This window comes from Balaenoptera ricei, chromosome 15, assembly GCF_028023285.1.
Source record: "Balaenoptera ricei isolate mBalRic1 chromosome 15, mBalRic1.hap2, whole genome shotgun sequence".
In the NCBI taxonomy this organism is placed as follows: Eukaryota; Metazoa; Chordata; class Mammalia; order Artiodactyla; family Balaenopteridae; genus Balaenoptera; species Balaenoptera ricei.
Window position 1 is genome coordinate 68,268,853 of NC_082653.1, and position 119,199 is coordinate 68,388,051.

A 119,199-nucleotide genomic window follows, 5' to 3' on the forward strand; every position below is an offset into this window, starting at 1 on the left:
CAGAATACACTTTCTTCTCAAGTGCACACGGAACATTCTCCAGGATAGATCACATCTTGGGTCACAGATTAAGCCTTGGTAAATTTAAGAAAGCTGAAATCATATCAAGCATCTTTTCCAACCACAACACTATGAGACTAGATATCAATTACAGGGAAAAAAACTGTCAAAAATACAAACACATGGAGACTAAACAACACACTACTAAATAACCAAGAGATCACTGAAGAAACCAAAGAGGAAATCAAAAAATACCTAGAAACAAATGACAACGAAAACACGACAACCCAAAACCTATGGGATGCAGTAAAAGCAGTTCTAAGAGGGAAGTTGATAGCAATACAATCTTACCTCAAGAAACAAGAAACATCTCAAACAACCTAAACTTACACCTAAAGCAATTAGAGAAAGAAGAACATAAACCCCCAAAGTTAGCAGAAGTAAAGAAATCATAAAGATCAGATCAGAAATAAATGAAAAAGAAATGAAGGAAACAATAACAAAGATCAATAAAACTAAAATCTGATTCTTCGAGAAGATAAACAAAATTGATAAGCCATTAGCCAGACTCTCAGGAAAAAAAAGGGAGAAGATTCAAATCAACAGATCTAGAAACAAAAAAGGAGAAGTAACAACTGACACTGCAGAAATACAAAGGATCATGAGAGACTACTACAAGCAACTATATGCCAATAAAATGGACAACCTGGAAGAAAGGGACAAATTCTTAGAAAAGTACAACCTTCCAAGACTGAACCAGGAAGAAATAGAAAATATGAACAGACAAATCACAAGCACTGAAACTGAAACTGTGATTAAAAATCTTCCAGCAGGCGTGGGAAAGGGAGGGTGGGAGGGAGACACAAGAGGGAGGAGATATGGGGATATGTGTATAGGTATAGAGGATTCACTTTGTTATAAAGCAGAAACTAACACACCATTGTAAAGCAATTATACTCCAATACAGATGTTTAAAAAACAAAACAAACAAAAGCCCAGGGCCAGATGGCTTCACAGGTAAATTCTACCAAACATTTAGAGAAGAGCTAACACCTATCCTTCTCAAACTCTTCCAAAATATAGCAGAGGGAGGAACACTCCCAAACTCATTCTATGAGGCCACCATCACCCTGATACCAAAACCAGACAAAGATGTCACAAAAAAAGAAAATTACAGGCCAACATCACTGATGAACATAGATGCAAAAATCCTCAACAAAATACTAGTAAACAGAATCCAACAGCACATTAAAAGGATCATACACCATGATCAAGTGGGCTTTATCCCAGGAATGCAAGGATTCTTCAATATATGCAAATCAATCAATGTGACACACCATATTAACAAACTGAAGGAAAAAACCATATGGTAATCTCAATAGATGCAGAAAAAGCCTTCAACAAAATTCAACACCCATTTATGATAAAAGCTCTCCAGAAAGTGGGCATAGAGGGAACCTACCTAAACATAATAAAGGCCATATATGACACCCACAGCCAACATCATTCTCAATGGTGAAAAACTGAAAGCATTTCCTCTAAGATCAGGAACAAGACAAGGTTGCCCACTCTCACCACTATTATTCAACATAGTTTTGGAAGTTTTAGCCATGGCAATCAGAGAAGAAAAAGAAATAAAAGGAATGCAAATTGGAAAAGAAGAAGTAAAACTGTCACTGTTTGCAAATGATATGATGCTATATGTAGAAAATCCTAAAGATGCCACCAGAAAACTACTAGAGCTAATCAATGAATTTGGTAAAGTAGCAGGATACAAGATTAATGCACAGATATCTCTTGCATTCCTATATACTAACAATGAAAAATCAGAATGAGAAATTAAGGGAACACTCCCATTTACCATTGCAACAAAAAGAATAAAATACCTAGGAATAAACGTACATAAGGAGGCAAAAGACCTGTATGCAGAAAACTATAAGACACTGATGAAGGAAATCAAAGATGATACAAACAAATGAGAGATATACCATGTTCTTGGATTGGAAGAATCAATATTGTGAAAATGACTATACTACCCAAAGCAATCTACAGATTCAATGCAATCCCTATCAAATTGCCAATGGCATTCTTCACAGAATTAGAACAAAAAATTTTACAATTTGTATGGAAACACAAAAGACCCCGAATAGCCAAAGCAATCTTGAGGAAGAAAAATGGAGTTGGAGGAACCAGGCTCCCTGACTTTAGACTATACTACAAAGCTACAGTAATCAAGACCATATGGTACTGACACAAAAACAGAAATATAGATTAATGCAACAGGATAGAAAGCCCAGAAATAAACCCATGCACATATGGTCACCTTATCTTTGACAAAGGAGGCAAGGATATACAATGAAGAAAAGACAGCCTCTTCAATAAGTGGTGCTGGGAAAACTGGATAGCTACTTGTAAAAGAATGAAATTAGAACACTCCCTAACACCATACACAAAAATAAACTCAAAATGGATTAAAGACCTAAATGTAAGACCAGACACTATAAAACTCTTAGAGGAAAACATAGGCAGAACACTCTATGACATAAATCACAGCAAGATTCTTTTTGACCCACCTCCTAGAGTAATGGAAATAAAAACAAAAATAAACAAATGGGACCTAATGAAACTTAAAAGCTTTTGCACAGCAAAGGAAACCATAAACAAGATGAAAAGACAACACTCAGAATGGGAGAAAATATTTGAAAACGAAGCAACTGACAAAGGATTAATCTTCAAAATATACAAGCAGCTCATGCAGCTCAATCTCAAAAAAATAAACAACCCAATACAAAAATGGGTGGAAGACCTAAACAGACATTTCTCCAAAGAAGACATACAGATGGCCAAGAGGCACATGAAAAGATACTCAACGTCACTAATCATTAGAGAAATGCAAATCAAAACCACAATGAGGTATCACCTCACACCGGTCAGAATGACCAACATCAAAAAATCTAAAAGCAATAAATGCTGGACAAGATGCGGAGAAAAGGGAAGCCTCCTGCACTGTTGGTGGGAATGTAAATTGATACAGCTACTGTGGAGAACAGTATGGAGGTTCCTTAAAAAACTAAAAATAGAACTACCATATGACCCAGCAATCCCACTACTGGGCATTATACCCTGAGAAAACCATAATTCAAAAAGATACATGTACCACAATGTTTGTTGCAGCACTATTTACAATAGCCAGGACATAGAAACAAACTGAATGTCCATTGACAGATGAATGGATAAAGAAAATGTGGCACATGTATACAATGGAATATTACTCAGCCATAAAAAGGAACGAAATTGAGTTATTTGTAGTGAGGTGGATGGACCTAGAGTCTCTCATACAGAGTGAAGTAAGTCAGAAAGAGAAAAACAAATACCGTATGCTAACGCATATATATGGAATCTAGAAAAATGGTACTGATGAACCTAGTGGTAGGGCAGGAATAAAGATACAGATGTTGAGAACGGACTTGAGGACACAGGGGATGAAGGGGAGGCTGGGATGTAGTGAGAGAGTAGCATTGACATATATACACTACCAAATGTAAAATAGCAGGAAGCTGCTGTATGGCACAGGGAGATCAGCTTGGTGCTTTGTGACCACCTAGAGGGGTGAGATAGGGAGGGTGGGAGGGAGGCTCAAGAGGGAGGGGATATGGGGATATCATATAGCTGATTCATTTTGAACAGCAGAAACTAACACAACAATGTAAAGCAATTATACTCCAATAAAGATGTATGAAAAAAAGTAAATAAGAGGAGAACCAAAAAAAAAAAAAGCCGTGAAATAAGATTTGCAAAACGTTGATAGCTGTTGTACAAAGAAACTATTTTTTCACAATAAAACATTTTTAATCAATTATAATAGGCTTAACAACCATACTAACAATTACTTACACAACTTCAGCTTTCACTGTTCTTTTTTTATTTTTATTTTATTATTTATTTATTTATTTATTTTTGGCTGTGTTGGGTCTTCATTGCTGTGCACGGGCTTTCTCTAGTTGCGGCGAGCGGGGGCTACTCTTCGTTGCAGTGTGCGGGCTTCTCATTGCGGTGGCTTCTCTTGTTGTGGAGCATGGGCTCTAGGAGCGCGGGCTTCAGTAGTTGTGGCATCTGGTCTCAGTAGTTGTGGCATGCAGGCTTAGTATTTGTGGCACATGGGCTTAGTTGCTCCGTGGCATGTGGGATCTTCCCAGACCAGGGATCAAACCTGTGTCCCCTGCATTGGCAGGCAGATTCTCAACCACTGTGCCACCAGGGAAGTCCCAGCTTTCACTGTTCTTATTTGCAATAACAGCTTTATTGAGATATAATTTACATATCATATAATTCACCTATTTAAAGTGTACAATTCAATAGATTTTGTCAATAGTATGTTCACAGAATTGGGCAACCATCACCACAGTCTATTTTAGAATATTTTCAGCACCCTAACAAGAAACACTGTACCCATTGGAAGTGCTCCCTATTTCACCCGAACATGCCCCACTCCTCTCACTCCTCCTTCACTCCACTCCCATCCCCAGCCATAGGCAATTACTAATCTATTTTCTGTCTCTATGGATTTGACTGTTCTGGACATTTCATATAAATGGAATGATACATTATGTGGTCTTTTATGACTAGCTTCTTCCACTTACCATGTTTTCACAGTTCATTCATGTTGTAGCATGTATCCTGAATCTTATTTCATTGTATGAATATACCATGTTTTTATTCATTCATTGGTAGATGGACATTTGAATTGTTTCCATTTTTTTTTGCTATTATGAATAATGTTGTGATGAATATTCCTATACAAGATTTTGCTTGAAGACCTGTTTTTGATTATTTTGGATGTATACCTGGGAGTGGAATTGCCAGGTTGTATGTTAATTCAATGTTTAACTTTCTGAGAAAATTCCAAGCTGTTCCCCAAAGTGGCTGCACTGTTTTGCATTCCTACCAACAGTGTATGAGGGTTCCAATTTCTCCACATCCTCTCCAACCCTGTTATTACCTGTCTTTTTTATTTTAGCCCTCGTAGGGAGTATAAAGTAAAATCTCATTGTGGGCTTGATTTGCATTTATTTGGCAGCTAATGATATTGACATCTTTTCATATATTTATTGGTCACATGTGTATCTTCTTTGGGGAACTATTTAAATTCTTTGCCCAGGACTTCCCTGGTGGTCCAGTGGTTAAGACTCCGTGCTTCCAATGCAGGGAGCATGGGTCCGATCCCTGGTCGGGGAACTAAGATCCCGCATGCCACGTGGTATGGCCAATAAATAAATAAATTCTCTGCCCACTTTTAAATTGGGTAGTCTTTGTATTGTTGAGTTTTAAGAGTTCTTTATATATATTAGTACAAATTTCTTATCGGAAATATGATTTGCAAAAATTATCTCCCATTCTATAGGTTGTCTTTTTGATAGAGTCCTTCAAAGCACAAAAGTTCTTAATTCTGGTGATGTCGATTATCTATTTTTTTCCCTTCTGTTTGTGCTTTTGGTGTCAAGGTCACAAAGATTTACATCAACATTTTCTTCAAGAATTTAATAGTTTTATCATTTAATTTTAGTCTTTGATCCATTTTGAATCAATTTTTATACATGGTGTGAGATAGAAGTTCAACTTCATTCTTTTGCATGTAATATCCAGGTGTCCCATCACTATTTGTTGAGAAGACTATTCTTTCTCCCATTGGGTTGTCTTGACACCCTTGTTAAAAATCAATTGACTGTAAATATGAGGGTCTATTTCTGGATTTTCAATTCTATTCTGTTGACCTATATGTCTATCCCTATTGCAGTACCACACTCTCTTGACTATTACAGCTTTCTAATAGTAAGTTTTGAAATCAGGAAGTAAGAATCTTCCAACTTTTTCAAGATTTATTTTTGGCTATTCTGGGTCCCTTAAATTTCCATATGAATTTTAGCATCAGCTTGTCAATTTCTGCAACAAAGCCAGCTGTGGTTTTGATAGGGATTTCATTGTATCTGTAGGTCAATTTGGGAAGTATTGTCATCTTGACAATATTGTCTTCCAATCCATGAGTATTGGATGTCTTTCTATTTATTTAAATCTTCTTTAATTTCTTTCAATAATGTTTTGTAGTTTTAGTGTACAAGCCTTGTATCTCCTTTGTTAAGTTTATTCCTGAGTATTTTATTTTTTGATGCTATTGTAAATGGAATTGTTTTCTTAATTTCACTTCCAGATTGTTCATTACTAGTGTATAGAACAAGAATTAATTTTTGTGGATTGATCTCTCATCCTGTACACTTACTCAACTTATTAGTTCTAATTGTTTTTTAGTGGATTCCTTTAGAATTTTCTACATACAAGACCGTGTCATCTGCAAATAGAGATAATCTGAGTTCTTCCTTTCCAATCTGGATGCCTTTATTTCATTTTCTAGTCTAATTGCCCTGACTAGAACCTCCAGTATGATGTTGAATAGGAGTGATGAGAACAGACATTCTTCTTATTCCTGATCTTAGGGAGAAATACTCAGTCTTTTACCACTAAGTATGATATTAGCTGTGGATTTTTCATAGATGTTCTTTATCAGGTTGAGGAAGTTTGCTTCCATTCCTAGGTTGTTGAGTATTTTTTTTATAATGAAGGGGTGTTGAATAGTGTCAAATTCCTTTCTTTAGCTATTGAGATGATCATGTGGCTTTTGTCCTTTATTCTATTCATATTGTCTATTAAATTAATTGACTTTGGGATGTTAAACCAACCTTGCATTGCTGGGATAAATCCCATTTGGTCATGGTGTGTAATCCTTTTTATATATTGCTAGACTTGGTCTAGTTTTTGTTGAGGCTTTTTGCATTCATATTCATGAGATATTGGTCTGTACTTTCCTTTTCTTGTGAAGTCCTTATCTTGTTTGGGTATCAGGGTAATACTAGTTTCATAGAATGAGTTGCAAAGTGTTCCCTTTTCTTCAGTTTTTTGGAAGAGTTTAGTATCAATTCTTCTTTAAATATTTGGTAGAATTCACCAATGAAAACTTCTGGGCCTAGGCTTTTCTTGGTGGGTAATTTTGTTTTGTTTTACTAACTCAATGTCTTTACTTGTTAAAAGTCTATTCAGATGTTCTACTACTTCCTGAGTCAGTTTTGGTAGTTTACATCTTCCTAAGAATTTGTCCATTTTGTCTAAGTCATCTAATTTGTTGGCTACAGTGTTCATAGTAATCCTTTTTATTTCTGTGAGGTTAATAGTTATGTTGTAAGGAGAAAAAAAAACTGCTTCTTCTCTCAGATCTCTACTACTATTCTCAGTATTTCATGGCTGACACCAAATGTGAGAGGGTTTTCCCCACACCAAGCAATTCTCCAATTTTCTGCAGACACCAACTAGATGCCCTACAATTCAATAGCTCTGACACTGTCTACTGGGGTTAGCACAGACCTCACAGGCAAAGGACTCAGTCCCACAAGACTGCACACACGCCCCCACTTCAAACACCAACTGCAAGTCCAGGTTGTTACCTGTGCTTCTGGCCGACTGGCTATAAATCATAGGTTCCCATGACCTCCTCTTCTGGTCTGATAATTTGCTAGAATGGCTCATAGAACTCAGGAAACAGTTTATTTACTAGATTACCAGTTTATTATTAAAGGATACAACTCAGGACAGCCATATGGAAGAGATGCATATGGCAAGCTATGTGGGAAGGGGCAAGGAGCTTCCATGCCCTCTCCAAGCAAGCCACCCTCCCAGAACCTCTGTGTTCACCAACTGGAAAGCTCTCCAAACTCTGTACTTTAAGGATTTTTATGCAGGCATGATTGATTAAATCATTGGCCATTGGTGATTAACTCAATCTCCAGCCTGTCCCCCTTCCTCCCTGGAAGTTGGGGGTGGAACTGAAAGTTTCAACCCTCTAATCAGGTCGTTGGTTCCCCTGGCAACCAATTCCCCTCTCCCCCAACCCTTAAGAGCTTTCCCAAAGTCACCTCATCAACATAAACTCAGGTGTGATTGAAAGGGGAGTGTTAGGACTAAGAAAAGACACTCCTTTCATCTTTATCACTCTTATCACTTAGGAAATTCCAAAGGTTTTAGGAACTCTGTGCCAAGAACCTGATGATGACCAAATACATATTTCTTATTATAAATCACAAATGTCCTCTTTTTCATTCTTGATTTTAGTAATTTGAGTCTCCTTTTTTCTTGATCTTTTCTTAACTAAAGATTTGTCAATTTTATTGACCTATTGAAAGCACCAACTTTTTGTTTTGTTGATTTTTCCCTATTTTTCTATGCTCTATTTTATTAATTTCTACTCTAAACTTTATTGTTTCCTTCTGCTTGCTTTGGGCTTAGTTTGTTCTTTTCCCCATTTTGTTTTTTGTTGTTGTTGTTTTTTGGCTGCACAGCATGTGGGATTTTAGCTCCCTGACCAGGGATCAAACTCACGCCCCCTCCATTGGAAGGGCAAAGACTTAACCACAGGACAGCCAGGGAAATTCCATCTTTTTCCCATTTCTTAGCGTGGAAGGTCACGTTATTGATTTGAGATATTTCTCTCTCTCTTTTTTTTTTAATGTATGTGTTTACAGCTATATATTTTTCACTGTTTTAGCTGCTTCCCATAAGTTTTCGTATGTTGTATCTCCCTTTTAATTCATTTCAAAGTATTTTCTAACTCCCTGTGATTTTTTCTTTTACCCATTGGCTGTTTAGGAGTGTGTTGTTTAATTTCCACAGATTTGTGAATTCTCCAAATTTCTTTCTGTTGTTTTTACTCCATTGTAGTCAGAGAACATTCTTTGTATGATTTCAAGCCTATTAAATTTATTGTGGCTTGTTCTGTGGCATATCATATGACCTATCTTGGAGAATGTCCCATGTGTGAACTTGAGAAGAATGAGTATTCTGCTGGTGCTGGGTAGAGTGTTCTATAGGTGTTTGTTAAGTCTATTTCATTTATAGTGTTGAAGTCTCCTTGCTGATCTTCTGCTTAGTTCTATCCATCATTGAAAATGGGTTATTAAAGTCTCCAACTATTACTGTTGAATTATCTATTTTTCCCTCAATTTTGTCTATTTCTCTTTTATGTATTTTGGGGGCACTGTTGTTAGGTGAATATATATAATTGTCATATCTTCTTGATGTATCAATCCTTTTATCATTACAAAATGCCCCTCTCTTATCTGTTTTTTGTTTGAAAGTCTATTTTGTCTGGTATTAGTATAACCATTCAGCTTTCTTATGGTTGTTAGTTGCATGCTATTTCTTTTACATCTTTTTACTTCCAAACTACTTCTATCTTTGAGTCTAAAGTGTATCTTCTGTAAATAGCAAATAGTTAGATCTTGTTTTTAAATCCAGTCTGACAATCTCTACCTTTTGATTAGATTGTTTAATTCATTCACATTTAATGTTATTATGTATATAGTTGGAACCACTGTTTTTTGAATACCAAGTCTTCCTTTTGTTCAGTACCTTATTTTGAATTTTTCCATTTTGCTGGAGAGCTGTTTCCAGTAAATTTCTTATGGCTATATGTTGATGGTATCTTTTCTGAGTTTTTGAACACCTAAAAATATTTGTCTTTTATTCTTATGCAAAAACGATAGTTTGAAAAGGTATAGAATTATGGGGTCACAATCATTTTTTCTCAGAACTCTGTAAACATTTTTGCCACTGCCTTCTAATACTCACTTTTGCAGGGGAACAATCTGATGCATCATTTTTTTTCTGCCCTTTTTTTTTTTTATTTATTGTATTTTGGGCTGTGTTGGGTCCTCATTGCTGTGTGCAGGCTTTCTTTTTTAGTTGCAGTGAGCAGAGGCCACTCCTCTCTGTGGCGTGCGGGCCCCTCACTGCAGTGGCTTCTCTTTGTTGTGGAGCATGGGCTCTAGAGTGCAGGCTTCAGCAGTTGTGGCCCACGGGCTTAGTTGCTCTGCGGCATGCGGGATCCTCCCGGACCAGGGCTCTAACCCATGTCCCTTGCACTGGCAGGCAGATTCTTAACCACTGTGCCACCAGGGAAGCCCTCCTGTCCTTTTTAATCATCACATTTTAACCTACCTAACTGACCTTAATATTTTTTTATACCTAGAATTTATAAAAATCCACAAAATATATCCATGTGCAGGCTCTTTTTTCCAGTTAATCCTGAGGATAAATCAGGAAACCCTTTTGACATAAAGATTTAAATATTCAGGTCAAGTAAATTTTCTTCTTTTCTTCAATTATTTCTTCTCCTCCATCTACTTCACTTTGTATTTCTGGAATTTCTTTTACATAAATATCGAATCATTTGATCTAGTTTGACATTGTATTTTGTCGTTCAGGATTTTTGTTTCTTTGTCTTTTTTAACCAAGTTCTAGAGGAGTTTCTTAATAAAGCCTTTTAATTAATTTATTTGATTGTGCTACTCCATTTTTTTCAATCATGCTTTGTAGCTCCAAAAATTCCTTTTGCTTCTCTAATACCTTTTCATTGTATCCTGCTTTTACTTGTATCATTGCCATATCCTCCCAAGTCTCACTGCAGTAATATGGCTTCGCAACATGTCACTTGTTTTGAGTCCTCAGAGACTTGCTCTGATGAATTTCTTCATGTGTTTAGAGAGTTTTCTCGGAAATGAGGTGAAGATAGTTCAATGTCAGTAGCTGAGGGAGCTTCATTAATAATTCCTCACGTTGATGAATTGTGAGGCCAAAGGAGAAGGAAATTCTACATTAGAATGTCTGTTTATCTAATTGGCCTCATTTGCAGAAAGTTGAGATAAACATACCCCTCTGTTTATGGCATATGACCATCTTCAGGCTGTGAAAATCCTTCTCCCCTTATTTTATTTATACATTTATATAGTTATTCCCCTCATCCTAGAATTCTGAGTGTGCCAAAGTTAGTGCCAAAGGAAGCATATATTATTTAGGGTACAGGCTATGCTGTTGAAACAAAGACCTAACAATGCGATACCTTAAATAAAATAAAAGGCTTTTATTTTCTCTCACACAATAGTCCAGAGCTGCTGGATTCCACTGCCCTCCTGACACGTGGCTTCCATTTCTGCTCCAGGTGTTATCATTTTCTGGCCAGCAAGAAGGGGGAAAGACAGGAAGTGGAGGGAAACCTGCATCCTTTTAAAAGATGTGATCTGGACATTGTACATACCACTTCCTCTTACACTCTCCCAGCCAGAAATTAGTCACATGGCCATACCTACCCTTAGGAGGCTGGGAAATGCAGCCTCTGGCAGCATAGAGAAGACGTGATAATGCAGGACAGTTATCAGTGTCTACTGCAGAGAACAAGGTCATCAACCCAGAGAAATAAATTCACTTCTCAATGCCTCTTAGCACTTGCTTAAGTGTCAACAGAATTTCATGGGCCAGAGCAGGAAACCGGATGGCCCCCCCAGCCCCAAACCGTAGTGAATGATCTACCCCAGAGTTTTTCTGAACGCCAGCCATTTTAGAGCCAACTTCACAATTTTTGCCACATTTATCATCTGTGTCCCATGCAAAATCATGTTGTAGCCTTTATACCTGAGGTGCACGCAGCTTCCTGATCTGTCATCATCACTCCTGCAGATGCTCCCGACTCCTTCATCATGTCCTCCCCTGGTTAACAAGGAATGTACTGCATCTGGGAACCACAAAAATACCCGGTCATCCAGGCCTCACCTTAGACCCATCAGATCAGAATATTAGGTGAGGGTTCTAGACTTCAGACAAATTTTAAAACTCCCCGGGGGATTCTTATGTGCAATGAGGGAAGAGATCCACTGCCTTAACATTTAGGAATAATCCTAAATTTCCACAAAGAGCAGGAAAGCTTTCTTCCTTTTTATTTCTTAAGAAGACAGAGGGCTTCCCTGGTGGCGCAGTGGTTGAGAATCTGCCTGCCAATGCAGGGGACATGGCTTCGAGCCCTGGTCTGGGAAGATACCACATGCCGCAGAGCAACTAGGCCCGTGAGCCACAATTACTGAGCCTGCGCGTCTGGAGCCTGTGCTCTGCAACAAGAGAGGCCGCGATACTGAGAGGCCCGCACACCGTGATGAAGAGTGGCCCCCACTTGCAGCAACTAGAGAAAGCCCTCGCACAGAAACGAAGACCCAACACAGCCATAAATAAATAAATAAAATTTTTTTAAAAAAGAGTAGATTAAAAAAAAAAAAAAAGAAGAGAGAGCCTTCCTATATACAATGGAATATTACTCAGCCATAAAAAGAAACGAAATTGAGTTATTTGTAGTGAGGTGGATGGACCTAGAGTCTGTCATACAGAGTGAAGTAAGTCAGAAAGAGAAAAACAAATACCATATGCTAACACATATTTATGGAATCTAAAAAAAAAATTTTTTAAAGGTTCTGATGAACCTAGGGGCAGGACAGGAATAAAGACGCAGACATAGAGAATGGACTTGAGGACACGGGGAGGGGGAAGGGTAAGCTGGGATGAAGTGAGAGAGTGGCATTGACATATATACACTACCAAATGTAAAATAGATAGCTAGTGGGAAGCAGCTGCATAGCACAGGGAGATCAGCTTGGTGCTTTGTGACCACCTAGAGGGGTGGGATAGGGAGGGTGGGAGGGAGACACAAGAGGGAGGGGATATGGGGATATATGTATACATATAGCTGATTCACTTTGTTATACAGCAGAAACTAACACAACATTGTAAAGCAATTATACTCCAATAAAGATGTTTAAAAAAAATTAAAATTATGGTATACCGCCCCCCCCCCAAAAAAAGAGAGTGCCTTGCTCAGCCCTGGCTGGGATGAGGGTGGTTCATCTTACAAACCTAACGTCACATTTAGGCTCATCCTAGGGGGATAAGGGAGCCAAGGGGGATTTTTTTTTTTCAGTGGCTCAGGTAGACAGAAGAGGATGTATATTTTCCCGTGGCCATTCAGCAGGTCAACAAGCTCCTAACTCCCTCCCCAAAGCTCCAGCCACACGACCTTTCAACATGGCCCAAACCTAGGTCACTGAGCTCCAAGGCCTTTCCTCATCCACCCCCCTGGATGAAGATCAGGGAAATCCAATCGTTAATCCAATTAACACCAAGCACCAGACATTTTTCTAAGTACTTTACATATGTGACATTGAGGCATAAAAATGCTAAACAATTTGCCTAAGGCCAGAAAGTTAGGAAGTGGAAAAGCTGAGATTTGAACCCAGGTGGTCTGGCTCCAGAATCCATGATATTAAACTGCTACATTAGACCAACCCTGCTGCAGGAAGGAGGTGGCAACTCCCACCCTTATGACCACAGGTCAGAAAGAAGCCAACTTGAGATTCAGAGTGAACAAACCTTTGTTGAGTATTTAAATGTGCGGGGAAACTTCCACTCCACCGCTTGTGGAGGTTCTGCAGCAACAGAACCTTAAGCCTTCCCCTCTTCCTCTCCTTGCCCCCTCGCCCGCCTGTTCCCCAGGTTCTCCCACCCTGCAGCATCTCTGGAACATCTCTGCCCCAGCCTGCTCTCTGACAACCCTCTGGGGGGCTGCCTTCCTCCTCATTCTCTAAGCCCAGGATGGTTCAGCCAAGACTGGTCATCTGGTCACCCAGCTCTGACCACAGCCCCTTCTCCCGCTCCCACTGGGGTGGGGAGGAGTGTCAGTACGCTCCAGACACACGGTCTGAGCTACTGCGCAGAGGCAGGCTCTCTGCCCTCAGCCTGAAGGGAGGGTCTGGCTGCTGAAGCCCCATTAGCCCAGACACACAGGCTTGGGAGACGGCAGTCAGGGAACACAAGAGTGGTTGTTAAGTAGAAAGCACCACACGTGTCACCCCTGCTATTCCCTTTCTGCACTGTCACTCTGACAAGCTCTGACACAGGGGCATTAATTTTTCATGCCACCCTGCCGCAGACACACAGATTTGTTTGGAGCGACGACATAACGAAATCCAAATGTGGCTGGAAGCCCAGGGCTGAGATGCTGAGACCACAGGTCACACATCCTGCCCCCGCCTCACCCACCTGTCCTGTGACACCTGCAGCCGCCGCTTTACATCTGCCACACTCCGTGGCGCCGAGGAGCCAAAGGTGACTGGCGAGGAGAGGGAATACGATATTCTCAGTGGGTAGCAGGAAAGTTGATTAAGAAAAATTCACTCCCTCAGTGCGATTTCTGATCTCATGTTTATCTTCATTTGAACCATCCTGGGTAGATGTGTTTTAATTGCAAGCCACTCCCATTCTTTTTCCAGAAGCAGGCAGGGCATAAATTATAAAATAAATAAATGATTAAGGAACATCTAATTATTGTTATTAGTTTCTTACTGGAAGGTACTTCTAAGCTGCTTCTTATTAAAGTCATTCATCAAGGAGCCACTGTGCCCTTTCTGGAGGCGCTGCTCCCAGGACTGACACGAGGCTCGCTGTCTCACAAAACCCGCGCTGCTTAATAAACAAGAGAATATTAATGGCTGTGAATTCTTCCCTCAGCCTGAACTCCAGCTTGATGGATTGATGCTTCCTAAACATGGAGAATATTTCTCTGGCCATTCATCGGCCCCAACACAAATACAGGTGTCAGCACGAACAGACGTCAGCCTCTAAGTGTCTCCCGCAGAGCAGACGTGGAGAGAAAGCCTGCACTTCCCACACAGGGATCTCATCAATTTTTCATGTGCTGCAGTCCCTTGACTTATTAAATATTTATAACAATGTCACTATTTACCAAACAAGCTACCAGGCTGTGTCCGAGGCTCCCAGAGCCAGACTCCTTTGTGTACAGAGCAGGGACCTCCCTCTGGCTCCCTTCTTCCTCTGGAGAACCTTCTTGGTAGAGGCCGTTGGGTCTGGCAGACAGATTTCTCTGCCTTCCTGCACAAACGCCTCTGTAGTTTCTCCCCAGGCTTTGGTAGAGGGAACTGCGGGGCCGGAGGTGCATCACCCTGCTGGAGACCAAAGCATGAGGAAGCTAAGGTGTCGTGAGTGGGGACTCCCACTGGGGGCCCCCTTGCCATTCTGCCATCCTTGCCACGCTGACCTCACCTTTCCCCTGATCTGCTCCCCATGTCACTCTCTCTGTCTGAGGCCACAGTTCAGAGCTCTAATGCTTCCAGGTAATGGCAGATTATGTCTCCAGGCAAGAGACCAAGAACTCATTGGCTCCACAGAGATTAACTGAGCACCTGCAGGTGTAGGGCGCTGCCTTGGGTGCTGGGGACAACGCAATGTGGCAGGCGTGGGGCTATCTCCCCAGTACTCATTCCCCCCAAGTTTCTTCTCTGCCGGAGCCCATCCTTCCAACCCCCAACACTGGCTGGAAATGCCAGTTACTCACTTCCTTTGCTTTCCTTGCAACTTGGTTACAGGCAGGTAACCAAGCTCCTGGTCAACGGGATCTGAGGGGAGGTTTTCAGAGAGCAGGGGGGTAGATCTGAGAAACATTCCCCACCTGGGCAGAGAAAGGCCCCATCTTTTTCAACTGGATGTCGTCACTGAAGGCCAAATCTGAGGACACATGCTAACCTGCTGAGAACGGCAGAGGGAAGAGCCTCGGTCCTGGCTGACTCTGTTGAGGCACTGAGAACCCTGCACCTGCCCTGTTTCTGGACTTCCTGTTAAGTGAGGTTTTTAAGATGTCTTTCTTTCACCACTGGAATACCCCAGTAATACAAAAATTGTTGCAGGCCAGATCCACTACTGGATGCTAAAATTAGTTGGCCAAAGGAGGAGAGACAGAATATTTGCATGATTTAACATCACCTCCCCAAGACATTTATTAAGTTCATAGGGAAAAATAGTAACTTTACAGTGGAGAAACCCAGACGACGCCACCTTAACCAAATGGCCAAGGTTTTAACATCACCAGTAATAAGACATATCAATGTCACATTCTCCCTCTGATGCACTGCTTTTGGGATATTCTTGCCAAAAAATGCAAAACCTCAATCTAACCATGACAAAGCATGAACTAAATCCAAACTGAGACACATTCTATATAATAACTGGCTCATACTCTTCAAAATTGTCAAGTTCATAAAAGAGTGAGGGCTGTCAATTTGGAGGACCTAAGGAGACATGTCACTTAAATGCAACATGGGATCTGGGGTTGGTTTCTGGAACAGAAAAAAAGACATTAGTGGACAAACTGGTAAAATCCAGATAAAGTCTGTAGCTTAGTTAATAGTATTATACCAATGTCAATTTTGAGTTTTAATAAGCATTATAGTCCTGCAGTATGCTGACATTAGGGGAAGCTGAGCAGAGGACATGGTAATCCTCTGAACTATTTTTGTAACTTTTCTATAAGTATAAAATTATTTTTTTAAGTTTCAAAAAATTAAGCCAAGGACACTCCTAAATTCTGTTTCCAAAAAGTAGCAATTTCCTTACTTCCTGAATTTGCTGTAGTAAAAACTTACTCCGAGATTACACACAAAAGAGGACTTTATACAGTGTAGAAGGATTCCCCTTCTAGTAACTGCATTATTAAATGCAGTTGAACATGTTAATTATTAAATTCCCTTATTTAATATAGTGTAGGGTATTGGAGTAATAATGTAAAAAAACACAAGTTTTGAAGTAGCAGGCCTAGGTTCATATGCAAGATGTACCACTAATGACTGGTGTGATTTTTAGGTAAGTTATTTTCTCTCTCTGCACCTCAGTATACATATGTATAACACTGAAATAGTGGAGTCTACTTTGTTTGGACATTTTGTTCCTTAGAGCTGAGAACACCCAAAATGACATAAGTAACAGAGCAAAGACAGACAAAGACTCTGATCTCATGGTAACTATGTTTTGGTGGGGCAGACTCATGATAAACTGGTGCTAGTGAATAAATAAATAAGAGTTTCATAGGTCTGTTTTCTATATCTGTGACTATTTCTGTTTTGTGAATAAGTTCATTTGTACCATTTTTTTAGATTCCACATATAAGCAATATCCGATGATATTTATCTTTCTCTGACTTACTTCATTCGGTATGACAATATCTAGGTCCATCCCTGTTGCTGCAAGTGACATTATTTCGTTCTTTTTGGGGGGTAAGGAGGGGGAGGGATAAATTGGGAGATGGGGATTGACACATACACACTACTATATATAAAATAGATAACTAATAAGGACCTACTATATAGCACAGGGAATTCCACTCAACACTCTGTAATGGCCTATATGGGAAAAGAATCTAAAAAAGAGTGGATATATGTACATGTATAACTGAATCACTTTGCTGTACACCTGAAACTAACACAACATTGTAAGTCAACTATACTCCAATAAAAGTTAAAAAAGAATTTCAGAGACCGAGGAGTGTTATGAAAATACAACAGGGAAATGAAATAAAGAATGACTGCAGAGCTCTATTTACAATACCCAGGACATGGAAGCAACCTAAGTGTCCATCAACAGATGAATGGATAAAGAAGATGTGGCACATATATACAATAGAATATTACTCAGCCATAAAAAGAAACAAAATTGAGTTATTTGTAGTGAGGTGGATGGACCTAAAAACTGTCATACAGAGTGAAGTAAGTCAGAAAGAGAAAAACAAATACCGTGTGTTAACACATATATATGGAATATTAAAAAAAAATGGTTCTGAAGAACCTAGGGGCAGGACAGGAATAAAGATGCAGACGTAGAGGGCTTCCCTGGTGGCGCAGTGGTTTAAGAGTCCGCCTGCCAGTGCAGGGGACACGGGTTCGAGCCCGGGTCCAGGAAGATCCCACATGTCGCACAGCACCTAAGCCCGTGTGCCACAACTACTGGGCCTGCACTCTAGAGCCCGCAAACCACAACTACTGAAGCCTGCGTGCCACAACTACTGAAGCCCGTGTGCCTAGAGCCCGTGCTCTGCAACGGGGGAGGCCACTGCAATGAGAAGCCCACGCACCGCAACGAGAAGTAGCCCCTGATCACTGCAACTGGAGAAAACCCACCCACAGCAACGAGGACCCAACGCAGCCAAAAAAAAAAATCTTTGAAAAAAAAAAAGATGCAGGCGTAGAGAATGGACTTGAGGACACGGGGAGGGGGAAGGGTAAGCCGGGACAAAGTGAGAGAGTGGCATGGACATATGTACATTACCAAATGTAAAATAGATAGCTAGTGGGAAGCAGCTGCATAGCACAGGGAGATCAGCTCAGTGCTTCGTGACCACCTAGAGGGGTGGGATAGGGCGGGTGGGAGGGAGACGCAAGAGGGAGGGGATATGGGGATATATGTATATGTAGAGCTGATTCACTTTGTTATAAAGCAGAAACTAACACACCATTGTAAAGCAATTATACTCCAATAAAGATGTTAAAAAAAAAAAAAAAAAAAGAATGACTGCAGAGCCGGGCAACAACGACTCTGGATACGGGGGTCCAGAGAGGACGTCCTGGGGTTCCATTTGAGATGAGAAAGGACTTGCCACATGAACATGCAGGGGAAGAGCATTCCGGGCAGAGGAAACAGCAAGAGCAAGGCCCTGTGGTCAAGACACTCAGGTGGCTTCTGTGCCTGCAGTGAAGGAGAGCGACATAAGATGGGGTTGGAGAAGTGGGCAGATTTATTTAAGAGGCTGATGCAGAAGCCCAGTCAAGATACTACAGTGCCTTGGACTCGACTCGGGTGTCATCAGTGGAAAGAAAGAAAAGTGGGCAGGACATTAATTGTGGAAGTAGGCTTGGGCAGGGCTTGCAAATGGATTAGAAGTAAGGATGGGGACTGAGAGGAAAAGCAGAGTCAAGGATGGATCCCTGGCTTCTGGACTGAGTGACTAGAGTGGATGGTGATGCCATTTACTGAGCCCTAGAAGGGGATGGGAAAATGGATCAGAAGCAATATTTAAAGAGTTAATGGCTGAAAACTTTCCCAAGTCTGATTCATGAAGTGCAGGATAGAAACAAACAAAACAATAACCCCACACTAGGCCCATCATAATGAAACTGATGAAAACCAAAGAGAGGCATCTTCAAAGCATTTAGAAAAAAATAATAAAATACCTTCAAAGGAACTGACTTATCAACAGAAATAATAAAAAGCAAAAGACCATGGAATGAAAATGAAAGAAAATAACTTGCAACCTAGAATTCTATTCCCAGTGAAAATACCCTTCAAAGGCAAAATAAAGACATTTCCAATCACGTAAAAACTAAGAGAATGCATCATTAGCACAGGCTTGAAAAAGAAACACTAAAGGGAATTCTTCAGGAAGAAGGAAAATGATCACAGAAGAAATACTGAAATGCAGGAAGGAATGCAGAGCAATGGAATGTAAATATCTTGGTAAATCCATGTGAATATTGACTTCTAACAATAATAATAATGTTAGTTATGACATCTTAACATTAATAATAATAATGTTAGTTACATGAGTTATATATACAGTCATCCCTCAGTATCATGGGAGATTGGTTCCAGGACTCCCCGCACCCCGTGAATACCAAAATCCAAGGATGCTCAAGTCCAAGGATGGCATAGTACAGTCGGCCCTCCATATCCATGGGTTCTGCATACGTGGATTCAACCAACTGTGATACGGAACCTGCAGGTAGGGAGGGCCGACTGTATATGTATGTTAAATACACATAGAATTCGAATACACAACAAATAGCAAATGGCAGAAAGGGTAAAATGGAATTGAAAGTGTTCTAAGACTCTGAAGGGGTAAAAATCACTAGTTTTTCCTAGACTCCTATAAATCAAGAATGCATGTTGAAATCACAAGGATAACCACTGAAAGAAGAGCAAAAGAATGAATAACAAACAGAGGTGTAAAACTGGAATTTAAAAAACGATTGATCTAAAAGAAAGAGAAAAAGAAATATAAAACAGGTGGGATAAATATTAAAGAAACAGTGAGATAGTATTATAGATGAAACTAAATACATTAGTGATTATATAAAATATAAATAAACCAAGCACCCCAATTAAGCCTCCCAATGATCATATAGATACAATTAGACACACGGAACAGGTGAAGAATTTGAGGCACAGGGAAGTTAAGTAACCTGTCCAAGGTTGTCCAGCTAGGAAGTCATGGTACCAGGATTCGAACCTAGCAGCCTGTCCTCGGGGTCTCTGTCCACCTAACACTGCTTTAGGTCAGCCCTTCCACCGGGCTCTACCCAGATTCCTGCAACAAGTTCCTAACCAGGGCTCGCTGGTGCCACATCGTTGCCATGGTGACCATGCTACGTCACAAACTGGATCTCATCTCTCTCCCAAATTAAAATCTCTTCCTGGATTCTCATTTACTTCAGGACAAATGTGTAAGGTCAAAAAAGGTCCTGCTAGATGAAGCCTCTGCCAACCTCCCTCTCCCTTCATCCACTACATCCTGCCTTCCTGCCCTACATTCCAGGAAGATTGGACTCCTGGGGTTTCCAGAAAGTACAAGCAGTTTCCCCAGCCTGGAATGTATGAGTCATGCTCCAATGTCCCCTCCTCTGTAGAGCTCCCAGGAAGGTCAGGGTCAGCCCCCCCTCCCCATCCCCTAAGCCCTTTCTCTGCACCACACACTGTGCTGAATGCTTTACAGGCATCGTTCCCATTTAACCCTCACAACTCCATGATGCAAGTACCATCATTCTTCATCTTCTAGATAGGAAGGCAGAAAGGCTAAGTGGATTACCCAAGCAAATCCATTAATCCATTAGTAAATATTTACTTAGTAACTATCGTGGGCCTGGCACTCTCCTAGGTGGTGGGAAAAGAGCAGCAAGCTGAACAAACAGCCCTGCCCTCCTGTGAGCATATATACCACAGGTATGTAGTATACATTGCATATATATTGTATAGATACTGTGGTTGTTTGGTACTAAGTGATATGAAGAAAATAAAGTAAGGAGGAGGGAGAGAATGTGAAGCTGGCTGCAGCGTTTTAAAAGGTGGCCAGGGGAGGCCTGAGATGCTGACATCTGAGCAAAGACATAGGAGATAAGGGAATGAGCCCTGGGGCATCTCAGAGACAAGGTTTCTGAGCAGAACAGCTGGAAGTGGCTGCCGGTGGGGTGGGAGATGCCTAGAGGGAGGAACAGTGAGTGAAAGGCAGCACACGCTGAAATCTTCATTATCTACCAACCAACCTGACCCAACTAGACAGCAAGCCCCTCGGAGTATGGTCCTATCTCCAGACAGGAGGCGTTGCTAAACGAAGAAACTTGGGCTTTAATTCTGAATAAGACAGTTAAAGGGGCACCTTCCCCAACATAACCTTTTATGGATTTGGAACCCTGAGGCCGGCGCTGACCATCCTTGGGCCACACTGCGCCATCCTCCACCCTGTGCCTTCCCTTCCCTTCCCCGCTCTCCGAAGGAATCTGACCCTGCGTCCCTATGTCTTGGGAACTGGATCTGTATACACTGTGGGCCTCTATGAAATCTTCCTGAACAAAGGAAAGGTACAGAAGGAGAGCCTGCCAGCGCCAGGGAGGCTTATCAAAACTGAAACCCTTGCTCACTTTTAATGCTCCTCAACTCGTATTGAATAAGCATTTCCACAGAGGCTAAGAACTTGGAGGCTGGACTTCTAAAATACCTTTGATAATGGTGACCTCTAGTGCCCCCAAGTGGTCATAAGTGATGTGACATCCTCAATAGGAGTCTCGTCCTGAGAGGTGGTAAATTTTTGCCACCTGGAAATTTTTATCAGAACAGGATGGTTGAAAACGAAGATATCAGGGGCAACAGAGGGCCCAGAAAAGAATGGTTCCTTTTATACTGTTATTTCCTCCCATCATAAAAGTTTGGTAGAAGAGGGAAATAATACAAAGCCCATTGGAACTGAGTTAGAATGTGAGTTCTTGCCCAGTTCCATGGCCCAGGACAAACTGCATCTTGGAGGAAATGGCTATATTAATCCTTGGTTGTGAAAATTAAATAAGCACGGATGTGATTTTTTTGCTTTAAAATTTTACTTATAGAGTATCTGTATGTATCCTTCTGTAACTTTTCGCTTAACACTACAATTTTAAAGCATTTTGTATCCATCAGTGTAGTACAAGTATCTGCTTAATTTCCAAGGTTAATTAACACCAAAAATACAGAGGTTGGCAAGGGGGAGAAAGAGGAATATGGCTTGAAGAGGGCATCATGTAATAAATTTATTATATTTTGTTACATTTTCCACTTTTCTCTTAATTCCAACTGTATACTATATAATCAACTGCTGTTCCAGAAATAAAACGTTTTAAACATAAAAATATAAATTCTGCTTCTTAAAAGTGCATACACTTTGAATAATAAAACATACAAATAAATAACAGAAGTCAGTGACACATCTCATGCACTTGTTCTAAAATAATTTAAAATGTATGATACACTTTGTTTCCAGCCTCAAGGAAAGACATCCTGCCTTCCATATTACTGTACAACTAAAGAAGAAAATTATACACAGATCACTATGAATGGTGCATGAACACCACCAAAGCATTTTGTACACAGTGATATGACATGCAGCTTTTAAGACAACTATAGAAATTCCAGTGTAAAAACTTAAGAGTTCAATCAAGAAACTATTTTTGTAATGGGGCTTGAATTCAATTTTAACCAGTGGTGAGAGGCACAGTTGGTGAGCAAAACTATAGGGAACATAAATGCATATTTAAAAGGCCTACAAAGAGAACTTCAGCTGCAGAAACACTGCCTTCCCCATTTGGTATAATGACACCTCACCGTTGAGAATAGCACCTAGGAAATTTCATATTGCGTTTTCACCATTACAACAGGTATCACTGCTCTGGGCGGCCCTTCTAAAGGAGCATTTCCAACTTGGATTTTTACTTATATATTATTCCTTGAAATGTTGAAAACACCAGGTAAATTCTTTTTTTTGTAGGCAGCATCATGCTCAACAGGAAGAAACCACCTGAGAAGCACAGCAGCTTATTTTGAAGATGTTGTAGTGCATTCAGCTCACCACAGATTAAAACTAAATTTCATTTGCCTCCACAGGTAACATGTACTGCCAAATTTTTGGATGAATATTATTTGATTTTTTAATTACATGAAAAAATACCAAGGGTTACCCGAAAAAAAGACCCCAAATAAAATGCTTCACATTCATTTTTAAACTAAAAAAAAAAAAAAAAAATTCCTGAAACTACATTCTGGATAGTAGAGAGTGAGCTAAATAGGAAATTGGGCGGCAGCCTAGGGTTTGCTACTATAATTACTACAAGGTGACAATCGGTCTATCAAAATCAGGGACAGGATTTTCAAAGCCATTGAAGGCTTTACTTCAGCATTTTCTAACTCAGAGTGACCGCCCTACTCCCGCAAGGGTCTGGCCCTGCTGTGGCATCCAGGGGAAGGGCTCTGGGAAGGAGGCAAACCCATGGGGCACTCTGCCTGCTCCAGCAAACTAAGGACCACCGGTTCCCACCAGACGGACAGTGCTGAGGCACACACAAAGCTCCAAGCTCCTCGAATCAGAAAGGCCCCCCTTATTTCAAACAGGAGGTTGATCAGTAGCTCTCAATCTCTTTTTTCTTTTCTCTCCAAAGCAACAGAGAAATCTGAGTCACTCCTGAGTACTTCATACGGCAGTGATTCTCGCCACAGTTCTCAGCAAAGGGAGGGTGTATCACAGTGGTTCTCAATTCTGACTGCAAATCAGAAACATCTCGGAGCTTTCAATATAAATATGGTAATTCCTGGGACCTGCCCCTATACTAAGTGTATCAAAAGCTTGGGAGTGGGACCCAGGCATTTTTAAAAGTTCCTTAGAAGAGTCTAGTGAACACTGGCTATCAGAATCTCAGACGAGTCATTCAGAAGAGGCTTGACAGAATCCTGGGGAGAGTACACGTGGGCGATTTGAAAAAGCCTCCCCAGTCTGCTGTGGATCTCCCTTCTCCCCCAAACTGGGAAACACCGGTCTTAGACGAATGTCAGAGGGCTCTAGAACCTACCCCACTGTCAACGCTACTGTAAACTCCACAGCTTAGTCTCATTGTGACCAGCGGTTGGGAAGCTCCAAAGCTTTCCAGAACAGCTCAAGTCTCTACAAAAGTGTTTTTAAATTGTTAGCAGTTTTAGAAGCCACATTCTTCCCTTGTGACCACAATGGAACCCTAGAAGATATAAAAAATTAAGATCTATAGAAAATGGCAGGTTATTTTTAGAACAAAATACTTTAGGAAAATCTTCAGGCTAAACACAGTATATAAACCAGTGTGTGTTCAACATACCCATTTCTACTCCTGCTTGCAAAATACTTATTTTACATACAATTTTGCCAATGATCCCCCCAAAAAAAAAATCGGCAAGTGCAAAGCAAGAAATCATTCATGTTCTTTGATACTGATTAAGCCACATTTTAAAAATTACAAATTTAAAAATAGAGCTCCATAATCTAAGAGTTGTGTTGTTGTTTTTTTTTTAAACTTACGTTGAGTGTAAGTAGTCTGTATTTTTTTATTAGTTGCTTGCATAGGTAGTAAGAGCATGCTTTCTGGGTTAGATGGAGGCCATGCAAAATTATTTTCATTACTTGGGGGAAAAATGATTGGTCATGCTCAAAATGCAGCTGCAAAAACACTTTGGGGGTAGATCAAAAGGCAGTATGAGACTGAGTGTTCATTTAAATAAAAGCATGGGATTTCCCCCCAAAATATGTAGTCAGGTTTAGCAACAACATACCCTTTGTGAAATTGCAGACAGACAGCCTGTACAGTAACAGCTATTTTTTGTGTTTATGTTTATGATATAGGCACTGGTTTGTCAGCAAGTTTTGCTCCTCTCAATTCCAAATAATACAAAGTTCAACGCGCCTCACAGAAGACGTTTTATTGAAACTGTGCTTATGGTTTGCATACTATCTCAAAAATCCAACTCGGAAACACTAATTATCTTTGCATCCAATAATTATTATAACCTACACAGGAAACAGTATCTTCAGCTGTTCGGTAATTTGTCAGAATGAAATTTAACGTCAGATGTCAATCTACTTTTTAAAGCACGTTTATTTGAAAAAAAATGAGCTTTGTTCACAGCTCTTCTCTGTTCCTTTTTTCCTAAAGGCTGCCACCTGTTTCCTTCACATTCTGCTCCTGTTTTTTCATGACAGGTACTTTAGAGGGATGACAATTTCTCTCCCCACCCACCCTCCAAAATCCCCACATTCATCTCATACAAATGTGGATGACCAAATTCTAATGAAAAGTGACTTCATAATGGATTTCCAATCCCTAAGTAGTAGAGACAGCACAGTCTGAAAAAGAGGATGTGACAATAAAATGTCTCCAAAGATGAAGAAGGCCACTTTTGGTTTCCAGAACAGAACAGACTTGTTCAAGAGGCCCACAAGGCTCAGCCGATCACCAGGATCCACTTGATCTTTCTGCTCGGGAGGACTGTCGCTCCATCTAGGACATCATTGGCATCCCCTGGTTCATCAGCTGTGCTCCCAGGGCTCCTCAGCTACAGCAAACTCTCGAAGCTCTCAGCTTGCCTTTACAAGCAAAGCAGGCCCTCAACGAATGTTTGCAGAATGAATAAATGAATGAATGAATGAATGATGAAAGAATGATTACAGAAGAGGTCAGGGCAGCCTCACAGACAATAACAACATTTTACCATGCCACAAACACTCCCACATTTCTATTGGTCCAGAGGAGCATTACTTACTTTCAGTTAGGCTGCTTTTACGATAAGAAAATACAAAAAAGGTGGGAGTCGGTCTTGAGATGATATGAGCTTAACAGTTTCTTTGTGCTTCCACATTATATAAGGGATTACAAAGGCAAGGTGTAGGGCTGTCCTACGGAATGATACAGACTCAGTGCACTCGATGTTTACAAGAAAAGAAATCAAGAATAAAGTTTTTAAAAAGCAAACAAACATTACAGATGCAACGCTACTGTTGGTGATTATTTTGTGCCTACCAGGAAATGACTACTCTCATCAGGCCCACCTGGTTGTCAACCAGGAACCCAGGTCTACCATCCTCAGCAGGTGATTTTTAACCCCAAAACACATACAAGCTCACTGTACCAAACATCACTGGGAAAAGAAAAAACAAAACACCAAGTCACTAACTCTACCAAAGAACTGAACTGAACCAAGTAATAATTTTCCCATAGGGTACTTCACACCACAAAGAGCACCTCCAAACTTTTGGGCAAAATATCCTTTTCTGTGGCTTAAAGGTTGTAACCTAATAATTAAGAATGAAGTTTTCATTGTTTACCAAGCACAGAAATATAATAGCCTAAAGATGCCTAAACAATGCCATAATACTTCCTGATTTTTTTTCCATTTCAATCTGAAACAAGAACTAAACTCCATAGACATACAGTTTATAGATACGGAAAATTTATTTCTAGATCCTATGGAAATTTAATGGAGTTCGTAGAGTTGTTGTGTTTTTAAAGACACTAGACATAACAGAAAATCTATTCCTGGAGGACTCAAAGAGTAAAAATACTTACCACTGTGAAAATTAAACTAGATTCTAATTAATGCTTAACTGTTTCCAGCCCCCCAAAAAGTGTTATTAAAACACTCTGTGTAGTCAAACTATGATTCTAAGACTGTTTCAGAGCTTCAGATAGGAGATTTCAAACGAGATTTACCTATTAAAGAAAGATAAGAGAGTCAGACAAACACTCAATTCCGGATATTGACAACCCCACATTTGGTGCATCTTTTTAGGAAATAAAAGTGATACAGGAAAACTCGAAGTGGCTATACACGGATCAGGCTGTCAATGTGCCGTTGGACGCAACAACAAGATCGAAGGCAGTCACAGCCCAGCAGGGGAGAGTAAGGCTGCTTTGGGAAACCAGACGTCTGTACGGTGAAACGGGGACACCAAGCAAAGTGGTGAGTCAGGGTCGAGTGCCATGGGCAACAGGCTCACAGTAAGTGAATTGCATGGAGCACGAGCGTAACTCTCACAGGCTGAACGTGTAAGTCTTAAGCATTGCAAGGGTCTAAAGTTCCAGTTACCCTCAACATAAATGGCCTCCAGGCCTGCAAGTTACCTGCTAATGCTCGAATTAGCAGCAAAATAAAGTTAAGTAACCTACTGGAAACATTTCCCAAGAGGCATTCATAGAAAAGAAAGAAAAAAAAAAACCAGGGCAGTGCAGAATTCATAGCTATGCATGTAATATGTGTTCTAGTTACTTCACACAGAGCAAGACTGAAAAGGGAGATTATAAATGGCTCTGTGCACAAAGAGTTCAGGAAGAACCTGAAGAGTCCATGATTTAAAAAAAAAAAAAAGTTACTATGTAAAAGCATATAAACTTAGCATGCTATATTTCACGGCAAAGTGACAAATGCTATTCAAAGAGAATCAGAACTATGACTCTCTTGACATTTAAAAAAAAAGTGAAAAAGAAGAAAAAAAAAAAGCAAAAAATTCCAGAATACCTCCTAAAAGCCTGAAATTATATATATATATATATATATATATATATATATATATATATATATATATATATATATATAAATCTTGCTTATCTTTGGATTTCTGTGAGGTTCCCTTTTTTCCTAAACAAGAAATGCAACTTGCACTGACAATGCCAGATGGAACATGCTCCATCCTGCTTGTGAGTTTCTGGGTAAGAGATTAAATCTTCAGCACAAAGAAGAAATTAATGAGTTCCTGAAAAACAGTCACAACTAAGACTGACAGGCAGGACCGGAAGTGTGCGTATAACACTTTGTCACACATCGTTCTAACATACCATCACTAACTGCTGGCATTAGGCAACTTCTTTCCTCTCCATGTTACAAGATGAGGAAACAAAGGCAAGCACACATGGTGCAGCATGGAGCTTTCAACTTCTAACGTGGAAAAAACCAACACCAGAGAAGGAAAATGGCAGATTTATGCATCCAGTTTAGAATCCATTGTTTTCCCCAGGAATCTTTCAAAGGTATTAACTGCTCTACTACATTTCAAAATCCCAATGACCTTAGCTAGCAAATTTACAGGGAAAAAAAAAAAATTAACTACTAGTGACTGGCTTTCCAGCTATCCAATTTGCCACCTCTTAGGACATATCCCAAGGGTCAAGACAGCTTATGGTAGGGACATCTTTGCAGACGTGAAGGTGGTGAAAGACTTCATTTCTACCTCTAAAAACTTCTATCTGTGGCAGTAGGAGAAATGACAGCCACCCACAGGCCACCTTCTTCTTCGATCCTCTCACTGATGTGCACCCATCCTAGACTAGCTGAGCATATACCTGAGAAACATTAGTGTTAAAATATTGCCCTTTACAAAGACTGGCAGATGGGGCCAAAGTGCAGAAAGCGACAGTCTTCCCTCGGTTTGTTTCACTGTTAGTGTCACAGTTTTTAGAGCTTCTGGTGCCACATGACAATCCACACGCAGTGAGGACAAATTCTGCTCAGATGAAACCCAAGTCAAATAATTCATCCTTCTACAGAGCACACTAATGACAGCTTAACTGGTTCAAAGGTTTCAAATCCCTAGCGTCCAACGAAAGTCATTAGAGTTCTCTAGAAAGAAATATGTACAATTGCTAAAGGGACCGTCCAGGGTATCGTCTGCAATTATTCCAGTTAACTTGGTATCAATGCTTTGCCTATGGCTGTTATTTGGTTCAATGGCAGAATAAGGCGATGCTTTTAACAATTTGCAATTGAATTCTACACACACACACACACACACACACACACACACACACACACACACACACACGTACGTCAGGCACGTGACCCAAAAAATACAAAACAAAAGCATAGAGGGCTTTGGTGGGAGGGAAGGGGTTCTAAATAAATTAACATCTTTACAGATAAAACACTTGGATTGCAGAAATATCACTGAGGTTTTTGAGAAGGCCGTGCATTGGTTTGCATGCTAGAAGGTAACTTTTTTGAGGATTTCTCAGCAGACTGCCTGCAACCAGGAGACGAGGGCACTCCAGAATCTAGCTGGGAAGACTTGGATTTGCGGGCGGACAGCAGGGAATGTTTAGCAGAAGCAGGGTCCTTGGAGGCAAGCTGCTCTTTTCCAACTGCATTCACATTTGGCTGCTGGGAGCCTAGCGCCTGGGAGCCTTTCTCTGCCTTGTCATCCGCTGCACTCTTAGAGACGGACTTGACTGAGCTCCCGCCCACCTTCTTGGACAGCAAGGTTGTCTTGCCAAGATCCGTCGACCGCCGGGTTTCCTTCTGTCTCAAGGCTGACTTGAAGAAGGACAGCCCCTTGTCCTCCGACTTGCTGTCCCTCTTCAGACCAGCCTTCATGTTCATGCTGGGGGAGCGCAGGCTGGCCATGGAGGAGCTGCGGACGTGCTTTCCATCTCCCCTGCCGTCGCCGGCTCTGGCCTGGCTCACGCGAGGGGAACTGGGTTTGGGGCTGGAGGTGACGCTGGCTCTGTCGGAAGCCAGGCTTTGCCTGGAGCCCTCTCTGCTTAAGCTCCTGTCTGAAGTCCTGCTCTTCCCAGGAGGGAAGGGGCCCCTCAGGGCAGGGCCTGAGGCTTTTTTGGTGGATGTGGAGGAAGCACTGTCGGTGAGGGAAGAAGCTGACTTCTGCTTCTGGAGCGAGGGAGATGACACAGAGTCCTGGGATTTGGGGGAGGACTCCTTTTGGGGGGCAGGGGAGGAATGCCGTCCACTGGCCCTGGAAGAAGAATCGGCTTTGCTTCGGGAGCGGGAGGGCTTTACAGAAACTTTTACAGGAACAGGAGAAGAAGGGGATGTACTGGAAAGAGATGATTCCTGGCTGGCCAAGACTGGTCTCCCCTTCCGCAAGCTTCTGTCTGGCTCAGGAGCGCCCCTGGAGCTGGGGGATCTCCTGGCTGTGCTCTCCGATTTCTTTGCGAGGGAGCCTGGGTGGCTTGGAGGTTTCACCTCTTTGACTGGAGAGCTGTCTACAGAATCGCTCTGATCCACATAAGCAATCTGGTTATTGTTATCAAATGGACCAGATATGGGGGGCAACTGATCCCCTTGTGCTGAGCTTTTGCTCTGTGTGTCTACAACACCGGAGTTCAACTTGTGGGTGTCTGATTCGTCTTTGAACACACCTTCCATGACAGCCAGAGGGGCCCGGCCCACAGCCTTGTGCTCCCGTCGACTGTGACCATCGCTTGAGTCCTGGTAACTGCTGGACAGGTTCCTCAAGCTACCAAAGCAAGAGATGGAAACTTTGTCGTCCACCGCTTCCCCGATCTTCTCCAAGGTGGAGGCGGAGGTGTGAATCGGAGAGTCCCCTGAGAAGCGGGAAGGGGAACTGGAGCGCATCTGCAGCTTAGCAGACAGGGACCAGGAAGGTCTAATGCAATTTTCATTGACGGCCAAGGGGCTGGTGACAGAAGATCTGGATGACAAGCTCTGGCGCTGGACGCTTCTCACGAACGGTCGAGTTGAGAAACCTCCTGAATGCAGCAAAGAGAGTGTCGTTAAGCTAAACCTACAAAATGTCCTTACTAGGATATCCATCTAAGACGGTAGGAAATCAAGGAAGGGGTCTGGGGTCAAGGAGTAGTCGTGTGATTTTAACTCTTCTGAGCCCAGTTCCTTTACCTATAAAATATGGGCATTCTAACTTGGGGATCAGCAAACCACCTTCTTGCTCGACATCAGGGGTCAGCAGACTTTTCCTCTAAAGGCCCAGACAGTAAATATTTCAGGCTTTGTGGGCCAGCTGCTCAACTCTGCCACCCTAGTGCGAAAGCAGCCACAGGCAACACAAACAAATGGGCGTGGCTGTGTTCCAATAAAACATTTTTTTTTTACACAAATAAAGGCAGGGGCCATATTTGGCCTGTGGGCTATAGTTTGCTGACCCTTACAGAGCTACTATGAGAATTTTATAAAATCTTAAAAGTCCTGTGCCCAGCAAGGCACCTGGCACTGCACAGCTGCTCAATAAATGTGAGCTACTTCATTTACAGCTTCTTCATCTTATTAAGAACACTGGGGCCCACAGCAGTACAGTCCTTGCCCAAGATCACACAAACAGAGGCAGAGCTAACACCAGAACCGCAACGCCTTCCCCCCAACTCAATGCCACAGGTAGGCGGGCCTGTAATCGCTGACTGTGAAAGCAATCAGTGGAAAGCCTCCAAGGAAAATATTCATAATTAGAACACTATACTCCAATTTTAAGTGACGTAAAACTTCCACAGAAAATATTCTAAATTAAATTCTCCACACACTTGATACTGTAGCTGTGGTATTAATAAAACTCTGTCTGGATGAGATCCTAAGAGATAGGCCCTGTTCTGTGGGCACCACCCAGCACCACTGCATGATGATGGTGCTGATATCGATTTCACCAACTACACTGTTTAAAAATAGACTGGGGCCAAACCATATCTAGGCTTACTGTTAAAACAACAGTGAATTCTAGGTTTAAAGGCTGTGTTGAAAATAACCTCTAAATAATAAACAAGCCGAGGTTCACTGGTCAGTTTTTCATAAAATGTCGGGAGCTACAGATAGGAGCTTCACAGTTATAACCCAAGACTCTTTTGCTACAAAAAAAGAAGCAACAGCCAGAAGCAGGGGTAGAGCTGGAGCTGCGACGGAGTTCTCGTCTGGCCTTCTTCTTCCAGCCTCCTGATCGCCCCTAGGAGCGGTTTACTAGACGCGATGGAACTGCTGACCACAGAATGAGACTTGCTGGGAGATGAGTCACCGTCCTCATTATAGAAGCTGAGCTCACTCTCTCCTGCCCCTCTCAGCTCTCAGGGCCCCTGCTGCTTGACCCTCCCCACACCACCTGGGGTCCCAGGGAGAACCGAGGGCTGTTCCGCCACTACTCAAACGGCAGCTGAAGACAAAAAACCGGAGCTCAATTTTTATAAGATTTTCAAAGCTTTTATACCGTGACTATCTTCAAAATTCCTAAAAACTACCTTTATGCAAAGGCAACAGCTTTTGTTCTAGATGCTTGTGCACTCACAAGGGCACACACAGATCCCTCCAGGGGAGAGAGCGTGGTGGGAAGGCGAGAAGCTGAGCGAGTCGGGAGCCTCCACGCCGGGCCCCACACACCAGGCGGCCCTCGGCAAACCACAACCTCGCTGAGTCCCCTCACAGCTACTCTGAAGATTTCAAAAAGCACTTTGAAAAAAAGCATACATCACTGTAAAGAGTAAAAAAAAAAAAAAGTGGAAAACAACGAAGTGGAAGGAAGAAGTGCTAGGTCACAGAGGAAGAGCGAATGACCCTGTTACATAAAATGCTACTTACGATGGTGACCCACAGCCACGCGGCCCACTCGCTAAAACCCCCTGCGTGTTCTCCCACCATTTTCCTGGGACTCGGCTCCTCGACATGAGGGAGCCCGTGCTGTGTCCGTGAGTTGCCATTTTGGAAATCTGTCACCGAAACCCAGACCCACCATCATCTTCACTCCTTTCCCCAGTCATCTCCACAGACTCAGACAGCGAGGCCAGGGAGGTGCGTCTGGAGGAAGCTGCAGAGGTCACGCTGGCTTGCTTGCTCCCCGGGAGCCGGCTCACCCAGTGTTCACACAAGGAGGAACTTGTGGAGCCTGCAGGAAAGGAAGGGGGCGCCGAGGTCAGGCCAGAATCCTGCCTGTGCCACACACGCCCTCACCAAGGGCTGCTGCCCGGGCGGCGGGTGACCTCACCGCCAGGTCAGCACTAACTCCCAGCCCCACGCTGTGCCCGCTCGAACGTCGCCTGTTGGGATGAAAAGGACAGACGCTCACACACGTTTGCAGTAATAAAATCCAAGTACAGGGATGGCCAAGTCCGAGTCTTAGTGCTGGCAACAGAATGGAACAGATACAATCGTTCATATATTCATCTATTCTACAAACATTTATTAAGCACTACACGCCAGGCACTGTTCTAAGCACTTGCAGGAATACTGACACAGAGGAAAAAAAGCAAGCAGCAGTGTTCTGTTATCTTCTTGGCCTGTGTGGTGGAATTTTTAAATCATTTTCACAATATTAATATAAACACACACACATACATGCACACACAAGGCCACATGCCATTCTGTCCTGTGTGTTCCAGGGAGGCCCTTAAATATATATTGGAGCAACAGAAACTGCTCTTGAAATGGAGAACATGAAGCCACATGACTATCTAGAGTAGACCTCAAGAGGGTGTCATTTCTGAGCATATCTCAGACTCTGGAAAGCACTGAGGGACGGCACTAGAGCCCTGGAGTTCCCACTTTCTGGGAACTAAGAGCAGCTACGGACAGACGGCTGTACTGGCTGGGGTTTGACTCCAGCAGGGCTCACTCTGCTTCAGTGACGCTTCCTTTCAGCGGCTTCCAACTTACCCCTCGCACGCTTCAAGGGGAGCAGGGATTAATAACTGACCACACACTGCCATGTCCCAATCCTCTGTCCTATTCTCTAAACTCCAACTCTGCATTAGGAAGCATCCGTCCCCCTGCTTGGATTGTGTGTGGCTGCATCAACATCACGCGTGGGTACTGGTTCCTGCATTTATTAAACACAACAGGCTAGATCCCATCGAACTAAATCCAAGCCATCTAATGTTTTTATAGCCTTCAACCCCTCCCCTAACAGAATAGGCCAATCTTAGTGGAAAAAAGAACGATTTCCAATGGTGCTTTACCCTTTACAAAAGGCTTTAATGCACATTTACCTAATCTGTTTCACACAACTACCCCATGAGGCAGGTAGGATCGGTACACCCATATTACAGATGACAAATACGTGGCTTGGGTGGGACATGCTCGAAGATAAAACCCGACCAAAATGTGGCAAAGCCAAGTCTCAGTTCTATTTCCAGTCCCCCGACTCTGAGAGCAGTGTGCCGTGCTGCTTCTTAGCTCCCTCGCTCATTTATTTACTCCCTAAGTAAACACCACGAGCGTGCTTTGAGCCAGGCTCCACGCCTCCTCCAGGTGAACTCCTGGTTCACAGCTGCTGGCACATTCCACCCCCATTTCCTTTAACTGCAACCATTCTGGTTTCCAGATTAAATGCAAACATGAGAATTAATCTGATCCAACCAACAGAATCATGAGACCTCCTGGAGAAGTTCTCTGGACCATCAAGTACAATCTTCTGCTCTCAAAAACAACCACCCAAGAGTAGAGGGGCCTTACCTGCCACCGAGCTGTTGGCCGACCATGACGGTATAGCTGTCCGCCTCTGGTAGAAGAGGATGTACGCCGTCTGCGTGCAGACCTCGTCTTCCGACAGCTGCTGCACGTCACTGTCGTCGAAGCAGTACCAGAGGCCGTCCACCGAGTTCTTGCAGTATGCTGCCAAAAAGAGTCCACCAGTGATCAGCACCGGGGTGGCCGCACTGGCCACTCCACTTGACCCACAGACACCATGTCTTTGGCTCATATAATTAATTCAAGAACTTTTTAAGGCTGCAGATAGTAATACAGAAAGAGGTAAGAAATCCAAATTCCAAATCACACTCAGGCAAAACGTTTCAAGAAATTCCAAACTATTCCAAATGGATGAAATTCTATTTAATTTTAATTTTAGAAAACACAATATACTTCTTTAAACCAGTGGATTTCAACCAGAGATGATTTTGCCCCAGGGGACACATTTTTGACTGTCACAACTGGGGGTGGGGGTGGGGGCGTGGGGAGGGCAGGATGCTAGTGCAATCTAGTGGGTAGAGACCAGGGGCACCACTACACATCCTACCATGCGCGGGACAGTCCCCACAATAGAGAATTACCCAGCAAAAATGTTACTGTACCAGTATGGAGAAACCCTGTTTTAAGGATGCTGTAACATTGTAGTGTTTCTTAGAGACAGAAAACAATAGAACTAGAAATAATATTAATGAGAGCAGTAGCTAACATTTGTTTAGCACTTATGTGCATCTCATTTGATCCTATGAAATTTGGTTCTATTATCATTGCCATTTTACAGAGGCTCAGAAAGATTAACCAGCTTGCCCAAGGTCATGCAGCTGGTGAAGGGCAGGGGCCAGCTCATTACAGGATTATCTAGTCCCTGAGCTTAAAGCCTTATCCTACCCTGCCTCCCTCAAAGGTAGCACAAACGATGGCTGACGGAAGGCCCCTGGCAAACTGAGAACACTGGAGCTCATGAATGCGTGCGGCCTTCCCTCCAGTCCAAACTCCAAGCTGAGATAAAAACAAAGAGCACTGAAGTACCAGCAAGGACACAGCTCAGTGCTCATGAAACCACACCATCCTGTGAATCTATCAAGGAGCGTGATAAGCTTGGCCCAGAAAGGTACACTCTTACAACACTGTCTAAAAAGACCCATTTATTGGGGTGAAAATAAACGAGTGCTAGAATATTCCGCTGAACGCTGGAACAGGCTCAGTAGGGCCCCAGGGGCAGGACACGTAAGGTCCCGAGTGGCACCAGGAGTGACTCCCTCGACAGGCCACCACCACTTCGCTAAGTATGGACTCCTAGGAGACGAAAGGGACCCGGAAGAGGAAGGGCTATACCACACAGGTCCCGAAAAAGAGCAGAAGAAGAACCTATGAGTGTAGGGAGGAAAGTCGTCTGCAGCTGTGGACTCACTGGAACCAGACGGCAGAGAAAGGGAGACACAAGCAGCAAATGGAGCTGGTAAAACAGCAGCTGTTTGGTCAATGGTGTCATCAGGCTTGATGGATGAATGAGCCAGCTGGTGAGGGGCTGCTACTCGGGAGTGGCAGTGGGAGTGGGAGTGGGAGTGGCAGTGGCAGTGGGAGTGGCAGTGGCAGTGGCAGTGGCAGTGGCAGTGGGAGGAGGTCTGTAAGGGGGGACGCGCCCAAGAGAAGGTGATGGAGCAGCCTGTACTAGCTTCAGTCTGTTTCTCCTCAGGATGGTCTGTCCTCCATCACGGTGTGGAAACCAAGGCAGCACAGGGACTCATGAATGGGTCAATGATGTATTTATAAAATAATTCTATGTGCTTTTCTTCCCAGCGCTATTTTCTGGAGTATTTCCTAGACCAGTGCTACTCAAATTGTGGCTCACAGACCGGTGCCAGTCCGTGAGATAAGCACCAAAACGAGGTAAGCATTTAAAAACATTCATAGCAATCTGATAATGTATGACATTTTTATTGTGTTTTTGCAAAAGTACTGGTTGGTTCATGGTTCATGAAGGATTGGACATTTTAAAAAAAGGTTTAAGAAATTTTTTAAAAGGTTCCTCATCACAGATGGTTTGAGAAGCACTGTTCTAGCCTCCTTACACAAGTCAGCCATACATGTACCATGTAATTATAGTTAGAACGAGTGCAAAATAAAAGAACACATTAAACACTCCAAATGAAAGCTTAAAAACAAGGTATCTTTAACTCAACAATGCTGAGGTACTTAAAATGTTCTTATTAGAAAAGCAGTGGTATGGCCTAGGCATGGGAAAGGGATAACAACGCAGAAAATACCCGAGCCCCTTGTCGGTAACAGGCCCCAGGAGGCAGGCACGAGCACTTCTGGCTCCCTCACATGGTCGCCAGGTTTGAATAAGGTTACTCACCTAAGGTCACAGAGCTAGGAATACGTGTCTAGCTTCTACCCCATACTCCTCTCACTAATCTGTACTGCCTCCAAGGCAGTTACTGGTTTCCGGGCACTTTCCAGAGTCTATGCTATACAAAGAGCAACATGACAGGCGAAAATCTGGCACTGTCCAATTTCCTGCAACAATTTCTTGCTAGAAACCACACAACACACTCACGCATATTTTCCTGAGAAACACTGTTATACACAGGAGGTTCTTTACCAAAGCTGAAGCTACATGAACACCAACCAGTGATGCTGGCAAAGGCATTACTTCACCAGCTAATTAGTGAAATTAAATTCCCTCTAAGTCCCTTTCAGTTCTCAGAGTCCCTGAGTATATAACTCTGTGACTCAGTATCAAAGAACGCAGATATGACCGGGAATGCCACAAAAGCAAAAATCCAACTAGACACACACACTTACAAGTGGCCCCCCAAAATATAAATATAACATATGTAAGACACAATATACAGTATTAAAATTTGGCTTAAACCAAAACACGAGGTAAAACATACTTAGGCATTTAATTAACATTAACTTTGTCTTCTACAGACTTTTCAATAGATCCTCTGTCTCCTTTTTGTCCTTGCAAGTACTTCCGAGGGCAAGTAGAGGCCGTCCGAACGGCTCCACCACGAGACGCGCTCCAGGTCGGGACCGTTCCTCTCACAAGTGGCTGCTGCCGGCAGCGTGCTGAGAGCACTAGACTCAGCGGGTTTCGAGAACACGAGACTGCTGTGTCCTGTCACGCTCCACGGCCCCTGTCTCCCGAGGAAGAGCAGGTCCAGAGAGTGACTGCGCTGGGCTAAGGAGGGCGTCTGCGGCCCGACAGGCTCCTTCACCGTGTTGCAGGGCTCTCAGGGCTAACTGCCGGGGAAGAGCCTCAGAGAGACTGAAACACCAACTGGCAGAGCCTACCCTCCTCTACCTCCCCCTACCTTTCTGAATCACTAGCACCCTGGGGTCTTGCTGCAGAAACCACTGAACTGCAGAAACAAAAAGTCCCAGAGAAGTGTTCATGCCAAACAGGCTGAGTGAGAAGGACGCAGAAATCCGAGTCCTGGCCACCTATACAGCAGGAGGACCCTCACATCAAGTCCCCCGACACACAGATGTCCAAGCAAGAAGCCCCCAAATCTACCTGCCTCCCCAGCACGCATGCCCTTAACCCAATAATTCCATTTCTGAGACTCAATCTCAAGGAAATACAGAATTAAAATACAGAAAAGGTGACTACACACGAAGATGTCCATCAGTTATCTTCAAAGTTAAAAACCAGAAACAATATATGTGTTCAACAATGGGGAATGGTTATATCACATTAGAATTCCATCAACTGAATATTCTGTGGTCATTAAAAATAATATTTACAAAAATTAAGCATCTGTTGGGACTTTCCTGGTGACACAGTAGTTAAGAATCCGCCTGCCAATGCAGGGGACACAGGTTCAAGCCCTGGCCCGGGAAGATCCCACATGCCGCGGAACAGCTAAGCCCGTGCGCCACAACTACTGAGCCTGCGCGCTAGAGCCTGTGAGCCACAACTACTGAGCCCACATGCCACACTACTGAAGCCCGCGTGCCTAGAGTCCGTGCTCCGCAACAAGACAAGCCACTGCAATGAGAAGCTCGTGCACTGCAACGAAGAGTAGCCCCCGCTCGCCGCAACTAGAGAAAGCCTGCGTGCAGCAAAATAATAAATAAAATAAATAAATAAATAAATTTATTTTTAAAAAAATAAGCGTCTGCCCCATTAGCCCATAAGGGCCTCACATGTAGGCCGCAGGTTACTAATCCCAATAGCTTCTCCTGACCCTCCAGGAGGAGGGTGCTCTGACCACTCTCCTCCAGCCCCTGCTCTGTTCACACTTCAACCACAGAACCTAACACACATCCTGCTCTTTCGTTTTAAGTGTACCTACACTGCCCCAACCGCTTGATTACACTCTTGGAAGACAGAGGTCGAGATCTTGTCATTTCCAGTGTGTCTCTGATGTGACACAGCCCAGTGCAAGCAAGACAGAGGAGGTGCTCCATAAAGGTTCACCTGAACAGAGCACACCAGGCCAATCACAACAGTATAAAATAATGGTCAAGACTTACAGAAAAACACTGGAAGGAAACACCATATATCAAAATGTTACCTACATACAATGGGATATTATTCAGCCTTAATAAGAAAGGAAATTCTGACAGACGATACAAAGTGGGTGAATCTTTAATGCATTATGCTAAGTGAAATAAGCCAGACACAAAAGGACAAATACTGTATGATTCCACTTACATGTGGTACCTAGAGTAGTCAGATTCATAGAAAGAATGGTGGCTGCCAGGGGATGGGGGAGGAGTAAACAGGGAGTCACTGTTTAATGGATGCAGAGTTTCAATTTGGGAAGATGAAAGAAACTCTGGAGATGGACAGTGGTGATGGTTGTAAAAAGATATGAACGTACTTAATGACACTGAACCGTATGCTTAAAAATGGTTAAAATGGTAAATTTTGTTGTGTATATTTTATCACAGTTTCTAAAAATGTTACCATTTTTTGAGCACTAATCTCATGGGTTATTTCTGAGTGATAATCTCGTGGGTTGATGGCACTGTTCCGTCTGCCTCTCTCTAGTCTCTAAATTTCATACGATGAGCACTATTGCTTTGACAAATGAAAAAGTAAATTTAACCATACAGCAAAAAGAAAAACCCTTCCAAGTCACGTTAAAGACACTATAAAAGTGGTTCACAACCACTCCAAATAAGGGAGATGCTAGGCCCTCAAGGAAGCAGAGCGAAACCTTAAACGGGTCATGCAGGTGAGGTCAAGAAAGCAAGTCCTGGGTGAGCCAGACGATGCCACCCATCTGCACACACCATTCCCTGCTTGGGTCAGAGCCCGACCAGACAATCCAACTCAGGGCAGAGAACCAGAGGATGGAAACTGCCCTCACAGTTGGCACTCTGCCTGCTGGAAGAGAAAGCGGGGTTCTAAAGCAAAGCGACCCTGTCACAAGCAAAACACGTCGGGAGGAATCGTCAGCACAGGCGCCCGGCCTCTCGCACTGCAGACCTGTGTAGTGCCCCCCTTGCATGGTGCCGTGATGATTGCACACAGCATACAGGTCATAGATGTAGTCCTCAGGGTCCCGCCCGAGTCCGTAGGGCCGTCTCCATGGAGACCAATGGGATGGCAAACTCCAGCTGCTCTGGCTTCTCTTAACCACGTGAGGTGTCATGTCCAGGCCAGTCAGAGGGAACTTGACCATGTTCTGAAGTTTCATACGCTTGTCTCCTTCCTGTGGCAAGAAGAAAAACAAGTTCTGATGATATTTTCATGCAAGCAGATGGTAGATCAGTTTAGCGTGAAAGGCAGACCCTATCAACTGAAGTAGGGTTGAGTTACCTATCTGATGTTTCCAAAGACACATACAACACAGGGAAACAGATTAACAGTTTTATCTACCTGGAGGAACAGGTTTTAATATCACCAAAAATGGAACCAGCAATGATAATGAGCCTTCATTGCCTTACCTGATAAAGGGTTCATCCTGAAACCCCTGTCACGAAAGAGGCATGGAAAGTAATGTAATAACAACATATGTGAAGGGAAAGCACAGTGCTGGCACAGAACAGCCATTCACGGAACAGGGCCCCTTTCCTTCCCAACTCCTCCGACAAATACGTTAACAGTTAACAGTGACTTAACTTAATATAGTCATTTAGTTGACAATCTTGGGCAATCTGTATTTCCCATTAAGCCCACTGGGAAATCCAACCATCAGTTGAGTAGATATTTACCAAATGTTTCCTGCGTCTATGGGAGCTTTAAAAAATTAATCAGGCACAGATAATGCCCATCCCAAGGAACTATGGATCTACTAAGGGAAGAAAAATGTTCCTAAGAGAAAGGTAGGAGGGGTCTTGCATGGTCAGGAAGGTCAGGCTAAAGAACCTGGACCTTGTTCTGCAGTCAAGGGAGAAGCACTGAGGCTTTGAGGGAGGAGGGGATGCCATCAGAGCTGTCATTAAGTAGTGCCCAAAACATGGTAGAAAGAGAAGAGCAGTGTAGGTTACGAAACCAATGAAAAGACACTGCAACTGCAACCAGTTCCGAAGTATCAGAAGTTGGAACTGGCAGGATGACAGCAAGAATGGGGAGAAGGGGACATGTACAGAAGGCAGTGGAGAGGCACAACCAGGCCGAAGAGGTGACTGCCGAGGTGACAGGGACAAGAAAGAAGAGTCAAAGATGAAACTGCAGTTTTGAGTTGGGGCACTGGAAGGGTGATGATATGTCTTCAAAAGAAACAGAAAGCAAAGGAAGCCAGTCTGTGTGTATGGAAGGAGACAGAGAAGCTGGGTCCAAACCCTCAACCGGCCGTCCCACTGCAGATCCCAATGGAAGCGTACAGCTGGGACACTCAGGGCAAGTGCCCGCTCCTCACTACTACAGGAGCTGGACCCCAAACCTGTGTGTGAAAGGCCACCCTGGGGACCATGTGCGCGCCCCCGACACATTCACTTCATCGGCCAGCCCCAGACATCTCTCAAGTCTACCCAGGTCTCTCCATCTCCACTGCCCAACTCCACTGCGAGCCATCGGCTGGCCCCCCGCCCCGGTGACTGCAAAGGCCTCCTTCAGGTCTCCCTGTCTTCATCCTTTGTAGCCTCTAATTCTCCACACAGCAGCCTGAATGGTCTCTTCCAAGCACAAATTTGGTCATGTTGCTTCTCTGCTTCAGAATCCCACTCTGCCTACAAGGACTGCTTGGACGACCAGCCCCTGCCTGCTCTTCTACCTCAACGCACGCCTTTCTCCCCCCAACCCCCCGGAGCTGCAGCCACACTGGCCTCAGCTTTCAGCCTCTTGCACATGCTCTGCACCCGCTGCTCCCTCAGCCACTATACATGTGCAGCCCTGCTCCCACCTCACCTGGTACAGGCCTCCTCCTAATCTTCCCGATCCAAACTTTCTTACGCCAGGCTCAGACTCCTCCAGCGTTTACCTCTCATTTACCTCTCTTACAAGGGGGTTGCCCAGGATAACTCTAACCTTAGGAATAGAGAGCCTCTGTGGGAAAATTGACTCACAAAGCAATACAACTCAAAGCAGATTTTCTTTGTATGTATTTATGACTCATCTCCCCAACTGTACAACTGCTCCTTGGAAGCAGGACAACAACCGTTATTACTTTAGGGCAGAAATAGAATTCTACCCACCCCCAAGAAAGGCGCTCAATTTTTTTTTTTAAATCCCGAAGTACACTTACTTGAGCACAACATTTACAAATCTAAAGCAAATCCTCAGGAACAAAGTAAAATATCTGCAGTATGAACTAAAATGGTTAGGATTTAAAGGGTCACAGGAGGCACAAACTTTGCTCTGGGAAAGAACAAAACATGGCTCCAAACATAGGGGCAGCTGTGTGTCTGCAACAACACAGGATCACGGGATCAAACAGGGACACCAAAGCACTCCCCGCCCAACAGCCCACCAGTCAGGGGCATAGAACCTTGGTCACAGCTCTTTTCCCTGTGACAGAGGGTTTCCTTACCTGTCGGAATCGCTTTAGGTGTATGATAAGCACGTCAGGCAGAGTCCAGAGGCTTAACGTAATGCTACCCTGCTGCAGCTGCTTGCAGTGCGGGCACCGCCAGGCGTCATCTGGGGCAAGCTGAAAACAAGGAGCACGACTTCTGTTAAGGGCCACTTAAGGCAAGACTTTGTTAACAGGAGACAGCCAGGCTCACTTCCTGGCCAGGGCACGGCACAACTCTGAACCTCCCCAAACTATGTATGATGGGAGTCAACAGAAAAACACAATTAAAAGTGGCGCCTGGCTAGAGCGGGCACCCAAACATTTGCTGAACAGATTCTCTCTCAAAGAGGAATGGCCACCTAGGTGACTACTGCACAGAGATGTTAGATGTCACAGACCTCACGCTCAGCACACTCCCAAACTCAACTCGCCGCCTTTCTACCAACATAGTTCCCTTTCCTCCTCCTCCTGTGTGTCCTACCCCAGCAAATCCCACAACCGCCCGTCAAGAGCAGAACACGGGGGGTTAACCCAGAGCCTCAAACCCTTCCCTCTTCCTCTGCTCCACGCCCATCCGAGGTAACACTCTCTGCCACTCCTCACACCTGTCTCCTCCTCTCCATCCACCTTAATTCAAAGTCCTCACTCACTCTTACCCGGACTTCCTCAAGTCTCTTAGTTGTTCTCTCTCCCCCAAGCATCAAACTGCTCCAAACAATCCTCCCCATCCTGCTACCAACAAGATCCTTCTCAACAGCAATCTGAGACCTCGAATCCACATGTCACCTCTGCAGGCAAGGGTTTCAGGATGACAACACAGAGGTACTAACAGGGCATGTCTGGTAAGAGAGATTTTTTTTTTTAATTAATTAATTTATTTATTTATTTATGGCTGTGTTGGGTTTTCGTTTCTGTGCGAGGGCTTTCTCTAGTTGTGGCAAGCGGGGGTCACTCTTCATCACGGTGCGCGGGCCTCTCACTATCGCGGCCTCTCTTGTTGCGGAGCACAGGCTCCAGACGCGCAGGCTCAGTAATTGTGGCTCACGGGCCTAGTTGCTCCATGGCATGTGGGATCTTCCCAGACCAGGACTCGAACCCATGTCCCCTGCATTGGCAGGCAGATTCTCAACCACTGCGCCACCAGGGAAGCCCCAAGAGAGATTTTTAAAATCTCCTCTGGATTTCAGAAGATGCATCAGATCTGGGACCATCAACACAATGAGGTAAGGGAAGCCACGGGAACAGATGGCAATGCCCACTCAGATGGAAGAGAAAGAAGCCAAGGACAGAATCTTGCAGAAGGCCGATTTTTAAGGGAAACACAAAGATCGAGAAACCACCAGAACCTGAGGCTGCATAGTCAGAAAAATAGGCAACTCAGAAGCATTCCTTTTATGCACGCCAAGAAAAGAGAGTGGCAAGAACAGGGTGCTTATCAGTACCATATCCCACGGAGAGGTCAAATGCAGACTGAGCAGAGGCCACTGAACTGAGCAAACTATGGGCCCCGAGAACTTCGGAGAGCAGTGTCAGAAACACAAGCCAGACAGACGACAAGAGGTTTGGAAGGCAGGAAAGGGAAAGACCTGAAATCACTAAATGGTAAAGTTACACAGAAAAGAAGAGAAAGACCGGCACAGCAGTTTGAAAGGGAAGCAGAAGTGAGGGAGTTATTTTTCCTGAGAGGGAGATCCTGTCATGTGTGTAGGAGAGATGGGGAGAGACAGAAGTCTGGGTGGATAGAAGTGAATCAGAAAGTCAGGCAGGCATAGCACAGGGAGATCAGCTCGCAAGCGGGAAGAGATATGGGGATATATGTATATGTATAACTGATTCACTTTGTTATAAAGCAGAAACTAACACACCATTGTAAAGCAATTATACTCCAATAAAGATGTTTAAAAAAAAAAAAGAAAATTAGGCAGGAGGAACCTAAGTGTCATCTGGCAAGTCCACATCTGTGCTAACATGCTAACTGCCTACAGACGTGGCCATCAGCCCAGTGCTCGTGGTAAAGGAACAGGTTGTTGTTTATTTGTTTTTTAATTTCCAATACCTCATAAACAGATACTCTTTTATAAGACACGATAAGAATGTCAAGGCAACGTCTAGCAGCCTTGTGACAGCTTCTACAACACTGCTCGACTTCTGTACTTGTCTCGCTGTAAACCGCCACAAAGAGCTGCTGGGCCTGCAGAGCGCCCTTGGGGCGTGGCCAGCCTCGCTAACGGCCCAACAAGGAGGGCGACTAGCCCCAGAGGCAGCTGTTCACTCTCAGGCAGTCTGTTACAAAGTTCTTCCTCATATTAAGACAAAATCACACTCCCTGTAATTTCCAATCTCTAATTCTGCTTTTTAGATAAAATTAAGCCCAATCCCTTATCCACAGGATGGCCCTCGAAGTATGTGAAAATAACTATCGGATCCTCACTTAAGGTCTCCTTCATCAAGATATACTCAGCCGCGCCATCCCCTATCCACACTCTCTGCGTGTGCCCCGGGATGTCAGTCTCTTAACAGTGAACATTTAAGGTAATGAGAAGAGCAGTGCTATCACCATCTGAGTTCTGGACACTGTTTCTAAAGCATCCTTAGGTAGCCAACAGCGGCTGACACCCACGTGACACTGCTGATCATACTGAGCTTGCAGACAACGCGACCCCAAAATTATTGTCACACAGCCTACTGCTAAGTCTGACCTCCTCCTCTTCCATATCTGGACTGTTATTTTTGGACCCAGTGACTGAGCTCCCCAAGGAACACTCACTCATTCATTCACTGTGGCATAGATTTGCTGAATGCCTTCCATGGGCCGGATACTGCTAGACACGCTGGGGTCATTTTACAACCAGGATGGATTCTCTCACCTGCTGTGCCCCAGCCACAGTGGCCTCATTTCTTTTCTCAACCTTCCTCCGACCCCAAGACCTTTGCTTCCTTTACTTACTTGTTTATCCCCACTACACGGTAAACAAGCTGAGGGCAAGACTGTTGTCTGCCTTGGTCCCTGCTGTATTCCCAGTTCCTAGCACAGTACCTGGCACACAGTATGTACTCAACAGACGTGTACTGAATGAACAAAGCCCTATTAAAATGTATCTGGCTAGCTTGAAAGATCAGTGAGATGTTTTGTAGAATACCAATGTTGTCATCTAGTAGATCTGCTCACCTTTAAACTTTGTGACATTCTCAGACATCTCCCAAATCAATTAAAAAAAAAAAAAAAAAGCTAAATAGGATAAGGTGCTACATACAGCATGTGATCAACCAGTTTCAAAGCCAATTATTTATACAAGCCCAAGATTGGAAAAATATGCCTAATGAAAAACTATTAAAGGAATTAGCTGTTAACTGCTTGGGGGAGAAAAGACTTCGTGAGTAGATGAAAACTATTTTCAAATATTTGAAGGACAAACAAGTAGAAGAAAATGAAGCCCTGTCCTCTGTTCTTAACGACCTGAGAGTTCACCTGCTGGCTGTAGCAACCAGGGACATATTTCAGGTTAACGTCAGTCACCATCAGAGATACCCAAAGAGAAAATGGTGTCTCTGTAAAACAGCGGCTGGATAATCACTTATTTGAAATTAGGCAGAACTCAACCATTAGAAAAAAAATTTTAAAGCCCCCTCCGACCCTGAAATTGCATGATTCCCTATATGCAAGAGTGAGCAGTAAGAATCAGTAGCCAGAATTATGATCCTAAACATCAACTCAAAATTAGATGAACTCAAAGTGCTCTCGTCAAGGTTTCTCAAGGCGCCTGAACCTGGAGAGGTTTAAAAACCACAAAGGCCTGTTGCACAGTGAACACCAAGAGTGCCTTAGTTCCTTGGTTTCAACTCTGTGCTAGAGCAATGTCTGTTCTTTTCCTCTACACTGAAAGCTTATTTATCCTTTTTAAAGTATTCAGAAAGTCAGCACATCATATTAGTTGTATTAAAGGGTATGAATGATCCAGAATATCCTTCCATAAATGTAGTTCGTGTAGTTTATCACGAACTACAGTTGCATCTAACTGAAGATCTCTAGTATTAGTGGTGGTTTTGTAACTATGTGTTTATTATAGGATCTTCATCTCAAAATAATAACAGAAGGATTTGAAGCTGCAAAGAAAAAGGCACTTCAGTTTTGGCAACTAGTCAAAATATGCAAAGAGATGAACAGTGAAACACTTACAGACATGGCCAGAACATCTCTACATACTAAAATTCATGCTAAACTTGCTGGTGTTTTAACAGATGCTGTCGTGGACTCCATTTTGGCCATTAAAAAACAAGATGAACGTAGTGACCCCTTCATGGTTGAGATCACAGGGATGAAACATAAATCTGAAACCTATACAAGCTTAATCAGAGGTCTTGTTTTGGATCATGGGACATGGCATCCTGATATGAAAAAAAAAAGTAGAAGATGCATACATCTTCATATGCAATGTGCCATTAGAATATGAAAAAACAGAAGTGAATTCTGGCTTTTTTTTTAATAAGCGTGCAGAAGAGAGAAAGAAATTAGTAAAGACTGAAAGAAAATTTGCTAAAGATGGAGTTAAAAAAATAATAGAACTTTGAAAGAAAGTGTGGTGATGATTCAGATAAAGGATTTGTTGTTATTTTTCAAAAGGAAATTGACCCCTTTGCCTTAGATGCTCTTGCAAAAGAAGGCATAGTAGCTCTGCACAGACCTAAGAGAAATGTGGAAAGGCTGACGCTTGCTCGTGGTGGGGTAGCTCTAAATTCTATTGATGACCTAAATCCTGATTGTTTGGGAAATGCAGGACTTGTCTATGACTACACACTGGGAGAAGAGAAGTTTGACTTTACTGAGAAACGTAACATCCGTCACATTACTGGTCAAAGGACCAAATAAGTACACACTCATGCAAATCAAAGATGCAATCAAAGGTGGCTTGAGAGCTGTTAAAAATGTTATTGATGATGGCTGTGTCATTCCAGGTACTGGTGCAGTGCAAGTGGCAATGGCAGAAGCCCTGATTAAATAAAAGCCCAGTCAGTGTAAAGGGCAGGGCCCAACTTGGGAGTTCAAGTATTTGCTAATGCAGGGCTCATTATTCACGAGGCTCTTGCTCAGAACTCTGGTTTGGACCTTCAGGAAACACTAGTTTGAGTTCAAGCAGAACATTCAGAATCAGGTCAGCCTGTGGGTGTGGACCTGAACCCAAGTCAGGGAGGAATATGGGAACACTACTAAGTAAAGAAATAGCTTCTTCACTCCTGCACTGTAATTGTCACCAACATTCTCCTGGTTGATGAGATCATGAAAGCTGAAATGTCTTCTCTAAAAGGAAGGCTGAATTGAAGCTTCCCTTGTATCATCTGAATCATGAAGACTCTACAGAGTGATCCTAAGAATACAGCTATGGAATTTTGCTCCAAGCTTCAAATGATTTTCAAAGGAATTTTCTTTTCCTATATGAAAAAAGGACAGAATACTGGCACCTATTCAAATCCTGAAGTTCTGAAATTATAATTACAGTATTTTTTTAATTGCACTGCAGTGTACACACATACAGCAGGCCATATTTATCCAATAACAGGATGTTTTGCTTTAGCTTCAGTTATATAAAAATATATGTTAGATAAACATGTTATCTACCTTGTTATTAAATATTCCTGTTGGAAAAAAAAAAAAAAAACACGTAGGCAAGGGTCCTATCCACTATTTGTCCATCCATTCATTCAAATATTTACTGAGTACCTACGATCTGCAAACACTATGCTAAGTGGTCTAAAGCATGTTGTCCAACAGAATTTTATGTCTATATCTACACTGTCCAATACGAGTCACTAGCCACGTGTGTCTCCTGATCCCTTGAAATGTGGCTAATGCAACTAAGGAACTGAATTTTTAATTTTAATTAATTTTAATTAAAATGGTACCTATGTTCTTAGTTCCAAAAAGTTGAGAACCACTGCTCTAGTTACTAAGGAAAATAATTTAAAATCTCTAAATTGAAACAAAAATATAACTTTATCATTAACCATTAAAAAGTAAAAAAAAAAAAGGAACTATACAAAGGTTCATGTCTAGAGCATTTCATTTAATCAAGGTTTTCCAGAAATTTAAACTACTTTTTGTTAAAATCCTAAGAGGAATAACACTAAGATGCACATCACATGTGCAGAACCTATGTAAATGCAAAAATCCTTGGGGAGTTTTCTGGGGCATAATTTGTTTCTCCACTGTCATCTTGCCCTGGGCCCTCCCTACTACCCTCACCACCCAACAAATGCTGCCCAACCCTTACCCGCTCCTCTTTGGTGTAGAGTTGGAAACACTGGGATAAAGTGCAAGTTTGAGGCTGATGGTGATGCTCCCTTTGCAGCCGGACACTTTCTGCATCAGGGATATACTCATCTTCGGTATTTACAAACAAGCTGCGATCAGAGGAGAAAAAGCATGTATTAGAGAATGTCTTGGAAAAGTGACACAAAATACAATTAACAGCTTCACAACGTGGCTGTAAATTCATAACCAAAAAGGTCAATATGTAGGAAAGCAAAAGTGGCAAGGCAACTTTTCTATGTTCCAAAATGTCGTGAGACGTTCTCTATCTATAACGTTATTTTCAAGAAATAACTTGAAATTGTTTTTTCTGGGATTGGGCACAAACTGTACTGATTAATTCATATATTCTTGTCCTTTGTATCAAAGGGCATGCATTTGGCAGAACTTGCTAGAGTTAATGGGTCTGTAATAAAAATCAAAGTAATTTGACCTACACAGTAATTAATGAATATATAGCTTCTGTCTCATTAGCAGCAAACAAATGTTCTAAGGTTTTGGGATCCAGACGACAGAATGTATAGGAGAGAAATAATAAATTACTTAAATAAAGGATCAGCAACACACTTGGATACTTAGCTGAAGAAAACAGAGGTTTGTGTTTCAGCTAATTTGAAAGATCAAAGGTATGCTATCATAGTGATAATTAAGACAATGACTCTACAAACACTAAGTTAAAAAAAATACTTACAAATCTTTTGTCTCCTTGTCCCATTCTACCACTAATTTCACGTGAGCAGTGCCACCTGGTCCACAAGATTTTAGTGCCCTATAGGATGGGGAAGGAAGTCACGTATTACTTTCTAAATAAATGATTTTAATTAAATATACATCCTATCTGAAATCTGAAATCATAGTGTGATTGCTGAAAATCTTCATCATCGTTCCCCATCAGAAAAGGTTTCTGACCATTATAAACTCTTATTTAATAACTTGATTACAACTGGACTGAAAAATCCTTAAATTAAAATATTCAATATGGAAATAAAGATATTGGAAGAAATTTAGTACCACACTATAAGGTTATCCACAATAACTCTTAGATGTTACGATCTTTCCAATTTTTGTCCAATATCTCACCAAATCAATAGAGACTGGACGGGATGATAGTCTCTCTGGGAACAAAGTCTGCTCCTGCATCTCTCCACCTCCCCCCATATGCCATGCTTGGTCCCTGGACTGTGCCCACACCAATGTAAACTGTCCCTTCCTACAAGGCACCCCTCAAGTTTCACCTCACTTATTTCCCCTGAGCTCCTTGGCTCCTTCGCCATCTCCTGAGATACTCAGCATTAACAGTCAGTATTACTCATCAAATAGTTTTTAAGTTTTGCAATGTTTTGGATCACTATCTAATCTATTAACTCTAATCTCTAAAACCAAACAGTGAGTTGCTTTCAAACAGAACCATGTTGTATACTTTTTTGGAATCCTGAAATGCAGGCACTACGATATTTGTTGAAAAAGTCATTATAATGAAAACAATAATGTGTTTTTATATTTATATGTATCCATATATGTATCGTGTGTCTATATACACTTATCTCTATTACTTTATTAATAACAGAAGTATGTTAAAGCACAGAGATAGCAGAGGGGAGAAGATAATTCTGAGGGGGAGAGGAGGGACAGTGTGAAGAGAGGCTCAAAGGGAATGAATTATCAACAGAGGAAACTACACGTGCAAAGGCACACATAAAACCATATTGTGCGTTCAAACAACCCTCAGTACTTTGATGCTGCTGAATGTTTAAGATAGTGGGGAGAAGAAAGAGGCCTGACAGAAGGGAAGTAGTCAGGGTTCAAACCGTGGAGAACTTCACATACTGTGGAAATTGGGCTTTATCTTTGAGGCCACGGGTTACCATTTAAGGATTTCAAGGAGGAAAGTGTTATGATTAGAATTCTACTTTGGAAAACTTTGATCTTGAATCAAAGTGAATATGAAAGTGCAATTCATCTGTGGTCCTGAGACCGATCAATTTACTTTCCTAACATCAGTACTCTAGGCTTTCCTGATTCCAGAAAAGATCATAAAACATATCCTACTCAAATATGAATCAAAAGTAAAATAAGTGTTTACTTTCTAAGTGAGCCTGAAGGACCTACCACACTTCGTAGGAAATTACATCAGACATCACTAGAAATTACACACAAACATATATGAAAGTCTAGAAGGTGATTTCTTTTTTTTTTTTACCTTTCTACTGTTGGGTGGCACAGGGGCTGCTCCTCCTGGGGCAGCAAGTATGTTATTCCCACAACACTGACCACTCGCAAACTGAATGGACACACCTGCAACAAATGGCAAAGGCAAATCAGGCTGAGTTTCTCTTCGAGGGCATGTGGTTCACCGGGGCATTTCCAAAACAGATTAGAGGGAGAGCAAACTGTTTTGCAAAATGCTTCTCTACAACATTCTGTAAGGCTGTTGAGCCACTCTAATACACTTTAAATATGATTGCCCCAAATGCAATTTACATATCAAATATGTTATGCAAGACAAGTAATATGTTACTTTAGCTGAACATTAACATAAGTTTTCCACGGATACCTTAACAAAGAAATCATAATTTTGAAAATATACAGATGGTCTACAAAATCTCTCCAAGCTGATCACGTGCTAAACTTTATTAGACAAACATTATAAAGGAACACCTGGCAGTGCATGGAAAACCGTGCCGTGGCCAGCTCCCTTCGTAAAACGAGGGACAGTCCTCATTCTGGAAAACCTGAACACAGCAGATTTTACTACACAGCTTTTCTCCAGGGCTCCCCAGCATTCCAGCTCAGTGTCTGGTCTTTCCTAAGGGCAAAGGTCTGAACTTCCAATCTCACTGTAATGACTGTTTCTTCATGACTGTACACACATGCTATGCTGGAGTACCAAAAGGCTTACACACCTGAATGCCAACTGTGGGCCTCAAGAAATACTTCATCTTCTCCAAGATTTCCCTCTGCAGAAGGTCCCATGCTATTGTCTTCTCTAAGTGCAGCACAAAAGGTAGTCCAAATCTAACACACATAAATATTATAATCACCTTAAAAAGTATTACAATTCCTTTAATACTGTAACTCCTTATTCATGATCTTTTTAAATGGAATCACAATGCAATTAGTTTTAGGACAGTTATCAAAATAAAACAAACAGGAAATTTAATACTCTTATAAGTGGATGAAACAGTCAGAAGGGAAACTGAGATTTCTAAATGAAATTTAACAACTCATGCACCAAAATGGCTTCTAATAGAGTATGGTGCCAGGTAATAAGATGACAGGATTAGTGGAGATGGGGAGGAAAGCAGGTGGGAGTGGACACGAGTCCAGCAAGCAGCATGGGTCAAACATATAAGAGGTTCGGTGCCAGAGGAAAAGACAGGGCTGGAAGGTCCAGCAGGGAGGCAGCCACATGCTGGTGGCCTGGCAACAAGGAAGGCACTGGCAAGCAAGTGACACTAAAAGTCAGCTCCTAGCCTAGGGCAGAAGTCACGTGGCCCCTGCCAGGTTTCCTATCCAGTGCTGCGCTCACAGGTGTTAGAGAATCAGAGGCGGAGCCATGGTTCTCAGCAGTGGCTGCAGGCTGAAATCAGCGAGGGAACTTTAAAACACAATGATTCCCCCGAGATTCTGCTGCAATCCCTCTGGTCTGTGGCTCGAGCACTGAGGCTGTTTGAGGAGCTCCCCAGGTGATTCTAATATGCAGCCAACGTGGAGGAGCACTGGCCTGGCCTTAACTCTCACCCAAGCCCCAGCCATTCAGACCTACTTGCTGTGCTCTGAATGCATCCGACTCACACCCCCAATGTACAGCCAATTCCCTCAGTCTGGACTACCCTTCTCACTCTTCTTTTAAGCTATTTCCTACTCATCCGCAGAAGGAGCCACTGGCACCCTGTTGATCTGTTCCCTGAGCTCTGCTGCACTACAAATACTGCCTGCTTATTCTGCTGCCTCCACCAACAGACTGTGTTACCTGACAGCAGGAACTGTGACCGACTTATCTTCCTAGCCCAAACTGCCAATACCTAGACAATAGTAGATGCTGAATGAATGAATGCACAAGTGAATAAACAAACAGATAAACCCTGCCTGACTCAGGCCAAAGGAGGGGTGCTAAGGTCACCAAGAAACCCGCTCCTAACAAGTACCAGTTTACTCACAGCAGTACTCAAGAGTGAGCCTACCTTCCTAAAGACAACTGTGATGCGAAATAAGTTACAAGCACGATGTGTAAATCAGTAGCCATATTTTTCACATGACAATGACCTCACTTTTAAGAGACTAGCATCATGAAAGGGATTCTATAAGTTCTTTATTTTATACAAATACGATGAGCTGCCTTTTCTTCTGTCCCTTAAACATGCCAAGCTCCTTCTAATCTCAGCAACTTTTTTTTCTTTTTAATTTTCATTGGAGTATAGTTGATTTACAATGTTGTGTTAGCTTCAGGTGTACAGCAAAGTGAATCAGTTATACATATACATATATCCACACTTTTTTAGATTCTTTTCCCACATAGGGGATTACAGAGTACTGAGTAGAATTCCCTGTGCTATACAAGTAAGTCCTCATTAGTTATCTATTTTATATAAAGTAGTATGTATATGTCAATCCCAATCTCCCAATTTATCCCTTGCCCCCTTTCCCCCGGTAATATCCAGAGAAAACCATAATCCGAAAAGTTACCTGCACCCCAATGTTCACAGCAGCACTATTTACAGGAATCAAGACGTGGAAGCACCCTAAACGTCCATCAGCAGAGGACTGGATAAAGATGTGGTACATATATACAATGGAATATTACTCAGCCATAATCTCAGCATCTTTGTACTCGACGTCCCCTCTTCACGGGATCCCTTCCCAAGAGGCTCACACAGTTCGCACCTTCCCACTCGGCTCAGCCCAGCTGCCGCGTCCTCAGGGAGGCCCCCCTCGCCTCCCTCTCTAATACAGTTTTGCTAGAGCCCCCACCAGCATGTTCTATCACACCCGCATGTTTTAACATCTTCAAAGTGACAACGACTGTCTGAAGTTAAATGTGTTTACTTGTCTTTAGTGGCTCTGTCCTAACTAGGATGCAAGCTCCATGAGAACACACAGATCCTGCTGTATCCCTAGTGTTCAGAATAGTGGCCAGCACACTGTAAACACTGAAGTACTTGCTAATGAACATCATAAATATACAAATCAACACATTTTGCTTTTATGTTATTTACCATTCTTAAATAAGAAACTTATTTCAAAGCAACATTTTAAAAAGTTAATATAAATGCTACTCTGACAAATATTAGAAATACAGTATCCTTCCTCCCTGAAACACATCCATATCTTGTTATTACTCTAGTTACATTACTATTGTGATAAAGTTACTTTAAAAGTAACTCCCATACAGAAACTAACATAACATTGTAAAGCAAGTATACTCCAATAAAGATGTTTAAAAAAAAAAGAAAAGTAACTCCCATAAATTCTTACAGAGGGAAACAGATTTGAGAGAGATTTCTAACTCCCAAAATGTCTGACTACATGCAGCTGAATGAATACTGGTGCCATTTGCCAAGCCAGGAAATACTGGAGGGTCAGGTTTATAGGGGAACACAATGAGTTCAGTTTGGAACACAAGACTGAGGTGCACGTGCCATCCAAGTAGATTTGTTAAGAATTAATAGAAGAAAAAATGCTGTAAAGAAAGTAGCTGGATATAGGTCTATAGGTCTAGAGACCCAGGAGGATCTTGAGCTGAAAATATACAAGAGAAATGTGCCTTTAAAAACTACATGAGCTTGGGAGCCATTCTAACTCAGATCTTATCATCCTAATTTTATATTCTCCCCCTCCCAACCCCTCAAATCAGGTCAATTTACACACATGCTCTTTCTAAATATCAGAATCAATAATTAACTACTAAAAGTAAGGATTTTTTTATCCCTACTTTTTAAAACATTTGAAAATATTAGACTTTTAAAGTCTCAATATTTATTGGAAAATAAGTTGGTCTTCACCTTTTCCCTTGCTGCCCAGTGCAGGCTCGGTTACACACTAACAGAACAATCTTGTCGCTTCCTGTTCTCGCGGGGGTTAAGTCCGCTCTCCCCTGCTTTGCTGCTGCTTGTGTAGAAGAAGACAGTCTATAATGATCCAAGCCAAATTTCAAGTGGTTTAGGTTGTTGTTTAAGTGGATTCCTAAAACAAAATGAAAACTTACTTGATCTCTTCAAAATTTTTATTCTTTCATTACAAAAAATTTACCCGTTAGAGAAATTAAGAAGTTGTCATTATGTTATTTACGCTGCAATTGAAAAAAGGAACAAATGACCTACTTTGAGATTACTCGTCTAGTCATAAGAAAATTTTTTGCATCCGTTATTTCATTTAAACTCGCCTTACCTACTACCTTAAAACTGAAAATTAAAACTCTTCACCTTCAATGAATATTAGTTTTAGAATAGCAAGTTTGCAGAGATGACCCACCAAGATAAACTTAAAGTGAGACCATACAACCAGCAAACAAATAAAAAAATTTTAATAAAAAATAAAGACTAGTACATGTAGAATGATCTTCAATATTCCAACAGCAGCTGCTTTTCCCTGCTTTAGACCCAGACTTATAAGAAACTCACAGCCATTACGGAACTTTAATACAATCAACTAGCCTGGATCGACCTACAATAAAGTGAACAAAAATATATGTTTGACAGGCACAGTGCTGGTTGCTAAAAACCAGGTCTTCAGACATGCTCCAAAGCAGAGCTATCTGTCAATCAGAGGTACTTAGCAATTCAGCACCTAGCACAAGGTCCTGCACTTAGTAGGAACTCAATAAATGCTTGACTAAATAATTGCTCATTTCTTTAATCCTTTGGAAGTATAGCCTAAGGAAATGACACCCCAAACTGGAGAACAGAAGAAGTCCTCCACCACTACCACACCAAAGAAATAATAACAATATCACCAGAAGGAGAATAAAATAAAAGGTGGTTTACACAAAAGCATCTATAGCAAAACTCCAGCAATAACCTAAATATACAGCAATAGGAGATTTGTTGAACCTATTAACATACAGAGTTAATACTAAAATAAATTCCCGATTAATTAGAGTTTAGAAACGAGAACATAGAAATTAGAAATAAGGAAGAACTGAATCTTCACCAAGCTATTAGAGGGAAGAAAACGTTTTAAGCTTAAATACCACAGAGAAATCACAAAAGAGCAGCAGATTTCACTTGACAACCATTTTAAACTTTGGTATGAGAAAAATAAATAGAAGTCTGAATTTGAGACAATTAACAGGCTCATTTCCCAGGTTCTTGGCAGAAGTAAGGCTGGGAAGACCAGTTCTGCTAAAAGTGATCAGGATTCCCAAGGAGATGAGAGGATACCACTCAACTGCTCAGAAATCAAGCTCCGCATTCATAGTCCAGGCCCATCACTACCAATTGTGCGAACTGGGCCCGTGACCTAACCTCTCTAAGTCTCAGCTCCCTCACCAGTGAACTGGGGAAGACAGTAGCCTCACATGCACGAACAAAATATTGATGAGGCCTTTGTAAAGAACAGAGGCTTACGCATATTCACTAAGTGGTATATTCTTCCAACAAAGGCACTCTCTGGCTAGACTATATAACCTTGGACCTCACCAAATTCATTTATAAATAGAAACTTAGTGCTAACCATAAGCAATTGGGGTATGAAGGGTTAATTTAGTGTTAACCGTAAGCAATTGGGGTACGGTTAAACTTAGCGTTAACCGTAAGCAATTGGGGTATATGAAAGGTATACTCTCTCTGTGTATTACGAAGTACACTAAACTGCTAGGCACAGAAAGATAAAGCAAAGTGTAGTCCCAACTGCAGAGAATTTCACTGTTTGGTAGGAAGGATAGAGAAGAATACAGAGCATTTCCATACAACATGCTAGTGTCAGAGATTAGCAGAAGCTACACTGGAACACAGGAGAGCAGAAGTCAGTCAGCCAGTCTGGGGTGGGGGAAGTGAGGAAAGGTTTTCTGGACAAGGTGATGATTGGCTATTTTTTACTATAATGCAACTAAAATAAGAAAACAATTTAAACAAACAAAAGCACATGCCTGAAAACACAACAACTAGAAAATAAACAAAAAAATCTCCCAAGGCAAAGAATGACAACTGAAGTAAGACTCAAAAAAATAATAATGTAAATATGAGTAGACCAGAGAAATCTGAATCCTAAGCTGGCAGTGCAGAAAGCCGACCAACCCAAAATACAGAATTACCGAAGGTTCAGAGATTAGAGGCACCAGAGACCTCTAGAAGTAGAGGTGAAGGAAAAGAGGAACTAAAACAAGAACTTTCAACAGGGGTACCAAGGCCATTCAATGAAGAAAGAATAATCTCTTCAACAATGGTGCTGGGACTACTGAATATTCACATGCAAAGGAATGGAGTTGAACTCCTACTTCACACCACATACAAAGATTAACTCAAAATGAATCAAAGACCCAAATGTAAGAGCTAAAACTATAAAACTCTTAGAAGAAAACACAGGTAAACCTCATGGCCTTGGATTTGGTGATGGATTCTTGGATATGACTTCATCAAAATTAAGAACTTTTGTGCATCAAAAAACACTACCAAGGAAGTAAAAAGATAGCCCACAGAATGAGAGGAAATATTTGCAAGTCATATATCTGATACAGGTCTAGTATCCAGCAGATATAAAGAACTCTTACAACTCAAAGACAAGCAACACAATTTTAAAGTAGGGAAAGGACTTGAATAGACATTTCTCTAAAGAAGATATACAAATGGCCAAAAACCACATGAAAAGATGATCAACATCATCTGTCATGAGGAAAATGCAAATAAAAATCACAATGACATACCACTTCGCACCCACTAGGATGGCTATAATCAAAAAGACAGAAAATAACAAACACTGGCAAGAATGTGGAGAAATTGTAACCCCCATATATTGTTGGTAGGAATGAAAAATGATGCAGTTGCTATAGAAAACAGTCTGGCAACTCCTCAGAAAGTTAAACATAGAATTACCATATGACCCAGCACTTCCACTCCTAGGTACATACCCACAAAGGAATTGAAAATAGGTATTCAAACAAATACTTGTAAGTGAATGGTCATAGCAGCAGTATTTCATAATAGCCAAAAGGTGGAAATAACTCAAATGTCCATCAACAGATGAATGGATAAACAAAATGTGGTATATACATATAATGGAATAATACTCAGCCATAAAAAGGAATGAAGGACTGATACATGCTACAGTGTGGATGAACCTTGAAACACTATGCTAAGTCAAAGAAACAAGTCACAAAAGGCCACATATTATATGATTCCATTCATATGAAAGTCTAGACTAGGGAAATCTATAGAGACAGAAAGTAGAATAATGACTGCTTAGGACTGGGTGGGATGGGGAGATTGGGAGGTGTCCTTAGGGGAGACAAAGTAGGAGCTAATGAGACAGGAGCTGGAGAAATGAATTTTTAGCAAAGCAAACAGTAGGGAAATTATAAAAGCATGTGGCATGTTCCAGAAATAAAGAGTAACTTGGATAGGGTACATGGGGAAGAAAATGGAATATAGTAGAGAGGCTGGAAAAAAGGCAAGGACCAAATCATGAGGGGCCATGCATTCTTCCCAGGTATTCAGATTTAATCGCAGACAAAAGGGAAGCACTGGTAAATCAATAAGCACATAACGTGGTCAGAACTGCATGTCAGAATAAGTCTGGTGGTGCTGTGAAGAAATAACTGAACGAGAGAAAGCCCAGGGGTAAAGAAGTTACTAGAAAAGCCCAGTTGAGACTGGTCTGCACTGTGTCAGTCGCAGTAGAATGCAGAGGAAAACTTCAATGTTTGATCAGTTGTGAATTAAGTCAAAATCTGAGGGAGAAGTGTTTGGGTCCAGCTTGGGCGAAGAGAAGGATGGTAATGCCGTATTTCACAGAAGAAACGCAAGAGGAACTAAGAAAGAAACGCTCAGTGTAAGATACCTGTAGGACTATAAACAGAGATTCCAGTGGACAGCTGGAAGTCAGGGAATGGAACCAGAAGAAAAGTGGGGGCTAGTGGAGAGATTAGCTCTAAAAATCACCAGTAGAAAATACTGGTAAGACTGGGTATAGCAGCGGTTCTCAAACTTTCATGTGCATCAGAATCACCTGTTAAAAACAGATTGCTGGGCTCTGCCCCCAGCGTTTCTGTTCAGTAGGTCTAGAGTGGCACCTAAGAATTTGCATTTCTAATCAGTTCCCAGGAGACATTGATGTTTTGACAACCACTGGAGTAGAGCAAAAAGAATAGAAGCCCTAGGATCTTGAAGAACAAGGCCAGGAATAAAGTTTTTCCCAAGAACTGCCTTCTGCCAGGGAAATATGTTACCTAAAATTTATACCATCATAAAAAGATGTGTTATGTGTATTTTACCACAATTTAAAAAAATTATACCATCATATAATAATCTAAAAGGGTAGACATTTGTTAGACCTGCAAACCCAGGTGGTATTATGGAAACAGATACTCATTTACCTCTTTGACTGAGAATTCCTTCAGGCCTAAATATTTCTGGAGTCTCAAAGGCAAAAATGCAGTCGCTTTCATGGACTGTTTCCAGGTCGTCTGTGTCACAAAAGGAACGATGGAACCCATCATAGTACATTTCTGTTAACACAATCTAAAAATGGGAAAAATGTAAATAGTTGGATAACTGGAAAGTCAATATGAATTGATCTCCCAATCCAGCTGTGAACGTCTCCAGACCAGCAGGACCGCAGTGATCCGAGGGCTTGGAGACACCTCATCAAGCCGATGTGATCTGCCTTTAATAAGAGAGTCTTGGAAGCACAGTATCTTCTATGATTGTATAACAACATACTGATTTCAGAGTGCTGTGGCTCTAAATCCAGAGCTTCCTCTAAGTTTCGGTGAAGAGACTCAGCAGATACAAAGTCTAAGGCCCTTCTTTCACAGGGGGAAGAAACTAAAAAGAGATGGAGTGACTTGCCTAAGGTTATACAACTACTCAGCCTCGTAGCGAGGAGAGAGTCCACATCTGACTCCGAGACTTTCTCTTACCATTAAATTTTCTTCCTTTCAGATTAAAAAATGTCAAATAATCATGGACATTTGTATTGGAAAAAAAATGAAATCAACTCAGATGTCCAACAAGAGGAACTAGTTAACTACACTATAGTTCTACTGGAATTATAAAGCGCTTCCAAAGAATGAGCTGCATATATTTGCACTAACGTGGAAAGATCTCCTAAGTAAATATTAAAAGTAGGGAAAGAAAAATGTGAGTACACGGTTCCGTTTTCATAAAATATTAATATAGTACATGCACAGGAAAAAATATGAATGAATATACAACACAGTATTAAAGTTAGTAACCCTTAGTTCTTAAGATACTTAGTACAAGATACTTTCACTTCTAAGTTAAGTTTCTGAAATGGTTGAGTATTTTATAATGAAAGAAAAACAAAAGATGGGGAAAAAGACAATGGAGACATTTAGAGACCTCATTACGTGCTCAGCAGCACCCTCTAGTGAAAAAGCACTGGACTGAGCTTGAAGAAGTTCCAATTCTGGCCTGCCACCAACAGCCCTGTGATCTTGAACAAGTCACATGGTTTCTCTGGACCTCCTTCAAATGAGGGGGGTGGACTGGACCCCTAAGGTCCCCTCTACTATCACAAACATACTATGAGTTGATGAGGTGAAAGGAGCTTGGTGGCATATTCCACAAACAGTCCAAGAAAAATATTCCTGGCCCTTTTTCCTTCTAATGATTTTAATGACCGTACTGTTTTCCTGAAGGTGAACATGCAAGTATAATTCACTTTCTCCAGCAAGCTGAAGTCAAAAACAAACTTGTAATTACATCACTCATTTAAACAATGCAAAAAGAGCCAGACAGCACTGGAAGATTTAAAGATACAGACAGATCTGCCTCGGACACACATCTAAGCCTCCCTCTTTCTGTCTTTTCCCTCATCTTGAATTTAAAATAAATAAATAAATAAATAAATCAACGAGCACCTCAAAGTAAGGAAAAATGTGAACATTTTATCAATCTGCCAGTACTTGCCCTATGAAAATGTGAGATATTTGCTATATCAGGGCAACACTGCTGGTTGTTTTTGTTTTACTGTGGTAACTTTTCAAATGAGGTTACAGGAGGCCAAAGTACAAAACACCTTTATTAGTCACATGATTACATAGCAGCTTCCAGAAGTTATCTAGGGAAAGCTATTCAGCCACTGAATCATCTTTCCTTGGTAAATTTTAAATAGGGAATTTTTTTCCAAATAAAATCCCAACAGTGAATTGAGTAAAAGAGTATGCAAAAGTATGTCAAGTCACAAGCAGGCCAAAATTATTTTTGGTCAATATAAGTACTTACCAAAAATTTACCCAAAAAAGAAAGGGAGGAGGTACAACTTTCTTTTCTCTTATCTAAACAAGGTAAGAGACTCTAGCCTAGCTTTAATCAGAAAGTAAACCAAACTGAGCACCTACATGTACTGTACTAGAAATAGGCCCATTCTTATCACCATAATGGGAAGGGATTTTCAAGAGCCACTGGTTGAGTTTTCTAAGCCTCTCTGACCTTCAAATACCACAGGATGCTCTTCCTATTGCCCACATGAGCATCCACAGAATGATTTAAGAGGGGTTAACTAATTATACTTTATAAACAAAGCTAAAAGAAGGTCTTGGTGTAAAGTCATAGCTTTTCCTTTTAAATATATATATACAATTAAATGAAACATGAGAAGTTTTGTGTATATTTTTCTCCTTTGGATCCTGATTTTTTATTTTTCCCTCAACACTAGAAACAACTGGTTTTAAATTTCTCTCCAACCATGTTTGGCTGAGAACTGTTAAAAAAACTCCAGAAGAAAAAGCAACACTTTTGTGGCTCATGTGTAATCGGTCTTAGCAAGCTTATTACCTGATCAGTGGGGATCTTTGTTTCCATAGACACTGCTTCCCGAAGTCTGGCAACAGTCCCAGACAGAGGCACGGCCACACCAATCCGCATGCAGTGAGAACATTTCCCTTGATACACTACAGTGACATACAGAGGCCTGTACAGATCAAAGTCAGATATTCCTATTAGTCACTTACTTCAACTAAAATATAGAAGCAGAACAACCCTGATCTGGAATCAACGAAACTAAAGCTAACCCACACCTTTAGTTGGACCTAAGTAGAACTATCAAACAACAATCAAGAACTCTTTGGGAAAGGCAATACAGCATAATAATAAAGGCAACACAACAAAAATACAGCATATCAATACTTGGCTCTGTGCTTTGTATATTCTTTATAACAGCGTTAACTCCTAGAAATTTTGAGGAACAGTTCAAATAAAGCAGCTAATTAAAAGTGGAACATAAGGTCTCTAGAGGCTCTAGAAGGCATTCAACAACCTTCTCCGGCCCCCATACTATAGGTGGATGACCTATAGGCAGAACAGACTACAACCAGACCAACCAAAAAGACTTGCTTGCCCCGTGCACCTGCTCACCCTGCAAACTCAGACAGGCATTTATAAATTTCTATAAGGCCTTAACAATGCCTGTATTCAATTTATCACTAATCCAATTACTTGTTTAAATATGCAAGAAGCACCAACAGGAGCCTACAGAGGAAAAGGAACATATAGGAATATAGTCTTAATTTTATTAACTCTGTTCTTACCTTGTGTGGGGTAGTGGAATTGGCAAAGAAATGCAGAGGAAAGGATCAAAAGTGTTGCTCTGCTTCTGGCAATGAGGACACGTCAAAGAAGATCTGCAGAAATAAAAATGTAAGACACTCACATTAAGATCACCTAGAACTACATAAGCACACAACATAAGGGAAATTTTAATTTGCTCGTACCTGTACTGGGCTTGAAAAAGTTCTTGTACGAAAGTGCTACAGACAGGAAAAGATGGTCCCTCGGGCATCATATCAGTCTCTGACGGTGGCTAAAAAAAAATAAAGTACAATTTCACAGATTAAAAGTGCCAGTTCTTAATTAAAGATGAGCCTAAAAATGTCACAGATGTCCTTGACCTCCTTTACAAGATCTGCATCAGATCCAGATGTTTCAGGGAAAGACATCTGCTAAAGGAACCAGAACACAGATGCCAGGGTGTGGGTCACATGGACTCATCGCCTCACAGGCTCTCCCAGACACAGTGCTTACCTGTCTCTCCACCCCATCCAGGCAGTCGGGAAGTCCTTCCCAGAGTGCTCCAATCCCCCTCCAACTCTCAAAGGGCCCCCTCCAACCTCTTCCAGGAAATAATCCCAACTATTCAAAAGTACCAATTCCTCGCCTGCCTAAAGAGAATTTTTTGTCTGGCACCTATTACCTCTGCTGCTTATTTGGGCCTAATCATTCTACTTCACATTTTACTTAACCTTTTCATGTCCCTCCCCCTCACAGTTATTGGGCATCAGCTACCACGTGCAGAGAGCAATGCAAAGGGCATTAAGATACAAAGATAATAAGACACAGTGCCTGACCTTGAGTACGTCTCAATCTGGTGGGAAAGTCAGCCGCAAGCATATAGTCATATGATAGTACAGAATGTTCAGGCACAAAGGACCTTGAATCAGAATACTTTAACAACTTACCAAAACTAGAAATTTAAAACTTGAGGTATACACAATGTTCATTGCAGCACTATTTACAATCGCCAGGACATGGAAGCAACCTAAATGTCCATCGACAGATGAATGGATACAGAAGATGTGACACATGTATACAATGGAATATTACTCAGCCACAAAAAGGAACAAAATTGAGTTATTTGTAAGGAGGTGGATGGACCTAGAGTCTGTCATACAGAGTGAAGTAAGTCAGAAAGAGAAAAACAAATACCGTATGCTAACGCATATATATGGAATCTAAAAAAGCGGTACTGATGAACCTAGTGGCAGGGCAGGAATAAAGACGCAGACACAGAGAACGGACTTGCGGACACGGTGGGGGGAAGGGGAAGCTGGGACGAAGTGAGAGAGTAGCACTGACATATATACACTACCAAGTAAACTGGATGGCTAGTGGGAAGCTGCTGCATAGCACAGGGAGATCAACTCGATGTTTTGTGACGTCCTAGAGGGGTGGGATGGGAAGGGTGGGAGGGAGGCTCAAGAAGGAGGGGATGTGCGGATATATGTATACATATAGCTGTCTCACTTTGTTGTACAGCAGAAACTAACACAACACTGTAAAGCAATTATACTCCAATAAAGATATTAAAAAAATAATAAAAAAAGTAAAATAAAATAAAATTTGAGGTACAGAAAAATTATCAAAAATTTTTAAAGCTGTGAGAGGAGAACACTGTATTTCCATTATATAGATCACTTTACTCATCATACTAAGATTCCATAAATAAAAACTGAGAATGAATCACTGTTTCCCAGTAAGTATATTCTAAGGGTTCAGTTCCTACACTCAAATCTTTTTTTTTTTTTTTTTTTTTTTTTTAAATTTTTATTTATTTCTTTATTTATGGCTGTGTTGGGTCTTCGTTTCTGTGCGAGGGCTTCCTCTAGTTGTGGAGAGCGGGGGCCACTCTTCATCGCGGTGCGCGGGCCTCTCACTGTCGCGGCCTCTCTTGTCGCAGAGCACAGGCTCCAGTCGCGCAGGCTCAGTAGTTGTGGCTCACGGGCCTAGTTGCTCCGCGGCATGTGGGATCTTCCCAGACCAGGGCTCGAACCCGTGTCCCCTGCATTGGCAGGCAGATTCTCAACCACTGCGCCACCAGGGAAGCCCCCTACACTCAAATCTAATCCTAACAGCAGAGACATCAATACATTTCCTTTTTGATTGTGTATTCACATTCCAATGATCTATAGACTATGTCTCATTGGAATAGAAAGCAAATTTCTGCTTTAAGAACAGTTCAGTGAGATGGAATCCCTTAATGTCAGTCTAAAGCTAGTCATACATGCAAATGTGTCCCCTCTCATGAGAGTGTAAGCTCCTATCTGACACTGCCAGCACAGTGGTAAACAGGGGAAATAGTCTCTAAGTATCCATGAATTTTATACTCACCCAGAGCTTAGTCAATTTCACTATATTAACTAACTGCAAAGGGCAACAACTCCTCAGAGGAGGTTTGGAGGAAGAATCTACACTCACTCCTCACTAGGTTCACTGGTTCACCGGTGGCCTGTGCCGCAGCCACTCACTGCTCCCTGATTGCCCTGAGGGCGCGCGCCCTTACCTTCAGAGGAGGCTGGCCACTCTGCTTCACAGCATGATTGAGGTCTTCATGAACTCGGTCCAAAAGCCACAGCAGAAACTCCTGGGCGTCATGCTGGGAATTTCCCCGATACTGCAGTGCATTCTTTGACACAATACTCTACACAGGTAAATAAATCAGCATGAATAGTTGTGAGTTCCTGGCTTTAAAGATAAACTATTCATAATCCCAAAGAGGAACGCAAGATCTCAAGGGTGTTAGAGAGTACTTCCTGGAAAGACAGCAAATATGAAAACAGATGCTCAATGTAAAAACCTCACCCATGTACCAAAAACTTTTAAATGCACCTACCCAACAATCCTACTTTTAGGAATATATGTAAAGGAAACCATCAAAACAGCATGCCAAGACTTCTAAGATATTCATTCACTAACAGCAAAAAACTGGTAATAACTCAAACATCTTAAAAATGAGAATTGTTATAAATATCAAATCATTATGTTGTTAACCTGAAACTAATGTTATATGTCAATTATACCTCAACTTTTTAAAAAGTAAAAGAAAAAAAATGAGAATTGGTTAAATAAGTATCATAGTATTCGATTATAAACCAAAGTATAAAATAACCAAGTCTATGTAAGGTAAATGACTGAGAGAATAAATAAGTGGGAAGAGACGAATCTTCCTTAAAGAAGAATTCTGAATAATTTATGTCAATAATCCCCCCTCCAGGAGTTGGACCTTAACCCCCCCACCCTGCCCCACAACCTTGAATATGGACTGTGGCAGTGACTTGCTTCCAAACTAGAGTATGCAAAGAGGGGTGGCCACGAAAGGCTGTAGGTGAACTGGTTAATTAACATTAAGATTATGGGCTCTGGAGCATATAGCCTGAATTCTCTCTGTCCTACCACTATTTGTGAGGCCTGGCCTACTCTGCTCCAAAGTAAAAAGGATATAATGATTTAGTGTGATGGTTAAGTGAGAATGCATATAAAACATTTCACATGTAAATGATATATAATAAGCACACAAATTTTAGCTATGAGTATTGGATTTGGAAGTAGGGAGAAAGGAGGGGAGATAACTGCACAAAGAGAGAGCAGTTAGGAGACAAATGAAACGATCAGGCAAGAAACGATAAGGGTCTAAACTAAGTCTGTGAGAGTAAATTTGAGAGAGATTTCAAAATTGGGCAGTAGAATCAATAGGATTTGTGACCTAATGAATGTCGAAAGTGAGGACAGAGGCATTAATGTCATTCAGGTGTCTTATCTGGATGATGGGCCACTGGTGGTTCCCTTCATCAAGACAAAATAAAAAAGGAAGAAGTCTGGAAAAGAGGATGATGAGCTCCCACTAGAATCCACTATATCTGAAGTTCTGTGGAAACTCCAAACGGAAGTACCTGGCAAACAACTAAAAAAAAACAGATCTGGCACTCAGTGGAAGATTCTGCGCTCAGGACAAAGATTTAGGGGTCAACAGATGGGTGGTACTTGAAATTATGAGTACGGCTAAGACTGCCCAGACAAGATCATGAGAGATCAAGCCAGAGGACAGAATCCAGAGGACTTCTATATTTAGGGGGTCCTAAAAGAAGACTAAGAAAAGGCCATCAAAGATGTGGCAAGAAAATCAAGAGAATGGAGTCCCAAGAGTCAAGAGAAGAGAGCTACGAAGGAGAGAGTGATCAATAGTATTAAAAGTTGAAGAATGACAAAGTAAGCCAAAGAACCAATAACTGTCCATTGTATTTTCCAATTAATGATAACAGATGAAAAGAAGGGATACATTTTTAAATTATTTTATTTATTTATTTATTTATTTATTTATTTGTGGCTGTGTTGGGTCTTCGTTTCTGTGCGAGGGCTTTCTCTAGTGCGGCAAGTGGGGACCACTCTTCATCGCGGTGCGCGGGCCTCTCACTATCGCGGCCTCTCTTGTTGCGGAGCACAGGCTCCAGACGCGCAGGCTCAGTAATTGTGGCTCACGGGCCCAGTTGCTCCGTGGCATGTGGGATCTTCCCAGGCCAGGGCTCGAACCCGTGTCCCCTGCACTGGCAGGCAGATTCTCAACCACTGCGCCACCAGGGAAGCCCCAAGAAGGGATACATTTTTAATTATGAAGAAGAACCATCACAACATGATGATCAATTAGATGTGAATAACAAAAAGATGATCTACAAAATTTGAATTTAAGGAGGAAAAAAATCAAAGCAACGCAAATGAGAATACACAAGTGTCACTGGCAAAACTCACTAACTGAACGAAGTGAACAAGGGAGAGAAAGGACCCTGATAACAAACAAGATTTCAAGTGACTTGAAGGATACCACTTGGGTGCCACCTCAGAAACAGGTACACAAAAGGCGGAGTGGGTGTGGGCAAAAGTCTTCACTACACTACAAAACTTACCCCAGAGGTCAGACGCCACCCACATCACCAAATCTAATTTCTTCTTTCTCAGTCTTCACCTTTCTCATTCTCCCTGTAGCACTTTATATACTTGACATCTTACTCCATCTTGAAATGGTTTGGCTTGCGGCCATGATTATGTTCTCATTTAGGAGAATCAAAACTAAAGCCATTGGCATGAAGAGCGGAAGAAAGTGAGCTACAGAAGAAAGAGACCTCCTGGCAAAGAAAAATGGATCAGTAAAAAAAACATCATCAGCACTAGCAGGTAAACCTCTGGCTGATTCAGGATGGAAGAGAAAGAGATGACTGGTGACACTATATTGAGCGATATGAAGAAGAAATCGGGGATGACACCAAGGTTTTTAGTTTCGGACTTTGGTGCATAATGAAATCAGGAACTGAGGAAGAGACTGGGGACTGCAGAGCTTTGAACATGTTGAGTTTGAGGTACCTACAGGATCTCAAGTGAGGTTAGGTCTGGTGCTCAGGAAAGAGATCTGAGCTGGAAAGTTAAATCAGAGCACATACACCTATCATATGAGCATAGAGGAAATAGGGAACATTTAATGAGAAAAGGAGGCAGCTGGGGCAGAATCTTATAGAAGGGACAAGTCACAGAAAAGAAGCCCAAGAAGAAGATAAGAGGTAGCAGCCAGAAGAGAGTGGCATCACACAAGCTGACGGAGAAGAAACCTCCAAGGAGATGGATACAAGGATGTAAACCACCACAGAAAAGTCAAGTAAGACAAGCACAGAGATGGGTCCTTTGGAATTGCAAATTAAGAGATTGATTGCCTGTGCAATTTCAGTGACACTGATCAAAGAGACTAAAGGAGAAGAAAAGGTAAGGAAATTGAATGGTTACAATTAGACCACTCTTCATATACAGGAAGCTTGGTTATAAAAGGCAGGAAGAAAAGATGCTGTAACTCTCTGGAGGGGGCACCTACAGGACAGAGGGATTTAAGTGCTGAGGGCAGAAGCTAACAGAAAGGAGATATTTGAAGAAAGAGGATTCTTCAGTAAGGGGAGAAAGAAGGATTCAGAAAAGAGGTAGAGGAACTATCTTAAACAGGAGGTAAGAGAGACAGAAGAGAAGGAGGTAAGGATAATTATGGATTCAGAGAAGTTATAGACAGGAAGGCAGGGAACCTTTGTTTGTTTTGCGGAGGAAGCAGAGGCCAATTGCCAAGAGGAAGTTTTAGGTACAGCAAGGGTAAAGACAAATCTCATGGCATATAGTTGGGGCACACAAAATGCTAGAAGCATAACAAGCTTCTGTTCAGGACCCTCTCCCTTATTTACTCCCAAAGGGGAGGGAGAGGGAGTTCTCAGTATATGTATCCTAAGAAACAAATTAGCTGAAATCAAATGCTTCTTTTCGTGTCAAAGCAGATATTTTATGCACGGTGAACACCAAATTCAGGGTGGAGACAACATTCAGTTCTTTATCAGGATTGCATTAAATCTGATTTATGCTTCCTGCCACTATCACTTCAACTCATCCAGCATTTATCCTCCAATCACTCTGTAAAAGGTGCTGTGCTGAAGCTGCTCAACAAGATTCTTGCTGGGCACGACTAAACAAGCAACAGGACTTCCACAACCCTCTGTAACTAGGGCCAAAACTGCTCTGGGTCAACCCCGCCCTAAATCACTATATCTCAAACTAAATGAAATTTTAAAGGAAACCTCACTGAACATACACAACACAAAGGCTCCTTTTTCCCTTCACAATGGTGACTTCTTCCCACTGCAGAGACCCAAGGGACTATTTATTTTACTTCTTCCCCAGACAAACCATAACACAGAATAACCTAGTAACCATCCTTTAGCGTGTGTTACAGAAGGAAGAAACACAGTAGGAGTCAAGAAACCTGGGCTCAAGCATGGCTCTGCCACACACGGATGGTTATCTTAGGTAACTCACCAAACCTGACTCCTGGTCATACAATGAAGCAGTTGAGCTGGACCACCACAGAGACCCTGGCATCCCATATCTTCACCCAAGCTCTGCCCCTAGAGTCCCAGCAAGTGATTTGGTTTTTCTTTTGGGCCGCATCTGACACTGCTTTGGTTTGTCTTTTATGATTTTTTCTTCCTAATAAATCTTGGCTTATTTGATGTCCTAAAATTAATACTTCCGTATTTTTGCAGTTTTTAAAAAAAGTTGATTATCACTAGAATATGTCATCTGTAAATATAAGCATTGCTACAATCTGAGAAATCATTTAAAATTAAATTTGTCACTTCCATGAAAAATAGAGAAGAACCTTCTTAAAATTAACCTTACACATCTGTGTCTATTTTATAGAATTTGGGTATGATTCTGGTTTGTAAAAACATTAAACTGAATCTGTTGCTTTAAATCCTTTACATCCTATTACAAATAAATGTAACCATCTTTCTAATTTTCCATTCAGGATGATCCCTAACATCTAGTTACTATAAAGAAAAAATCAAACACATTTGTAGGACCTTCAAGCCTCATAAAATTTCTTTTTACCCTTCAAATAAAACCTTAAGGACTAGAACAACAGAGAACTTTTTTTTTCCCCTTAAAGGGGAAAAAAAATGAGTTGGAAGCATGGTCCAGAAAAGGAAAAGAATGAAGTCTATCCAACTGGAGCTATAAAACTAGACATGAGGTTCTTTCTTTCCACAGAGCCCCAGTACAGAAGCAGCAGAATCCTGGGCTCCAGCAAAAAGACAGTAACTGGTTCAAGACATCCTTTACCTGATTCCAAGAAGATGACAAAGTAATGGCTATTGGTGATTTCCTTCCATGGGGAATGGACATGGCAGTAACGGTCTGACATCACTGATCAGGAGTTGGCTTACTCTTTTGGGGAAAGGGTGGCTTGCCAAAACGCATCAAACCAAATCATCACTCACTTTCCTTGATTCTATGCCAGAAGGAATGTAGAATTTATTTTCAGTGATTCTGGGAAAGAACAGAAGGACTTGGGAGGACAATATATTTACATCTTAAGAGAAAGATGAAGTGTAAAAAAAAAAAAAAAAAACAGCTGGGTTCATAGATGGTATCTAAAAGTGAAACTTGGTTCCTGGACTGTGCTGGAAAGAACAGAATGATAAGCACTTGTCTTGAGAAAAGCTTCATCTCTTGTATTTGACTTTCTGGACACCTAAGTTGATGAAGAATAATTAAGTAAAAACATAGTGGATGAAATTGGTACAAATGGATGAATACTGTAAAACCAGATATGACCCATAAAAAACAGTGATAAAGTGTCCATACAACAGAATTCCATGCCAGGGTACAGAATACAGCCACACTCAATGGGGCTCTCTGTGACTTTCATTCAGCCTTTCCTCCTTTTATTGTCACCTCTGGTGGGGAGGTCTGTTCACATAACAGTACACATGAGGCAGAGAGGCCCTCAGTACTAGCCAGCCGTGGCAACTATGGGCCCTTGAAAGAGACAGTAAGGCCTCCAGACTTTCACACACTTTCCCTATGCCTAGAATGCCCTCCACTCCCATCTCCCAAATGCACTGTCCCCGCCTCCTTCCTCAGCAAGATGGAGCTGGGACCCTGGTGGGAGAGGAGAAAGACAGAAAAGGAAGGAAGCAATGGGAAAGAAGTTTCCTTCCAGGATGGAAACACAACTCGGGAAGAAGAGTAGAGAACACCACACACAACCTGTTCGTGTGTTCATGTCTGGCCACAGGGAAAAGTGAGTTATTCTGATACAGAGCTCCTTGATCCTTCCAGACAGAGAACTGAACAAAGGTTACCTCAAGTACAGGTGTCCCTTATATCCAAGTTCTCAAGATCCAAACTCAGGAACTAAAACAGATTTGGACAACAACAGATATTTGCAGTTATAAGATTAGTTTTCAGTATTAAACAAATTCATATATACCACAAAGACTTAGTGGCAGGGACTCACCGCTGAAATAAAAAATAGGAAAGGGTATATTCTTTTATAAAAGAAAAAACTGTAAAAAAAGGATTGAAAAATGGCTACTGCATTTCAAGAAATTATAGCTAAGGGTGGAAGTATGGTCAAGAGCGTTAGAGCCAGAATAAAAGGAAGAAATATAAAAAGAAATACACAAGTGGTTCAGCCAGATGAACAATGAGCAAAGATTTCTCAACAGATCATAAAGTTGTATCAGTGGAAAACATAGCAGCAAGAGAAGACCTTTAAGTATTTAAACAGTGGTTGGAAGTTTCTGCTAGAAATGCAATAGAAACAGAAAGACTGGATTCTGAATACCTTGGCTTAAGTCTACCCTTTACTTAAGGTGTAGTTTTTCTGAGCCTCGGCTATCTTTTCTGCAAAATGGGGATGATAATACTTTTCTAAATTTATCATAGTGAGGCTTTAATGAGATCACAAAAGCATTTTAAACTCTCAACACCTGCCATTATGTAAGTTTCAAAAGTCAAGTAAAAAGCAAGGAATTATCCTATGGTATAGTATAATCCTGGAAAACACCAAAGAAAAAGAGAAGAAAGTATCTAAAGCATTGGCTCTTGACCCTTGGCTGCACATTAGAATCACCTGGGGAAATTTTTTTTTTAAATAAAAACCATGCACAGCAGCAGCCCAGAGATGCTGATTTAATTAGGTCTATGGTGGGACCTGATCATCACTAGTTTTTTGTCAAATGTGATTTTCTTTTTTCACAATTCTATTTCTAATGTGAAGCTGCGACTGAGAAAGAGCATGCTACATCGGAAAAACTCTGAAGTTTCAGTTCCAAAAGCATTAAAACTTATGGGAGGCTCTTCTGTCATAACTGTATTATATCAGTTATTACATTTTATTCAAATCACCAGAATATATAATCTTATATCTGTCTCCACCACTAGACAGTGATCAGGAATGTCTTATTCAATGTTATTTCCCCCAAGCCTAGTGAATAAAATACTTGACACAAAGAATAACAATAAGTTAATATTTGAGTGCCTGTAATGTATCAGGCTTTATACTAATTGTTTATAGGTGTCATTTCCTATAAAATGAATCCCCAGAAATTCCCTAGGCTGTTAAGTATTAACATCACTATTTACAGATAAAAAACCTTGGGCTCAGTAAAGTGAAGTAACTTGTCCATAGTTACCTCTATTCTTCAACCTCATCTGATTAAAACGGCCTTAAAATATTTTTGCCCATAATCATTTTGTTCAATAGATGATTTTTTCCCTTCTACAACTCAGGATCACGTAGGGCTTGAGGTTCTTCATTCTGAACGCCATTCTCAATGCAGACACAAAACATGTGTTGGAGACTGAACTACAGCTGCACCAAGCCTGAGGCTTCTGGGAGTTCATTTGCTTTTAAATAAATCCTTGTAAATCAGTGTTTGTTTTGTTATAATTTGCATTTTTTTCCTATGACTGAAACATGGCCCAGAAACAAAAATGCAGTTTATCTAAGTGAAATGTTATTATTCGAGAAATAAGGAGGAATTCGGACTATGTCAGAAAATCAAGGTGCAGCACGTGAAGAACTATACCCTGCCTGAGTGTCCCAGGATGCTAGAGAAAGGAAACCAGAGAGAGTCGACCACCATCCCTCGGAGAGCTGCATCTGTCTCTCATCAACAAATGTAAAGGGGAGTGTTCACCTTATAATGCTCAAGCTGTTCTGCTGGTGGAGATGATTCTGATGCCATCCATCCCTCCCAGAACACTCTAACTGGCCAAGCCTAGCCAACTCCAAAGTCAGCTTGGGTCACCAAAATATGTTTATGTATACAATCAAGTAACTCAAGAGTGTCTTCTGTTTAGTCTCCTTGACATCTTCCTACACAATCTAAGATTCTTCCCAACTACAGTAAAATAGTGCTTTTTAAAAGCTTTTTTTTTTTTTAAGATGGGGAATTTTGGCTAACTACCAACACAATCAAAAAAGCAAACACCCAGCCCTGATGTGACTAAAAGGTCATCATACGGGAAGTGTAATAATCTTCAGCAGTTAAAACTCAAAACAGAAAAACCGGAAAAGCCATCTAAATATCTAAGAAATTATTATATATTCCTACCATGGAACATTACAAATGTTTGAGAGTTTTAGAAAATTCAAAGAAATAAATACGTAATAAAATAAAGTGGAAAGAAGATACAAAACTACGTATGAACTTGATTTCAAACTTTTAAAAAACATTTTTAAAGACCTTTTTGTTTTTTATCCTTGTAAATATACACCAAAACATTAACAGTCATTATCTTAAACTGGCATATTTTGGGTGAGTTTTCTTTTTCTTCTTTACACATTTCAGTATTTTCCATGTTTTCTAAAATGAATTTGTTGATAATGATAACCAAGTGGTATGTAAGGGTGATCTTATGATAGCATACCCTAGTATTTCTGACCAAGGAACCCAAATCTTATGCAAAGAAAACAGGGCTGACAAAAAAACAAACAAAAACAGACCTTATTTCTAGCTGAAGTTTTGGCCTCAAATCCCTGAGAGTCAGGATGCACTATGCTAAGAATTTTTTTCTCTGCTAGACAGACCTAGGGAGCCTTAAATCAAAGTTTTCTGCCTATATTAATCCTAAACCTGAAGCCCAAATCAACCTTTGGATCTTACCACTGGGGGAAAAAGCAGCCAGCATCAAAGAAAAATTAGGGAAAGAGAAAGAAAAAAAGAATTTATGCCTATAGCCACCCATCAGGGGCCTTTTTAGGCCTCCCTGTCTTGCCAGGTGGGAGGTGAAAGCTTAAACCTAGTAAGAGAAAAAAAGAATAGCAGGATCAGCTTCTTGATCAAGTGGAGGGAAGAAGAGGGGGAACGTGGGCTTGGCTTATGAACTCAGCACATGGCCCTGCTCACCAGCACAGGGGCCAATGATGTTCTTGGCTGAGTGTCACTCCTCTTTGGGGTGGAAGTAAAGGGACCTACACGTCATCGGAGGTGAAATAGGGTGGGAAAGACAAGGAGTGGGGTAGGCGTGAAGCCTTGAACTACTCCAAGGCCAAACGTGCGTTTACTTCTTCTATAATCAGTGTGTGTACGTTCATTGGCAAAGTATACATCCTCTTGATTTTGAATATATTGGAATTTGATGATAAACAGATCTAAACTGTTTTTGACCAAATAGACAATTTTATAAAGGGATTCAAAGTATTCTGGAAATTATCTTGCTTTGAATCAATATTCTGTTATTGCATTTTGATAACTAAAGCATCAATTAGTAGTAATCAAGAGATGTTATTCATAAGCAGATAGAGATCCAGCAGGTTTCTCTATAAATTATGCATTCATATTGCCATAAACCCAGAGCACTCCAAATAAATTTCAACTGGCTAAAGAAGCATTCAAGTCATGGGCCTGCTATATCACTCTTCTCCATACCTAGCACTGTGCACGCTTGATAGTTAAGCCAAGCTGACTAGTAAACTGCACACAGGTGTAGTCTCCAAATCAGTCCTGGCCTCCACCAGTTCTTCCAACCCTCACCACAAGAATCAGGCAGCAGGGACTTCCCCGGTGGCGCAGTGGTTAGGAATCCGCCTATCAACACAGGGGACATGGGTTCGAGCCCTGGCCTGAGAAAATCCCACATGCCACAGAGCAACTAAGCCCATGGGCCACAACTACTGAGCCTGCACTCTAGAGCCCGCAAGCCACAACTACTGAGCCCGCGTGCCACAACTACTGAAGCCTGCGCGCCCAGAGCCTGTGCTCCACAAGAAAAGCCACCGCTATGAGAAGCCTGCGCACCACAACAAAGAGAGTAGCCCCCATTCACCGCAACTAGAGAAAGCCTGTGCCCAGCAACGAAGACCCAATGCAGCCAAAAAAAATTAATTAATTTTTTTTAATTGAAAAAAAAAAGAATCAGGTAGCAGACAACTAGCACAGGTGCAAGCCTCCAGCTTATCCTGGCTCCAGGCTTTTCCTAGCAAAGTGCAACTTAGAACCTTCCCAGTCTAGACCTGGTCTGACTGCCCCAATCTCGGCCAATGTTGGTTGGTACAGGTCTTGTTCATCTGCCTGTAGAATGTGAAAGCTAACTGGAAGGGTGTGTGTGAAAACACAGAGAGCAAACAAGAGAAATCTGTGAAATCAAAACAGGGTAATTCCCTAAATTATCGAAATGTTACTCTCATATAGATATCCTCCCACTTTAAAGAACAAATGGAGTTGTCCTACCTCACTATCAACAAAAAAATGCAAATTAAAACAATAAAATGCTCTTTTCCATTTATCAACTTAAGGGTTTCTTTTTTGCAACAGTGGGGTATGATAGACATTCTTACACTGCTAATGGCACAACCCTTCTGTAAAATAAAGTAACAATATGATTTAAGAACCTTCAAAATAGATGAACAATGACCAAGGAATTTCACTTCTAAATATCCAAAAGAAATAGTCAAAATGAAAGATTTATGTAAAAAATATGCTCACTGCAACCAGAAACCATCCAAAAAAAGGTTACAGTACCTTCATACAGTGATCTAAAGAGTTTTTGTGAAAAAAATGACTAATACAATATGAAAAGACAATCACATAATGCAAAACTATATACACAGTTTGATCCCAATTATGTTAAAGCATACACAAAAGGAAAAAGAAATAGTATGCCAAACAACTTCTCTACATTTTCAATTTCCTCTTTCAACTTTTACATATTTTCCAAGTTTTCTACAATATTTTAGATATTACTCTTATCAAAATAGATGTTACTCATAATGAATTTTGACAAAAGAAACCAGACACAAAAGATTCCTTACTGCAAATAAAAAACACAATGAGATGCCACTCCACACCCACTAAGATGGCTATAACAGAAGACAGACAATAACAACTGTTGACAAGGATGTAGAGAAACTGGAACCCTCACACATGGCTGGTGGAAAAGTAAAATGGTGCAGCCGCTGTGGAAAACTGTTGGGCAGTTGCTCAAAGTTAAACATGGAGTCACCATATGACCCTGCAATTTTACTCCTAGGTATACACCCAAGAGAAATAAAAACATATTTCCACACAAAAATTTGTAGATGAATGTTTATAGCAGCATTACTCATAATAGGCAAAAAGCAGAGACAATCTAAATGTCAATCAACAAATGAATGGATAAACAAAATATGGTATATTCACATAATGGAATATTTTTCAGCCAGAAAAGGGAATGATACATGGTATGACATGATGAACCTTGAAAAACATCATGCTAAGTGAAAGAAGCCAAACGCAAAAGGCCATGTGTTGTATGATTCCATTTATATGAAATGTTCAGAATAGGAAAATCTACAGAAACAGGAAGTAAATTAATGGACATCTAGCACTGGGAGGTTGGGGGCAATGAACAATGACTGCTAATGGATATGGGGCTTCTTTGGGGATAATAAAAATGCCTAAAATTGTGATGATGGAGGCACAACTCTGTGAATATACTAAAAACCACTGAATTATACACTTTAAATGGGTGAAGTATATGGTATGTAAATTGTATCTCAATAAAGTTCTCTTTAAAAAGAACATATACTTTTACTTCGCTCATAATAAAATTCAAAACCAAGCAAAACGAATCAATGGTGTTAGAAGCCAGGAAAGTGGTTACCTTTGGGGAGGAGGGAGAGGGTAGGGTTTGGGAGGGGGCAAAAGAGGAAGCTTCTGAAGTGCTAATGACAACCCATTTCTTGATCTGGGTGATATAATATCACATTAGGATTTACTATTCATTGAGCTGTACACTAATGATGTTATGCATTTTTCTGAATGTAGGCCATACTTTATTTCGAAGTTCTTAAAAATTGAGTTCAAAAAGGAAAACCCTAAAGTTTCTTAATTTAGCCAGATTCTCAGGCCCTAACTCAGCATATTTAGTCTTATTTGAGCCAATTCTATTTATCTGGTTACTTAACTAGAAGCAGATTAGAAACTGCAAAATGCAGGAATGAGGAAGTAGGAGGTATAGGCTCCCAGGATAAAGTAAAACAGGATAAAGCAAGAGAAAACTAAGGAAGGACCTTGAGGGACGATGGTAGGGAGCAAGAAGGAGTATTACAAAAAGCAGAAATAAGAATTCAAACAATATAGCAAGCCAGGACCATTCATTAAGTCCTACATAGTCCCACTAGCCCCAAAGAAACCTCCATATTACAGAAGAAGAGTGCAATAGATCATGCTCATAATAAAGACTCTAAACCATCAAAGAGCGTAAAGTATGCCCAGGATTCCCTCCCTGAGAAAGTGAGTGCGTAAAATATGCTGTATCAAGTCATCTATCAAAAAAAAAAAAAAGTTAAACTTTTAAAGACTTGATATTTAAATAAATAATTATCGAGGATATAAGTTATATGAAAGACTTATTCCCTCGAAAAGCCAGATGAATGGGTTATTACTGTGTTACTCAAGAAAGATCATACAGGGGCTTCCAAAAGCAGCCATAAATAAATAAACAAAAATAAATATTAACAAAAAGAAAGATCATACAATGACAACTAAATGGCACAGAATATATCATAGTGAGAGATACCCTCTTGGGGGACAGATGCCTCAGTGAGTCCTCTAGCACTGTGACACTGGAGATTTAAATACCACCCTTTCAAAAACAGTCTGCAATTCAAGAGGTCAGCACACATGCATCAAAGGTGAGCTCAAAACAATTACAGTCACAAGGCCAGACCCAGAGAAAATTTGGGGTGGAACACATTTATCTCTCTTCAGCACTTAGCTGTGGTGTAGGATCCTCCACATCTTCTTCCTACCAAGGTCCCTTTCCTATGTTCTAGGCTTGCTTTCACAGGCTGGGTTGGTGGGTTTTTCCTGCTAAAGTGTTTCCATTACTTAGGTATAAAGGAACCAGTGGTTATTCAACACCACAGTCTGTGAGGCTGACATTACCACATGGCAATGAAAAGGAAAATAAGGAAATGAGGCTCAGTGACCACCCCAAGATCTCAGCCATACCAGGATTCTAACTAAATTCAGAATTCATGGGTTCACAGATTTTCAAGAGGAAAGGAGCAGACCGGCACCCTGGCTGCCCGCATCCTCCTCCCAGCACTATCCTCTGATGCTGACAGCCTGAAGTCTGAGAGAGAACTGGGTACCACCAGGAAGTGGGTGGGGCAGTCACTACAGCCTAACCAGCTGCCTGATGTCACAAGAGAGCCTCAAAGGGTAACGAACAACAGGTCTCCAACCTAGCTAACCCTTCCTCCTGCTGGATATAAGATAAAAAGCTGCCAATGCTCCTCTTTCTCTCCTGCCTGCAGGGAAATGAGGCTACCCTCCTTCCTTCCTTCCTGTCACTATTAAAATCCTGAAATCATTAACTAGTAGCTATTTCCCATGAGCTACTGCTTTTAAAGGAGTTTGTCTTTTCTTTAGCTATCCTACTTTATTATAACTTCAGTGGAATAAAGACTCTAAAATGAGGGAGATTTACCAAGCTGTCACTGCACTGTCAAAAAGGGACTCTTATTTTAGGGTAACATTAAAGAATGTTCCAAGTTAATGTATCTTTGTAATTGCTGGGACCACCTCTGGTCAGGAAAAAGGTTCTTTCTACTATGCGTTCTTCTCCAGCTATAGAGAGCTATGGACCTCAAAGAAAAGGTTGAATTTCCTTTCCTACAGTTTAAAAACAGCCTTTCTCTGCTCCCATCGTTGCTCAAAGTAAAGCAGTTACAAAAGTGAGGTCCTGCTCATTCATTCACTCATGAACAAGCACACAAAGGACAGGACCAGATACTATGGGGAATAATGAGAATCAGAGAATTAAAGGTCTGTAGAAATGCCTCTGTTTCTTCATCTGTAAAACAGAAATAATAATATGTATATCTACCTTACAATGTTATAAGGAATACATAAAGTAATCCACTGTGCAGGGCATATGGTAAGCACTCATATATTATCTATAAGAAAAAAGCAAGAAGAAGAAAATCATGTACGTATGGTGTGCTACTATTTATCTGAATAAGAGGAAGATTATGAATACACGTATTTGCTTCTATTAAAACAATGAAAGAATAAATCATAAAATTTAACGAGAAAGGGAATAGCATATAGGAATCAGAGACAGTAACTAGACTTCTTTGAACAGATCTTGTTTTGTAGATTTGACTTCAGGCAAATGAATTTTATTTTTTACATAATTATGCAACAAAACTAAATTTTAAAAAACGACTCTTCAAAACCAAAAGCAAAAAGAAACAAATCAATTTAACTGTATACCACATTGGTTTGACATCACAGACTACTAGCAGTATTGTGTCAAAAGGACTTGGTAGCTGACTTGTCCCAATGGCCAAAAGAGGGACAAGTTGGGCATAATAAGGTTAATAACTGTAATTGACTGAAACACATCAAATATGCATTTAAATCCATGAATTCATACAGTTACAACAAAAAAAATTCACTAACTACATTTGGAAATCAAGTAATTATTTTGAAATCCAGAAAATAAAGGGAAAAAAACACCACGTATTTATTTTGCCTTTCTTCTCCAAATTTACTTTGGGATAACCAAACAACTGACAAGGGCGAGAGTCTCTACAGAAGTTCTCCAACTAATAAGTGAAAAGGAATGTTAAAATTAAAACATCACCATTTTTCAACCCTTATTGAACTAATGGATCAAGGACTAACCATTGACGACTGCTAACACTGCAAGAGACACGACCAGACATGACAGGCTTCCTGATGGAAGTTTATAACACTTCCCACAAACTAGTTTTACCAAAAAAAAAAAAAAAAAAGAAGAAAAGGGCTTAAAAAAAAAAACCCTCAAACCTGAATCTCATTAAGCCTCTAGATCTAACTACCATTTTACGGGAAAAGCAAAGACAGCAAAACATTTTCATTGAAACTATGGGAATAAACAGCCAAAATCAGACCATGGGAAGCTGCACAGTAGTGCTCTTCAAAGTATGAGGCACAGATGGGTGCCTGTCTGTGAACTTTTTTCACCAGTCCACGATGAGGTAAGTACAGAAATCAGAGTAAGCATCAGAAACATTTAGAGCAAATTAACAGTAATTGTGTGTCTACTGAATCTAACCATTTTTTTTAATGGGGCTGGTTTTATGCATGCCATTTTTATTTTATTTTTCCGGATAAGTTTAAATGCCAAGCTAAGAAATTTATACCACATTTTGTATATAAAAGAAGAAGTAAAGGCAATTTTTGAGAAGAGAAATAATGTAGTTACAGATAAGCTTTAAGATTACTCTGGCAGCAAGAAAAACTGCCAATAGGACAGAGTTTAGAAATGGGGAAGGGTACTCGGGTGGCCACAGACCTGGAACGAGCACCTTCCTCATCACCACCTTCCATTTCTGGAATACTTACCATGTGCAAGTTTCTGTACTAAACCCTTAATTATATCTTCTCCTTTAACCTCATAAAAACCATACAAGGTTGGAGTTCTGGCTCTGCTACTTATCAAGTACTAGCACTGAAGCCCTATATCCTAATTGTTTAAATGGAATAGCAATGCTTCTTTCACAGGCTGTTGTGAAGACTAAATGAAAAAGTTGTATACGAATGTACAGTGTCAATGATCTGGCTCCAGGGACTTCCCTGATGGTCCAATGGTTAGGAATCCACCTTTCAATGCAGGGGACGCAGGTTCAACCCCTGGTCAGGGAACTAAGATCCCACATGCCACGGGGCAACTAAGCCTGCACACTCTAGAGCCTGCATGCCCCAACTAGAGAGAATCCCGCTCACTGCAACAAAAGATCCCACATGCCACAACTAAGACCCGACGCACCCAAATAAATAAATTTTTTAAAAAGAAGGTTAAAAATAAATAAATGATCTGGCTCCACACAAATAAATGGTATTTTCATTATGATTATTATTATTTCTTAAATCTCGTTGAGAATCAGACAGCTCTGCCTTGCTCTTAAAGATGAGAAGACCAAGAGTTAAAGTCAAAGAATTAAAAAAAAAAAAAAAGAATTAAAAAAAAAAGAAAAGAAAAAGAATTTACTAAGCTGGTGATGAGCTTACAAAGGTTCCTGACAGTAGACGCAACAAAGGCATTTCCTGACCAGTCCTATGCAATCTTCTAAAGCGTGAACTGTTTGTTTGTGGACACACTGTTTGCTACCATCCACACTCAACAACTGGAGGGAAGAAGCAACAGATGTTGGGTGACTGGCCAATTCCTCTAGGAACTGCCACACTCCGTGGCAGAAAACAATGATTTCTAAATAGAGAAAGATCACAATCAAATGAAAGACAAGATATCCCGATGTGCTCCACTGCAAAAATGTTGTTTGTTAAACACAAAAGGTCATTTGAGGAACAGCCAATTAACAGAGCAAACAAGAGTATTTTTGAAGGAAAAAGCTGCAGAGGACAGAATTTTAAATTACTCAGTTTTGAATGATTTCTTTTCCATGACTATATATAAAAGGCTTTTTTTGTGGAAACCATGAGGTCATTGTTTTCCTGAGTCTTCACTATAGGAAACAGCTGTGGGGAACTACACAAACAGAGAACACTGCCCTATTTAGCAGCCCCTCATTGTGACAAGTGTATAGATGGGGACAGGAAAAATCCACCAAACCACACACTAATAACAAAACAAAAGTGGCAGAGTCAAACTAAAAACTTCAAGCCACACAAAGGAAGATGTAAAACAACTAACTCAGGATAAGCATCTGTAACTCAGCACAAGCATCTTTATTACTACATCTGTATCAATTTAAGAGAGATTTCCACATTTTGACCAGATCGGCACATTTCTACATGGCTCGCCAAAAACTTAAAACGATTCACTTTACACAGTGCCTGCCTGACATATGAGAGACATTCAACAAATATAATAACAACAAACAAGTTTTCCTAGGGCTCTTATGTTCAAATACTATGTGACCTCTCTAAAACTGAACTTATCCACTCACCTCCAGAATCGTTTTCCATTCTGTGCTTCCAGTCTTGAAGAACACCATCCCAAGACACCCTGTTTCAAAACCTCGAAGTTATTTTCACCTCCTCATCTTATCCACCCTTCACGTAAAGCTGCCAAACACTGTCAACTCTGCTTCGAATATACATTTTTTATATGTTCAAAAGTCAGAGGAAAGGAGCAGGAGACAAGGACAGGGAAAGAAATAAACTGAATCCAGTCCAATCTATTATGGGGTGTGTAACTCTCCGTTACAATACTACCCAGGGCTCTGCGTAAACTTGTCCAATGATAAAAATACTCAGGTGAGGCATCTCATTCCATTTTCAGACAACTTGCTCAAACACTTCTGTTCCTGAGGCACGCCACCCCCGTGTCCAGTTTCCCTCCTCCTCCTGCGAGGCTTAAAGCCTAAGCGTGATCACAGTCCTCAGGTGAGGTCTGACCCATGTGTACAAGAGAAGCGGCCCATCATCAGCACAGCTACATTTACAACTGAGGCTGGTCTGCAAGCTGTCCTTCCTTGCTTGTGGCATCTTCAGTTCAGATGGACCAATACATTGTGCACCTCCAACAAAACAATGCTGAATAAGAGACTCACTGCCCTCGAGGGCCTCACAGTGGAGTGGAGGAGACAGACATGAACAGGTTTAGGAAACAGAATCCTTTTGCCTCGGAGAGGAAATTTTTCTACACTTTTGACAGTCATACAACGTGGGGATTATCTGATCCTTGAAAGAATATACGAATAAATCCATCCAATTCTGTAATCTTTTGGGGAAACAGGCAGTTCTTTTAATAACTCTTTCAATTTTCTTCCTCACTTATCAGTCAACCAGGTTTTCTTACTGTAACATTATGATTAGTTTATGGTTTGTTTAAAGTTATGAATTTTATCAGTGACAGGCAGACATTCAGCAAAGATGGTTATCTGTCCCAAACTAATGTAGATATTTAACACTAAAATTCACATAGGATTGGTTTTTGAAACCTGACAAAATGATTTTAAAATTTGTCTGGAGAACTTTAAAAGAACAACAAGATAGCTCATCTCTTACCCAATGTACTGAGTACTTTTCTGCACTGGTTTTAATCATGCCTAATATTGCATAAGAAAAATAAATGTTTCACAGTCGGGGGGGAAAAAAGAATAGCATGAAAAGAACAGGAAACAACAATGCCATGTGGTACCAATAAAAGTACTGATGAAACAGAACACAAAATTCAGAAATAGAACATAAAATTCTAAATATGGAGAAGACTTTTACAAATAGGCAGGGTGATAACAAGGCTGGGGTAACAATACCAGTTAACACTCACTTAGCACTGATGGTATATGCCAGGCCCTTAGCCAAGTTTTTCTCTTCTTTTTAAAACAACCAAATGAGGGAGATACAGTCTTATCCGCATTTTACAAATGAGGAAACTAAGCCCAGAGAATTAAGTGCCCAAGGACCCATAGCTAATAAGTGCTGCAGCTAGGACTGGAACACGGGCTGTCTGGCTCCCCAGGCCAGGTTCTCAACCACTCCACGTACTATACAAGATGGGAAATCTCAAACCTTAGAATAAATCCCCACTTTACACTTGCACTATACTAAACCAAACTCCAAACTATTGGAAAGAGAAATATTTTAGAACATAAAAGAAAAAACTAACAAAAGAGAAAAATTATCCTATATGAAAGCCTAACTTTTCAGCTATACGTAACAAAAAAAATATGGGAAAGGTACAGGTTCAAAAACATTAAAACCTTCTGTAATACATAAAAGTTAACAAAAACTAAAAGAGCAAGAGACTGAGAGAAGTATCTATATCAAATGCATCAAGGCTTAATGAAGGTGTTACCTTACATCTGCACTCTATAAAGAGCTATTATAAAGTTTTTTTAAAAAGAAAAGAACCCTCAAAATCCCAAGAGACACCATGACCAAGTAGGATTTACTTCTGGAATGAAAAGGGGTTCAACATATGAAAATCAATCAATGTAATATGCCACATTAATAGAATGAAAGAAAACTACCACACGATCATCTCAATTAATTCAGAAAAAGCACGTGACAAAATTCATCATTCTTTCATGATAAAGACACTCAACAAACTAGGAAAAGAAGAAAACTTCCTCAATTTGATAAAGGCCATATCTGAAAAGCCCACAGCTAACGTCATACTCAATGGTGAAACACTGAAAGCTTTTCCCCTAAGATGAAGAAACAAGACAAGGATGCCCATTTTCACCACTTCTATTCAACAGAGTATTGGAATTTCTAGCCAGAAGTAGGCAAGAAAGGGGAAGGGTGGGGGGAATAAATTAAGAGTTTGGGATTAGCAAATACAAACTACTATATATAAAATAGATAAACAACAAGGTCCTTCTGTATAGCACAGAGAATTATATTCAGTATCTTTTAATAAACTATAATGGAAAAGAATATATATATGAATATACATAACTGAATCACTTTGCTGTACACCAGAAACTAACACAACATTGTTACTGACTATGCTTTACCTAAAAAAAAAAAAAAAAAGGTATCCTAACTGGAAAGGAAGATGTAAAATTATCTCTGTTTGCAGATAATATGATCTTATATGTAGAAAACTCTGAGGACTCACCAAAAAAAAAACCTGTTAGAGCTAATAGATGAATTCAGCAAAGTGCAGGATACAGTATCAACACACAAAAACCAGTTCCATTTCTACACACTAGCAATGAACAATCCAAAAAGGAAATTAAGAAAACAGTTCCATGTATAACAACACCAAAAAGAATAAAATACTTAGGAATAATCATTTAACAAAGGAGGTGAAAAACCTGTACATTGAAAACTACAAAACTTAAGTGAAGGAAATTAAAGACAACATAAATATTAAAAAAGATATTCCATGTTCATGGACTGGAAGACGATATTGTTACAATGACAATTCTACCCAAAACAATCTACAGATTTCAGTGCAATTCCTATAAAAATCCCATTTTCTGCAGAAAGAAAAGCCTATTCTGAAATTCATATAGAATCTCCAGGGACTCCAAAGACAAAACAATCTTGAAAAAGAAGAACAAATTTGAAGGACTCAAACTTCTGATTTCAAAACTTACTACACAGCTACAGTAATCAAAACAGTGTGGTGCTGAAACAAAGACAGGCATATAGATCAATGGAATAGAATAAAGAGCCCAGAAATAAACCCTCACATATACAGTCAATTGATTTTTGACAGGGGCACCAAAACCATTCAACAAAGAAAGAACAGTAGTCTTTTCAACAACAGTGCTGAGAAAATTAAATATCCACATGCAAAAGAATGAAGTTGTAACCTTACCTTACACCATATATCAATACAAAAGTTAACTCAAAATGGATTAAAGACCTATATATAAGAACTAAAACTATAAAATTTTTAGTAAAAAACAAAGACGGAAAACTTCATGACATTAAATTTGGCAATGATTTCTTGGATATGTTACCAAAAGCACAGACAGCAGCAGAAGAAAAATAGACAAATCGGACTTCATCACAGTTATCAAGAGAGTGAAACAACAACCCACGGAATGGGAGAAAATACTTGCTAATCATATATCTGATAAAGGATTAATATCCAGAATATATAAAGAACTTCTACAACTCAGCATCAACAACAACAAAAAAATCCAATTCAAAAATGAGGAAAGTATTTGGATAGACATTTCTCCAAAGAAGATATACAAATAGGCAATAAGCACTTGAAAAGATAGTCCAAGTCATCAGTTAAGTCATTAATGACTAATGATCATTAGTCATTAGAGAAATGCAAATCAAAACCACAATGAGATAACACTTCACACACGCTAGGATGGCTATTATTTGAAAACAAAAATGGAAAATAACAAGTGCTGGCAAGGATGTGGAGAAATTGGAACCCTCATGCATTGCTGGTGGGAATGTACAATGGTGCAGCCACTGTGGAAAAGTTTGACAGTTTCTCAAAAAGTTAAACACAGAATTACTACATGACCCTAAAGAATTAAAAACAGGGACACACATAGATACTTGAATGCCTGTGTTCATAGCATCATTATTCACAATAGCCAAAAAGCAGAAACAACCCAGTTATCCATCAACAGATGAATGGATAAACAAAATGTAGTACATAAGTATAAAGGAATATTATTCCGCCATAAAAAGAAATGAAATTCTGCAACATACTACAACACAGATGAATATTGAAAACATTATTCTAAATGACATAAACCAGACACAAAAGGATTTTGTGTATTGTACTGTGTAATTCTACTTATATGGGATACCTAGAATAGGCAAATTCATAGAGACAGAAAGTAGAACACAAGTTACCAGGGACTAGACGGGAGTGATTGCTTAATGCATACAGAGTTCCTGTTTGGGACGATGAAAAAGTTCTGGAAATGGACAGTGCTTGATGGTTGCACAACAGTGAATGTACTTAATGCCACTGAGCTGTACTTAAAAGTAACTAAAAGGGTAAATTTTATGTTATGTGTATTTTACCACAACAAAAAATTGGAAAAAATGACAATAGACAAATGAGAAAAGAATGAATATAAACTGACAATAACAAATTTAAATTATAAAAATCCAACTCATTCCAAAAATGGTTTGTGAGCATCCAACATGCACCATTCATTGGGCTGGGTGAAGTTTACGATCAAACTAGCAGCATTGTAATTTCTGTAATAAGAAGTCAAAAAGATGTCCATAAGCTTCTGATGCTCTGAGAACATGTTTGGAAATTTATCCTAAATAAATAACATGACAAAACAAAAAGCTATACACATGATTCATGTTCATTATAATAAAAAAGAGTATGGGGGAAATTGCCCAATAAAAGAGGACTGGATGATTAAATTATCACTTAGCAATATGATACCATATGTATCATTAAACATTAAACAGTATTATGAGTACTATTTAGAAACATGGAAAAATGTTTTATAAGTTGCATGAAAAAAAATTATAATACAAAATGGCCTGGCCAGGATAATAGCAACTATGTTGAATATATATGTATGTAGACAAGTACAAAAATGTAAACTGATGGCACTTCAAGGCAATGTGTTCAGTACAGTGAGAGCATAAATGTTATCATCACACTGCCCTGAGTTCAAGTTGAAGCTCTGCCCCTGCAAATGTGTAAAGAACCAAACTAGATCAAATCAAAATAACAGATTTAGTGCTAGTTTATGTTGCTGGTTTGAAAGATATTTAAAAACTCAGAAGGGGAGTTTAATGACAAATAAAAATCTCTAGCCGAAACTCTAGCCTACACTACTGAATATTTTCCTCCATGAGTTATCATGGGACCTCAAATACAACATGCCTAAAGTGGAATTTAGCACCTCTGAAAAGTTTTATGCTGCCTCAGTCTCCCAAATGTAACCAGGCTCAAAGAGGCTAAGATATATTCTGTTCTCCCTGAACCCCCCAGCTCTGCCCCTGCCCTCTCTCATCATCACCTCCCCATCCTCAATGTCCCTGGCCTCTGAGTGATCATTCTTTGAAAAATAATAAAAGAAAAAGACAATGATACCACAAGCCTGTCTGAAATTCCTTGGTGGCTGCCCTCACAAGATGCTATTCTCTGACATGGCACAAAGAACAAGGGCAGAGATCTAACCTTGCCCAAAGCATCACCACTGACCTCCTCCCCAATCCATCCACCACCCTACCCTTCTGCTCCAACCCCACCAGACCTTGAAATTTTCTGAATAAGCCAAGTTGTTTGAGGTTCTAAGCCTTTGCACTTGATGGGTTTTCTGCCGTGGAAAGGCCTTTCCCACCTCTCCCTTTATCCACCTAGAGGATTCCGACCAAATCCTTCCAGACACAGCCAAGGTATCATCTCTCCAGTCCCCCCCAACCCTCCCTTCCCTCCCTTGGGTCTACACGGCACTTCTATACATACCTCTGTCACAGCACTCATCCTACCCTTCTGCAATTGTTTCTTAACCCCTGACTTCCCTTCTAGACCCTGCATTCCTTAAGGGCACGGACCATCTCACTCATCCTGGCACAGTTCAGTGCCTCCCAACACAGGACCAGCACAAAAATGCGCTCGATAAATCTGTAGACTTAACGAATCATGACTACAATATATCAACCTGAATTTGATTCTTAATGGGTATATAGCATTCTTTTTAAATTTATTTATCTATTTATTTATTTTATTTTTGGTTGCGTTGGGTCTTCGTTGCTGTGAGCGGGCCTTCTCTAGTTGCAGTGAGGGGGCCACTCTTTGTTGCGGTGCGCGGGCTTCTCATTGCAGTGGCTTCTCTCGTTGCGGAGCACGGGCTCTAGGCGCACGGGCTTCAGTAGTTGTGGCTCGCGGGCTCTAGAGCGCAGGCTCAGTAGCTCCACAGCATGTGGGATCTTCCCAGACCAGGGCTCGAACCCATGTCCCCTGCATTGGCAGGCAGATTCTTAACCACTGCACCACCAGGGAAGCCCCTCTTACTGGGTATAAACTGATGTTTCTGCAGCTCTACACTGTACTCAGGGCTAAGAGCAGAAAGTCAACCTAAATGAGCCAGGTTTCCTGACTCTGCTTTCCTGGTTTTCCGCCTATCTCTCTGCCCCTTTAACAAGTCCAACAAGTCCCTCCCTCCTCCTATCCTCTTATTTTTAGTTTCCCCCAAGGGCTTGGCCTTGGGCTTCTGACTACACACTCAATGCTCCTGGCTTCAATTATCACCTCTATGCAGCTGAATCCAAGTCTACACAGCTAGTTCTAAATCGCACCAGATTTCCAACTATTAAGACTCTCCTTAGATATCCTATGACCCCCAACCCCACATGTTCAAATTATATTCATGATCTTCTCTGCCCTTAGTGCCCTTTTTGGACTGCTCCACCTCTGTCAGATATCCCCTTATTTTCTCCATCACCCAGGTCTGAAACCTCGGTGTTTCCTTTACCTCTCCATCTCTTGGAGTCTCTTTAATGATGTCACAATGTCCTCCAAAATGTCTCTTGGATTCACCCTTTCCTCCCCATTTTCCTCATGTCACACCTGTGATTGCCCTTTCCACGCACTTACTTTCTCCTCCATCTGATTCATTTTTGCTCACCATCAGAACCATTTTTCTAAAACATCTTTTTTCATCAAATCAGAGTCTGCACAGCTCAAGAAGCCTCAATTGAATCACTACTGATTGCAGCCTCAAGGCTAAATTGTTGTGACAGACTTTCAAGGGCACCCATAATCTGTCCCCTCTCATCTCCTCAGCCATCTACATTTATTTGCCCTTCTCTCCAAATCAGTGGTTCTCAACCAGGGGCAATTTTGCCCCCCAGGGGACATGTGGCAACTTCTGGAGACAGTTTTGATTATCATGACTGGGGTGGGTGCAGGGGAGTACTACCAGCACCTAGTGGGCAGAGGACGGGGACCCTGCTCAATATCCTAATACACCAGGACAGCCCCCCCACAGCAAAGATGCATCTAGCCAATAATGCCAGGTATGTCAACAGTGCCAAGGCTGAAAAAAACTTCTGCAAATCAATTCCACACAGCAGACAGCCCAGTGGCCTCTCTGACCCTAGACAATGTGCCATGGCTGTGCCTTTGCTCAGAATATTTCCCCAACAATATGGAATGGCATCTCTCTTTCCCGTAACTATCCAAGCCTTAGTTATCTTCAAATCCCATTCCAAGCAATATGTCACAGTTTTAAATACCACCTATAGACCAAGGAGTCCCATATCTTTATCTCTAGCCAGTCCCAATCTTCTGAACTCCAGATTCCCTTATCCAGCTGCCAACCAGATAACTCCTGAGTGTCCTATTTAATACATGTGAAACTGAACTCCCCATCCCCCAGAACTGCTGCTCCTCAAGTAAGTGCACAGCACCAGTAATCGCTCTCTTGCTCAAAACAAACACCAGGGCGTTATTCTGGCTGCTCCCCTCTGCCTCAGTGCCTTCCCCAGAATCAATCCTTTAGCCAGTCCTGTCGAGTCTACCTCCAGATATATATCAAATCTATCCGCTTCTCCATACCATCCACCACCTTCGCAAAACCTCCGAACTGGCCTCCCTGCTTCCAGTCTATAGTCACTATTCAGACTCAGAATGGTCACTTCACATTTCAAGGAGATCATGCCAGAACTCTGCTTAAAACCTGCAACAGCTCCCCACTGCTCTCAGAATCAAATCTAAACCCCTAATCTTGGTCTACAAGGGGGTCCTACAGGACCCGCCCCTGCCTACCTGACCTCCTTTTCCAGCCTCATCTATCCCATGCCCCTCCTAGCTCTCTAAGCCATGAAAAAGGCCTGTCAGACTTTCAAATGGACCCCCAGCCCTGCCCCCTGCAGAGCCTTTTGAATACATTTTATCACTCCTGCCTGGCCACACCCATCATTCTCTCTCATACACCTTATCTTTTCCTTCTTAGCTCTAATAATTTTAAATTTCACATTTACCAGTGTGTGTTTGTTAACATCTGCCTCCCCTGTAACAATAAAAGTTCCTAGAAGGAATGGATCACGGGACCTGGCACCATTTTTTTACATTACCATACCGTTTGGTTTACCCCCATATACCCAATGACTAGCACAGCACGTGGCATGGAGTTAGGAGCTCCATAAATTCATAAATTTGTGGAAGCTTAACTGCCAACAATGAATGAATGAATCTTCTACTTACACTTCAGCTCACAACGATTTCACCCTTCTCTGAACTCCCACTGAACTTTCCCAGTCAATACAATTTTTTAAAAATTTCCCTATAAAACTGGTAAGTTCTCTGAGGGCAAGAACTTTGTCCTATAATCGTCATACTTAATCCTCTATTCCCAACCCCCTCCCCTAAACTAGTCCCTTTATACACAATAATTGCTCAGTAAATGTGGTTTAAGTCAGCAAACATGAGAGTCCATAACTGTCCTGTGTATTTTTATTCCCCAACTAGTCCTCTTCAATGCTTTTCTTGCACTTTCTCATGAGTCCCCTTTACCACCTGATAAGAAGCTGCACACATCAGGCGGACATGTCTGGAAAGAGAGACATACACGTTTAAGAAGAGTGGAGAATAGGCATACCTAGAGGAACAAAACTGACCTACGTGAAAGAAAATAAGTTTGAAAACTGAAGACTAGGGCAGTCACTTGAAAGAGGAAGCACATGTCAGCGGCGAGGCCCTAGCACGCAGCACGGACGGGTCAGAGGCTTGTCCTAACACAGGCTTTTGCTGGGCAGTCTGGTGAGGTGCATCAACAGTGTAAGTGCACGTTCCCTCTGACTCAGCAACGCCACAGCTAAGACCCACTCCTTAGAAAAGGAGACTTGATGTATGTTGAAGGATTGGCTATAATGGTTAAAAATTTTATACAACCAAAACACCCATCAGTGGGCTTCTACACAACTGTTTAAAAGAATGAGGTGGACTTGGATGTATTAACAAAAAACAATGAAAGCTATGGCTACCCGTGATATATTCTCAAGTCCAGTATAAGGGCATAAGGGAAAGCAAGTTACAGAACTCTATGGAGAGTATAAGGCCATCAATGTAAAAGATGTGTTTACGTATGCATTTAAATGGTCTGAAAGAATAATTTTTTAAGGAAGTCTTCCAAAAGTGCCTAAGTCTCAGGAGCAACAGCACATATATAAAGCTAGCTGCAGCTGACTTTATTTTCACTACGATTTAGCACCGCAAACTTAGAGGAAAAAAATGCTACATGTTTCAGCACATCTACCGTCGCTGTTTATGTTTTATGTTGAGACCTGTCGCTTCAGTGGTTGTGCTGATAAGACAACCTCAGAACCAGGGCTCAGTGTGTGCATCGGCATCTCGGGGGATGGTCAGAACGCTGGTTCTGCTCCCTCAGCCTCTAGCCAGCAGGTGAACCTCAGTTTCCTCATCCAGAAAGGCTGAGGACCACTCACATCTCACCCAAGTCTCCTTCCAAGTCTAAAATTTGATGATTCTCTCACCACCCTTCTCCTTCAAAGATGTGGAACTTCACTAAAACAGAAGTGACAGCATTTGACAGACAAGAGAACAGACCAGGAGGAGACATACTTTCTATCTAATACCCTCACAAATCTGAATGTGACCGACACAATTTCATTTTTTTTTCCCTATTTTTCAAATTAATTTGAGGGACACCCTAAAATCAGATCACTTCTTGGGAACCACTGTGAAATGTCAACGTACTAATCAGCTTCATACAAACGAGGAAAACTTTTATCATAGGTCTGCAGCATACAATCAGAGCTCCCCAGCATGAGTCCATGACAAAGTCAGGTGTGAAACTGAGCCAGTGGAAGCCCCTGACTGCTAGCTTGTCTGCCACTACTCATTTACACACATATACTCCCTTTGTAACCCAAGAACTCTCACTAATAAATAAGCACCACCAGGCACCAAAGTTCAAGGAAAAAAATGTGGGAGAGAAAATTTGATTCATCAATTACTTTTTGTTTTCCTGCAAATTTGAAAGGAGTCCCCACATTTCTTTTATCAGTAGATCACTCTGTTCTAGTTGTTCTTTGGAAGCACAGTTTGAAAACTGCTGCTATAAAACCTATCTTCGTTACTTGAAAGATGACCTTCCTTCTTTCACTTACTGCAAAAGGGCACTGAGTACCAGAAATCCGAAAGCATCTGTACGAACCTGGAGCACCCAAGCTAGCATCCTATTAAAGTTAGGACAATAAGCTTATTTCCTCTGAAAACAGCATACTGAGCATTCAGGTTTCAAAATGATTTACTTACTGTCATAGTTTTACTAAGACAGTGATCCAAGGATCCTGCCAGTAAAGTCCAACCTTTACTCTAGTGCTGCAGCAAACCCAGAGAAGAAAAAGTAACAAGATAACCATTAAAGGCTGGGAAAGTAAGGAAAACTTGCACTAAGGATGTTCAAAACATTCCTCCAACAGTTTCTTAACCTCAGCACTACTGACATTTGGGGCTGGATAATCCTTTTTGAGGGATACTGTCCTGCATGTCGTATGACACTTAGCCCCAAACCTGGAGTCTCCCCACTAGTCGCCAGTAGCACCCCACCCCAGGTGTGACACCCAAGTATGTGTCTCCAGACATCACCAAATGTCCCCAGAAGTGAGGGAGTAGGCGAGGCAAAAGTGCCCTGGTTGACAACTACTCTAACAGCAGGAGAAAAATGACTGCACAAAAAGAGAAAAAGATATAAGCGGCAGCTAGAGACGTTTCTTAAAGCTTACCAAGATTGGACCAGTCAACTTCTTTCATTCTGGAAAATGAAAATCCAACCATAACAACCATCTAGCTCATCCAAAACCAAAAATCCATTTACCTGGCAAGCTCCTAAAGCTGAAGCTGCTAATGTGGTTAGAATCCTAATTGAAAATCTTACAAACAAAATTGTTAGTAACTTAAAGAAGTTTTAGGACGCTAAAAGTACATGCAAAGACATACTAAGTGCTTTTCGAGACCTCAAGGCAAATCATCTCAAGATGGCAAATTGGTTTTATCTCCTCTGCCAACTGGTAGTGGCTGCCCGGAGCCCAGAATTCCACAGGATTCTGAGGCTGAATGTGAGCTCGAGAGAAGAGTGTCTGCCTCAAATATCAATGTGTGCCACCAACAGGTGAGGGGGTCGTGGTGACTGGCGTGCCAGCAACCTCTTGCTTGGTGCTTCAACTTCCTTTGTGCTTCACAGGCAGGTGCAGTGTCTTCCCCACGTGAGAGTGCCTGGCACATGGTAGGCGAAGCACTTTGGTGGGCTGCCTACAAGGCAATCCCCTCCTTTACTCATCTTTTCCATGAAGGCAGGAAAACCCAAATACCACACCTTTCTGCCTCCATGGCAGCCGAGGTGGTCAAAGGACATGATTATAGTTAATGAGATGTCAGCGGAAGCCTGTTGAGGGGGCTTCTGGAAGAATTTTTATTTCCCTAATGACTTCCTGCCTTGACTGGGTAGAAAACCCTGAGGTGACAAACATTAAGGACAAAAGGCCACTGACAGCTAAGGATAACAGAATGGAAACACAGAAATGGTCTGGGTCCTAGTTGGGCCCATAAAGCCACTGCACCACCCTAGAACCACCTACCTCCAGACTTCTTACAGGTGAGCTAATTCAACATCTTTATTGCTTAAGGCACCATCATTAGGGCTTCTTCTTTCTGGTGCTGAACGCATTCCTAACTGACTGAATAAACCTTCAACAGAGGGAGGTGAATGAATGAATGCAAAGTGAAATCGACTAACGGTTCAGAAGATTACATTTTTTAAAAACAAGGCCTCAGGGTAGGGGTGGTGGTGTGATGAACTGGGAGATTGGGACTGACATATATACACTAATATGTATAAAATGGATAACTAATAAGAACCTGCTGTATAAAAAAATAAATAAAATAAAATTCAGAAAAAAAAAACAAGGCCTCTAAGAATCTGTTCAACTTTGCCAAAGCATGCTTTTCTAGAATTATTGACCCAATTCTGTTACAGCTTTTTTAATGGATAAAAATCTCTTAAAAAGCAATGGAAATGTTCACATACAAAAATGCTGTAGAAATTGATTTTCACATTTTGGAAAAGAATGGAAAACCAAACTTAAAACACTAGGCTGTGACCTTGAAAAGTCTGCAACTGCTGTGGCTACTTGCAGGCACGTATAGGCAAAAAGAAAAAGACCGGTAGTAGCTGGTTGGCTGCCGTTCCCTCCTACTTTCTTATTTTGAGATCTCTGACATGAATCTCTTTTTTTCCAGTCCCTATCCCAGTCAAGTATTTCCATTCAAATTTCCAAGATCAAACAACAACCATTTTTTTCTTTTTGAGAAAAACAGGGTAGAACATAAATAAATATAAAAAACATGTAAGTAAAATGTATTAAAAGGGGAGGAGTAGACCTTGGCAGTGTTGTTCCTCAGCAAGACAGTAGGTCCTCAACCAAGCTGATTCCCGCAGATAGCTGACCAATTTATATTTTAATCAAATCATTTACTCATACTTAAATAAATGTATGTTAGAAAGAAACTTCATAGCACCAATGGAATGCCAGTACCATTTGCCATAAATAGAAGACAGGGCTTCCCTGGTGGCACAGTGGTTAAGAATCTGCCTGCCAATGCAAAGGGTTCGAGCCCTGGTCCGGGAAGATCCCACATGCTGCGGGGCAACTAAGCCCATGCGCCACAACTACTGAGCCTGCGCTCTAGAACCCGCGAGCCATAACTACTGAGCCTGCGTGCCACAACTACTGAAGCCCATGCAACTAGAGCCTGTGCTCCACAACAAGAGAAGCCCACGCACCGCAACGAAGAGCAGCCCCCGCTCGCCGCAACTAGAGAAAGCCCGCACACAGCAACAAAGACCCAACGCAGCCAAAAATAAGTAAATAAATTTATTTTAAAAAAGAAGACAAATGTAAAGACAAATCCAATGAAGACATAACCTTATTAAATTCTAGCTACTGTTGCCTATTCAGATCTCTAAACTTGAAGCTTATTCTCTATTAAAAAAAAAAAAAAAGGTGGGGGAGTGAGCAAGAGGTGTTAAAGACAAGCTAACCACCAAGCTGAGACTTTCTCTTGGGCATGATCAGGACAGAGAGAGAACAGAAAAGGAATTAACTTTCTTATTGTGTGACTTCATTCTATTTAGTTCTATTTATATCCATTTCCCACCCAGAAGTATCCCTTATACAATCCCAAATCATCTTCCCCTTTTGCTTAGAGTAAGAGCTCATTTCCTTAGTACTACAGCCTAAATGATCCTACACCACCTGGCCCCAGCCCACCACTCACACTCCGCTCTCAGCTCTCACGTACTCACAACAAGGACCCAAGGCCACAGCTAGCCCACTGACTGTTTCTGTACGGCCTGTGAGCTAAGAACGATTTGGAGAGATGAATACTTGTAATCAGTTTGACAACAGGGAACATTAATTTTGAACTCCAATTAAGTTAAACGTTGTACTCTCCAAAAAAAGAGTCCCATGCTTCTCATTAGTAGACCTGTATTACAAAATATTGTACTCAATTATTATAACATTTTTATTTTAGGCAATAAAAAATGTGTAGAAATGTGTCTTCTCTTGTTATATAAGTATCTACATAATATCCTCGAGTTTGCCTCTTGACCAGCAGAGCCTAAAACATTTGCTATGCAGCCCTTTACAGAAAGAGTTTGCCCATCCCGGAGCTACGTTGCGGGTCAAGTACACCAGGCTCTTTCCCGTCTCCAGGTGTCCACACTTTGCTTACACCTGGGAACCGCTTTCCCCTGAGCTCCTCAAGGCTGGCCCTCCCCGTGGTTACTCAAGTCTCAGAATATCACCTCCTCCGAGAAGTCACCCTAACCCATGTAACGTACCCTGCCAGCACATCGGTCATATCACCAGGTTTTACTTCCTTCAAACCACTGTCTGGTACTACCTCTTTAACTTGTTAAAGTTTTTAATACTAAAAATAATAATGGCAGCAAATACTCATAGCACTGCACACAATGGAAGCATTTTTCATACCAGGTTGAACCCTATAAAAGTGCCAATCTGTAAGTCAGAACGGTCAACAGTGAGTAACTTCATTGGGCTCAACCCAACATACCAACTTGTTAGCAGCTCACAACCACCTATGAGGTAGGTACCAGATGAGGAAATTGTGGCACAGAGAGGTAGAGTAACCTGCCCGAGGTCACACCGCTAGTAAGTGGCAGAACAAGGATTTGAACCCAAGCTCAACACTCCCACCCGAAGAATATAAGTTCCAGGATGGCAGACGGTCTTGCCCATTGTCCCATCCCTCCCCTGTGCCCATCAAAGAGCCCGCCACGTAGCAAGCCCTTACAAATGCGCGATGCATGAATGAGTGAATGACTGTCCCTCGCCATCAGCGCCATCTGCCCGGACTCGCGGCCCGCTCCTCTTTCCTGAGGCAACCAGAGCATCAGTCCTCCGGCCGCGACGGAAGCGGGGAAGGAAGCTCTGGGCAGGCGGGTGCCCCAGGGGCTCACCTTGAAGTCGCGGCTGTGCTGCGGGGTGTACTCCAGGGTCCAGAGGGCCCGCACCAGGTGCGCCAGCTGCTCGGTGACCTCACCCTGGCCCTGCGCGCCGCGCCCCGCGGGCTGCTCGGGGTCAGGCGAGGGCTCGGGCCGCCCCGCCCGGTACTGGCCGAGCGCCAGGTACTCGGCGAAGAGCTCGGTGTTGCTGAGGCACTGAAGCGTGGCGTTCATGAAGCACGTGTTGCCGTGGTTCCGGAGCCCCGCCACCCCGGGCACCGGCTCCGCGGCGCAGGCGGGCGGCGCGGGCGAGGCGGGCGGCGGCGGGCACGGCGGCGGCGTGGGCGCGGCCGTGGGCCCGGGCGGGAAGCAGCTGCGGAGGCCGCCGCGGTCCGGGGCGGCGCCCTCAGAGCTAAGGTGTGAGAGCGTGGACAGCGTCTTGAGGACGCGGCTCATGAAGCTACCCACCGAGCGCGCCGACGAGGGCGAGGAGGGCGCGGCCGGCCCGGGGCCCCCAGCGCCGCCGCCGCCGCCGCCCCCGCGGCCGCTCCGGAACAGCCGCTTGCTGAAAGAGCGCTTCTCCTTCCCGCCCGCTGCCGCCGCCGGCGGTCCGGGCCCGGGCGCCGTTACCTTGGACATGGCGGTGGCCGCCGACGCTCATCACCGCGTCCGCCCGCCCGGCCCGCGACCCCGCCACGGCCGCCGCCGCATCCCGCCGCGCCGCGCCTCACCGGGACTGGGGGCTCGACGCCCCACACACCTCAGAGCGCGGCGGAGCTAGCAAGCGAGCCGCGGCCGGCGGGGCGGGCGGGAGCGCGCGAGATCCGCCCAGCTGGGCCGCTCACGTGACTCGCCTCCCAGCGCCCCCGCCCCCCGCTGAAGCCGCCGCGGCCGCCATTTTGACTCCGGGAACGGAGCCGCCTCCCCAGCCAGACGCGATGACTGGCGGCTCCGGGCGCGGTACTGCTCTGTGAAGCCCGAGGGAGGCCATGTCTAGTGTGGGCAAGGTCCAGGCGCCGCGGGGTAGCGCTGGACTAGCGCTGGGCTAGTACTGGGCTAGCGCTGGGCTAGCGCTGGGTGGTGGACGCCCCGGGGTGGGACTCCGTCTTGACTGATCTGATGGTGGAGGCCTTGGGAAAGTGAAAGAATCAGGACTCCCCCTTACCATACTCTGGAAGAGGTGATGGACATGGCCCTGACCGATCCTGGGCAAGCCGGCCCCGCCAGGCTCCCGAGGGACCCCGACGGTCGGCTTGCCCACTCGAACGCCATTGCAGAGCCTGGCACGTTTCGGCCAGGCTTGTCTTCCAGGCGGCACTTTGGGGTCGCGGTGAAACTATATTATCAGAATACCTTCCTTTTCAGACCCCCCTGAGCTCTACCATCATTCACTCATTCATTCAACAGTTACTCTTAGTGCGAAGCACGGTCCTAGACGCTGGGAGTACGACGAAGTGTGAAACTAACAGGGTTACTGCGTGCTCTCTTGTTAGTGGATGCTGATAATAGCTGCCGTTACAAGCATTGTGCTAAGCATGCAATCTCTCCTTCAATCTTCCATTCAATTCCTTTGAGATTGGTAGACTCTTACCCATTTCAAACCCAAATATGTTTCAAAGCCCCTAGACTTGCCTTCTAAACAAAAGGTCACAGACCCACAAATATCAGGTGGTCCTATCAGCGAATGAAGAATTCTGGTGTTTCAATCATACTATTATTACTTTAAGTGACTTGACTTAGTGTTGCGGAGGATATAAGGAATGGCAGGGACTCTGGCAAATTGCAAATCAACATCCTTCTAAAGGGGGTGGCTGCCACTCAGCTCCAGCCAATTGTTCCCATGCAGAAATGAGGGCTCAGGGCTTCCCTGGTGGCGCAGTGGTTGAGAATCTGCCTGCCAATGCGGGGGACACGGGCTCGAGCCCTGGTCTGGGAAGATCCCACATGCCGCGGAGCAACCGGGCCCGTTAGCCACAAATGCTGAGCCTGCGCGTCTGGAGCCTGTGCTCCGCAACAAGAGAGGCCGCGATAATGAGAGGCCCGCCCACCGCAATGAAGAGTGGCCCCCACTTGCCGCAACTAGAGAAAGCCCTCGCACAGAAACGAAGACCCAACGCAGCCATAAATAAATAAATAAATAAACCCAAAGTTAAAAAAAAAAAAAGTTGTGAAGAAATACCAGTGGCTTTAAAAAAAAAAAAAAGAAAAGAAATGAGGGCTCAGATCATCTGATTCTTTAAGAGAAGGTAGAAATCCTATTTTTAAATGTTGGTTCAATTAAAAAAGAAAAAAATAGTGCAAAAAAACCCAAAAAAGTACATCTTTGTGCTGCCAAATCCACTGGTTTATCACCTCCTCTCTGTAGATTCTCTTCTTTGCTAACCCTCCGCCTGAGTCCTGGTTACTGCAGAACGGAGAAATCAGGGAAAGGAGAGCCTTTCCTCTTTTCAAAACATAAATCCCACCTTACACCGTATTTCAAAATAAATGGCTTTTGCCTCTGACCTCCCACCCCGTAGTAAGCAGGACCCTTATGCCGACACCCAGTGGATTCTTTGCACTAGTCCCCAAATCACCTTGCAGACGTGTTTAAATTTTTTCAAATATGAAATTGTGGCGGAGGAAGGGACAAAAAAAGGAAGAGCTTTTGGTGAAACTTCAAGCAGTATGACAACATTTTATCACAATATTCAGCCATTATGCTGAAAGTTTGTTTGCTTGCTTGCTTGTTTCTAGTATATGGGAAGGGTCTTGGGGCTGTGGTCTCTCTATGTAGATTTCAATCTAACTAGGGAGTTAGCCCCCAAGCTTTGCTTCCCTATGCTGCCTTTATTTATTTATTTATTTATTTTAGCACTTCTCCATCTTGGACTCATGTCCATAGCACCAATCACACTTGCTCAAAATCCGCAAAAGACTGTCAGCTCTTAAGGCAGAGACTAGCTCTCTTTTGCTGACCATAGATGCCCAGCACTGACCATGGTTCTAATAAATGTTCAGTTGAATGAATAAACTGTTTTAGAAGGAAACTGAGCATAGCAACAGCTTTTCATCCCTCACGTCTTATGCCCTGAGCCTATCTCCAATTTCAGCCTCAGCTATAAACTGTGTAAGTCATTGCCGTGTGACGGCCACCCACCACACCCCCCACACCCCTGCCACTTCAAAAGCCTGCTGTTTCTTTGCTTTTCTGCTTGAGGGTTCTCCCTAACACCAGGGAACTCACTAGGTGGTGTGGAATTAATAAGCCCCCTCCCCGAAGCAGGGGCAACCTTCAACCAGTGGGAAATACCAGCTGGTGGAAAAACGTCCCAGCCTCCCATCCTTTGGATGGACAGCTGTGGGGTGCATCCAACAGAGTTCTTCACAGAGTCTCCAGCAAGATTGAGCCCCAGTTGCCCTCCATAGTAACCAGTTCAATAATGTACCCTTTTCTGGATTTCTTTACTTCCCTGTCTCACTCTTCCTACTCCCTCAGTCCTGCTTCCGGGATCACCTCCCAAACAGACTATCTGCACCCAGGTCTTTGTCTCAGGCTCTGATCTAAGGGGAACCCAAACTGAGACATTGAGTCACTTTAATTAGAACTGGGGAATTCAAACCCAAGACCGATCTGGAATTGATTGAGATGGGGTTTTCTTTTAGCTGCTGCAAACAATCCTTGGCCTTCTCCACCAATGCACCTTGTCCACGTGACTGTCCTGACAGCTGCTTTCCAGAACCTCATTCCTTCTTTACATGCATGCCTGGCAGGCAGTAGGTACTAACAAGAGTTCTTTTTTTTTTAATTTATAAAACTGAGAGTGGTCAAAGACCAGTGGAAATTTACCACCCTGCTCCTCTTCTTTATACTGGAGCCTTAGGCAAAATATGACCACATTGCCTGGGCCCTCCTTTCCATTTTCCTTGCTTGTCTGAGCCAGCCACTCAGAATCCCGTGGCTACCATGTGCTTTGAAGAAATTAGGGCACCTTAGCACCTCCTTAGCACCACCACACAGGGGGGGCAAGCTATGGTTCACCACACGCCTTGGAACATTGCCCCCTCCCCTAGCCCAGTACCACCTAGTTGTCACTCCCACCTTTTCCCACCAGCATGTAGCTGAAATCCAAAATGTAGTTGCTATAGTTCACCAGTAATTGGAGGCTGGTTTCCTTGGTCACCAGAGTCCAGTAAAATACAGTTCTCTCTGATGTTACTCACGTGGGAGTGTCCTCCAATCACTGCTTCTAGGCCAGCATTATGGAATGTCTTGTTCTTCCCCCACACCCTCAGGCAATTTGATCCAGACCCATGGGCCTTTGCTCAAGATGTATTCTCTATCCCAAACACCTTTCCCTGGGCCTCTTCATTTACCCAAGCGCTCCCCATCCTTAGAGTCTTACCTGAGGTGTCACCTGCTCCAGGAGGTGTCCCTTCTGCAGGCTCTCTTGCCACCTCTCAGTCATGACACTAATTTTACCATATTGGAAGTCAGCTTACAATCTGTCACTTGCCCTAAGGTATAGACTTCAACCCAACAGAGGCTCCTCTTACCCATTGTTGGATAATTAGTAAGGTAGCCATTGTATAGCATATTGATTATTTGGCAGCAGTATATCTAAACAACATCTGAACTCCTTAATGAGACATATGAACCCCCTTCCAAATCTGGCCCCTTTTACCATTCCACTCCAGGCTTATTGGTCCCCACAGGGGCCCAAAGCCATCCTATCCCAACTTGACCAGAACAGGCTTGGAAAAGAATTCCTAGTTGGAGCACTCAGATGGTCATTCTTTAAGACCCACCCCAAACAACATTCTATAGTAAATCTTCCACTCTCTATACCCACCCCTTACCCCCAAACTAGGGAAACACAAATTAGAAACAACAGTGCAGTGAGTAGTATCGTGATCTAAATTTGGTCCATCCCTGCAACTATCTCCTTAAGCTGACACCTTGGGCCAAAGGGTATGCAGATTTCATATTTTGACACCTATTGTGTCAAGCTCACCTCCAGAAAGGTTTTATCCTGTCAACAATGAATGGGGTGTGCACATTACCCAAACCCTAGACAGTACTGAGTTTTTCAGTTTTTTTCACATTGGCAAATTCAATAAAAAAAAGATGGCGTATTAATGTACTTTTATCTGTAGGAGTGAAGTTGGACAACGTGTTCTGGTCTTCTACCATCCAACATCTAAACAGACTTCCTTTTTGAAGAGGATACCAAATTAGGCAGGACAATTCACACTCCATTATGAAAACTGAGCAGGGGATTGGGAGAAAGTATTTGCCTTCCCACCCCTGGAAGCTAGAGCCCAGGAAGATCACCTAAGAAAGACCAGTCAGATGCTCCCACCTGGACCTTGGCTCTGGATGTATAGATACAAGCTTAGTTGGAGATAATTAGTGAATCTAGTGGCTCTATATTCAGCAGAAGGTCCAGTGGTGGCGGTGCCAGTGATGGTGGCAGTAAGTGTCCAGCTGGCTGCTCTAGTGCCAAGTTCTTACTGGTGTCTGCCTACCTGCGTTTCTGTCCAAGCCTGTTTCTCCAGCTCTGTTTATTCTGCGAGCTAACCTAATAGGCTTCCTATACATTTCTTTATTGCTGAAACTAACCAGTGTCAGTTTCCGTTGTTTGCAATCAAGAAAATGACTAGTAATGCCTTTTAGTTAGCAATTTGTATTTTTGCTGCTGTGATTTACCTGTACACATCATTTGCCTATTTTTTCTTTGGTGTGTTCCTTTTATAAATATTGATCAATAAAAGTACTTTGTATATGAGTTATTCCTTGGTCTATGCAATTTCATTTGGTTATTTACCTTTCACCATATTTGCAGTATTTTTATATCAAATAGAGAATTTAAATTATTTTATATAGTCAGATTGATCAATTTTTTCTATAAAAATTTCTTTTTTTTTCTTTAACATGCTTAGGAACTCCAAGATCATAAGAATACTCATCTGGGCTTCCCTGGTGGCGCAGTGGTTAAGAATCTGCCTGCCAATTCAGGGGACACGGGTTCGAGCCCTGGTCCAGGAAGATCTCACATACTGCGGAGCAACTAAGCCTGTGAGCCACAACTACTGAGCCCACGTGCTACAACTACTGAAGCCTACGCACCTAGAGCCTGTGCTCTGCAACAAGAGAAGCCACCACAATGAGAAGCCCGTGCACCGCAGCAAAGAGTAGCCCCCGCTCGCCACAACTAGAGAAAGCCCACGCGCAGCAACGAAGACCCAACTCAGCCAAAAATTAAATAAGTATATTTATATATATTAAAAAAAAGAATACTCATCTGTGTTTTCATTTAGTGCTGTTATGGTTTCTATTTTTTTTCTTTTTCTTACTGTTAATGTTGGTTCCATCTGGAATTTATTTTTGTGAAGGAAATGAGGTAAGGATCTTGCCTTTTTCCCCACTCACATGGCTAGCCAATTGTCCCAACACCTTTTTTTTTTCTAATCTAACCTTTTTCCACTGCTTCAAAATACCACTTTTTATCACATATTAAACTCCATGTACATTTAGGGTTTTTAAAAATTCTCTTCTTATTGATGTGTCTTTATATTCCATGATAATATAGATATAGAATATATTGAAATGTTTGGTAGGGCAATACCTCCTAGTATTTTATTGGCTGTTCACTTATTCTCTCAGATGAATTTAATTATTGGGGGGATTATTTATATAGATTACTTTAAGAAAAATTGACATGATCATAATATTTATCTTCTTACCTGAGAATAAAGTATATCTTTTAAAAATTAGACAACGGCTCTCCATGTCCCTCAGAGTACTACAGTTTCCTTCCATAGGTTTGTGTAACATTAATAAGTTTGTTACTGTTTTTTGCTATTATGAATGGGATATTTTTGTGCCATTATATTTTCTGTTGTTTATCTCTAGGACAAAATTATTTTTGTAACCAACCACCTTGATGTACTTTAGTTGTTTCTCATAATTTTCTGTTAATTCTCTTGGGTTTTTCAGGAATTAGTATCAATGCATGAAATAGTAACCTGGCCTCTTCCTTTAAAATATTTGTACCTCATTTTTTCCTTTCTCTTGTCTAATTACCCTTCTAGAACTCTGTTAAGTAATAGCAATGAGAGTGGGAAAGCCTGCATTGTTCCTGACATTATGCTTCACCATTAAGCATGGTGCTTACTTTTGGTTTGAGATATATATTATTTATTGCATTAAAGTAGTATCCATTTATTTCTACTTCAGAAAGTGTTATTATCAGAAATGGATCTTGAATCTTATCAAATGCCTCTGGGCACCAACAGAAATGAGCATATGCTTTTATATCCTTTGACCTGTATACCCATCACAAGTTCTTGGTAGCAAACAATATAAACTACTTTCAGCTAAGTTAAACAGAAAGGGAGTTTTTTAGAAGGATGGATATCAAACAGCTCACAGAACTGTCAGAAGAGCTTCAGAATCAGACTTGGGAAACCAAGGAAGACAGTACATAGTCAGGACCCTGCACCAGAAAATGCTGCCTTAAACATCTTACATGTCATTGTTGGCACCACTGGTGAAGCTAGACACACTGCTGCCACCAAAGCTGGCACCACCATTGAACACTGGCAGCCATACTTCTGGACCCTTGGTTCTGCTATACCAGATGTGAATAATCTTGAATAATTTCTGGTTGTCTTGAACTTTTGCTGTCACACCTTCAAAATTCTAAGCCCAAAGTGAAAGCATCCATTTGGTTGGGCTAAATCCTAGATCTGATTACTAGCTGCTGGGAATTAGGAAGAGGACCACATAGTGGGAGAAAGAGCTGCCTCCCATTCATCTTGAGATTCCCTCCAAAAGGAAGACTACTCAAAGCTGGGCAGCCAAACATGACAAATGTCCACTGCAGCCTACTCATGTGATGTGTCTTGTTGATGGCATTAAATGTATTGCTTTATCTACTTCCTACCATTTCACATAGAATTTTAAATCTATTTTTATAAGAAAGCCAGCTTGCAGTCTGTGTGTGTGCACGCTATCCTGGTCAGATTTCAGCTTTACCAGATTTTTAAAAGCAAGGGCCACCCCTGGAGACATAAGGGACATTATGCTTTTTAAAAGCGTCCCTATTTTCCTCAGGCTCTGGAACAATTTAAATAATGTGTTTTCAAAGGTTGTAAGAATTCTCCCATTTACTCTCTGGATCTGGTAGGGCAGGGAGTTCTTTGAAATAGTTTGTAATTTCCATCCATTAATATTGGTCTGTCTAGATGAATGGATAAAGAAAATATGGTACATATATATAGTGGGGTACTATTCAGCCATTAAAAAGAACGAAATAATGCCATTTGCAGCAACATGGGTACAACTAGAGATTATCATACTAAGTGAAGTAAGTCAGAAAGAGAAAGACAAGTACCATATGATATCACTTACATGTGGAATCTAAAATATGACGCAAATGAACCTATCTATGGAACAGAAACAGAATCACGGACATAGAGAACAGACTTGTGGTTGCCAAGGGGGAGGGGGTTGGGAGAGGGATGGAGTGGAGGTTGGGATTAGCAGATGTAAGCTTTATATACAGAATGGATAAACAACAAGGTCCTGCTGTATAGCACAGGGAACTATTTTCCATGTCCCATGTCCCATGATAAACCATAACGGAAAAGAATATTTTAAAAAAGAATATATATATATATATATATATATATATGACTGAATGCTGTACAGTGGTAATTAACACAACATAGTAAATCAAATATACTTCAATAAAAATTTTTTTAATATTGGTCTGTCTAAACTTTCTTCTCTTGAATTAATTTCAGTCATGTTATTTTGCTAGAAAATCACACATGTTTTCCAATTTGCTAGCACAGTTTTACAAGGATTACCTTAAGATTCTATTTCCTTTTTTTGGCTCAGAACCATGGACGTGAGTTAAATATATTCTTCCATTTGTGACTCTCTTATCATTAGGAAGATACAATGATATCTTCGGCAAGATATGGCAACGGCCTCCCCTCTCCCCCAGTCCTTTCTTCTTTGCAAGGACATTCACTAAGCTCCAGGATTGTGGCCGACACTGTTGGTGCCCTACCCAGACGCATGGGATCCTTTACCCTTTCTGTGTGCCAGTCCTCCAGCTGTGTGCTTTGCTTTGAATCACTGCACCTGTGACTCTCTTCTGACAGCTGTCTTTGGGCTACTGGCACTGCCTCATCTGCACACGCAGAGAGTGGAAGTGCTGGGGGCTTGTGTCTCCTGGGGTGGCCCTTGGCCAGCGACGGTTGCGTGCGAGAGTATGGAAGCCAGCTTCTCCGCCTTCATCATCACAAATTTTGAGGCATAACTTACAGTCAAGAGCTCCCTGCAGGATTAGGATGAAAGTTCCCTTTCCAAGACCCTGCTCCAAATTCCATCTTTGCTTGACAGCTTCCTTTTCCATTATCTGCTCCCCTCACCCCTTATGAGTTTCTTGTAAGAGCTGTTCCTTAAAAACTTACACATGAGTTCTCATCTTGGGGTCTGGTTCTGGGGAATTGGTCTAAGGCAAAGATGATTTAACCTAGTCCCTGCCCTCAAAGACTGACATACCATCCAATGAATTACACTGTAACACCTGGACATTGCCATAGAAATACAAATGAAATCCTGTGACAGTACAGAGAGGAAGTTAATAACTCAATTGGGAAGAGATAGTGAACACTGCATTTAGAAAGTGTTAGTCAATCTGGGTTTTTAAGGATGAATAGGAGTTGACCGGATAGGAAATATAGTATGGAGATGAGGTGTTACAGGCAGAGATAAAATGGCCAAAAACTTACAATTACAAATAACATGTGGTTCCTATGTTTTAGGAATTCAAAATGTAGTGAGTGAAGTTGGGAAGCCGAATGGCTCTCAGAGAAATTATAATGCAAGGGTTAAATAAGGGCTAGAATAAACAAGATGCTGTTCTTGCCTCAGAGAGTGAAGCTGGGTTTGGAAGAAAGAAAATAAGTTTTCTAGGCAAAGAAAGGAGTAAAGGAAATTTAAGAAGAGAAAATCACATATGTAATGACACAGGACATGAAAAGCCTTCATATGTCAAGGAAGCGCAAGTTCAGGGTAGCTATATAGACTCATACATACATTATAAGCAAAGTATGTTCCTGTCATTCATTTCCTTTTGAAAGGAAAAGTCTCAGTGTGGTGCTAGTATGTTTTGTAAACCTCTCCACCACTTGCTAATCTCTTTCTTTCTCTCCTTTTTAAACAAGTTCAGAGCCTTCAGCAGGCAGCAGTAATGGCATAGTTTGTAGTTCTTATTCCACATGCTCTTTGAGGACCTTGCTACTCCCCATCAAGCCCATCAAGAGTAGAATCTATATCCCCTCCCTTTTGAAACCTGGTGAGCTTCTGTGACTGCCTCGACTAATAGAATTCAGCAAAAGTGAACTATGTGACTTCTGAGGCCATATCATAAAAGGTATATACCTTCCATTTGTCTCTCTCTCAGAATGTTCACCCTGGGAACCCAGCCACCATGCTGTGAGGAAGCCCAAGCCACACTGAGAGGGTCACATGGAAAGGGATCAAGCCTGAAGCTCTGGGCCCTGGGCCCCGACTGAGCTCCAGTTGACAACCAGCACCAACTTGCCAGCCATGCAAGTGAGTAGTCTTGGAAGAGGGTCCCCCAGCCTTCAGTCAATCCACCCCAATGATGCCCATGGAGCAAGGACAAGCCTTCCCTGACAAGCCCTGCCCAGACTGCAGATTCACAGGCAAAATAAATTGTTGTGTAGTTTTAACCCATTAAGTTGTGGGGTAATTTGTTATGATTGGATAACTGAACAAGTATCTAGATAGATTTTAATTACATTGTTTTGTTTTCCTCTATTCATTTTTACATTCACCCTCTATTTATAGCAACACTGATTTTCTACTTGCTGCAATGATAAGAGGTTTTATTTTTAAATACATTTACCCCTTGAGTGTGGGCTAGACTTCATGACTTGCTTCCAAAGAACAAAGTGTGGGAAGGGGGAAGTAGTAAATTTGTGATGGAGCAGACACTACCTAAACCAAGTGATGATGAAGGCTGACATCACTCAGAGATAAGTCATGTTGATATCAAGTGATATCACTAACACTAACACTTCGTGTTAGTCAGGGTTCTACAGAGAAACAGATCCAGTAGGTAGGATGTGTGTGTGTGTGTGTGTGTGTGTGTGTGTGTGAGAGAGAGAGAGAATAAAAGAATAAAAAAGATATAAATCTACAAAAGAGAGATTAAGAAAGGAGAATACAGTCAATGAAAGATTGTGTAAATCAAAGTTCTATCAGAACAGAAGCCACTCTGTGTGTTTTGATTAGGAAGGGGAAATGTAGGGCTTAGCCCACCAATGTAAAGCTGGGGAATGCAGGGCAGGCAAGCCACTTTCACCAGTCTCACCCTGCAGCACCAAAGCGAGCGAATATCAGGAGCAACCTGGCAGCTCTGTGCATACCAAGGGCAGGGCCAGGTATAGGGTGAGACTAGTGAGGCAATCACCTTCGATACAGACTTTAAGAGGATACCAAAACACTCATGTGCTAGGGGGTCTCCAGAGAAACAGAACTAACAGAGTAGATATGTATATATGTATTACAGGACTTGCCTCACATGGTTGTGAAGGCTGAGAAGTCCTGCAATCTGCTGTCTGTGAGCCAGAGAACCGGGAAGGCTGGTGGTATAATTCATTCTGACTCCGAAGACCTGAGAATGGGGCCAATGGTGTAACTCCCAGTCTGAGTCTGAAGGCCCAAGAACCAGGGTGATGATGTCCAAGGGCAGGAGAAGATGAATGGCCCAGCTCAAGCAAAAAAATCAAATTTACCCTTCCTCCGCCTTTTTGTTCTATTCAGGTCCTCAATGGAGTGGGTGATGCCCAGCTGCACTTGTGAGGGTGGATCTTTTGTACTCAGTCTACTCATTCAAATGCTAATCTCCTCCAGAAACACCCTCACAGACACACCTAGAAATCATGTTTTACCAGCTATCTGGGCATCTCTTAGCCCAGTCAAGTTGACACTTAAAATTAACCATCACAACTCACTTATCAAAATAAAGAATATTTTAATACAATATTTTTAAAAAAGCAAACAATGCAAAAAAATCCATGGTGAAAAAAATGTCAGAATTTTAAAACAGAATTTTTTAATTAAAAAAAAATTTAATTAAAAAATTGTAAACAGTCTGATAGTGCATTTGCACGACCCTACCCTGCTCACCTCACCCTAATCCCAGCCCTGCTCAGTAGCTCTGGGAGAACCTATGGTCTTCCCAGCTAACAGTAGAATTAAAAGGAGTGATTTATAGTCGTTGACAGGAAGATACTGAGAACTTCAAGTTTACTGTCTGCTCACCCATCTGCCCACAATAGCTGCCAGAGAATAACAATTTCTCTTTTATCTTCTGAATTCTTTGTGGGTACCTCTCATTAGCAAATACTAAGAAAGGGATTCCTGGAAATGTACTTCTAGGCTTCTTCCCTGTGACACAGAGGGAACTATAAAAGAGAGGTAATGCTGTCAAGTTAATAACAGGTAATCCAACAGAGAGATGTCAAGACTGTTTCAAAAACTGGAAATCAGGTAAAGATATTACCAGAACTGAGAAATATGAATATCAAATAGTCGCAGAGAGGAAGAAAACAACAAGTAAACTAAGTTGTTGAATCTCTAAAAGCTCAGTGTTATGGGTTCAGTTGTATCCTGCCCCTCCCCTCAAATTCCTATGGTGAAGTCCTAACCCCAGTACTTCAGAATGTGACTGTATTTGGAGATAGGATCTTTAAAAAGGTAATTAAGTTAAAACGAGGTCATTAGAGTGGGCCCTAGTCCAATACAGCTGATATCCTTGTAAGAAGAGGAGATTAGGACAGAGACACACACAAAGGGAAGACCATGTGAAGACACAGAGAGAAAACAGCCATCTACAAGCCAAGGAGAGAGGCCTCAGAAGAAAACAACACTGCCAACACCTTGATCTCAGACTTCCAGCCTCCAGAAATGTGAGAAAATAAAAGTCTGTTGTTCAAGCCATCCAATCTGTGGTAGTTTTTTATCCCAGCCCTAGCAAACTAATACAGTCAGGAATTAGAAGCATCAGATACAGTAAAAGATGGGATAAAGCATGGGGCTTCGAATAGGGAGCTTGGTTGAAAGTCTATATATTTAGACGCTTAGGTACCCTCACTTATCACACACATCCAAGGCAAAGATGCTTCTAGCTCCAACATCCAACATGAAGTATATTCGACAAAGACATTAAACTAGAGAGTTTCCAACTTCAGAGAGTTTCCAAATTTAAAGGCCTAGTAAAGGACAGGCACGAGGAACTATTCTGAAAAGTAGGGAACCAAGTAAGAGACTACCACCTAAAGATCGCGAAACCATCCCTGACCCAAACCACTTTTGCCATTTGGTCCCAGACTGGTACAGAGGACCATCAGCAGGAAATTGGCATTCTTTTCTAGAGAAAAGGGGCTCTGAAAAAGGTCTGCACACAGTGACATTTGGGAGTCTGACACAAATGGCTGGATTCCTTCTGAACAATGAAGCCCTCTGAGTTGAAAAGTCACACCTAGTGAAGTAAGTCAGAAAGAGAAAAACAAATATCGTATATTAACGCATGTATGTGGAATCTAGAAAAATGGTACAGATGAACCTATTTGCAAAGCAGAAATAGAGACACAGGTGTAGAGAACAAATGTATGGACACCAAGGGGGGAAAGGGGGGATGGGATGAATTGGGAGATTGGGATTGACATATATACAATACTACGTATAAAATTGATAACTAATGAGAACCTGCTGTATAGCACAGGGAACTCTACTCAGTGCTCTGTGGTGACCTAAATGGGAAGGAAATCCAACAACAAGGGGATATATGTATACATATAGCTGATTCACTTCGCTGTACAGCAGAAACTAACACAACATTGTAAAGCAACTATACCCCAATTTAAAAAAAAAGAAAAGTCACACCTCATATCCACAGCTTTTTAATACTCACTGTTAAAGATAAACAGCTCAGGATCATCAGACATTTAAGTAAGACATTTTCATTCCTTTGGAGGAAATTGAGACAAAGCAGAGAGCTAAAGAAAAGTTTTTAAAAATTGTACTTAACATGTTCAAAGAGATAAGAAAAGATATTGCACCTATAAAACAATAACATGATTTTTTAAAAATAAGACTATAAATGACTTTTGGGAATTAAAGTTTTGATAGAAGAAATTTAAAATTGAACAAAAGAGTTGGAAGATAAAGTTGCAGAAATCTCCTAGAAAGTAGAATTGTAACCAAGCAAGACCCTATGGGGCCTTCCCGGGACAGACCCCTCCTCATATCCTGTACTTTAGCTCCTCTCTGAAGTACCTAGATAATAGTATCTGATGCACATTTCCAGAGTCGTTTTACAGATGCTAAAACCCCTACTAAATGGAAGATGTTAACTGCTTGATGACCATGAACACATAGCCTCCTGGAGTCTAAGGACTGATAATGTTAACCCCTGTGACACCACCCAGTTATCTCACCATCAGAGGATTGTGCACGAGCTGATCACAGACCCTGGGATGCCTCTCCTTCACCTGTCCTTTAAAATGCTTGCTGAAACCCTTTGGGGAGTTTGGGGTTTTGGGAGGCACGAGCTACCCATTCTCCTTGCATGGCCCTGCAATAAACCTTTCTCTGCTCCAAACTCTGACGTTTCGGTATTGTTTGGCCGCACTGTGAGTTGGGCACACAAACTTGCATTCGGTAACAGAATTAAAAAGAAAACAGATGGGAAAGAGTAAAGAAAAGATAATGAGAATTAATTCATTGAAGTTCAATACTCAACTGACAGTAATTCTACAAAGAGAGCAGTAATTTCCAGCAGGCAATAATAGAAGAAAATGTCCAGGACTGAAGAACATGAGCGTCTAGATTAAAAGTATACAGCACATTGTATTTGAAAAAGATCCCCACCAAGGCATGTAATTGGGAAATTTAGAATCCCAAGAGCAAAAATACCATAAAAACTTTCATAGTGAAAAAATAGGACACAGTCACAAAAAGAAAAAAAAAGAAAAAGAGAAAAAAAGTGGAAATCAGAATCTCATCAGACTTTCAAAAGCAAAATGAGAAGCTAAACACAATGAAGTAATGCCTTCAAAATAATGAGGGATTATTTCTAATCTATAATTCTATTCCCAGACAAACTATACTTGAATCAAGTGTGAGGATGGAACAAAGGTAATGCCTCAGAAAATATACTTCCCATGACTTTTTTGTCAAGGCTATTGGAAAATATAGTCAACAAAAATGAGGGGTTAAACCATTAAGACCGACAGAAAACCCAACACAAGGAGAGGCTAAAGAAAATTCCAGAATGCTAGTGAACAACCAGTTCAAAAGGAGTAAGATTACAGAAGACTCCAGGAAAGATGTGGAAAAAAGGGAAACTTGATGTGTCTGACTACATAAAAAAATTTTTTCAAGTGAAATTTTGCAATTCTGTTGGAGAGTTTAGAAAGAATTAGAGACAGTGACATAGAAAACTAAGCAAACAAAAACAAGAAGCCATAACTCCAAGGAAAACACAACAGATGGCCAAGGGAGGAAATTAGTCAGAGTACATGACACAGATCGGTATGGAGTAATATTTACATAAGTCAAATAACACGAAACACTGAATTAAATAAAAACTGTCCCTTAGCCGTATTGAGAGGTTGGGAAGGGTACATGGTGCTATGAAGGTGCTAAATCCTTTTCTGCACTGTGGCTGTCAGTGCTAGTTGCCCACCTAATATCTATTCTCCCCTTATGATTTAACAATAAAACTCTGATTTTTGTTTGGGGCGGCAATGAACCCAGTTTAAAAATTCCATTTTTACCGCCCCTGCACCTAGGAGTAGCTAGACAGAGTTCTAGTGCCTGACATCTCTGTAGAGATTTCTTGGAAAGTTTTTCTTTCCCAGTCAAGGTGCTAACCCTTCCACCTTGTCACTTGCTTCTTCCACCCTGGAAAGATATTCCAGACCAAGGGATGAAGAGGTCAGCTTGTGACCCTGAGATGCGAAGGACAGTGGAGCAAAAGAAAACAGGAGACTGGACCTTGACATCCTTGAGCAGCTGCATTAACTTCTAGCAGCTGGTAACGCAAGCAGAAAATGAAATTAAAAATGAAATCATTTATGACAATGCCAAAGCCCATCAAATATCTGGGAATAAATCTGACAAGAAACATAAGACCTCTACACTAAAAACTATGAAATATTGCTGAAAGAAATTAAGCAAACCCAAATAAGTGAAAGGATATACCATATTCATGGTTAGAAGACTCAGTATTGTCAAGACAATATTGTAATGCCAATTCTCATAAAATTGGCCTATAGATTCAATACATTCCCTATCAAAATCACAGCAAGCTTTTTTGGTAGAATCTGACAAGCTAATCCTAAACCTTATAAGAACATGCAAAAGACCTAGAATAACCAACATAATCTTGAAGAATGAGGACTTACACTACCAGAGATCAAGACTATATAATTAACTTATCTGTATTACTTTGTTGTTATCTGCTCTTATTATTTCCTTCCTTCTACTTTCTTTGGGTTTTATTTTGCTGTTCTTGTTCTAGCTTCTTGAGATGGCAGCTTAGAGGGTCGATTTTCAAATATTCTTTAAAATTTGTTTAACTTTTTATTTTGAAATAATAATACAAGACTCACAAGGAGTTACAAAACTAGTACATAGAGTTCCTTGAACCCTTCAGCCAACTTCTACCTATGATGATGTCTTATATAACTGATGTGCAATATCAAAGCCAGGAAACTGACATTAGTACAACATTGTTGAATGACTACAATTATTTAGTTTTCACCAGTTTCAAATGTACTCATTTGTATATGTGAGAGGAGGGAATTCTGTGCAGTTTAGTCCCATGGATAGATTTATGTGACCACACTACAGTCAAGACACAGAATTGGTCTATCACCACAAAGCAACTCCCTCCTGCTGCCCCTCTATATTCCCACTCACCCTCTCTTATCCTCATCCCTGTCCCTTAGCAACCATCAATCTCTTCTCCATCTCCATAGTTTTGTCAATTTGAGAAGTTATATAAATGGAATCCTCTAGAGTATGACTTTTTGAAATTAGCTATTAGCACTTTACATAATGCCCTTGAGATCCATCCATGTTGTTACATTTATCCACATTCATTCTTTTCATTGCTGAGTAGTATTCCACTGCATGAATGTATCAGTTTGTTTAACCATTCAGTTACTGAAGAACTTCTGAGTTATTCCCAGTTTTTGACTATTACAAATAAAGCTGCTATGAACATTCACATAAAGATATTCATCTGAACATAAGTTTTCATGTCTCTGGGGAAAATGCCCAAGGATGTGATATGATTGCTAAGTTTTATAGTAAGTGCGTCTTTCGTTTTTTGTTTTGTTTTGTTTTGGTTCGGTTTGGGGTTTTTTTCGGGTTTGGTCTTATAAGGAACGGCCAAACTGTTTTCCAGAGCACCAGTTTACATTCCCACCAGCAATGTATGAGAGATCCAGTCTCTCTGCATCCTTGCCAAGAAATATTCTTTTAAAATATGTGCATTCGAGTTATAAATTTCCATCTGAGCACTGCTTTAGTTGCGTTCTCTAGACTCATTGTTTAAGCCACTGTTAATCAGGGCTTCTAATACTTGGAGCAGAATGAAATCTTAATCAGTTGTGTCCTTTACAACTCCAGGGGGCCACCATTAACATCATGGTCTAGAGTTTTGTACAACAAAATTTGCAAGCTTCTATCAGGTATCTTGAATTCAGTTAGGGGGAACAAACCTAATTTAAATAGAGTGGTCATGAAAGACTTGGAAAGGTGACTTTTGAGAAAGGATCTGGAGGAGATCTTGAGCTAGGCAAAAATTAGGAAGAAGGGAGTTCCAGGCAGAGGGTAGCCCAAAAGCCTGGGTTGGGACTTCCCTGGTGGTCCAGTGGTTAAGACTCCATGCTCCCAATGCAGGGAGACCGGTTTTGATCCCTGGTCAGGGGACTAGATCCCGCATGCCACAACGAAGATCAGCACAGCCAAATAAATAAATAAATATTTTTTAAAAAACCAAAAAGCATTCCTGGGTTGTTTGAGAAACAGCGATGAGGCCAGTGCAGAGGTGAGTAAATGATGGGCAAGTAGTAGGATATGAGGTTAGTGTGGTAACTGGTTTAATGGCACTAAATCATGTAGGGCTCCAGGACCGACTGTATGGTAGGCCATAAAGCAGGCCTCAATAAATTTAAAAGGATTGAAATCATACATCATATGTTCTCCAACCACAACTGAGTGAAATTAGAAATCAGTAACAGAAAGAAATGTGGGAAATTCACAAATATGTGGAAATGAAACAAGATACTTCTAAATAACCAATGGTCAAACAAGAAACCACAAGGGAAATTAGAAAATGCTTTGACATGAGTGAAAATGAAGACACAACATCACAAAATTTATGGGATGTAGCTCAAGCAGTTCTTAGAAGGAAATTTATAGCCTTAAATACCTATATTAAAAAAGAAGAAAGATATCAAATCAATAACCTAAACTTCCACCCTAACACACAGAAAACGAAGAGCAAATTAAGTCATGGAGGGCCATATGGGATTTGGGTTCTATAACTCCTGAGTACCTTTTGTATCCTGTTAATTTTACATGTCAAGTTGACTGGGCTAAGGGATGCCCACATAGCTGGTAAAACGTTATTTCTGAGTGCTTCTGTGAAGGTTTCTGAGAGATTAGCATTTGAAACACTACCGAGTAAAGAAGATCATCCTCACTAGTGTAGGCAGGCATCATCTAATCTTTCCAAATAGAAGGAAAAGGAAGAGGAGGAGCAAATTTTCTCTCTCTCTTCTTGAGCTGGGATGTCCGTTTTCTCTGCCTTTTTGTTTGAGCTCTCATGCTATATTTTTACAGCCTACTTAGTGCCATTCTCTCACATTTTTGTGCCTTTTGTTGGTGATTTTGCTGTTTAAAATGGCCCTCAATTGTAGTGCTTATGTGCTGTCCAGTGTTCCCATGCACAAGAAGGCTGTGATGTGCCTTTCAGAGAAAATACGTGCATTAGATAAGCTTCGTTAGTGCATGAGTCATAATGCCATTGGTCATTCAATGCTGATGAACCAACAGTAAGGTATTTTTAAACCAAAACACACATTCTAAAAGTTATGTATTTATCAGTTGATGAATACGTTGTGACCAGAGGCTCGCAGGAAACTACCTCTCTATTTCTCCTAAGAGAAATGGTTCAGTATTTGCTAATTCGGTATTTGTGTGACTTCATAGAACATAACTACTGCAAGAGTAAATATCAGGAATCGACTGTACATTTTTAGTTCTAAAGGCAATCTGAGTGTGACATCTCTTATCTGTCATCTGTGCTGATTGAACAACCTGGCTGGAGGAGGTCACTTTCACTATTTCATCCTTCTTGCAGTATCCATCTCAAATCTGCAAGTGGCATTTTGTGGGAGAGGAACATACCATTAGAGACCTCCCGCGAAATGGGAGAGCCCACAACGGCGTCCATGGATGCTGTCCACGGTGCTGATCATCTAAAGCGACCTTCCTGCAAGAGAAGAAGCATCAGAAAAATCATGAAATTCACACAAGTGAACCTAAGGATCCTGTTCCCTGTTCCCCAGTGATCAAAGACAGTAGGTTTCCAAAACTGGTTAGTGAGCATGCATGAAGAGAGAGTCTTGATCTCATCCTTGTAACATCAAGTTAACATCCACAAGAACAGAGGGACATTATTCTAGAGCCACAGGAATCCTGGAAAGAGCCATACTTGGGAACAAGCTTACTTATTACCACTGGGTTCCCACACTTAGCCAATCCTGTGCCACTGAGGCCTAAGCCCTATTGTCAGTTTAACCAAACCTTTTAAACCCCTTTAGATCTCCTCTGACTCTCCAGAAGATTTAAGATTTCCTGGTATTGATATTTCTCATGACTGGCTTCCCGAGTCCCTGAACCTTGATCCTCTAAAACCCAGAGTCTCTACAGACTCTACATTATAAAAAGTTTCAAAAAGCAGAAATAAATTTTAGATAAATTGATACAACATAGAAGCCAAGAGAAGACAGTGTTTCACTGAGACAACTATCAATTGCAAGTGCCAAAGAAGGTAAAATTGGGGAAATTATGGAAGATTAGCTGTTTTGCAACCCAGAATTCACCTGGATTTTGCTTTGGGGGAAACGACCCTTTTCTCACTCTCAGATCATGTGTTTTGGGTAAAGGTGATTCCAAACCTAAGCCTGTGATCCAAACCTAAGCCAACCAGCACATTCTTTATTTTAATCACAGCTTTCAGTTAGAGGTTAGGACATGCTTCAAGCAAGGTAATAAAGCCTGCTTAGGATCATTCAGAACTAATCGTGCAATCTATGCTGGAGCCACCAGTCCTGCTGGACTCAGTTTTGTACATTTAGGGGCTGGAGCTAATGCAGCTATCTTATGATTGCACTGGACAGAGAATGGCATGAACACTGAGAAAGTAGAGTCAAGACTTAAAGGCACAGAAAACAAGTCCTGGTGACATCTTTTGAATCCAGGTTTGTGTTAAGCTGAAACCAAACTCCTCAGTACATGAGATCATTTGTTCCATTTTAAAACCTGAACTAGTTCAGAGTTGTTTGTTTCAGATACTTGCAAAATACAGAGCTCTACTTGGATTACAAATAAGTACTAGAAGTGGAGTGTTTTAGATGATGCATGATAAAATGTGGAATTGACAAAGGCCTAGTGGGTTGGATATAGGGCAGTGAAAACCCTTCTGACATAGCTAGGAGGTTGAGAAGACTTTTCACATGTTGGCCAAAATGCTGGTTAAATTCTCCTTAAGGGAAGGTTTTTATCAGCTGGCCTGGGAAGCGTGCCCTTCCTGAACCAATGATGGCCAGAGAGAATATGTTATGATTGATGTTGAAGGGGGGGTTCCTACCAGAATCACATGGCCATAAGGTAGGGGACAAGGATTTCCCAAAGGAAAACCTAGGCTCTGTTGCCAGTAGAAAGTGGAATGGATTCCATGTAGGCAGGAGAAACAGATCCCATCAAGAACTCTCCTGTGATAGTTGTCTTGTGTGCTTTCAATAAGTCCCCATCATCATAGGTAATCTGTGCATGTCTCTTGAGCCTTAAAAAATCTGATTAATAAAAGAATGTTTCTTACGCTAGGTAATGATGCTAACTTTTGTTAGAAGCATGTGTGCCTCTTGGAGAAAAAAGTGTCCTAGAAGATGAATGTAACCAAATTTACATTTCTTTAATATTACAACAATTAATGCTATTGCTCTAAGCTAAGTCTATATGCAGAGATAGTATCCAGGTCATTGGGAGCTAGGGTCAGATTAAGAAATAAGAATGGGGCTTCCCTGGTGGCGCAGTGGTTGAGAGTCTGCCTGCTAATGCAGGGGACACGGGATCGAGCCCTGGTCTGGGAGGATCCCACATGCCGCGGAGCAGCTGGGCCCGTGAGCCACAACTGCTGAGCCTGCGCGTCTGGAGCCTGTGCTCCGCAACAAGAAAGGCCACGATAGTGAGAGGCCCGCGCACCGCGATGAAGAGTGGCCCCCGCTTGCCGCAACTAGAGAAAGCCCTAGCACAGAAACGAAGACCCAACATAGCAATCAATCAATCAATCAATCAATCTTTAAAAAAAAAAAAGAAATAAGAATGATCTTCTATCATGCCACCACCTCTCATGAGCCTAGCAAGTTGTGGAAGATGGCCCTCACTGGTGTCATCTGGCATAGAAAAATGTTCCCGAGAAAGTTTGTAGATCCTGCGTCTGGGACTGGATATGGAATACACTTACTTTAAGGAGTGGAAGATGGCATCACCCTCTCCAAGCAGATTGTTGGTTGGGGTTCTTTTGATTTCTAGTGAGAGAAACTGAACTCAGAATGTCTTGAGCACAACAGCAAATGTATTGGCTCACATGACTGAAAAATCCAGGAGGTATACCCAGCTTCAGGTAGTGCTGGGTCCAGAGACTCACATTTTATCATCAGGGCTGGAACAATCTCCATCTCTCAGCTCTCCTTTTCTCCCAGGTCCCATGTGATTCTCCCAACAGTTCTTAGATTACACAATTCTTTCCGCTGTTAGCGCCAACAGTAAAAGAAGTTCTCCTTTTCAATCTTTCAGAAAATGTCCTGGGTGGACCTGACTCTCATTGGATTGAATTGGGGCCCATGCCCACTCCTGAACAAAACACTGTGACCTGAATGATAAGATGAGCGGATTGGCTAGACCTAGAGCCAGAGGTGTGATCAACCCAGCTTGAACCACAGTTCAAGTACTAGGAAAGGAGGATGAATTGGTCTCCAAAGGATATTCAGGATGTCTCCAGAATAAGAGGAAATAGGTGTTGATAAAAAACGAAAGAAAGAAAGAAAACAGATGACCACTATACCAGTGTTTCAGGCAAGCAAATCTATAAAATCTGTGCATTTAGGGGACAGTGTAAATCTTATCTAATATTGCCTTTTCCTAAATGGCCT

The 119,199-nt window shown here is 41.6% G+C and overlaps 1 protein-coding gene, 1 non-coding gene and 1 pseudogene across 2 annotated transcripts; 2 read left to right on the plus strand and 1 right to left on the minus strand.

The window, feature by feature from the left end:
- Nucleotides 1-27,396: 27,396 nt before the first annotated feature.
- Nucleotides 27,397-97,441, minus strand: USP31 (ubiquitin specific peptidase 31). The gene is made up of 16 exons (XM_059896816.1): nt 96,670-97,441; nt 64,450-64,587; nt 62,105-62,193; nt 61,922-62,014; nt 61,170-61,305; nt 58,745-58,889; nt 54,219-54,399; nt 51,120-51,231; nt 50,417-50,511; nt 48,908-48,985; nt 48,179-48,308; nt 41,928-42,047; nt 39,443-39,668; nt 33,982-34,140; nt 32,264-32,416; nt 27,397-30,290 (listed from the first exon to the last, which is right to left on the minus strand). Exons 1-16 carry the CDS (start codon nt 97,291-97,293, stop codon nt 28,729-28,731), a joined length of 4,041 nt encoding a protein of 1,346 aa, XP_059752799.1. The 5' UTR covers nt 97,294-97,441; the 3' UTR covers nt 27,397-28,728.
- Nucleotides 43,103-47,121, plus strand: LOC132349388 (T-complex protein 1 subunit zeta-like; annotated as a pseudogene).
- LOC132350048 (small nucleolar RNA SNORA22) lies at nt 45,710-45,838 on the plus strand. The gene has a single exon (XR_009497805.1). It is a non-coding gene; the product is annotated as a small nucleolar RNA SNORA22 (small nucleolar RNA).
- Nucleotides 97,442-119,199: the final 21,758 nt, after the last annotated feature.

Excerpts from the sequence above, each read along its gene's own strand:
- USP31 (XM_059896816.1), bottom strand. The coding sequence starts at position 97,293 with ATGTCCAAGGTAACGGCGCCCGGGCCCGGACCGCCGGCGGCGGCAGCG. Across the intron at positions 54,400-58,744 it reads AGGAATTCTCAGTCAAAGAG|GAATCCACTTAAACAACAAC; the intron begins GTAAATGAGTAT and ends ATTTTGTTTTAG. Across the intron at positions 30,291-32,263 it reads GGAAAGGAGTGAAGATGATG|GAGGTTTCTCAACTCGACCG; the intron begins GTGGGTCTGGGT and ends TGCTGCATTCAG.